The sequence below is a fragment of the Coturnix japonica genome, chromosome Z, assembly GCF_001577835.2.
Source record: "Coturnix japonica isolate 7356 chromosome Z, Coturnix japonica 2.1, whole genome shotgun sequence".
NCBI lineage: Eukaryota > Metazoa > Chordata > Aves > Galliformes > Phasianidae > Coturnix > Coturnix japonica.
In genome coordinates this window covers 14,147,279-14,279,120 of record NC_029547.1, presented here as the reverse complement: position 1 = coordinate 14,279,120, position 131,842 = coordinate 14,147,279, and the positions used below count along the sequence as shown (strand labels likewise).

At 38.1% G+C, this 131,842-nt stretch overlaps 1 protein-coding gene and 2 long non-coding RNA genes across 9 annotated transcripts; 1 reads left to right on the top strand and 2 right to left on the bottom strand.

Moving 5' to 3' along the window:
- Positions 1 to 8,135: 8,135 nt before the first annotated feature.
- Positions 8,136 to 12,550, bottom strand: LOC107305899. Its single transcript, XR_001551919.2, has 3 exons — positions 11,025 to 12,550; positions 9,423 to 9,490; positions 8,136 to 8,588 (listed from the first exon to the last, which is right to left on the bottom strand). It is a non-coding gene; the product is annotated as an uncharacterized LOC107305899 (long non-coding RNA).
- A 12,942-nt stretch (positions 12,551 to 25,492) lies between these two features.
- Positions 25,493 to 30,296, bottom strand: LOC107305898. Of its 2 annotated transcripts, none has more exons than XR_001551917.1 (2): positions 30,215 to 30,296; positions 25,493 to 29,406 (listed from the first exon to the last, which is right to left on the bottom strand). It is a non-coding gene; the product is annotated as an uncharacterized LOC107305898 (long non-coding RNA). The 2 variants fall into 2 exon arrangements; XR_001551918.2 differs by lacking the exon at positions 30,215 to 30,296 and adding an exon at positions 29,877 to 30,001.
- Positions 30,297 to 30,702: 406 nt separating this feature from the next.
- Positions 30,703 to 130,422, top strand: ERBIN (erbb2 interacting protein). Of its 6 annotated transcripts, none has more exons than XM_015848557.2 (28): positions 30,703 to 30,793; positions 53,073 to 53,186; positions 70,977 to 71,033; positions 77,099 to 77,296; positions 80,628 to 80,745; positions 91,193 to 91,271; positions 91,707 to 91,796; positions 95,917 to 95,973; positions 100,025 to 100,088; positions 100,523 to 100,597; positions 101,806 to 101,950; positions 102,291 to 102,363; positions 103,256 to 103,385; positions 103,716 to 103,831; positions 104,689 to 104,758; positions 105,755 to 105,854; positions 106,032 to 106,153; positions 106,662 to 106,826; positions 107,750 to 107,932; positions 109,782 to 109,896; positions 112,942 to 113,125; positions 114,258 to 115,782; positions 121,184 to 121,327; positions 122,125 to 122,256; positions 123,510 to 123,719; positions 124,675 to 124,767; positions 125,333 to 125,407; positions 127,445 to 130,388. In XM_015848557.2, the coding sequence occupies exons 4-28, from the start codon at positions 77,108 to 77,110 to the stop codon at positions 127,550 to 127,552; spliced, it is 4,362 nt and encodes a 1,453-aa protein (XP_015704043.1). In that variant the 5' UTR covers positions 30,703 to 30,793; positions 53,073 to 53,186; positions 70,977 to 71,033; positions 77,099 to 77,107; the 3' UTR covers positions 127,553 to 130,388. The 6 variants fall into 6 exon arrangements, with proteins under 6 accessions (XP_015704043.1, XP_015704040.1, XP_015704044.1 ...); XM_015848554.2 differs by having other exon boundaries at positions 106,662 to 106,832; XM_015848556.2 differs by lacking the exon at positions 30,703 to 30,793 and adding an exon at positions 31,329 to 31,444 and having other exon boundaries at positions 106,662 to 106,832.
- The last annotated feature ends 1,420 nt before the right edge of the window (positions 130,423 to 131,842 follow it).

The following is a 131,842-nucleotide window of genomic DNA, read 5'->3' as shown; positions in this document are numbered from 1 at the left end:
GAATAGTTTTCTGCAATTTTGTTTTGTAGAAACCATCTCCAAAAGCCTCCACCAGGTTGTAATTAAGATCATCTTATGGCTAAAGTTGCTCTAAAGAAAGAAATGTGTAATGTTCTAAAATGGCCTTTAATCATCTTAAAGTGATAATGTATTAAAGTAAGCTGCCATTTGTTATGTTGCCCTTTGGAAGCCTTCTGAATCAAGCTGAAGCTGTAAAGAATTGATCTTGGAATGGAAAAAATAACCTGGATAAAGACCATTTTGCTGGTTTTGCACATCTCCATTGTAGGCATGAAACCTTTTCTGGATGTGAAACTGTTCGTTCTAACACTGTTCCAAGCATGTGACATAAAATCCCCGAAGAAAGCAGGTAGTATGATCACAATCTTCTGTTTTAGATACACAAGTTAAATAGGCCACACAATGGCTAAGTGGTGGCCTCAGCCATCCCTGCTGCCAGACGTCTGATACAAGTCCAGCATGCAGGCTGTCTGAGTTGTTTGCAGGCCATATGAAAAGGATCTGTAGGAAAGGTTTAAATGTTGCTTTGTGAGCTGTGCTGGGTGTTGCTTGTTTTGCTGACTTAGAAGAGCATGAAAATACAGAGTCCATGTTTCTAGAGACGTGCTGGAGCCTGTACTTCTCTAGTTTGCCCATCCAAAGAGCTCTGGGCTGTCTGTTATTAGTGTAAAAGCATCCTCTTTATAGTCAGTAACAACTACCTTTGGTGGTAGTGGCGGAAACAGATGGAAACTCTTAAAGAAGTTTTCTAGAATCGAAGAGCTGTTTGTGTAAGGAGTGATACAGACAGAGCTAGCAGCTAGAGTTTCAATAGTTGGAATTGCGTGTCAGGGGGTATTGAGGACTGAATCAAGTACTGAGAGAGCTGAGAAAGACCAGACATCAAGAAATGATGTGATAGCACATCAAAGGAAAATAGTAGGGTGAAGAATTAAGTTTAAACAGGTTGTTTGGGCAATAGTTGTAGAATAGTTGGGGTGAATGTTGGGAAGATATCATGAAAAAGGTAGTAGCTTAATGCGTAATGACTTATAAAAGGCTAATGATTTGTAAAAAATGATTTAGAAAGAAGACGTGTTAATATTTGTCTCTGAATAAATCTATTATGTTTTTATTTGCATGCCAGATAACATAAGGTTTTGCCTAGCATTTTTTTAATGACTTAGAAACAAAACATACTAACATTAGTCTCTCAATAAATTTCTTGTATTTTTATTTGCATGCCGAAGAACATGTGGTTTTGCATCAGCTTGTTCCTTAAAAGCTCGTCCTTCTTCCTGATATTTGGAGCTGGATTTTTTTGTTTCACCAATATTTTGTTCATGAATATAATATAAATGATAGTTTCCCCTGCAGAAAGGAAAAATTGTGACACTGTACAGAGGAAGTTCAGGTTGTGGGGGCCTAAGCTGGAATTCTTATATCATGATATAAAAATACGTTATATATCCTCATATGTATAACTAACTAGGATAGATAAAGATGAATTAATTAATTAAATAAACTGCAAGTTAGTGGTTGCCTAGAAACCAATAATCATGACCTAATTTTGTTCAGTATTGATTAACAAAGGATAGACACAACCAATACTTGCTTGAGTTATACTCCTGATGGATTAAAAGGGCTAAATATATCACTGTGAAGTGGGCTAGAGAAAAAAATCAACTGGAATTAAAATTGTGAATGAGAAGTAGTACATCTTTAGAATGTAATTGGCCACAAATATTCACAGCTTAAAAAGAGAGCAGCTCTGACTAAGAAACAATCTGCTCACCAGCAAAACCAGCAATGAAAAATTAAAAGAAAACAGAAATGGGAAACAGGAGCAGGAAACAGCTGTAGAATGAGAAATTTTAAAGTGTTAAAATGTTAAAGAAAACAGACTGTCTAGAAAAAATAACTGTAAAGCCAATAAGATGTAGCATATGTTATGGACTAATAAATCCTGTTTGTATTATTGACCTTTAGTAGATGGAAATGCTAATTTTGCTTGTGGCACAAGAATATGATTTTTAATTACTGTTTGTCTTCTGCATTTAGAATGAATTAACATGATGTAATCATATCAAACAAGAACAGTCAGGTATTTTCCACTCCGTTATTAAGTAAGGAATATATTAAGCAACAATTACTATGAACAAAAATCTTTGAATGTGTAGGATTGAGCAACTTGCTCTCTACAGACTACAAGAATTGATGGGGATGGATTTTTCCTAGTGCTGTTAGTTTTGGAATACCACGCATACGGTATCATACCTGAACAGTGCTAATGAATTACAGCGTTCAAAAAGAGCAAATAGGTGACTGTTGGTCACACAGCCTGAAATCTCTCTTCAGCAAAACAATCAGAATCGGTGCAGTTTTGATGCTGAAGAATTAAACCATGAGTGTAATTAATAGAGTGTAAGTGGTGTTATAAAAAACAAGTCACGCTCTTTACAAGGCTGATTAAAGAGATTGTGGGGAAGATTTAGGTAAAGGTTACTTGACTTAGTGCTGTGTATTTTCATTTGGAATGAGGCAGCTTGGTGTCAAAGAGCACAATGGATTAAGAACTACCTGTCTGTTTTCAGACTGTGGTTGTTGGAACAGAATTACCATTGGCCAATGTCAGAAATGTTCTACAGCCGTCTCAGTTAATCACGGATCAGCCTAGGTCAACATTCAATGCTTAAAGATTTGAAAGCAGTATAAGAACACTGATGATAAAATTGGCAAGTAATCCAAAAAGTGGTAATTCTACTAACTGACAGCTTTGTATGTTCATCCTAAAAATGTATGTAGCATGGGCAAAATAGTAACTAGAAATAAGGTTTAAAGCTTTGCTGAACTGTATTCTAGGAAGTACTGACTTCTGCAAGTATGTAGAAACTGTTTGTAGTTGTCAGACAGTTCAATCTTTATTGATAAGAGACTGTATAAGTAACAGGCAGTCTCATGATGGATGAATTCAAGTATGTTGCTTCACAGCAGGTTAATGATTCTATTAATGTATATGTCAGGAGTAAAATGGATGTATTTTGGAATTCAGTTTTCCTGATGACATTTTCAAGTGAAGATAGTAGGACATTTTATTCCAAATGAGCACAGATTATTTTGTATATAGAATAGATTTAAGCTCTGAAACTTTTTACCCAGGATGTTTTAGAGGCTGTGGGTTTTGTGTGTTTTCAAAATAAAATACAAGAAGTTTCAGTCTTTCAGGAGATACCCATGGACTGTATTTAAATACATAGATCTTTTAAGAAGACCCACTGTGAAGATCAGAGTAGTTTAGAAGAAAGTGTCTATTAATACTCCTCTGGGGCATCTACTTTTAGCTATCTGCTACAGTACCGGATGAACCTGTTTGAGGAAAAAGAGACACAGAACATATCATCTGTTGAGAGGTAGAAAAAACTTTCAAAGTGATGCTTTTAAAAGCTTTAGTTTTCAGCTTAACAACAAGAAGATTCTGTGAAGACTTAATCATAGCCTAGGTATTGACATCATATACTAAAAGGTTCTGCAGTTCTGTAGGAGAATGTTAGCTAGAAGCAGAGGCTGTTTTTGAAAGAGAAAATAGTGGCATTTTTAGTGGTGAAGGAGCCTGAGTAATGGGGAAAAAACAGACCTGCTCAGAAGATGGGTAGTTGTCAATTCTTAATGTCTTTGCGTCTGGACAAATAATGTTCTTCTACAAGCTACACTTTCCCCAAACACAAGGTATTAGGCTTCATTCAGAGTAACAGTGAAGTGGAATGGCAGGTGAAAAAAAAAAATCAGATTGATTTTGTTGTCCTTTTCCCCTTCAGAATAATCTGATTCCATATAGTCTACCTTACCAAGAAAAGTTTGTTGCATGTTTTTGATCAGGCATGGTAAAGCCTGGGTAGCTATCAGGTAACTGTAGAGGGATGCTTACGTTGCCCTTCTCTGAATGCTCTGAGCAACTCCATATCCTAGCAGTAAGAGGTCAGTAATACCTGACCACGTACTCAAGGTATGATCTTACCGGACTGAGTACGGAGGTGTGATCACTTCCCTAGGTCTGCTGGATGCACAGTTTCTGATGCAGACCTAAATGGAGCTGTGCTTGGCCCACTGGGCACTGGTTTGTGCTTGTGTGCTGGACTGTGTTTTTGTTTTCCTCCAGGTCATTTTCTGTGTGCACATTTAACCTACTGGAAACATCAGACAGTACTCCTGAACTTGAAGGAGGAAGTTCTGATCTATGATGGCACTGAAAAGCTATATCACTTTTGTGTTTTTTTCTGTCCCTATTGCAGAGTGCTCATTAATACATCAGTGAAATCTAAAGTGTCTGGCTTTCATCTCAGTCATCCCGTAGGGATGACACAATCCTGCAAATTCTGATTGAAATTGCTTAAATCACAGATTGATTTAATTTTATCGCTCTTGTTGTACCATTTCCTATGCAGTGTGTTAAGCTGTGAGCAGAGCTATGCCTGGGAACATGTCTGCTACGAAGACAAAGAGGGAAAGAGGCTTCCTAAGTGGGTTTGTCAGAGAGAATGTGATGTCAGGTTGGAATGCAGTGGGTTAATTCTAATCTGAGAATACCTGAGGGTCATAATGCTTCTGCTTAGGTAAAACATAAATGTGGTATACAAAGTATGCTTTCTGTGATGAAGGAATGTCATGTTACTCAGGTGGTTGTTCCCATTGAAGTGTGAAAACTATGTACAAAATCCAAAAACTATTCATCAGCTGAGAAAATACCAAGAATTGGGTGATGAATTCCAGGAGATGATCCAGCATCACAGGAAATGACACATTCATTACTCAGAAAGGTTTGTCTACATACCATAAAAGAATTCAGTCAGTTTAGTCACGTAACTCTGCGTCTCGTGGGCTTTTTCCTTGATAGGTGCACATTTGTTGTAACTCATCCATTGGCTTCAAGGCAAAAAAAATCAGTATTAGGTGGAGAGTCTGACCTGAGTCCTGTGAAAGTAAGTCGAAGGCCAAGTCAAAATAAGTCAAAGGGCCTGAGTATTGTAAATTCTTGAAAAATCGGATTTATTTAAATATTTATAAATTTAAATATTTATAAATCAAAATATTAAAACCTGATGTTGAAACATGGAAGCATCAACAGCAAAAAAAAAAAAAAAAAAAAAAAAAAAAGTTTAGTTTGTTGATAAAGACCAAAATACTGATTTTATTTGTGAAATACTGCTGCAAGTCAGAGACAGAAATAAAAATCGATATGCTGTCAAATAAAATAACATTTGATTTTCTTACACAGATTTAATGGAACTGCATCATTTTAATTTAAAGGAAGTGTAGCAGTAAGAACTCTGCGATGGTTCCTCCCCTGTCTGAAAACTTTCAGTATGTGACTTGCAAACTGATACCTCAGTAAGCAACAACACATCTTTGAATAATGTATGATTCTTTTGAGACATTGTTAATACATCTATAATAGCCTTCAGAACAGAGAATAGATTCAAGTAACATTTCTTTATTCGCTTTCAATCAGATTGTCACCTGAATCTTCTTAAAATGCAAATACAGAGTTTTCCTATTGCCTTCTCCTCAGTACTGGGAATGCCTTGTACTTTGTTAGCAGGCCTCTCTGGGGCCTCTTCGCCTTCATTGGAGCTACTTCCACCTTGAAATGCATTTTTAGTTGGTAAGCACTTTGTTCATTCTGCTGGCAGAAAAATAGGGCATAAATAAAGAAACTTCACAACTTTTCCTTGAGCATGGTGCGTAACTCATCTGTGTGTAACTAGCATTTATTAACAGCATTTTGAAACATGTGGAAAGGCAGAGCCCAAAGTTGGTTATTTAAGTAAAACTGATTCTGGGGGAGTGCAAAATGACTGAGTTCAATAGCAGATGTTGTTTAGAGAGCTGGGAAATCATGGTCTTTGGGGTTGTTTTGTTTTGTTTTGTTTTGCTGAGCAGAACAGAAGGAAATGCCGAAGTTTCACAGTGTTTAGGTGCTGATGCAGTTATCTCTGATAGAATGTCACTTCTGAGGGAAGAATAAGTCCCTGGCTTGGAGAGAAATAATACCTGGTCCAAAAGTTGCTCAGTCTGTGCCCTCAGTTTGTTCCCTTGGTGTCAGACTCGGGGAGCTCCCTCCCTCCCAGTGCCTTGTCTCTTGCTGGGGGCTGGTCACTGAGGGCAGGAGGGACCGTTCTGCTGCAGTCCTGCTGCTCCATCTTGCTGCAGCCTGAGTCAGTTTCCAGCTGCTATAAGGGACTGCCCAGCTCATGCCCTGTGGTTGTGGCCTGGGGGAGCCCTGCCTGGGACTGAGTGCTTCATTTGCAGTTGAGGCCGCTGTAGGGGTTGTGGGAGATTTAGCATTTCAAGGGGTTTAAGGAATGTTCAAGTATACTGTTACTAAATTGTCCTGAATTGTCAGAAATGTCACTGAATTGCATGTTCTTGTAGGTATATAATCTGGATCAGTAGGTGTATTTTCTTGGGAATAACAAAAAGGATATTTCAAAACAAAAAATATCTGCCAAATATCAAATCTGTGCCCTACAGCATGGACACCAAATGTTTTCAATTACTGAAATACAAAACCAGGTCAAGTTATTACATATATTTTAAACAGACAGAAGAATTTAGGTGAAGTTTTCTTCCCCCAAAGCAGCCTGTGGTATATGTTCAACATGGAGATTTTCAGGCCAAACTGTTGTAATCTGGCAAATTTAAAAGCAGTTAAAAACTGGTTATTATAAAAGGAAGCGTTGGGCTGCCTAAATTGCAGGCAGGTCTATAAGCCCAACCTATAATTTACTGCATGTAGAGAGTAATTTCTAAATGTAAGATTATGATTTATAAAAATAGATGGAGAAAGAGTTTCCTGTTATGATAATTAAGAGCTGGTACTGATGGAAATGTTTTAGCATTTGTAATGTTGGCATGTTTTTAATTGAAGTTCCAGATTTGAACAGAAAGAGCTTTTTGTTTTATGTTTTGTTTTACAGCATCTCCTTCATTTGATGTCTTTTTTGTCATTTACGTGTTGATCATTCGTGCAACCTGTTGAAAAATTCCCTAGGAATTCATAGCAGAAAATGGAGAGAGCTGCTCCTTTTTTTAATAATTGAAGTGCTTATGTAAGCATTCCTTCCTTTAAAAAGCAGAGCTCTTATAAAACAGAAGGATTTGGGGTTAAATTTTCGTGTATTACACATAAGATGTTTTCAGATAACTATCATATGGAGTGAATCATGGGCTGATGTTTGCTGATACAGCTCAGCTGGCGGAGCTGTGTTACGTGAGCTGCCCAGTCAACTTGCATTCACAATATGGACTGTGAGGGCCATCAAATATTTAAAAGCCTTCTAAGGTAACGTAGTGGTCAACTTTAAAAGGAGAAAACACCGTGTTTGGGATAAGCACCAAATGGATGTTGTCCTTTTTATTATTTAATTGACATGTATTCATACTGCCTCAGGTTTCTGAATTACACCTGACATCTCTTACTGCGGAAAGTGCTGTAAAACATGAGCCCGAAAGACATAATGGTGCCCTTCCTCAGCTGTGGAAACTATTGAGGCAATTACTCCATGCAGTTGTATGCTCTCAGACTGAATGAAGTTACAGCTGTCTCCCAGAAGCAAACCCACAACATAACACGACAAAGCCAGAGCCAGCAATTATTGGTGAGAGCAACTATTGACAAGGCTGCTGCACAGAAAAAGCAGTAGGTATCAGTGTGGTTTCTCCTCTGCCTGCAACGTTTGTAGATACGGATACAAGGATGTCAGGCTCACGGATGCAGATATAGACGTCAGACTAAGAAAGGAGCGTTGTATCTAGTGCCAAGGGCAGGAAAGCAGCTTACCAAATGACAACAATGTGTACTTCATTGCAAGACGTGTTGAAACCAAAAGTAGAATGACACTGAGTGCATGGTAATTAGAGGAGTAAACAGGAAGGTGACTGTGCTCCGCAACTGCAGAGTTAGTCCTTTGCTGGCAGTAAAATCTGATATGATGTTAAACTTTTAAAAGTGGAAACATGAAATGGTATCTCCACCCGTACGAAGAATATGAGGTATTTGTATAAGAAGTTAAGGTGATGTGTGTTAAAAAGCAGGACTTATATAAGAGATGGAGGTTAAAAATAATGTACTGCTAATGGAAGGTGGAGAAAGGGACTTTATTGAAAGGCTTGTTTTGTTTCCAGATATATAAGATCTTTAATCTTATTTATCCTGGCGTAATGCGATACATCAGATAAACTTCTCCAGTTGTTCCAGGGGCACTGAGCCATAACAGATCTGGGCCATCCAGTGTGATTAAGGGAAGGCAGAAGCTGTTCCACGCCTGCTGCCAGCACTCTTGCTGAGGTTATATTGGTGGAACTCATGGTGCTGGGCAGGAATGCTGTGCTGAATGGCACGCTGCATGGAAGCCGCACTCACTGACTTGTTTTATAGATTGGTTTCCTGAGTTGGTCACAGCAAGTTACTTCTGAAACCTGTGGTCTGTTCTTTGTTGGACGCTCTCAGTAAGTCTCTAGCCCTGCTGCATGCAGCGTATTTGTCTGATGGACATACATGCTTTGAATTTCATTTCTTCAGAATTCAGACTCTAAGTAAACCAAAACAAGATCTCTGTATTTTTCACCCTGGTAATATAATCTGAATTTTCAAGTATACCTGTACAAGGGGCCAAACTCCACAATTAGGACTCTATTTTTACATGATACATCGGTGCATATTTTAATGATATCCTTTAAAAATCAAACTTAGGTCAGCTTGCTTTTTGGGATTTCATTTTGGTACCCCCACCATTGCTGTGTGAATTATTTATACTCATTTCAGACAGATGGCCTATGGCTATTAATAGCTAAATTTCTGTATTGCTATTACAGTTGTTATTTCAGAAGTATCACTGAAACTATGATTCTACCATGCCTCAAAAGTGGGGAGATGTTAACAAGCAGCAATTATGAAAGATTGCTATGAGCTGCTTGCAGTGTAAATATTTCTTCATGGTGCTGACATGTGATGAGTGTAAGAGTGCTCCATTCTGCTCTTGAGTGTACACGTGGAAATTTACCAGCAGAAACTTAACTTTTTCAGTGTTAAGGTATCTATTATTTACTGTCTCTCAGTAGGAGCCTTTTGTTCTGTCACGCTTCATGCATGTATTTGTGTTGAGAACTTTTAAGTGACTGGGATGGAAGTTATGTGTCCTGGGCAGAGTGCAGCAAGGGCGCTGCAGTGTCCCAGCAGAGCGTTAATGGCAGCTTGGGCAGCACTGCAGCACTGTGCCATGGAGACGGCCCGGACACAGGCAGGGATCCCATAGGGAAAAGAAGAAAGGAGGTGGTCATGTAATTGAAGACTATACCATAAAGCACATGCAGCAGTGGGTGTAATTATGGTTGAACGTAATTATGCGCCTCCTAACCTTACGTACCTTAATTATAGCACCTCCTAATTCTTTGAGTGCTTGCCTTGGAACTCAGTCTGATGTGCTCCACTGGCCTACAAAACACAACACAGCTGTGCCTCTCTTATTGCTTAAGATGGTTACTTGGTTAATGCAAACATTGGTGAGTTTTTTTAATATATATTTAACTTATTGAAACTAGATAGTGAAGGAATTTGGCAGATGACTTCGAAGTGGAGCTGTTGCTGGGAAACTTGGCCACTCTATTTCCCTGGGCAGGGAGAGCTGTGCAGGGTGTTCAGGAATCTGGGGGTTTTCTGGGAGTCATTTTGAAAGTTACCCAAACCTTGTGCAAGAGCAGAACCACCCCCAGCAGCCACAGGGTCCTGCTGGCAAGGCCATTCACTTCAGCACTTGGTTGGAATGGTCTTCCTGTGCTCGCTGTTGCCCAGTCCTGTGGGAAAACCCCTCGGGCCTTCCCTGCAGTGAGCCACAACAAAATGTGAATGTCTCCAGTGTGCACATGTCCCAGGGGCTCTATCAGAAGGCAGAGAATAATTCCACCCACTGCCATCTTTTCTTTGTTGCAGAACTTGGCCTAAACCTCATGTTGATTTGAAAGCACATAACAGCAGTAGACATGGAGATGGATGATGACAGATGCATCTGGATGATATAATCTTTCATCCCAACAATATTTCTCCAACAGATAACAGCAGCAATGAATACAATAAGCCCTTTGGGTTCTGGAGTCTCAAAGAGAAGGTCCTGTGCAGAACAAGAGGACCAGTGTTCTACTTCACCCCAGAGCATTGCTTGTCACTGTAAGAGGTCCTGAAAATTTCAGTGCATTAGAAAAAGCAGAACAATGGTGATGCATGGCTTGAAGTAATGACTGGTATTTAGGTGATAGTGGAAGACCACCCCACGCTGTGAATCCATTTGTTTCTTTTGAAGGTGCACCTTTCTGCTCCCTATCCGTGGCAGAACCTTCCAGCCTGTATCTGTCCGAACGTTAGTGCTGCTGAAAGCAGTAATAATGATGCAACCAGCACTTCACTGGACACTGAAGGTGAGCTTGGTACAGCCAAAAGACAAGCAGGCTGTTGTGCTTCTGATAGGTGATAGTAATCATACAGCAGGAATTAAGATCCCCTTCTCTGGAGGTGAGGAGACCTGTGGTGGCTTTGGGGTGTCTGTAGGAACTGCTGCAGATTGCTGTGTGCTCCCACACTCTTCCTGCAAGCAGGTGGTCTTGGTGGGCACAGAGGGAGTTCTTTGTCTTGTGCATTTAGTACACAGAAGGAAAGCAGTTGTGCACCCAGAGTGGCTGCTGTGCAGCAGCAGTGAACGTGTCGAGATTTCTTCCTCTCTGGTATCTTGAGACCTGTTGTTCTAATGACTTCTCTTCCCTCAACTCTCTCCCCCACCCACCACCTCCCCTTGGTTCCCTCTGCAAACTTTCATGGAGCCACCCCCAGGCTCCATGTTTGTGCCCTTTCTTCTTAGTAACTCGGGAGTGAAACTGGAGCAGCAACTCATGGCAGAGAGGCAGAGCTTCTTGTTAGTGACCAGGGAAGAAGGCCGCAGGAATCCACTGCTCCACCTCTCCAAGAGCGCTTCCCTTACCGTGTGCCATCCCTGCGCTGATGTCTGAACCAGTGCCCCTTCGGATGCTGCTGTACTGATGAGTCTGAACTGGACAGTTTCACCATGTGGGGGCTCTGAGGAGAGCTAATCTCCTGAGAGGTGAACGTACTAATTATATTGGTAATTACTGTAAAGCCTTTATCCCGCTTTTGCCAGTACCCATTGCCATGGTGACGGCAGCAGGTACAGCGGAACGCCGCAGAGCCCTGGGTGGAGGGTGGGGAGCTGGTGTTCCAAGTGCTTCCAGATTTTACAACACTCAAGATGTTTCTTTGTTGCAAATGAAACTTAAAATATCAAAAAGCTCTCAGAGAAACACAAATCTCTTTGTGAGCTGCACATTCTTTCCTAAAACATCACTTCTGTGGGTAGGTGCGCTGGCAGGTCCTGCAGGCTGGTCTGCAGCCAGAGCCCTCAGGGGTGCCCTGTCTGACTCAGCAACTGCTTTTCTGCAGCCTCTTGGGCTGAGAACAACAGCCCTGCCACTTCCTGGCTCTCAGACCCTGCCTGCTGGGTGAACTTGGAAAAAGAAATTCCCACCAGTGCCTCAAGTGTGTCTGAAATGGTAAACAGACCATGCTTGGGCTGCTTTGTAGTGACCTGCAGCCTGTGCTCAACTTATTCTGGCTGCAGCAAGTTCCGAGGTAGTTAATGTTCTTGTGTTAAGCAGTGCTTTTTCCCACATGCTGTAAATACCAATTATTTACGTTTTCGTTATGAAGATGAAATGGCTCAAATGTGGACACTTGTTACCCAGGTGCCAGGCAAAATCAGTGCTCCTCCTGCCACTGCTGCACACTGCACTGCAAGTAGTGGAGCTGTGAACAACAGAAAGCAGTCAGCACCTCCTTTCTGCCTGAGTGAGTTTCAGAGCTCACAACAAGCTCCAACAGGAGCACACCAACAGCGAGAGCACAACGTTCTATGTGCACAACTGCAAAGACAGCAAGGCTCCTCTGAGCAGGGCGGCTGTACAGCCTGATCTCCATCTCCCAAAAACTCAGAAAGATCTCCACAGGAAAACAAGGGTAAATGAGGGCACATGATGTTGTTTCACATCCTCACAGAGATGGCTGCCATCCAACTTTCCCTCACAGAGAAATGTAGCAGAGCTTTGGATTCAGTACCCAAGGTAACCCAGGGATAGCACGCATAAAAGTGCCTACATAAAGAGATAGTGGAGTCAAGGATGGTTACACACACAGGAACACACATACACACAGACACAAAACTGACCTGAAACCGAGAAACTGAAAGATCTTGTCTGTACAACAATGTACTTATCTTCAATTGCCCCCTGCAAAGCAGGGACACAACTGCTGTCTGAAGGTGCAGCATCTGACGAAACAAGCTTGCAGTCAGCTGTGTGGGAGAAGGGGATGGCTGATCTAGTCTGTCTGACACCTGAAATGTGTGTGTAGTGTCCATTGACTGGGCTGACCCAGCTCTGGGTCTCTGTCTGAAAGCAGAACTCTTGCTTATCAGCAGTGGGGGAAGCTGAAGAAAAGCAGTTGCAGGGGGGAGTGGAGAGCAAACAGTGTGAAAAGTGAACAAGGACCCACTTACTGACAGGGAGAAGCTGGTGTGCTGGGGGATGGGAGAAGATGGGACCTCTCTGCAGCACATGATGCAAACTTCAGCACTTCACAGAACCATTTCCTTATTCTGGCACTGGTGTGAAAGTTTCCTCTGCAGAAACAAGCCAGTGAGTGCTGTCAGTACTGACCACAAACCAACAAGATCCCACTCTGCCCACGCTGCAGCTCATGACCCAGTGGAACATAGTTCCCTTGTTCGTATTTGCCTTCATTTGTAGCCTCAGCAGCGAGGCCCTGGAGCTGCATTGTATGATGACAGAGCCATGCTCCTGAGAGCTGCTCTTGCCCTTGAGTGTGTCCCCGCAGGATTTTGTTTATTCCCTTTTCGCCGCCCGGAGTGCATGGCTTTTTGTACCTTTTAGAGGAAGCTGTGCAACCACCTGTTCTAATTGGCAGGCTGAACTGGCTGAATATTTCTTTCTCACAGGCCTGAGGCTGGTGTACAGGGAAGAAAACAGCCAAACACAGCCATGCTGTGCTCTCAGCCACCTCTGAGCAATGAAGTGCATCATTAAAGGCTTTGGGTGGCGGATGGCTGCCAGTGCCCACGCATGGGCTCTGCCAGGCAGGTTCTGAATGGCCGAGGAGAGAGCAGATGAGCCTTTATGCAGCTCTGCCAGTTAGATATTGCCATGATGTTTAGATGTCACGAGTCTGCAAGTGGGGAAACTTATCCGGTTTATCAAGCTGAGCTGCCTTTTTGTCTGGTTATCTCGTCTCGTTTTCTGGCTAGGTGTATGCAGTTTGTGGTTTGCCTCTGGTCTTCGGAAGGGAGGAGGGGAGCAGTGTGGCTGCTTTGATGTCTGCAGCTCTGGAAGACTCAGACTCCTCCTGTTTCTGTGCCCTGAGGACAGCCCTACACTACTGCAGCACCATGGGACAGCACAGCCACCCTGGCGACCTGAGTGTTGGCCTTGGCTTGCTGCCACCACCGAGCCCTGCGCTGGGTGACTGTGCTGCTTCTGTCCGTCACGTTTCCTGCAGTGTCTCATCAGGCGCTGGCATCAGACCAAGAAGAGTTCAACAACTCTGACAGCTTCCTCTTACACTCTGGTATCTGTTATTTGTACCACAGTGGTGCAGGGAGTGCTGCTGCACTACCAGTACAGAATGAGGGAGGCTCCTGTCCCGGATTGCCTACAGCCCAGAGCAAGAGGGAATTACCTGTTTCCTGTCACAAATGGTCTGTGGCAGACTGGAATACGGAGTTCAGAGCAGCTAAATCCTCAATCATGAATTAACAAGATTATCCTTTCACTCCGAAAACAAGATTGAGAGAGATTTTGGTAATAGCAGCCCTGCTCCTCAGCTAAATTACACTGAGTTTCTTGGGACTGTAGAACATTTAGGATTTACACTGCATGTACATTCATTAAAAAATAAATAAATTAAAAAAACAAAACAAAAAACCCCAATGATAAAGTGTAATGCCACTTTGGTTATACAGATAAAAGCACAAGTCAAACGTGAAGCTGTTTGAAAGCTATGCGCCCGACATGTCTTATTTTTAATAGCTTCCGTGACATCATGGATGCTTTCATAATTGGAGTAACTTGTTCCACAGTGGAGCAGATGTCCTGGTACTCACACACTCCTGCCACACTGAGCAGTTCAGCAAAGCTGTGTGCCCTGACACCAACCCTGCTGGTGTTCTGGGTGCCGTGGAGCACAGTGGGTGGATCACCTGCAGGGAAGGCTTCCAGTGGGTGAGTTTCTGGGCACACAGAGTGCTGCAGAGTGGTTCCTGGCATGGGCACCTCAGGATTACCATACAGACTCTTCCTGATCGTAAGAAGTTTGCTTGAAACTCATGTGCTGAGAACATGAGCTGTGGAAAGACCATCTTGAATGCGTTTATCCAGCTGGGTCTGCACTCTCATCAGTATTTGTCGCATTGAAAAAGAACAAACTTTCAGTCTGGTGAAATTAAGTAGGGAGACTAATCCACCCTCCCTCCGCTCTGTAGTGCTGCAGTCTGGGTCACTGAGCTTATTAGAATGACTTTAATTTATTTAGAGCAGATAGTGAGGATGAGGGAAAGCAGTGCTGTACTGCTAATGGATGGCCATCTCCCAGTGTTACCATCTTTCCAGAGTAAGGAACTCTCACTTTCCCACAGCAATACATTTTCAGGTGTTTGAACTCGCTATTGCGCTGTAATTTTCCATTGTTCTTTTCCCAGTGTTCATCACTTGCCTTTATGATATAGAATCATAGAATTACTCAGATTAAAAAAAAACCTTAACGATCAAGTCCAACCACAACCTAACCGTAGTACCCTAACTCTAACAACCCTCTGCTAAATCATGTCCCTGAGCACCACATCCAAACGGTTTTTAAATACATTCCAGGATGGTGACTCAACCACCTCCCTGGGCAGCCTATTCCAGTGCTTAACAACCTTTTCAGTAGAGAAGTTTTTCCTGATATCCAACCTAAACTTACCCTGGTGCAACCTGAGGCCATTTCCCCTCATCCTGTCACCAGAGGGAAGAGACCAACACTGCTCTTGCTGTAAGCAACTTTCAGATATTGGAAGAGAGCATTAAGGTCTCCCCTCAAGCCTCCTTCTCCCCACACTAAACAGCCCCAGTTCCTTCAGTCTCTCATCATAGGTCATATTCTCCAAGCCCTTCATGAGCCTTGTTGCCCTTCTTGGACCTGCTCCGGCACCTCAGTGTCTTCTGTATGAAGGTGCCTGAAACTGAACACAGTGTTTGAGGTGAGGCCTTACCAGTGCCGAATACAGGGGCAGCATTACTTCCCTAGTCCTGCTCACCACACCATTCCTGATACAAGCCAGGATGCCATTGGCCTTCTTGGCCACCTGTGCACACTGCTGGCTCATATTCAGCCCACTGTCCATCAGCACTTCAAGGTCCCTTTCCATTCAGGCAGCTTTCCAGCCATACCTCCCCAAGCCCGTAGGGTTGCCTGGGGTTGTTGTGAACAAAATGCAGGACCCGACACTTGGCCCTATTGAAACTCATACAGTTTACCTTGGTCCATTGATCCAGTATATCCAGGTCCCTCTGTAGTGCTTTTCTCCCTTCTTCAGATCAACACTCCCTCCCAACTTGGTGTAATCTGCAAACTTACTGAGGGTGCACTCAATCCCCTCATCAAGATCATTAATAAAGATGTTATATTGATGATGATGATATTCATTGAAGGTTGAAATTAGGAGCAGACTTTGCCCTTGTGTTGTGCTGCAGCCCTGGCCTTGATCAGGGACGGGTGAGCCCAGCAGCCTGGCATAGGCCCAATGCCCGCTCTGTCCCATCAGTGCACTGTGCATAAACCCTGTCTGCACTGGGGGCTGGAAAAGCTCCCTTCATTTTCACAGGGAGCTTTAGCTTTGAAAGCTGGGAGACTACAGGGAAGAGCCTATGCAGATTATTCTTGTCACAGCCAAGTCTTTTTGCCAGCGTTTTGATATAGCATATATACCTTTAAAGTCTTGTCTCATTATGCTCATTCCAAAACTATTTGCGTGGAGAGGCTTTGATTCTGCATGACTGCATAAACTGTTGGCACAAGATTCCTTTTCTTCTTTTCCAAATCATTGTTGTACATGGTATTAATGCTGAATCTTAAATTACCCTGCATATTTGTCTGACAATTCTGTATTGTGTTTTGGTCTAAACATGCCTTAATGTCAGACTTTTTTATTTGCAGTCCACTTGTTAAATTCTCTCTGTTTGGAAAATTACACATGAACTCTGATGACAAGATCCATACTTATTTTAAAGATATAAGTGATTTAAGACTTCTGAAGCTGAACACATATGCCAGAGCCAAAGCTCCCCAGAAATTTCACAAGCTGTTATTATTAGCTATTAGATTAAAATAAGTAAAAATACGTTTCTGAAATTCTCTGGTACATGGATACGCAGAAAATATTTATTTCAATAAACTCCTACAGCAAGAGCATCTTGCAACTGAGGTTAGTGAGCGGCCACAGGAGTATTACAAATACATAAATTATTATAAATACTTAAAAATACATATTCACCTGTTTGGCTGCAGAAAATCCACTTCCTCCTTGGGAGGATTTTAGAGAAGTAAAACCCCTACATGCCCGGGAGCACAAGAAAAACTTTCAGGCACTTCAGTTTAGCCCACATTAATTATGTGCAGGCTGCTCTGGTTGACTGATGGCTGTTTCACGACTTAGTGCTCACACCTCCCTCAGAGTCCTTTTCTCCTCAAAACCAGCAGAATGCACCAATACTTCAGAGATCAGAGAAAATCAGGGTTGGAATGCAGGGAAACTGTAATCATGGTAATAAAATATCTGAGACTTTTATTGGTTTGCATGGTGACTAATTGCACAGCTAAGCCGTGTTCATGTGCAGTATGTGATTGTGGGCATTTGTCTTTAGTATGGTTTCTAAAACCTCTGCAAAATCTGCTATTTCCTTCTGGAGGCCAAGTGCAGCATCACTGCTGTAGATAATGGTGGAAAGCACAGAGAGAAAAACAGCTTGGGAAAAAAACAACCCACAATTCTTGATGCACAAAGGCCAATAAAAGCAATGGTGACCCTTCTACCTTAGTGCTCCAGTCCCTTCTGAACTGAATGTTCATTGAAGCGGTAAAGAATGATTAGGTTTTTTTTTAAGCCAATAAATGTTAACTTTTATTTGCATGTGAACTTTTAGTAATTTGGTGGATCTTTATCATTGAGAAAAATATTCCAGTGTATCTTTTAAATGTGTGGTAATGCCCCAGCATTACTGTTCTATTCCTTACCTCAATTGTAAGAGCACTGTATGGACTTTAGATTTGGAAGAGAACAGTGCCTGTTTATTGTAATTTTGAAACCTTCTTTCCTGAGTCCTAGATGTTTATTTCTGAATAACCCATGAAATCTAATTACTTGTAATTACACAAAAATGTAAGTATATGTTCTGCTTTCTTTCTTCTGATGATCAAAAGAGGAATTCCTGTTCTTACAATATTACCTGTGTTGCACTAACATACTTACCATAAGCCCACATTTTTTAGCCAGTGTGAAAAACTTACCACTTTGGGTTTTTTGCATAAAATGCTGTACAAATGGAATACATATCCAGAAAAATATTTTGCTGGAGAAAATAATACAGGGGCTTGGGTAGCAATGCAAACAAAGGGAATGGAATTAATGGGTTGCCTCTACCTCTTTTCAGCATATCATTCAGTACCTTCACTTCTGAATGACTACACAGTGTTTTGCAGTCAAAATGCACCATACGAAAGAACTCAAAGCAAATGTAATTATACATTCACTGTATTATCTTTAGCTTTATTGCACTAAGAAAGCACATTCCTTCTCCATTCTAGCCTAAAGAAAACCGATGCTTTACAATCCAAACACCCATTTTCAGTAACAGATCTAAATGAGTCAGTCTTTTCCCAGCTAGTAATTGGGTTTAGAAATTCACAGTATTTATTGCATACCCTTGTTACTGTAATTGTTAATTTAATTTTAGGTCAGCAGGAAATTCCCAGCACTAATTGGTGCTCTCAGAATCTTGGGAGCATGGTTGAAATGAGAAAATCCAGCATACCCTTTTTGGAAAAAATGATACAACATGCTGGAAATGAAAGGTAAAGCTTTTAAAATCATGCATTTGACATGAAAATCTAAGGTAATAATAGTTTAAGTGATATTGGTTTTGTGTTTTCTAGATGCAATATATACTAGATGTAATATGCACAGTAGTGAACTTCTTCATAACTGATAAAACTTTTCAATGCAGTTTTGGGTATCAGTGAGTCTTCGATGAGCTTATGTTGTTCAGAGAGCAGTCTGTTCTGTCACCTTGTCTGTGTTAAGCTCTCTGGTTTGGAGGGATGGATGGCTGTTTCTTAATGAGATCCTGCTAGCACTTTTACAACTTCTTTTGAGGTCACTTTTTTAGGGATAGAAATTTGGGTGTATAATGAAAGTTAATTTCTGACCTTTGTGTGCACTCACCAGAACTGGCAGCTTTCAAACTTCTGCATTTCTTTCTCTTTCCCAACAGCACTGCTGCAGTTATGGTAAGGCAGCAAACATTTTCTGTGCCCACTTGTCACATGCAAAACCTTCTCTTACTGTAAAATAACAATATTAACTGTATGTAGATGAACATCAGATTGATTTCATACACTCATATCCTTAGAAACAGTACTTTCATTCAGGATAGTTTTGTACACTCTAAAAATATGCAAATATGATTATCTGCTTGTGCTTCTTTACCAAGGGGCATCTCATGTGAGAAATAACAGTGGTGTATTGCTGGAAAAGTGAAGGGGACAGACTGTGTTTATGTATGATTACATCGAGCTCATTTTTTCACTGCTGTTTTCATTTTGTGCTTTTGTAACTGAAAGTTGACATCTATGCAAAAATGTCAGTGTGGGAGAAGGAAACAGGAGAGTATTTCTCTGTGTTGTTATTCTCCCAGAAGCACAAGGAGTTCATTTTAACTTATGTTTGTATTATGTAAATTGTCGCCAATGGAAATGGGAAGCTTACAGGACAAATACAGACCATTCCAGGTTGTTCTGTAACTGCTTAACAACTTGCCCACTCTAAGTACTTTTATCAGCAAAGTTCAGCAAGCAGCAGTAGTGTGTCAAAGCAGAGTATGCCTGGTGAATGTGTTACAATTCTGTGCCAACTGCATGGAATTAGTAGCCTCCTGCAAGGAGATACTCTTTTTTGAAAGAAGGCGGCAGCAAATCTCACATTAATTGAAAGTAGTTATTATATTATCCATGAGACAAGCAACAATAAATGCAAGAAGTACGCAAAACATAAAAAAAATATAGATATTGTTACATGTGTATACAGTTTAGTACTTCAGTAAGCTAAAAAGTGGCAAGTTACACACTAAAGTAAGAGTTGGTGCCATGTGATTCATATAATTGCCTCAGCTTTACAGTTTCAGGAAAAGAAGTAATACTGAACACCTGGCTAATTAATTTCAAGCATGAGAGAACAACTGAAATATATTCCAGTTAAATTCTTCAAGCTGGACACTTGATTGGGAATTTGTGTTCTGAATATAGCTCGCTAACTTCAAGTAAAATGTCATTAACTTAGACAGGTTTTGATTGCTGCACTCTGCCACTGGCACAATTGGTTTTTCCTAAAGCTGTGATGACAATTATTAACTGGCATAAATTAGCAGACTTCTAAAACTTTTATTGTAAATGGCTTTTCTGTGAGCAAGAAATACAGCTCTAAACAGAAGTATTTAGGAATTTTACTTTCCATAAAACAAGTGGAATGAAATGCAAAAATACTTTTATTGGACCTGGGTTCTAGCCTTTTATTCGGAAATCTCTAATACATATTCAGCCTTTAATCCTCAAGTGGCTGTAAACAACCACAAGGTTCCAACAAAGCTCCAACAGAGCAGTGTCAGGCCAAAAATGGGAAAGTACTGAAATACCATTTAAATCTTTTGCCAGAAGTCTCAAAGACTTTTTGTTTGTTTGTATGCATTGATTTCATTAAGTGGACTGGGATATTTGCATAGGTTGAGGGTTTTGTTTTTGGAGTGATGTGCTAGTTATTATCTCCATTGCTTCTGTTCTCTCCTTACTTTCCCCTTCTTTTGTCCCTTCATTTGTTTACCTCCCTCTCCTTTACTGCCTTAATATCTTCTCCCTCTCCTTTATTTATCTTGATCCCCTTTGCCGTCACACAAACACTTCTGCTCTTCAATAAATCTGTAGGGGGAAAACCTTAATCTATCTTAAAGACACAGACTAATTGATGAGGAGATTGTATGATTACGGTCGTTCCAGTGGAAGTGAGCATAGCAGCATCTGCCTCACGTAGTGTTCACCTTAATTGCGTTTCCCAGCTTTTGCTTCTGAATGATTTTGTAGAATGCCTGTTTGTTTGCAGTCTCTATGCTACAACATGAGTTTGCCTCCTTTAATTTCTTTTTTCAGCTGCTCCCTTGTTTTCCCAAGGCTTTGAGAAGACCACTGGATATATTTTTGCTCTGTATGATAATATCTACTGTTGTCTCTCCTCCACCTCTTCCCCACTGTAAATTATTGCATTCTAGCTGTTCACATCCATTTCCTCAGCAGCCACCAATAGATGACTTATTAAAAATTACTTCTCAAGTTTCTCAGTGGCAGCAGCTCCTCCCTACCTTGTAGCCTTCTTAATTTATATTTCTATTTGCATTTCTTGCCTAAGAAATCACTCCCACAATGCTCATAGTTCGGTCCTTCAGTTATAAGAGAGCTAACATATGTTTTTTCCTCATTTCTGGAAGCCTGTATATACAGTCAGCATGACTGGAATGTGCTAGTCTATGCTGTGCATAGGAAAGCAATGCAAATGCTGAGGCAGTTACATGATGTTTGGATGTGTGGAACTTCTATACATCTTGCTCCACCGTGGCCTGCCTGGACTTACTTTCCTTTTCCTAAGGCAGCATTCTTTACCTGGGACCAATTTATACATCCTTCATAGGCCAGTCCTTCTCTGAAGTGTCTGGAGCTGAACTATTACATTCAGTTCCAGTGGGAGATGAAGGTCTTCATTATTCAGTGGTTGAAAACTCCCCTTTTTATTGCAGTTCAATGAGTAAGAGTTAACTCAGCACTGCACTCCAGTTGATTTCATTCTTCATGGAAACTATTATGGGATGACAGAATTCATAGGAAAGGAATGAAATGGTCTACATATTCGTGTGTGAAGGGGAGTATTGTGGCAGAAAGAAGAAAAATAAGAAGATCGTTTGCCTTCTGAAAATAATATGTCCAACATTCTTCTGTATTTAAAATACCTTACTCATTTTTTATTGCATCATGTTGATGATTGTGATCTACCCAAACTAAAACGCTTTCCATATTGAACAGGGAGTGATAAAGAGAATGTTTTCTATATGGGATGGAACAGAAGACATCTAATGTCTTCTGAAGAGCAGTAGCTGGGAAGGCATAGCTTTCCATGTTGGAGAGAAGAAGGACAGCTGTAAAGTTGTAGTTCTGGCATCTTGAATTCCATTTTTACTGCCTAAAGAAAAACTTCAACTTTCCAGAGAATCTCTGTTATTCAAAATATCAACAGCTAACAATGGTTTGTGCCTCTTATTTGTGCATAGCAATATTCCCATAATTTGACTTATCAGGATAACCATCTAATACCACCTCAGAAAGTTAACTGAAAAACTGCAACAAATAATACACTCTGAAAAGGGTAATGCTAAGGATATTGACCAGACTAGGGGAGACTCTAATTTAGATTGTAAACCCTGTTTTTCACCCTATTCACCGAACACATTCATATTATTTATTTTCAAAGCTGGTTTACCCTGAGGAGCGTGGTCAGGGAGCACTAAAGCCATCCTCTGAAGCCTGTGAGGTGGAGGAAAAGGCTTTCTGTGGAACTTAATTCTAACAGTGTAGGATGATCTTCAGATGAGTGATGACAAGACAGCTATGACTCGTTTGCTGAAATACTGAGATTTCCAAGAGTTTTCCCTGAGGAACTCAACAAGCTGACGGGAAGTGAGGAATGATAAAATCCATGTGTGGGAGGAGGAGAAGCAAGGGAAATAAGGAGTGTTTCCCAGTGAGCATCTGAGAGAGAGTGAACTATTCTATTTGCTGGGATATCGTTTCTTAAACTGGATCTTAAAATTTCTGGCATGGTCACTGACTGAAAAGTACAAATGGAGGCAACTGAGAAGAGTAATCAGGAATTCAGAGATCTGAAGGGGTGCAGCTGGATTCTAGGCACAGAGAGCTGTAAAAGCCCACAGCAGCACTGCAAGCCGAACTCCTTCACCTGAGAACGAAAAGAATGCTGTCTCCTGTGTAGCTTTTCACATTAACAGCGTATTAATCAGGCAGAAAAATATTTACTAGCTGATATTCTTTTCTCAGGATTTCTGGCACAAGTAGTCTGTAGGTTTGGACAACTGAATGATTATATGCACTCAGCCTCAAGAGTCCTCACTGTCTATAGTGAAATGACTTCAGTAAGTCCTTCCATGACAAAATTTAATCAGGCATCTGACGTGGAAGTGCATATGAAGCAATGGTATAGGATTGAATTCCTCCATGTGGCAGAAATGGCACGTGCTGATATTGATCTACACTTACTGAACACCGGTGGAGACCACACAGTGGATGCGAACACAATGAGGGGTGAGTGCTGCATTTCAGCAGTGGCAGCAGTGGGTCACCTCAGCTGGCACATATAATTATCAGCACAGTGTGCAGGCTCATGCCCATTGCTGATGAAAGTGAATGTCTAATGGTAGTTACTGTGTTGAAAAATAGTGTTTTGTAGCTGAGAATTTATGCAACAGTGTCATTGTGCTCTTTGTGTTTGTTGTAGTTACCATGGAAATAAATAGGAGGCATCACTTTTTGCATTACGTATCTCATCCAGCATATTTCATATTTAGGCTGTAGCCTATTGATGTATATATAAAAACATATGTATGCAGAAATCTACTTATTTATTAGTAACATATATTGAAACTTAAATCTACAGCTGAATTGCAAGCAATATAGTTCATACAGTAAATATGGCATGGAAAAGAACACAACCATATCCTGGTGATTTCAGAGTTAGGAGATGTCTGTGCAGATCTAAAATGCTGAACAGCCTGACAAGGGCAGTGTAATTCAACATGTGAACATCTTAAAAAGTAGTTTATGAATACCCTCATCCCAGAGGATTTATTTCCAAATTGTCTCCTGGTTTTACAGTAGACTAATTCAAGGTTTCTGCTAATGCTAAAGAAAGAACTGAAAAAGTATACTATCATTCCTTTAATAAAACCATGATACACCTAAATCAATGATTTTTAGGTGGAGGTGGTTGTTACGTGTACTCACACTGACCTATACAAATCACTAGGAAAGGGCAAACAAAATCTGAAAGTCTTTTAAAATGCCTCCTCCATAACAGTATGCCAGTTTGTTCATCAGCTACTGGTGGGAAGGTGTTTGAGACAACTGTGCCAACAAACCAGCTCTGTATCTAACATACACACATCTTTATCACTTGAGCTTCCCCACTGATTTCACTGCAAGTTCAGTATTTACTATGTTTCCTGTACTAGAATGTCATCTTTCTAGATAAACATGGCTGACAAAGAAGAAAAGAAATACAGTACAAATTACCCTGTATAGGAAACCACAGATCAACACACTCTTCACAAAATCAGCCACCATGCAAAACACTCTAGGAAAAAGTCTTTAAAAGTGCCCCGCAAGAAACATGCTGTGCTTTTGAATTAGACAACAGAATACCATCCATGATTCTAATGATGCAAAAACTCTCACAGTGTTGTATATTCCATGTTTTGATGCTGATTATATATGTATATATATATACACACACACACATATATATGTTAAATGATTACAGCATCTACTAAAAAACATCTATGTAGAATTCTACTGGGTACTCTTTCCTGCCTCTCTTTTCAAACAGTGCTTCCAGTATTGAATTCATAACCCGTAACAAATTGCCCTTGTACTAACAAATGCTCATCAAAACAAAATCTTGCCAGCACAGCAAATGCAAAATTCATGGATACCATCATATTTAACATAATTGATGTCAGTGCCCCAAAGGATTATTAATTTCCATGCATCTTGCTTTTCTGCTTTAAAAAATGTGATATATTACACCAAGCATATCAACTGCCCTCATGAGAGTTAGGTGTGTGAAGCTAATTGACCATTATCCATTACAATGAACTACAGGGATATCTGACTGAGGACAAAACACATCAAATCATAAAAGAATAGGTTTAAAGAATTAATTCCATCGCTTGCACAGGACTGATCCTCATGGGAGATGTACAAATAATTTTCAATAAATGATCCTGTGGACTAAATTCCCAGCAATGGATAAGCAAATTGTAGGCTCAGTTATGACACTGTTTTTAAAGCTTACCAGTTTCTTGCTGATTCATCCCATGTTAGCAACTGTTCTCTCTCCCATAGTTCAACTGATTAAAATGTTTTATTATACTAAGAACAATCACATCTAACTCGTATTTAGTTTGGATTTTGCTACTTGTCAGATCTGATTAATGAATGTCAGTCAAGTCCTAAAGCTTGTTTGTTTTCTTCAGTTCTGTCAGTCCTTCTAATTAAAGATTATTACCTCTTCCACAACACTTGTCTCACTACTACCGTGGCATAATATCCAGACTATCACAACTACAGTCTCAAAATGCACAGAAGTTAGAGAAACTTTTAATTGGTACACTTATTCTCCCACTTTTGCAGAAAATGGAAGGGGGTTGGGAGGAAGAGGGAAATACAACACATTTAGACTTTATGCAGGCAACTATAAGGTTGAAAAGCAATGCCCTAAGGGCCTCATTACAACTGTAGTTCATACTGAATGTTTTTCATTGAATCTAAAGGCTTTTGTTCCACCTGTGTATAGACTTAAGTGGATTTGTCTCATCAACAGTAAAGAACAAGGCTATTTTTATTGCTAGGCTAATTTTTTTTTTTGTTCAGTGCAAATTCAAAGGGACAACTTCCTCCCAAAACAGCGTGTCTGCTTAATCCCAGTGTATACTAACAACAACACTGTGAGGTACGGTCATGAAAATATGAGTTGCTGCTGCCATGATGCTCAGTTGTAGTCTCTGCTCTCTTGTTAATAGCACGGTTAGTAAGTTAGATTCCATCTATGCATTTTCTCAACCTAAGCTCAACTAAGTACAATATTTTAAGTATATTAGTAATAGTAATCACATTACAGAATAATTACAGCTATAAACTAATGTGTTTTTTTCAAAGCAATTGATAAATTGACTTTCTGAGAGCATCTTCTTGTTTGTAGGTAAGGAAACAAGGCTTAAAACATTTAAATTATTACTTTAGTTTTATTGTTTTCCTGAGAACCAAGGACAGATAAAACCAAAAAAACCCATAACACTACATGTTCATCAACTTGGTTCTCCAGAATTCATTTCTATGGGTTTTCATTAGTTTAAAAACACCAGCATTGCTAATTTTAAACAAACTTTCCTCCCAGTAAAGAGAGAGGAATGATAATCTTCCTGCAGGATACAGCACAACAGACTTCAGAAGAGCAATTTAACTACCACAGAGATACTATGGAGCTATTACAGGGCTAGCACAGTTGACTTCTGATAGAACAGCTATTTCTGGTCTCTGGACACAAAAGCCCTCAGCAGCATTAATTGTTACACTTTTTGGATATAAAAATCTTTCTAAGGGCAGCTGGTAGGCGTTAATGGCAAAAAATATAAATAGCTCGTTTTATGCACACCTTTGACAACTTCATGTTTAACTCTGCCTTTAGCAGGGCCAGAAGAAGCTCTGCAGGATCTCCTGAGTGAGGGATTGATGGCAACAATCCACAGAGGTCCCTGTCCTCACACGACATGGCTGCAGTTTTTATTACTTTCTGTTTGTTTTGACCAGAGCAGGATTTATGTGAGGGCATCAGCTGTCAAAACAGGCTCTTAGGCTAAGAGGCTGCAGCATAGCTTAAAGTCAGTGCTAAGGAAACTGTCCAGGAGCAAAGCAGTCCAAATCAGGGAAGTGTGAAGGTGCCTTAACTTCACCTTTTTGTCTTTTCTTCTCCTTACGAAACACCATGCCAACTGCTCCTCAGCCAGAATTCAGGAGCTCATCCATGGTAACCAAGGAAGAGAAATACAAACAAAAAGTCACAATTAAATGTTTAAAAATAACTCTAAAATATTCCTAACCATTTCTGGAATACAGTATATACAAAACAGGTTGTGGTGTTACAAAGGTTTCCTACTGCTACTTGCGTAATACTGTAAAACTTTTGTTACATAATACATTTATGTTCACTGCTATATTCGATATTTTACTATTTGAAAATAATAGAGTCCAGCATAGATAGAACTTCTTTCTATGGCACAACACAATATTTAGTTAGTGCCAGTTTTTCACTGTTTCAACATTAAACTGAACAGAGATGATTTAATTAACTTCTCTTAAAATACAGGAGATAGGCATAATACATTAAGGAAGTTGTAACTTTGAAGGGATCATGGACAAATATAAATTGCAGAGTATCCCTAAAATAAATGGCAAAACTGCAATATGCACTAATTACAGAAAAGTCTACCCAATGTCACTTTGTGTCTTTTGGGTGATTGTGACTTCCAGTAGTTTTTATTTACTGTTTGCATCGCAGTGATGTCCAAAAGTTCCAATTCCAACCAAGTTAAGATCCACTGTTCCTGTACCTCAGCATTTAATGAGAGGTGTTTACTCTGGAGGCCTTTCAGTCTAATCAGAAAAGTTGAAAGACACAAATGTAACAAACAGTAAGAATGGGGAAAACCAGCAGTAAACACTCTGAGCAACTTCATATGTGTTGCTTAGCTCATATGAACTCTCAAAAGATACAGATTCAAAGAGGGCTTCAGTTTATTTTACTCAGTGTTTACTCACATTACTATTCCAAGGCAAGAACTGAAATTTCAGTGAGAGAATTTTGGACTTTGTGTCTGATGTGAAGTCGTGTATAAAGAATTTGTTTAAACTTTCACTGGGATCACTTGCAGAGTATCACTTGAAAGACTCATTATGTAACTCTATATTTTGTACTTTGTGCACTTAATCTGTAATTACAGGGTAACTGGGATAACATCCCTGGGAATTAATGTTGCTGGGGACTCTGTTGAAGCTGTAATCTAAATACTGTCTTGATATTTATAGCACTTCTAAATCCCAGGGATAACTACTGGTATTTTCTTAGTTTGCATAGACAGTTGTATCTTGTCTGTGCAACATGTCTTCAGGAGCCGCGTCCAGCTATCTATAGTTTCAGTGATCTTTGGCTAGGCTTTTATTTTTGATGGCTAAAACTGTAAGTGAAATAGTGCCTTACACTGAAACTAATCTTACAGCTATGGCAGATCCATCATTGGAACAATAGTTGCTATAAATTTCCCACACCCATCTGTTACCCAGCTGCATTGGTAAATGCATTGGGCAATTTGCAGCAAACTTTGCCAAAGAACAATTTCACACCAATAAAAGCTACAACAATGCCATGTATAACACAGGTGCCTTGGAGAGTTCATGAGGGAGGACATGAGTTACAGAGAGGCATCTGTATATATTATGATAAGGATGGGTTATTTGTTATTCGATCAGAATGATCAATGGTTCATGAGATTAAATATTGGTAACTTTATTAAAACACCAGTATAGCTCATTATGGTGGGAAATTCTAGATCTACTGTCACTGTTTTTAACAGTAGCAGCTGAAGCTCTCAACCTTGGCCTTAGTCTGTAGCAGAGTTACTTACATAAAGCACCTTATCTAAACAACAACAACAAAGTGGTGGGGTTTTTTTTGTTTGTTTTCTTTTGTTTCGTTTAACAAAAGCTGACTTAATGTTTTGTGAAATATGTGTGCAATTTTATTTTTTACAAACTCTGGTGGTTATATTTAATTCAGTTTAATTATTTAAATCCAGGCACAGCTGTAGTTCCTGAAGAGGACTGCATGCTCTATAAAGATGGAGAGAGAATTCATAGAAGAGGAAAGAAACAATCAGCGTATATTATTACCCTGGCAGAAACTCACACTTGTTTTCTATATCTGGATATGAATTAAGTTCTTGAATGTGCAACTCCCACACACAGCTGAGAAGTTTTAAATAAGTAACAGTACTGTTAAACATAGTGGGCTTATATAAATATGTCCAGCTGTATGTTTCACAGATGAATTTGAACATTTTTGCCCAACGCTCCATCAGAAACTGAATGAAGCAATTAATGATTTCGAATGGAAGACCACTAAAATTACCTTCAGAGAGCAGAAGGATTTAAAGCCTCTTCACTTCTTGTGCAACCTCACAGTCAGACACAGGTTGGTGTCTAAACTGACATTGTTGGTGGCTCACGTAAATTGGCTTTTTACAGCATTTTGTCCATTTCGCAGTGAGCAGGCATTACCAAAATACACCTGAGCTGGTGGCAGTCCAGCAGAGAAGCCTGGGATTAAATGGGCACAGAAGCAGAAGACAATTAAGAGCATAAGGTGAGCAGCAGGAAGATCCATCCCTGCTGCCAGTGGAGCGCTCTGCCTAGTGGCTGAGTAGAACTGGGGCTCCAGGACTGCCACAGTGGCATATTGCGTACACCATGGGTTGTCAAACACCTCTTTCAGACGGCAGGGAAATTAAACAGAAAAACATTCCCATCAGCACACTGGCGAGACCTAGCAAACAGGAGCAAACACTGTATGACACACCATGAAGCTGCTCGCTGCTTTTCCAACCTATTTGTACACCACTAGCTGCTGTGGTTGACAGCATTTCAGCACTGCTGCGCTGTTGTACCAGGGGCTGATGTACCTAGAAATACACTTGTACTGCAGGCCTCTGAGCATGGCTGCCTGTGCACGGCACAGTGGGGCAGGCCATGGCTCTCCCACCAAGTTTCTCTCCATGCACTGGTCACTGGAGTCCTCAGCCAGCACCTCCATACACGCCAGACAGTATTTTCATCACTTTGAGGTAATATCTGTCATTATTAAATTAGGAAGTTGAGCTGTTTATGCCCAAGAAAACATTTGCCATTCAGGACTGAATTTGTCAGCAACTGATGCATTCCTTCAGGAGAACGAGGCCCGTCTCCATCCTCTGCAGTGCCTTCACCACTCACCCTTCTCTCTTGGCAGTTACTGGGTGAGGAAGGAAGGTTGTGGGAGATGGGAAGGACTTGGCCTAGTCGAATGTCAACCATCTGATAACGAGAATCTGTAAGGGAGACAGAATAAACAGGGATGAATAAACAGGGATGTTTTGTACCTTATCATAAGATAACCTATCTGCTTGTTATGGAACTTGCTTGCTTTCTAGCCAATGGATTGTTGGTGGAAATGTACTGAACGTGCATGTTAGAATATAAAAGGCTTGTTTAGAAGAATAAGCGGGGATACACGATATGTTAGGGATACACGAGATGACTGTGATACACAAGGTGATGTAGATACACGCAGTGACCATGACCATCACAGCACTGAAGGGCTCTTCCCGCCATGAGCACGCTGTGTGGCGATGCTGACTGACGGCACAACGCGGCCCAGCCCGCCAACCCCCGCCCCCCCCACGGCCCGGCCCGATCGCAGACATCGCCCCCGCCCCCACCTCGCCCTATTCCTCCACGGTGCTCTCCCGCCCCCCCCCCCCCCCGCGGGTTGTCATTGGCCCGTCGGCCCGTCGCTCACGCGGCCCCTGGCCCGGGATTGGCTGCTCCGCCGCCTCCCGCTCTCAGCCCCACGCCGCGCGGGGGAGGGGCGGCCGGTAGGGCTCGGCGGTGCGGCCGGTCTGCGCGCCCCTCCCCCGCGGCAGCGCCGTGTGTGCGCTCCGCCCCGCCCCGCCCCGCTCTGCTCCGTCCCGCCCCGCTCTGCTCCGTCCCGCTCCGCCGCCTCCCCCGGCCCCGGCCCCGCTCTGGCCCCGCCCCCGCCGTGACACCCCCCGGGCTGGGCGGCGGTGCGCGGCGCCGGCAGCCGCAGGGGCGCGGCGAGGCGGCCTCGGTCTCGTGCGCTTCTCCGTCGCGTCCTACCGCCACCCCCGGGCCATCCCCAAGGCTTCGCCGCCGCCGCCGCCGCCGGGGAGGGGCGGGAGGCCGGAACGGAGGAGAAGGGGGAAGCGCCAGAGAGGAGGCGGGGAGAGAGGGCGGCGGCGGGCGGGCAGGTGAGGCGGGCGGCACTGCGCCCTACGGGGGGGAGGAGGGCGGCGGGGCGGCCCGGGCTGAGGCGGTGGGCGGGGGCCGCGGGAACGGAGCGGAGCGGGGGCTCCGTGCTGCAGGGCGGGGCTGTGTGCACCGGGGCTGCCCTCGGGCACAGCGCGGCGCCGGGAGGAGCCCTGCACCCGCACACACACACACATACACACAGACACAGACACACATATACACATACAGACACACACACAGACACACACGCGCGCGCACACGGCGCTGCAGCCGCCGCCCCCGTCTCGTCGAAAGCTGTTGGTTTTTTTTCTCTCCCTCCCTCCCTCCCTCCTTCCCTCTCTTCTCTCCCCGTTCAGCGGTCGGAACGCCCGATTGGATTTAATACGTTTCTTCGGGCTCGGGAGAAACTCGCGGCCGCCGGACCCGGTACGGACGCCCGGCTTAAAGGTGAGCGGTACCGGGAGGCCCGGGGGGCGGCGGCGGAGCCGTCCGTGCGCCGAGGAGGGGCTGGCAGGAAGGCGGTCTCGCCCCGTGCCCATATCCTGTTTTCGGCCTGCGCGGTCCCTCGCCCCGCGGCTCTTTGTGCGGCCCCGTCTCGCGGCCAGGCCGGGGGAGGCGGGGGGAGCCCGGGGAGACGGAAAGTTCCGAGCTCCGCGGGCACAGAAGTTTCTTTGTTCGCGGGAGGTGTCGGGCTGAGGGCGCTCGGCTCCGCGCGGCGCGTCCTGCCCTCGCGAACGATCGCCGCGCCATTAAGTTCTCGGTGAATTAGAGCGTCCCGGCGGAGGCAGCCGCTTTGATTTAATCGGAAGACCCGACGCTTCGGGTCCGAGTCCGTTCCGGGGTGCTGGCAGGAGCCGGGCGGCCCCAGGAAGGAGCCCCCGCCCCGCCTCGGGACGGCCGCGCTTTGCTGCCCTTCGCTCCGTGCTTCTCGAGGCTGCTTCTGAAAGAAGAAAGCCGTGCTGCTGTCTGTCCGGCTGGTGCCGAGCCGCCGGGCCTCGGCTTAACGCTGCCCCGCGCTGTATTGCCCTCTGCGTTGTTATTTTTACGAAGCGTCCCGTTCGAAGCTGTTGGAGGGGAAGCTGAACGTGAAGTTCTGATGTAAGGCTTTTGCTATTGCTGCGCTGCTCCCGTCGCGGGAGCTTACTCGGTTGCATGTAGTGAAAGCGGCGTCGTTCACCACAGACTCGTTCACATGCCTCAAAGAGGAGTTATTGGTCAGGCCATTCACGATTGGGAATGCTTTCCTGAGCTGGAAGCCATAGCTCTGCTGGCTTATCTGGATTGTGCGCCTGCCTGACAACCCGTGGCCAGCATGTTTGCCAGCTGGAGTGTTTATGGTTTGTTTTATCCGAGATGTGTTGGTGTTTGTAGGAGCTGGACAGTCACTTCTGTGCACTGCTCTGAAACTGTTACATGCGCAGCTCTCGAGCAGCACCTTGTATAGCAGGGAATGAGTGAAGTTATTAATCCAGCTCTGCTGGTCTGATTGAGCACGGGGACAAACGTTAGCATTTAACTCACTTAAAAAAGCTTCTGGTGCTGATAACAAGTAGATGATTTGCCTTGTAGTTTATGGACTTACCTTTCTAAGCAGCTGGAAGGTTATTCTTAGGTGGCTGAAAGGGCTGGACAAAATAAATGACAGTGAACTTTGGTTTCCTTATATGGCTGGTGCTTGGCAGAAAAGCAATGAAGTCTAAATAGAGTAATCCTTTTACAAAGAACGGTCACTTTCCAAGGCAGTGTTTTAGCCCCAGTAATGACTTGAGATTCCATGTGGGAAGAGATATTGTAGCAATGCATGACAAATTTAGTTGTAAACCACTGTGTTGTAATGGAGGCAGTTTTGTTTCTTTTCAGACCTTTTGTGTTTCTCATGATGCACTTGATATTTTTCAATGCCACGGGGAAGAATAGATCCTTGTAGTGGAGCAGCAACTTTTTACACTGGTGTTTAGTCACCATGGTAGCTGTGCATAAGGCTCTTTTTAATGATGAAAGTGGAATTCAGTACTGCGTACAGCTAATGGTTATATCATAGAACACAATTAATGTCATAAACATAGTTTAGAAGTCATGAAGGAGTGTATTCTTCCTTGAGATCAACCATCTCAACTAAATTAGGCTGACATTGGTATTTGTGTTATGAAAAAAGTGATGCAAACATACACGTGGTAGCTTGCGTTGTTTGGAACAGCACGTTCATAGGTAAGTGTTGATGGCTTGGGGAAACATTCTTTTTACCTGGCTGTTTCTTGCTTATGAGTTAAATTAAGCTCATGTAAACATTAGTAATTTTATGTAGGTAGGTTTACGGTGAACAAGGTTGAAGTTACAGCTTACAGCATGCTGTGGAATATGATTGTCATGACCACTGTAAAAGTATGCGTATAGTCTTATAAGCTAGTCAGTATATAATGTTTGATATAAACATGGTGCTCTGAAAGTTGGTTGGTGTAGTAGGCAGCTGGTGTAAGAAAACCAAGTTTTGCTTTGTCCTTGGTGGAGCTGGTTCAGAGATCACAGACCTGAGTAAGGAGGGCCGTGCTCGGAGGATCCTCACTAGGGAAGGCACGCACATGTGTAACATGCATTAAACTTAGCATGTTAGCAGGAGGTTCTAGAAATAGAAGGGGATGAGAGCAGGTTTCTTCAACTCAACTTTCCTGTTGGGGTGTAACCTGTCTGCTTTGGGCTTTTTGTTCTGTTTTTATTCTTCCTGCTTACAAACGAAAAGGAAAATCTTCTAGGGAAAATGTTATGTAAAGATCAAGTGCTTGGTATGTCATCTTTCAGAAGGTTCTCCCTAAGGAATAACCTTAAACAAGCGTCTGACGTTTACAGATCTGATCTCTTCCGAGTGAGTAACTGGGCAGGAGGGCAGAACTACTCTTATGGATACAAAAATTGTTTCTTTTTGTGAGCATGTAAGTGCTGATGTTACAGTCAGTACAGGTTTAAGTCTGAATTATCTGGAAAGTGTAGGTTCAGATACCTCATTATTTTGCATTTGTTAGCTTTTAAGTAAAACTGTGTCAGACAACACTTTTCACATCGGAACAAAAACTTTAAATAACATGTTTATCAATTATTTATTAACTATTTACTAATTTAATTATTTTCTCAAGCTAGAGAGTGCATTAATTGTGGTAACCTATTAGTTTGGTAGCCTAGAGTCTTTGTAATGCCTACAAAGTCCAAAGGACAATCTATAAGTTAAAGCTACTTTTCTACAACTTAGAGAAGTTGAACTGACCTGTTTCATGTTTTGAATACATAGGGAATATCTTTTCTACTCTTGTGGTAACGTGAGCACTTCTATGTTGGCAGTTCTGAACAAGAGCAGTGTTGGGGGGGGTAGGAGGCTGTTCAGAGCTTCACATGAGTTTCCCACAGGCTTAACTGTTCTCATCATCCTAGGGAGCAGCTGCTTTGTGTCTCTGCAGCTTCAAACTGTGAAGGTGGCATGCAGAAGCCACTGTCAGCACAGCTGGCAAATGGTCTCTTGCTGCGTAAATATCAGTAAAAAATCAGTGTCTGTTGTACTTGAGTAACTATTAATCGTTCAGCAATGTTATTGAGTTGGAGGAGGCAGGTGATAGAGGATGTAACTGGGCTTCATGTACTTGATTTCTTCTTGATTTCTTTTTTTTTTTTTTTTTGTTGTTTGTTTTGGAGAGTTTTTTAGTAAAAAGATGACTACAAAAATACAACTTTAACTTCTGATTAAAAATTCATTGAATTCATTGTGTGTTCTGAGTATAAGATCATAAAACTGATCTTTGAAAGGGAGGATGCTGATTTTGAAGAGATCTATAAATCCTCTTCTGTCTGTAGAAGAAAAATGGGTGAGGTAAATATTGCTGTAATGAATTTGCTCGTATTTTTATTATATCGTAATCTTGGAATTATTCTGCTTTTTTGGTGATCTTTTTCAACTGTTACCTGTTCTTCTTAAAGTTGTTTTTTTGTTTTGTTTTGTTTTGTTTTTTTCCTCTGATACTTACATTTCAATACAGGTATTTGGCTTATTACTCTGCTTAGTTTTGCATGTACTTTCTGTAAAGATGATGTAGAAACATGTTGTTTCAGCACTAAATTGTACTTTCTGCCCTTAAGAATGCATATCGATTTTCATAATTGAGAAATAAAGCTAAACAAACCTCTTTGCTTGGTTTCATTAAGGCCAAAATGAAGGTATATTTATGTGGGAAAACCACTGTGATTAGTTTCCATGGTGTAGTTTAAGTTGATAAATAGACGAGCTCTTTTTGTATCTGGAACTAATTTGTGGATATCTGATGCTAACTAATTGTTACCTGAGGATAATAAGAGCCATCTCTGCTGCTGTGGCTGTCCTGGATGTTCTCATACTGTCAGAAGGTAGAAATGCTTCCAGAGCTTCTTATATTAGAACATGTATGTACTCTCTTCCCCTATGTATCCACTTCAACAGATACATAATGGACTACCTTACTCTTCTATTTTTTGATATGGCTTTGAAAACATTGTGTAGCAACTCAACAGTTCCCATGCACAACTTGGTTGATTGAGTAGGAGCACTATTGAACACTATTGATGTGTTTCTCAGTTCTTTATCCAGTGACTAGGCACAGTCTAGACCACGAATGTCCAACTTTTTGCTTGTCAGGGCCGCGCTGAGTGGAGAGGAATTGTATTGGGCCACATATATATAATGTAGTTAATGTACGTAAGTAACAAAACTTCAACAAATAAATTTTTATTAAAACAAAAGGGAGCAACATAAGCAAAATACTAATGGAATGTTTGACCCTGTTTTTGTGAAACTAATGTATCAGGCTGGTTCGATGGCAGTGGTTGCAGTTCCTAGTGAGCTCTGTAGGTGCTCATCAGAGATTTTTGATGGAAGTGTACTCCTTCAGTACTTCATCACTGAAAACTATTGTTCATAAATGTATGTACTGCCAAAACAGGATGACATCAATAAGGCAAACTTGCAGATGTTTATGTTGACTAAAAAGGGAGTTGCAAATATACAGGAGGAAAAAAAAAAAAAAAAAAAAAGCTAAATTTTTCATCAGTCTTTAAACCTACTCTCAGATTCCATTATCAAAATGAAAAGCACAGCTGTATGTTTTTTGCTGCTCACAGAAGTGTGCTTAGCCAGTGTATCACTATGCAATTATTTACTGTAATTGAGTAGTACTGCCCCTTACTCTCCCTCTGCCCTGATTTTCAGCCCACACTGTGCTGTTTGGCTACTGTGAGCAATGAGTGTGAACCTTGGGCTGGACCAGGCCACACAATGGGGCAGAGCAGCTGCCATGATGGTGTGAAGCAGGTGGAAGCTGCAGGATGGAGTGTCCTGTGCTGTACTTGGGACATGCCTGGTCTAGACCAAAAGGGTTACTTAAAATAACAATTTCTGTCCTTGCAAGAGCAAAGGTACTTGAATGATAAATGATTCAAAACTGTATAGCTTCTGCTTAGTTTCTCAGATTTTAAATATATTATACATCTTTGCATCTTTTAAAAATAAAACTATGGGTTCTCAAACTCTCTGTAACTCTTTAAATTCTGCAAGCATAAAAGCTGTATTATAAAGGCAAATTGAAGCAGCTGCTATAAGCAAACTTTCTGTTTCTAATTCTCCTATGTAAATGCACATTGCAGGAATAACAACTGGAAGAAATTGTAGGTTGGTGACCTCAGAGTGCTCAGTCCAGAATTCACTAGGTACATGAGCAAACTGAACATTGTTATAAGCTTATAATGATCTCATAATGTTGAATTCTCTCTTTGTATAGTTCAGTATGTCCATTTCTGTGCTTCTTGTCTTGTAGTCTCTGTCATGAAACTTAGGAGGGTGGAATAAATAGAGAGAAATAATTCAGTACTTGAACCATGGCTGTTTGACTGTTCTGGATTATCACACTTATCACAGTGGGAGGGACTGCAGCTGTGTGAGCAGAATTCTGGGAACAGGTAGGAAGGGACTGTTTGCTTGAAGTGTTTGAGTTTTATGTTCTCTTGAAGGTAAAATTCTGTTTTGGAAGTAGTAGATGCCTTCCTGTGGGCTGGCTGTGCACAGTGTCTACCTCTTGTCTCAGTTGAGTTGGTTACTATCTTACTAGTAGAGGAGGCTCTGAAGTAGTCTATAGAAGTTTTGAGTACTTACATGAAAAGTTTCTAGTGCAGTTCTCATTTGAAAAGGATTGTATCTTATTTGAAGAGGCCTCTCTTTTTTCAGATACATTTGGTTATCAGTGCTGAATTTAAAATATCCGGAGTTCTAACTATATCTCTGGAAAGCTGGGTGTAAAAATGATGTACATCTAATTAATGTCTGTAATGCAGCACCAGATTCTTTTGAACATAAGTTGCAGGTTCAGCAAAAATCAATGTTTTTGCCATGGATGTAATTTCTAGTGTTTGGATGATGGAAAGCACTTCCAGACTCATCAGGAATGTTTCTGTTAGGCTGTTAGGAAATGCAACATCTTGAGAGCTGCTGCTTTTTCTCTGCATGTTACTGTAGCAATCTTGGAATTAATCTTTTTGATGGAAGAAATGATAATTCTGAAAATAATCCCATTTGTCTGGTTATTATTACTGGTGGTAACCAATATGGATTCATCAAAGGCAAGTCATGCCTGGAAAACTTGGTGGCCTTTTGTGATGGAGTTAGAATGTTAGTGGATAAGATGAGAGAAGGCTCTGAGGACACCCTATAGCAGTCTTCCAGTACCTGAAGGGGGCCTGCAGGAAAGCTGGAGAGAGATTCTTTAGGAGAGCATGTAGCGAGAGAATGAAGGAAAGTGGTTTTAAACTGTAAGAGGACAGATTTAGACTAGATATTAGGAAGAAATTATTTACTGTGAGGGTGGTGAGACACTGGAACAGGTTGCCCGGAGAATTTTTGGATGCCCCCTCCCTGGAAGAGTTCAAGGCCATGCTAGATGGGACTTTGAGCCACCTGGCCTGGGGGAGGTGTCCTTGCCTCTAGCAGGGGGTTTGAATTAGATGATCTTAAAGGTCCCTTCCAAACCAAACCATTCTGTGATTTCTGCAGTTGTTCTGTCTTCATTTACAGGAAGCCCTGAAGATAGGATAGGGATAGGTATATGGAGCAGGATATCAGAGAACTCTTAAATAATTATACTAATGTAAGCTATTATTTCTTTCTCTGTTATGCTTAATCTGCATTGCTTATGTGTACTTGTGATCAAAGTAAAAGAAATGCTTGGCTAGGTAAATATTTACAGGTTCAAGGCATGTATTTTCAATGAAAGTAAAGTGAAAATCACAACAGCAAAAAAGTTTAAGACCTTCCTGACCTGAATGTTCTACAGCCACTTATATTCTTTGCTATGGAGTATAACTTTCAGGTGTTGAATTCACTTACTTTCCCTTTCTCCTAATGGATGGGTACACCAAGGGAAGGAGGTGAATGTGCTTACAGCTGTTATGTTACATTTTCAACATTCTGTTTGTCCATCTCTTTGCGGTGGCAAATGACCTGTTGGTAATTTAGAAGGTCAGCTTGGTAGTGAGCTTTTTCTAGGAGAGAATAATTGTTTTGCTTCTGTTCTCATGATCATTTCTGATATTAACTCTGAAACCATGGATCTTTTAAATTCTGAGCTGTGCTTTTTTTTTTTGTATTTTCCAGAGTTTATCAGTGAGAGAAAATTCCTTAAGTTCACTTCTCTGTGATTCATAGTTATTCACGTAGTTATCCAGTGTTTGTACTGTTTAATTCAGCTCTACTAAACTTATGTAGTATGGTTTATTCTAAGTCAAGGAGAATATTCATGAATTTTTTGGTAGGTTACCTTCTGGGGAAGGATTTACAGACCCAGGGAATAGAGTGAAGAATGCTGGAAAAACGGTGGAATTTGACTTTAGATAATTTTTGTTGTTTCACCTATGGGTGTTGTTTTAAGTTTTCCAGAAGGAAAAAATTAACTCAGTTGTAAGTGGAAAGAGGAGAAAGATGCATAAACCTGTGCGTTCCCATCCTGTCTGGGAATGTGGCAGGAAGGGGAAATCAATTGGGCCTCTGAATCTGGCAAGCTGTCTGACTAATTCTGTTAGATAAGATCAGAAACACTGACATGGGAGAGAGAAACTACTGGAGCTGTACTGTTTTTACTCTGCTATTGTTTAACCACAGTGCATCGTTGGCATCTTAGTTTAAGAGTTTTTTTTGTTTTTTTTTTTTCTTCCTGAAACAATGTTCTGTGTAGGAGGGAGCTCTCTGTGGATGTTAGAAAATCCTGTTTTTCCAGTGCATTATTCTTAATCTAGACTTCCATACTTTGGGTCTCTCATGAGAAATTTCATCTAAAAAAGATTAAAACATAAGCAATACAAATACTAGAAAAGCAAGATAAAATTAAAATGACCTTTAATAGACTTAAATGAGACAAATTTACTTTTCCATTTGTATTTATCTGAGTGAGCTCCTCAAGCAGCACCTTTGTCTTGCTTCTCTGAAGCATAGCAAAGGTGCCAAGAATTGTGTCATTCCTGTGTGCTTCTTGCAGTGCTGCTGTTTCTAGAGGAAGGTGGAGCAGGCAGATATTTATGTGGAGTTTTCTGGTTCAGTACTGGTAAAAAGGAAGGAGAGGCCTTGTCAGGATTTCCAGTGTCCTGTACCCTTTCATGACACTGCTGTTACTGAATTGGTTGTACAGTAGTCTGTGACAGCTAATGGGAAAGATCACAGCCCTGTCAAGAAAACAAATTCAAACAGGGTTACAGGATGGAAGAGAAGTGAATCTCTACTCACAGTTACTTTTAGATCTCATTCTTACTTCTCTCTTAACTCTACTTTAAAAAACCTGGTCACGAAGCAGCAATCTTGTAGAAACAGTACACTTGCTTCCACCTGTCCCAGGTGTAGTAAGTCCCTGCCTGTTGCTACTGAATTCGATTAGGTATTTACTCATTTTAGATTCATAGATAACAAGACATTCAATTTGTGTAACTGCTAAAAGTGTTAATATTTCAGCTTCTAATTTTGAAATATCTATTGAGGAATGACCTTAGCATGGGGATGCTATTGATTTCCAGAAACTTGTATAAACATGTTTTCAGACTGAAGGGAGAAGTACCCATTGGATAGTTCAAATTATTTGAAATCAGGGTTAAGAATTTTCCTGGAATTTCTGCATTGTCTTCTTCAGTTCTTTTCTCCTAGTCTAAGGAAAAAAGGCCTATTATGTCAGCAGCCAATCAGTACAGCACTGCTCTACTTCTTGAAGTATTTCTTTGATGCCACTGAAGTAACTGTTTTTCTCCTGCTAAAAAGCACAGGACTTCAGGAAGTTAAGTACAAGTTTTGAGGCTGTCCTTTGCACTATGGTGGGAAGGAAGAATGAGTTGTTTAAACTTTGTAGCTGGTGAAAAACTTCTTCTTGAGTTAAGATGTACTGTCAACTTTGATAATTTGTTACAGAGAATTTGTCCTACAGCGTAGCTGTTGAAATGCCAAGTAATTCTTTTATTTATTTATTTATTTATTTATTTAAAGTTGTAAACTATTATTCTCTGCTATCTAAAGAGACCAAAAAAAATCCATTGGAAACCATTTAAGAATATGTGTGTATTTTAAATTTTGTTGTAACATTTTCTTATCTAATCTTCAAAGTGCCTGTTGCATTAAAATAAAACTCATACTATGTTTTTTTATTTTATTTTTTAAATTTATTCATTGTTAGCCTAGAAGGACACATCACTACATAAAGAGAAAAATGACTTCACTTACATGCTTAATTACTGTGTTAGGAGTGAAAAGGGACTACAAACTGGCAAAACTAAAATGCATATTCTGAGAGTAAAGCTAAATATGGGACAAGAAAAATAGTGCTGCCCTGCATGGGAGAATTCTCAGGGAGTCTTGTATTTAGAACCATGGCTCAGACAAAGAAGAGTGTTTCTTGTATATCAAAATTGTGACCAATAATTGATACGGGAAAAAAAAAAAAAGTGCTTTTTAAAGTTTCACTGTAAATATAAACTTGCTGTTTGGAGTACAGTACTTCATAAAAACAAATGGAATCGTGTGGAAATACAAGGACTGTACAGAGCAGCACCTGTAGAGCAAGATAAACAGCATGAGAACCAAGGACGCCTCTAGAAGAAAACAGCTTGTGGCTCTGATTGGAAAAGGGCCCACATGAATGGTTGAAGAATGTTTGTGGAATGCTCTGTTGACATGTAAAGGTGGATAGGAAAGTTGTAGGGGTGAGTGGGAAAGCTAGAAAAAGAAAACTTGTGAAGGTATATAAGTGATGTGAGAACTTGTAATAAATGATTTGGATTGTTCACATCTGAGTCTGTGCATCAGATGCTGCAGAAGGGCAAAAGATAAACTGGCTTGCTGAGATGGGTAGCAAAATAAGGACAGAAATGTTCTTTAAGGCAGAGCATTCTGAAGAAAGATGGAATGCCTTTTGCATATTCTGTTTCTTTAAGCATTCTGTTTCATTACAGTTCTGCATAGCATTTTCTCTTCCATAGCATCTATACTTGTGTTTGTAGTAGTATCTATTTTTTTAGCAATAGAGCAGTCCCTAATGGGAATTGAATATGTGCATCTGCAAGCACTCCTGTCATTTAATCTGTGTTCTGTGAATGTGTTTCTGCTTGTATGACTCTCATCACCAGCTGAATTGTGTAACCTGTTTAGATGTGGTGCAGGAGTTTTCTGGGCAGCCGATCTGTTTTGTTATTTGCTTCAAGGTATTCAGTGTAGCTCTTCTTCCTCTCATGTTCCCAATCTCTGATTTCTGGTTTTCAGTCTCTTATTTATTTATTTTTATTGAGCCCACCGTGTTCTTCTGACCTCTGTTTGGTTGTTCTAATTGAGCTAAGAGTTTCAGTAATTGTTTTCAAAGTGGGGTCCATATGAAGTAAGACATAGGGTTTTTGTTTTTAATATGTGTCAGTGTCAGAAAGAGTGCTATCTGGCAGTCTTCTGATGAGAAGTAGATTAAAAACAATTTTTCCCCCCCCTTTACCACATTACTTTGTGTTGAACTGCTATGTGTTGCATGAATTTATCAGCAGGCAGTCAGATGGAAAGCCTAGTTAACAGCTGAGAACTTTTATACTAAAATACTGTGTATTTACAACAGTGCAGCTTGCTTGTTTAAAAACCTTTGCTGTCTGCTGCAGATGGCTGAATAGTATAAGGAGTGGTTTCCTGGCTACATTGTACATGAAGTGCCAAATATGATGAGAGCAGTTTTGTGCTGGAATACCAAACTATATTAAATCCATTCAGGAAGCAACATATGTCAAATGAATAAAAATATCACACTCGTGCAAAACAAAATATGGTAGCTATGCTTTTCAAATCTGTCCACCTTCCCTCAAAAATTAAGGGGTTAAAAGGACTTACTGTTTTATGTATGTATTTGCTTGATATTGCAGGTAGAGAAATGGCATTGTTAACATCTTCTGCTGCTCATTTTTATTTTCACTTCTGCCCAAACTCCGCAATTTCAGCAAGTTCTCAAGACAGGAAGCGAAAACATTCACTAATAGCTCTGTATATTGCAGGATTTTATGATAAAGAAGCAAACTTGTGGTGGAGGGCGTTTTGTTGTATATTACTTCCTTGTTTGCAAAGAGGGTGGTAGTCACTTTGTTTCAGTTTCTAACTGTAATTTTGTATGTAGATTTTGCTTCTGCTCTCAAGTAATTTGAGAACTTTAACTTTGTAGCCCTGTTAAACCAACCAGGGCGAACAAAGTGTGTATGCTTAAAGCAGTTTTGCTTTTACTATCTGAATGTTTTTTCTTCCGTCACTGGCCATACGGTTGGATAATTCACAGAGGTTAATTTTTTACATGAGGTCGTCAGTGTTGTTCTGTCTTTTGATAGCACCCTGAAGGAGGAGGGAGTAGAGAGGAAGTATTTTTGTAGCTGTGGCAGGCATGCATTTATTTAAATCTAGCATTTAATAATGAGGTAGTTTCACCTAAAGCTTGGCCATAGCTGAAGCCATTGTTATTTCTGCATTCTTTTTGTGTATATGTGTGTGTAGGTATACAAGATTAACAGATCTGACTTGAAGTGGAGTGCAATCTTGTTAATCTCGTTTTCTGGATTGAAAGAGGAAATGTTGGTGTTTCTATTTTGAGTTCCCTGTTGTTTCTTGAAGTCTTCAGTCTTCCATGGTAATGACGCTACCAAGACAGTGTTCATGTGCTGAGACAATATGTACAACCAAAAAGAATTCCTGTAGTCACTTCTCTGTGTTTAGGTCCACCTCACTTTGGCTCTTGGGTGCTTTCGGGTTTGTTCTGCCACTCTACCAGTTTTTCCTGACTGTGATATATTAGCTTGCCTGATCTCACCAGCCCTCTTCAGAATAGCTATGAGGAAATTCTGTTGAGAACATAAATAGGAATGAAGAAACTGTATTCTTTCTCTGCCTTCATTGTCTGCACCGTGGCACCTGTCTTCATTCTAACCGATACATTTTGTGTTTCATAAACAAATGTTGGTCTTGTTAGGCAAAGGAAGTCCTTTCTTATTCAGGCACAATAAATTCCATTGTCCATATTTATCAGTGGCTGCAACTCTGTCTTGTAGTTACTGAATTATAGAAAGTAACAGAAATAATAGCATGAAGAAATTTCCCATCAGGTCCATGTTTACTTCTGTCCTTTTTTGTTTGAACAACTTCAGTTCTCATCACTTACAGTTTTAATAGATAAGTAAAACTGTGGCATCTGCTGATTTATTTATTTATTTTTCCTCTTTGGAGTTCACTCCAGATTTTCTACTAGCATGTATATGTTATTGGTAGCACTGTAGAATCAACTTTTCATACTTAGTGCATCTCTCTCTTTCTCTATAAACATCTTAATTGAACAATTATCTTAATGTGTATTTTACCCTTTGTAAGATAGTTTGCAACTTAAAAATCTGCTCTGTGGTCTGGTATATAAAAGCATCTTGATTGTTACGCTTTTCCTTCTGAAAGTATCCCTTCTCCTTAGGCTGTCAAAGACATCAATTCTATAGATTTAGTAGCAGGGTAGAGGAGAGTTCTGTGGAAGTTTTATCAATTTCTTATTAAGTGTTTATGTTAAGTGTGCATTTCTTCTAACTTGAATTAGAATTTCATGGGTTTCCTGATGGACAGAAGGTTGGCCATGAGCCAGCAGTGTGCCCTCATGGCCTAAAAGGCCAATGGCATTCTGGGATTCATTAAAAAGAGCGTGTCCAGCAGGTCGAGGGAGGTGATCCTCCCCCTCTACTCTGCCCTGGTGAGGCCTCATCTGGAATATTGTGTCCAGTTCTGGGCTCCCAGTACAAAAAAGCAGGGATCTCTTGGAGAAGAGTCCAGCGGAGGGCCACTAAGATGGTGAAGGGCCTGGAGCATCTACCTATGAGGAGAGACTTAGGGAACTGGGTCTGTTTAGCCTTGAGGAAAGAAGACTGAGAGGAGACCTGGTCCAGGTCTATAAATATCTGAGGTGTGGGGGCCAAAGTGACAAGGCCAGACTCTTTTCAGCAGTGTGTGGAGATGGGACAAGGGGAAATGGCCAGTAACTGGAGCATAGGAAGTTCTGCCCAAATGTGTGCAAGAACTTCTTTACGGTGAGGGTGACGGAGCACTGGAACAGGCTGCCCAGGGGTTGTGGAGTCTCCTTCTCTGAAGATATTCTCAAGACCTGACTGGACTCCTACCTGTGTGACGTGGTGTAGGGAACCTGCGTTGGCAGGGGGGTTGGACTCGATGATGTCTGGAGGTCTCTTCCAACCCCTACAATTCTGTGATTCTGTGCTCTACAGAGACACTGATTTCATCCATGCAAACTATTAGACCTGCTTTACATCTGAACAGGTAAATGTTCCCCAGTAGCTGTTTTGTTACAAGGACTTTACATGGTATAAACTGTTCCACTTTTTACAATTGGAAGTGGGTTGCGTCCTTCTCTAAGTAGAAGGTACTATCTGCTATGGAGTAGCAGCTTCTGATGCAGTAGGAAAGATGAGAGTTGCAGGAGCCCAACTGTGTATTTCACGTCTTTGTTTCTTTTTATGAATCTATATGGTATTTAAAAAAAAAAAAAAAAAAAAAAAAGGTTTTGAATTACAACTTGGTATTAATTACAGAATTGTCTGCAGGATCGTTTTAACTCTAGTATTATAATTTGTCCACACCAACTGAAGAGCTGTAATTCTTAACCAGGAACATTTACTGATAAAGTACTTCCTGGTATTGGTCACTTTTGAATTAAAAAAAACTGTTCTTTGTTTATTTAAATGAGCTTAAGTTTAAAACAAAAACCAAGCCAAGACAAAAAAGCCAACAGTCATAGTTTAACATGTTAGAGGTGATGGTTTCTTCTGTGTGGTGTAACTTTTTCTTCAAGCCTTTTATAAGTGTAGAGCATTACTCTGTATGTTAATAACATTTATAAAAATTAACATTTTCTTACGAAAAGTTTTGCAGCATTTGCTGAGAAAGGTAGTCTTTCACTTAAGACCACATCCTGTAGGTATTTCTTTCAGTTCTGAGCTTCAAATGTACAACTGCTGATATAGCGTTATCTAGACCATAACTTTGCTGCTTCTCATGGCCTGGAGTATCTGTATCTGCAGAACTGAGATTTGGAATGGTAAACTATTCTTATTTCCACCTTTCCCTCCCCCCCTCCAAATTGCTTCCTCCAGTGTTTTGTCATCATTAGTTGATTCCAACCCTGTGAATCTGAGGCAGACTAAATTTGACCAACAATAATTAATTTTGTGACCTAAGTGTGCTGTTGTGAGCCATTAACAACTCTTGTAAATGTTTTTGGTTCTGTTTCTTTTTTTTTTTTTGATGCATCTTTTTAATGCTCAGAGTAAAAACAAAAGTAATAGTTATCACCTTTACTTTGAAGAAGTGTAAGTATAGTAAGTCTGTGCAGAATGTGTAGTTCTGTGATCTGTTCAGTCTTCTCCAACAGGAGACAACATGCTTCCTCTTTTCTTCCTGTTAGAGGTTCTTTGCTTTATATGCTGTAGGTGAACAAGTCAGTCTAATTAGAAAGAAGTTCCCTCCAGAATCTTGCAGAATTCTTTTCTGCATCAGTTACTGATTGGACTCATGATGTGTTTTATAGAATCACTAAGTAGTTGAGGTAAGCAGGGACCTCTGGGTCTGTTGGGTCCAGCCACTGCTCAAGCAGAGACATCCAGAACAGGGTGCCCAGGCTTGTGTTCAGGCAGCTTTTGAAGATCTCTTAAGAGCAGTCTCCACAACCTCTCTATGCAGCCTGTGCCAGTGCTCTGTCACCCACACAGCACAGAAGTGCTTCCTGGTACTCAGAGGGAACCTTCTGTGTGTGTTCCTGTTTGTGCACACAGCTTCTTGTCCCAGTACAGGGCACCACTGCAAAGAGCTTGTCTCCATCTTATTTGCACTCTCCTTTCAGGTAGGTGAGACAATGGTGAGATCCCTTCACTCAGCCTTTTAACAAGAGAGGTGCTCGATTCCTCCATCATCTTGATGTGACCCTCTTCTGGATTATTTCCAGTATGCCCATGTCTCTCTTGTACTAGGTGGCCCAGAACTGGACACAGCACTCTAGATGCATCCTTTCCAGTGCTGAGGGGAGGAGATGGATCACCTCTTGATCAGCTGGCAGTAGTTTGTCTAATGCATCCGAGAATATGGGATCTTTCCTTTAGCATCAAAGGCACATTACTGACTCTTGATCTTGATGTCTACCAGGACCCTCAGGCACTTTTCTGCAGGACTGCTTTCCAGTCCAATTTGAGGTTATTCCTCCCCAGATGCAAGACTGCACTTCTCTTTGCTGAACTGCTTGAGTTCCCGTCATCCTGCTTCTCTAGCCTATTGAGTTCCCTCTGGATGTGGCTGCATGGCCATCCTAGTGAGTCAGCCACTGCCCCTACTTTTGTGTTGTCCATGAATTTAAAGAGGATGTATTCTGCCCCATCATCTAGACTGTTAATGAAGGTGTTAAACAGGACTGTACTCAGTCAGACCTCTGGGGCATTCTGCTCATTATTGGCCTCCAGCAAACTAGACTGCACCACTGATTGCTATTCTCTGGGTCCTTCTTCTGACTAGAAGTGATTTTCCTGTCACATAACCAAGGGTTGAGGTGAGGCTTGTAGTTCTTTGTGTCCTCCTTGTTGTACTGGTTGTGTGAACTCAAGATTAAATGGAACGCATGTGTGAGCAGGGAAAATTAGGTCTTAGTCTTTCTGTATACCAGTCTGTAGTTGGGTCTAAACTCAGTGTGACTTGACTTGGTTTTTGAGTTCCTATTGCTGATTTAGGATATTCTTTCACTCAGTCTCAGACTCCAATAATGTGCTTCTCTCTGCATCTCTATGGAGACTAGAGTGGCAGTGATGTAGAAAAATGAGGTTTTCTTTCTGTTATAAGGAGGAAAAGTATTTAGTCGCAAGTAAAATTCTTTCCATTAGATCTAATGTTGAGTTTACATTTCCTTTCCTTACATTTGTTTCTAGACAGATGAGAAACTTTTGACTTAGTTGTGTGAATTAATTTTCATTTATACTAGTTCAGCAAAAATTACTTCTGCAGGAGAAGCATTGCTGTTTGTTGCTTACTCACTGTGGTAGTAATGTATCAAATGGATAGTTTTGAAAATATCCTAAAGCAGCTAAAAAACGATTTTTCATACCAGTAGTTTGTTTGTACATCACAGTCTTTAATCTGTGAAATTACAGGTGATAGAAAGCCCTGCCAGGGGACATATTTTGCTGAACCTGTTGCTCACCAAGGCAGAAGAACTTACTGGAGATGTCAAGATTGGAGGAAGTCTGGGCTGCACTGATCGTGCGCTGGTTGAATTCTCAATCTTGAGATGATGTACAGGGTGGGTTTAAAGTAGAATCAAATTCCCAATCCTCTGAAAGGCAAGGTTTTGGTGCTTTAGGGAACTGGTGCATGTAATCCCTTGGGAAACTTGGAAACCAGCATTCCCAAATCAAATCCTTATCCTCAGGGCTCTCAATCCATTCTCTACCCAGCCTATGTCTGAGCTGAGATTGCCCTGACCCAGATGTAGGACCTTGTACTTGGCCTTGTTGAACTTCATGAGTTTGGCATGGGCTGTCCTCTCAAGCCTGTCCAGGTCCTTCTCTCTAGCATGTCAGCTGCACCACTCAGCTTGGTGTTGTCTGTAAGTATGCTGAGGGTGCATCATCATTTTGTAATTTTTGACAGTGCACTTGATCCCACTGTCCATGTCACCTTCAAAGATATTTAATAACTCTGTTCCCATCACCAGTTCCTGAAGAATGCCACTTGTCATTGGTCTCCACTTGGACACTGAGCTGCTGACTGTAACTCTCTGCAACCATCTGGCCAATTCATTACCCAGTGAGTAGGTCATGCACGAAATACATTTTTCTCTAATTTGGTGACAGGATGTTATGCAGAAATCCATGGAACCTGATGAGATGCATCTGGTGGTCTCAGGGACAGGGCAGATGATGTTGCTTAGCCACTATCTCATTTGAGAAGTTATGGCAGTCAAGTGAGATTCCCAGTGTCTGAAAAAGGGCACATAACACCTATTTTTAACAAGGGGGAAAAAGGAAGATTCAGAGAACAACAAGTCAGTCTCATCTCTGCTCAGCAAGGTCAGGGAGCAGATTCTCCTGGGAAGCATGCTAGGGTATGTGGAGAACAAATTGGTGACTGGGGGTATCCAACATAGCTTCACTAAAGGCAAATTGTATCTGACGTATTTGGTGACCTCCTGCACTGGGGTTACAGCTCTGGTGGACAAGGGAAGAGCAGCTGACCTACTTGATCTTGTGCAAGTAACATTTGATGCTGTTCTGTATGACATTCTTGCTTCTAAACTGGAGAGATGTTGATTTGATAAACAGACCACTTGGTAGATAAGGAATTGGCTGGACAGTCACATTCAGAGAGTTGTGGTCAGTGGCTCAGTGTCCAAGTGGAGACCAGCAATGAATGTTGCTCCTCAAAGGCTGGTATTGGAACTAAAGCTGTTTAGCTTGTCGGTGACATGGATAGTGAGGTTGAATGCCCTTCAGTATGTTTGCACCAAACTGTGTGGTATTGTTAACAGACTGGAGGGAAAGGATGAAGTCCAGAGCGTGGAACCCCTGACAGGCTTGAGAAATGGACTCATGTGAATCTCATGAAACTGAACAATACAAAATGCAAAGTCCTGCACCTGGACTGCAGCAATCCCTGATATCAGTACAGACTGGGTAATGAATGGGTTGGGAGTAATTATGAGGATAAGGACTTGAAGATGTTGGGTGATTTATACATACTCTTGTTTTTTTAAATAAGCACGGGAACAATTGTGATTGTCATATTATGTTCAGATGTATACTTCATTTGTAGTAGTATATCTGTAGTAACAATTTAGAACATGGTCAATTGGAAATGATTTTCAACCTGAGGTATGTGTGTCTTCTGTTGTCATGCCTTGATGTTCATATTCTCCACTCTTGCCCCCAAATGAATATTAGTTGCAGATATTATTAACTATGTTTTGTTTTTCTAATTTGGAAGTTGTCTGTTTTATGTTTTTTTCACTTTAAAACATGAAATCAAAATTCTTTTTCTCTCTGCTTTCTTCTGACTGCCTGTCTCTTTTGGGAAGAATCAGAGGCTTGTGAAATACTGAACTTCAGTTTCTGTATATCTAATATTGGGCAGAAAAGGTTCACAGGAGTGAATTAAACATGTATTTTCACATTTATCTTGCAATATATATATATATATATATATGACATAGAGGGGTGTGTGTGTCTGTTTTAAAGGATGGAAGAGAGATTTTCAAGATCCCTAACTTTAATATCCAGAATGGAAATCACTCTTTATGCTAAGGTCATAAATTTTCTCATATTAGTCCTGGTACTTGGATAGGAGTTGAGTTGTGCTCGCTGAAATTACAGCCAGTGGTGATGCTGAGTGCAGTAATGTATACTGTTTAGGGAGGCTTCCTTCCTTTCCTGTCAAGGAGTCATTCATCTAGAGAAGAAAGTAAGATTCAGTGTCAAATTTCTCTATTTTTAGGTTGTGTAAAAACTGATTTGTTGAGCTACTTGTTGGCAAGTACCTACACTTGCACAGAATCTGCAAGTTGATTCATTCTCCTGTCAATCACTTACTTTCCAGGAAAGTGAGTTGCTATGTAACAAAACTATATATTAACATTTTGAAGGATAGCAGTCAAAGATGTTTAAACTGTACTGATTTTTTGAATGAGTGAAGAATGAACATCTCAAAATAACTTCTTGTAGTATGAAGTAACTAATTCAGGTGCGTGTTTTCTTAAATTATATCCATCCTCTATTATCTCCATTTAATAAAAATAACTTGATGCAGAAAGTATTTAGTTGCTTTCAGAAAGTACTTGTGGATAAGATTCATTGTTCTTTTCATACCCAAATGTATTAATACTACTGCTAAGTTGGCAACTTTTATGTGCTTACATACTATTTGTGTTCATGAATTCATAAATTCATATTTTTCTCTTTATTTCTCCTTAGCTTGAACTATACATTCAGCAGAAGCAAACTTAAGGAAATCTCTCAATGTGTCTTCTGTTCTTCTGTAATGGTAGATGAAGAAAGAGAGAATTGTGTAGTAGAAAAAGAATTTTTCTTTTTTTCCTTGTGAAATCAAAATGCTAGCTTGTATACATCTCCTGATGCAGTAGGACTAAGTAACAAACATTTTTAATAGTCTTTCTGAGTCTATAAAGCATATTTGATGGAGTATTTCTGAGGAATTTTGCTACTTGAAATGGTCATTCTGATCGATTACTGCTGTCAGTAAGTGTGTCTATTGCTAGGAGCAGTGTGATGTTTTCTGTCTTTGTGTGAATTATGTAGTGAAGTGATGCTGGTTATATAATCTTTCTCCAGTAAGTCTGTTCAAAAGTAGTAGATGGGTTTGGGTTATGAACTTAGGTTATTACTGATTCAAGCATGGGTTCCAAGATATATTCTTGGAAAATTTGAAGTGCTGGATAACAATGTTATCCCTACCTTTCTCTTTTCCTGCAGTACTTGTACAGAACTTCCCGAGGCTAGTCAGATTCTGATCATGCCATAGAGCTACTGAGAAAATGAACAGATAACCAGATGACCAGAAATGGACCATAAAAGCATTTTCTTCTTCTTAATTCACAACTTTTTTTTTTTTTTAATGGAGCATGACTTTCTGAAGTGTGGTAGGAATTGTTCTTATACTTGCCTTTGCAGCCACAAAAATACTTGTTCTTTATCAGATGTTGTCTGAGGGGTGATTTTGTGCACTGTGTGGCAGAATCTTTCTAGCTGTGAAGAGCTCTGATTTGTAAGCCTTCTGAAATGAGTTTAACTCAAATGTGACATATATGCTTTCTTACTAAGTGACCTGCTCATCAGGGCTTTGAGTTGGAATCACTTCTTGGAGTTAATTAGGCAGCTTGTGTTTTAATTAAACATGGAAGTACGTGATAATGAAAAAGCTAGAAGTAGACGCGGATTTCTAAATTATCATGTTGTGGATAAAGAATTAGCAGAAGTGCCAGAACAAGATATTTTTTTCTAAAGATTTTAAAAATGCTTGTTCTGCTACTTCTTCTAAACCTTCAGTTTTGGAAGGAAGCTCAGCAGTGTGTGCTTGTAGTACTTCTGCCAGAGTAGTCATTTTCTTTCTTAAAGAAAAACTTAAATCTTAGTCTTAGTAACAAGGAAGTGGTTAAAGATGACAGGAAACACACTGCATTTGATAGTGGGGTTAAACTGATGTCTGTCTTTTGAGCTAGTGTAACAAAGCTCTATTTGTCAGTATGGAGAGAGAAAAGTAGATGGAGGAGAGTTCCAGTCCTTAGATAACACCCAGATAATAATCCTTCATGTAATGATCAGTGCAGTCAGTCATTGCTTAAATGGCCCTGCAATTACTGTGTCATTGCTGCTTTGGATATAATAAACATCACAGATTGAAATGCTGTTGCGGCATAGCGCAGAATTCAGTACCTGGTGGAGGCAGTCACAGTTCTGGACATGTCACCTGGAGGAGTCAGCATGTCTGTCAGCCCCCTTTAAGGATGCCACTTAAATTGGAGCTGAACTGAAGTTCTAGCCTTCTGTGGAAGAGGGTGAGACAAAGGAGAGGGAAGTTATTCTGCTCCTGTTAGTTGCAAACCAAGAAAGCTGTTTCAAATCACATCATAAAACAAGTTTCTAAGTGGGATGTGTGTGGAGGGTGTTGCTGGCCAGATGTGAACTTTATTTAATACAATACTTAGGTTAGTGTTTTTGTCATGTAAAAATTTTGGCTGTAGGTGGGAAGGCTATAGGAAAATTTCAGAGGAAAGTTCCACCACCATCATACCAGCAGTGTCTTGACAAAGCTGAAACACAAATCATCTGTTAAAGTTACAATAGAATGGAGGTTTTAGAGATCACTAAATCACAGTAGGTATTCTGAAAGTGACAGAAGAAGTTGTTTTAATGACTACTGTTGCTACACATAACCTTAGAATTTTTTTGAATTATTAAACTAAGTATTGTGACTATAAAAATAGTATATTATGTTAGTCAGAATCTGATACCCCCCCACTCCCCAGAATCTTTTTTTCTTTAGAGAAAGATTTCACTTACCTACCTAAATATATTACATATTTCTTTTGGTGTGGAATATGTTTGCTGTTTTGAAAGCAGATGACAAAACCGTCCTCCTATAATTTATGGTCCTCCTTCTGTATTTTGTCACCTTATTTGAACTGGCCCCAAGAAATGTCATCAAGATGAGGCAATGGGTGTGTTCCATATACATCTTGGACTTACTTCATTATTCCAGCTTACTAGCCAGGTCTACATAGTAAAACTGTGTCCTCAGCATACAGAGTATATGGTAATATTCTACAAATGCTCTCCAGGCAGAAAAAACTTCTCAGAAGAGGTCCAACTGCTCGTAAGCAGCTGTCTTGCCAATAGCTGTGGCTGCAGACTTTTCAATAAAATCTCAAGTTAAAAGAAAGGCGTCTGGTAGGTTAATTAAAATAATTGCTGCATTTTAAAGTACTCATCTGTTGCTAGGAGCTGTATTTCCCCATGAGGTCTGTGGGAGTTTTTGTGACAGTGTGGATGGTATAGATTCAGAAAACGTACTTCAGCTGTGCCAGAACAGCAAAGCAAAAAGCAGCCTTTAAGGAGGGAGTCATCTAGTGTAGCTCCTGCACAAATTGTTGTCTTGGGTTGTATTTTGTTAACTTGATAATTACATTAAAATCCATCCTCACAAATAACAAACAGTTGTTATGGATACAAGTTTGCTTGCAATGTTTATGTTTTGGTTTTGTCTGATAACAAATGAAGATGTGACAATCAGTTTTAGCTTTCTTTTTCTTTTTATATTATATATATATATATAAAATATACTTTGTATACAAAGTATATATATATATAATATATAGTATATATACCATATATATATACTATGTATATATAGTATATAGTATATATATAAAGTGTATATATATACTTTGAGATTTGACAGAGGATATACATGAGTAACTGCAGAATGGTTCTTGTATTGATAAGTTACACATTACCCCTTCAGTGTCTTCTGTGTTTGATTCTGATGTTAAAGCAAAAGCAATATGTGGTTTTGAAATGATTATTTTTTTTTACAACGCCATTTGTACATGTCATCTTGAAAACATTGTTCAATTATTTTTCACAGTTCGCAGTGGATGGTTTGATAAACTCTGTGCTGCATCCTGGTGACTCTGTGATCCAAGTTCAGAAGCTGACTCAGACTCCTGTGCTGTGAATTGGCAGTGGTGGAGTGATTCGGGTAGGTGACTGTCTAGAAATACTGAAGAAGATAAAAGGAATTAAGTGTTTTGATTACACTTGTTTTAGTTGCTCTGCAGTGTATCTTCTCTTGCCTTCAAGTGTGAGATGACTAACCATTGTTTTAATTGCTGAATTTTTTTACAGTAGCTGGTAGGGAAGGTGTATGAGCGCTGGTAACTTGGTCGCTTTCTGTCAAGAAACATTAAGGGTATTTTCTGTGGTGTAACTGTTTTGTCATGCTTGAATCACAAAACATGTTTTGTGTGTTTGGTATTATTGTATTCTTATGACTCTGTATGATCATTTCAGTGTAGGCAAGCTGAACTCCACTGCTGCTTGCTATTATTTTCTGTATTACTTTTTTTATATAGAATATTATGTATTTAAAGTAGTTACGTGTTTTATCACAGTGTGTTCAGGTGAAATGAAACTCAGCAAAATCGACTTCTGCTCTCCGTAATCTAACTCAAGTGCTCTCATAATAGCTGTGGATTAATATAAATATGTTTTTTGTTTTTCTTTCTTTCCCTTGCAGTTAGAAGCCTGTACTTTGATTTTCTGTACCTGTTTGAATTGTTAGTGGCATTTTTCTAGGAAGTCAAAACTTAATTTATTATTTAAACACCTAATTATGTAATTCAATAGCAGATGCAGTTATCTTCTTCAAAGAATTATAGACAATAGTCAAAGTGATAAGGAGTTGTTTTTAGTAAGTGTGTGATTGAAGTGTTTCAGAATTTTGATCTTAATGTGTTGCAAAATGAATTATTGTCTTAGTCCTTTCTAGTACCTTACTTATATTGTGGAGCAAGGCACTTTTTTTTTTTTTCATCTTGCTCTCTTAATCTTTTGCCCTGACTCAAGTACACAGGTACAGTAACTCAAAGATATTTTTAACTACCCACAGAAAAAGCTTGATGTCTGGGGGTGTGGAAATATTTTTATAGAAAAAAGAGTCTTCAATGATGATGGTGGCTCTGAAAGTGATGCCTCCTATATTATTATGTTGGCCCATGATGTCAGTGGAGGATGTTGGTGGTATGGCAGTAGAGGTTCAACCTTCCCAGGTTGAGTTCATTCCCAGGCTCTTGTTCATTGCTGGTGAAAATGTATAGCTAACGGCGGTGACTGTTGAAAGAGTGTTTTGTAGCTGAGAAGTTTTTCATAGTATTGTGTTCTTTTATATCTGTTGTGATTTCCGTGGAAATAAGTAAGAGGCAGTACTTCAAGAGAGACCTATATGGAAAAGATGATTCCATGGCATTATGAAACGAGAATGTATTTGTTGGAATTCTTTTTTAATGTGTTTTTGAGACTAATACTAACAAGACTCAATATGACTTATTAAAATAAAAATTACAAAAAAAGAAAAAGCAAGAATACTTATTTTAAATATTCTATCTTTTTAAGCAGAAAAGCTTAATTATTTTTTTAAAATACCTGATATTTTATGTGAGCATTTCAGAGTTACTGTTTCTATACATCTTTGGTTGCACAGAACTGTGAAGTGCCATATTTCCCTTTATTTTGTGGTTCTCTGGCTAATGATAATGATAATAATGATAATAATAATACTGTGAAATAACCATCAGAGATGAGATGTGATTTTATCACGTGGATAGGCTGAGACTTCTTCAGTAAGCTTTTGCTCTCCTGTTTACTGTTAAAGCATCAATAACAAAGCAGAGACTTCAGGCAACGTTGCACAACTTCTATTTAGAGGCAGTTATTTCCTTTGTCAAGGCATTCATATTTTTCACAGTAGCTTGTTCTAACATGCATACACAGCTAGAATGATTGCAGATGTTTTAGTGTTAAGAACAATTTTATGTCGAGTTGTAATCTCGTTTTCATAATCCTAATTTCACTGTGAATCTTTTTGGCATTGAAGCACTTCTGAAGTCTTACAGTAAATCAGGTTGGGTGATTAATCTGTAGTTTATTTTTTTGGTGCTTTGCTTTTGTTTGCTCTTGTGCATCACCTCTTTGTGCTTAACTGTTGGTTCTTTGGCATACTTGACTAATGAGCCGTCACCATTTCCAGGGGGCAGGAAATCTCTGTTAACTCCCAACAAGGGTTGGAAGTTAAATGCTGGCTTTGCAATAGACTTGTAGCTACAAGCAGGTTTAGAAAAGCTGAACTGTAAAACATGCAATGGTGAAGTCTGTACTTCACAAGAAATATAGTGTCTGTTTGGGATAGAAGCTTCTTGCTACTGAGAGTGTTCAGCTGTTTTTTCAGAGTTTTATTTCTTGAAAAGATGCCTTAATTTGCTGTGCTGCTTAATCCAGTGAGTACACCACTAAAAGCATAAGTCTATCATGAAGGTAATGATTAATGTGTAATTAACCTTAGATGGGTTCTTAGTTCTGTAAAACTGAAATCGGTGAAATAAAGTTTAAGAACAAACAGCAAGTGCTAAAGTTTGTCTTTTTTTTTTTCTTTTTTTTTCTCCTCGATGTATTCTACCTAATGTATACACTTGTCAAGTCACTGAAATCTTCCCTTGTATAGAGTACTGCAGTTCCCTTTATAGTGGTGTAGTATTTTCTATTTGGTTTTCTGACTATGCTGCAGTTAAATATGCAGTTCTTGAAACTGTGTATTTAGTCAGCTAAGGAAAATCACAACTCATAGTCTCAATATTAGGACCTTTTGCATAAAGGAAACAACACTGGCTAAAGAGAGGCCCTGGTATCCCATCCCTTCAGTATTCTTGTTTTTCAACATGTCCAATAGTTTTTGGACGTGTTCCAACCTCCTTATATAAGCCATGGTTTGCATGGGTATGTGAACCCTGTTGACTTGCTGATTCATTTTTTCTTATAGCAATAAGCTTTGGCTCAGATTTCCCCCTTCTTGGTTTTTCTGACATGTTTTAGCATGAAGCACATCTTCAAACATATCTCAGGTGGTTCAGCTGCAAAGGCTAATCCAGTCAGCACCAGGCATGTTTTGTCTTGGCAATGTGTGTTGGAATCCTGTCTCTCTGTCAGCCTGCTGTTCCCTGTAATGCAAAAGAGGTATAGACAAGCCATTCTGATAGGTGACATGAATTTTGAGCTCATGGACGTTCAGAACTACAATATTTTAGGGTGTCTTGATAAATGCTATTTTAGTTTGAGGATTCATAAAGAAGAGTAGTTTGTTACATACAGTGTGCACACTGCTGGCAGTCAGTCTAAAACCTGATTGGGTTATCAGAGGGTTGGCTTATGTGATAAATTCTTTGGTTGTCACATGGGCAGAATTAGATATTTGAAGGAAAACCACATTAATCCTTAATGTGACAAATTTGTTTTTAGTTCTGTGCGAAGACTAGGTATTGGGAAACACCTCCCTTGCATTGCATAAGCACTTCTTGGATCTATTTGTCTGCAACTAGCAAATATTAAAAACTCATTATGCTGCTCTAAGTATGTGTGGTCGTATCAGAGGAAAAGTATGCAGAGAATGCTTCTGTCTAACTTGTTTAAATAGCCTGGCGTGTTCTGGCTTCCTTTTCCTCTTTCATCTCCTTTTCCAGCTACACTGTCTGGTATAGATAGAATGAAGTGCTAACTAATTTATGCAAGCAAATTTCCTTTTGACAGTTGTCCTCGAAGCTCTTGGCCTATTCAGCTTGTTGGTTGAGGAATGTCTGTGCCTATTTCTTCAGCTAAGACACAGCTTCTCCATCACACACAAAGCCCATTGATTGTTTCCTCCTTTATTTGGTTCCCCCTGGCTCCCCCATGGATTTCTTTTTTTTCTTTTCAATGCAGTCGTATCAGGAAATGGAAGCACATTTTCCTAGTAGTGTGAAGATGTGATGATGAGGCAGATGAGTTTAGCAAAATTCTTTACTTCCAATGATATTATAAACAACTGTGTAGTGTTGTAGTGGACGTGGCAGCATTTCTCTGCCAAAGTATTTTCTTCTATGTAAATAGAAATAATGAAAGTTTACAAATTTGATTTTACAAGTTTATATAAAGTATGAGTTTCTTCAAGTACTTTCATGTCTGGAGGGTCATGCAGCGCTGATGTGGACAGCTGCATGGGCTGATGTGTTTTAGAAAAAAAATAATCCACATTAATATGGGAAACAGAACAGGAGTGGAAGATGGAGCAGGTTAGTTTGCTAGCTAGTCTATATCTAATTCAGGCTGATTGAAGTTTTAGAAACTGAAAGCAGAAAGAAGGATTTGCCTTTGATTTCTAGAGAATTAGTATGGAAGAATACTGTGTTTAGAAATGCCCACTCAGCAGCAGGTTGTCAGCCTGCATACTTCATTGTCATTAGGTGGGAAGTGTCTTGAAGTCTAAACTGTCAGGCCAGTCCAAACTGCCTGCCTGTCAAACACATCCAGAAAGATCCTAGCTGTCCAAAGACAGGCTGACTGTCCTTTGGGGGATTGTGCACCAATGCAGTTCGAAGGTTGTGACGTAAAAATGGACAAAATGGGTATACTGTTTTTCCAGAGGTCCATCTAGGTAGGAGACCCAAAAGTAGAGGGTTTTCTAATAAATATACTAGCTTTGTTTTAGGCCAGAAAGAGATGATGGACTTTTTTCAAAGAGAGTAGATTTTGAACAAATACTCCTCACAGAGAAAAGGCAAAGAGAGTAGTCTGTAAAGCATGTGCTCTACATGAAAGCCTAAGTACAAAAACAAGAAACTGTTAACAGATCATCAAGAACTGATAAGTAAACCTATGTGCCTTTGAAGAAAGAAGAGTACTATACTCAGTTTAAGAAAAAAAAAAAAAAGAAAAAAAAAAAGAAAAAAGAAGAAAAGTGTGTTCTATCTAATATCATTGGTCCTGGGCATATGAAGAATGTTAGGTTATCCTCAACTTTTTGGAAGCTATTTGAATGAAGTGAGAATTGGGTAGTATTATTCTGATTAAAGTAACTTTACCTGTTTTTGGCTTTTGAGGGGTGGAGGAAAAAAAGTTAATACGTGCTCTCCTCTCGGCAGTCTCTGAGACCACAAGCTTTTAAACATGGTCTCCACAAGACCTCTCTCCCTTCTGGGATGGTGAAGGATCCAGAGTGGTCTAGGAAAACACAGTGTTTTGACTAAGTGGCTGAAAGGTTGGTGCTGCTGCAGGGAACTTTAGGTTCTTTGATCATGGGGCAGTTTACTCTTTGCCTGGCCTGATGGCAGCAGACAGGTCTTGCCTGTCTCCAAGGGGAAAGCAGACTGTAGCCCAGGAGCTGGCAGGATTTGTTGAGAGAGCTTTAAACTTAAGTATGAAGGGAGATGGGGATAAAACGACACTCTCTGGGGTGGAGCAAGTAGCTCAGAAATCTCCACTAGATCAAATGAGGGAAGCTTGTTGGAGGTCAGTGGGACAGAGTAGGGCTTCGGCATGTTGCTGTTGTAGGAGATGGTGGGGATAAGCCTCTGAACTGTTTTGTAGGATCTTCTGTGAACTCCTCAGAAGAGTTAATGTTGCTGACCCCTGACCCCCCCACCTGAAATCTTCTCTAGGAAATGGTGGGGGAAAACTTCGGAGTTCTTTTAGAGTTTTGGGGGAGGGCCTGTCTGTCAGAAAGCCCAGTTGAGTGCCTTTACACTAATGTGTGCGGTATGGAGAATAAGTAAGGGGGAGCTGGAAACCATGATGTGATTGGAAAATTATGATCTGGTTGCTGTCACGGAAATATGCGGAAACATGGTGGGATGAATCCTATGATTGGAATATTCTGAAAGCTACAGACTCTTCAGAAGGGGTAGACAAGGTAGGAAGGAAGGAGGAGTTGCCCTCTATGCTTTGTGGCTGCTAGCCATCCTTCATCCCTTCCTCATCCCTTCCCTACCTTTTGTTCTGAAATACAGGCTTCAAGTAAGAAGCATTCCAGTCTCATTCTAAATCTCTTTTCTCAGTTACATACACATTCAAATGTTCGCATTTATTCTAGAGCTGAAATGCATCATTTTTAATCCAGAGACAAAACGCTTTAAACGTACAAAGGTAATTTCTGTATCTGTAGTTTAGCTAATCAGAGGACAAAGAAAAATCTTGCTTTTGGATATCAAGGAAATTGCTGTCTGCACATAACGAAGTACAATTGTGGACTGATTACCACAGCTGATTCATTTTCCTGATACAAGAGGACAACAGTGAGGACACGGTGTATTTCATCTCTGGAATCCCATGTTCTTATCAAACTCTTTTACATTCCTTTTGTTTGTGTTTTTGTTTGTTTACTACTATTTCAGATCATAGAGGGCAAAAAAAAAAACGCATAAATGCCTCTGCATTAAATTTTCAAGTTAGAAAGCCTAAATAATGATACCAGTCTAACTGTAATGGCTTTATTATGCAAATTTGCACAAATGTAATGTGTGTAATGCATTTTTGTGTGTTTCACTGCAAGGTAGTTAAAAATTCTTTTCCAAACAGTATAATTGTCCTTTATGATGATATAACCCGAAGGAGTTTCAGTAAACAAACTGAAATCACTTATCGTGATTAAATATGAGCATGGGGTAGAATGCATCCTCCAGCTTATGGTGACCTAGAGGGTTAGAAACACGTGTAGATAGAGTGGAAGGAAGATATTGGTTAGATTGATGAGCAGTGTTGCTCATCAACATTCTGAAAATTGTGATGTGATAAGAACAGTTGTTGGTGATGGTGATTGAGATCAAGTCCTGGTTGTATACACAGTGAGTTAACGTAAGCAGTCCCCAGAGGTTCTCATCATCTGAAGCATTGCTGTGAAATAGGAGGCATTGGGAATGTGATGGCAACTTGGGATGGGAAAGAAGAAACTGGAAAAAAAGGAACAACAGAAAAATAAGGAGGAACAAATAAACGAGTAGTGCATAAAATAACAGTGGGACGGATGAGAAAGCAAAAGAGATGATGCTTTTGTGGTCCTCACCGTTATTAAGGATTTTATCATTGATTAGAGGGATAAAGTATAAGTTGATAAGAGTCATATTAAGGATCACTTATTTTTTGCCTCATTTTTAATATATCTTTTTTCTAATTCCAATACCTCTCAAACAGAATCTATCCTGTAATAGTTTCATGTACTTGGCCTTAATGCACAAACATAAATGTGTCAAATTATTTTATCCATGACATTATCAGTCTGTTCCCATTCTGATCCTTTAATGGTATTAAAATGAAAGCTGGTATCTAGAATGGAATTAGTCCATTAATCTCACTACTGAGCTTTAATACTGAGATTTTTTCCCCTACTAAAAAGAAGTGTTTTGCTTTTTCAGCTGCTGACATAGATGATTGATATATTAAAATGAACCTTTTGGAGCAGTTAAGTTGCAATGTCTTACTGCTGGACAGAATTGTGCCTAGGAAAGTCATCTAATGTAGATCAGTAAATGCCTGTTGTTCCCTTAAAAAACAACAACAGCAACAAAACAGTAGGTAATCAGGTGGTTTATTTCATTTAAATGACATCTTGAGGTACAGACTTTATTTCTTTTAGCTAGATCTTATACGGACTCATTGGAGTGGGATCCCTTAAGAGGGATTGGGAAGGTGCACGAGTATCTTCTTCAAATGCATTTCAGGATTTGCGGTTTGGTAGGACTTCTAACAACATGTGAAGGTCACATTCCTCCAAGAGGACTCTGCAAATGCCAAGAGATTAGGACTGAGAAACCTAGTGGTGACTTGCAGCCTGCACAGAAGCAGCAGTTTCTGGATGGTAACCTTACAGCCTTGTGTTGGTCTAGATGAAGTTTAAGAAGCCATTAGGAACTGGAGAAAACAACTCTCATGGTATCCTCATTATCAAAGGGGGCAGAGCAAGCTTTGCATTCTGTTCTTTTTCAGAAAATGTTGTCATCTGCCTATGGCTACAAATAACAATTGTTCTTGCTTTTGAGATTCGGATGTTCTCTATTGGTTATTTCAGTTTCAATTTGAATAGTATTTAAACAGAAAAGGTTGGAGTGTTTTTCAATCACTTTAATTTAGCATATTATTTTCTCTGAATTTCTGAAGAGCTGGGAATGAATTACACTGCAGTTACACCAGTTAAAATGATAGAATTTTTTCCTACCTTTATGAACTGTTTAGCTTTTAGTTCAGATGACCTGTGGCCCTAGGTTTTAATCCTGTCATACAGAAAAAAATATAAGGGAATTGTATAACTTTGTGGAATAAAATAATAATATAGGTCCATAAAATAAATCACTTCTTTTGGAACATTTTTTGCCTGAATGTGAATTGTCTTTGAAGGTGCCCAAATCCCCATTACAAAATTATATGGTAACCAGTGATGGTCTGCACTATTCATCTTTGACTCTTAGGCAGGTAGTGGGGAGATCTGACAACAAGCCAAGGCCTCCTGTCCATAAATTGGTTCAAACCAGGAGATTAAACAGCAGCATTAAGCTTTTCAAGAGTAATGTGATAATGTCACAGAAAAAACAGATCATAAGTCAGTGGCAGATGGCACATGCCTCGGTGAAGGGTAACAGACTAAAAATATTTTTTGATACGATGTTTTGTATGGTTAGTCATGAGCAGAAGCTGTTAAGGTTAGTTATGAATTTAATATAACTTCTAACAGGAAACTTCAGCTTCCAGGAAAACATCTGTTCAGTTACTCAGAACTTACTAAAAGGTTTTAATTATGTACATAAGTGATTTTTGTTGCTGTTGTTCATCTTTCTGTGACTGCTCTTTGCTCCTGCTCTGCCACCGAGGTTCTGTTTTGAATATAGAAATGTATTGTTCTGATTTCTCCCTTTGAGAACACTGACATCCAGGAATTGATTTTCACAGTGTGCACATGAGATGAGTTAATAATATATTGTTATGACACTGAATTGATGTGCCCAGTAGTTGACAGTTCGAGCTTTAAAAGGTATCTGACAGTTCTTTTTTTCTTTACATCCACCCAAACAAAGAAAAACACTCTAATATTTTTGTATATACTCTATGTTGAGGTGCAGTGAGGTTAATTCCACTTCTAGCTATGAATGTTCAGCAATTTTGCAAGCAAGTTCTTAGATTGCTAATTTTATCTTTAATCAAGCTGGTCAATGATTTCTTGTAAATGAGTTTAGTAAAGTAGTGAGGAACAGAAGAAGCGCAGGAGGAAGTGAAAGATTTGTAAAAATAATTGTTAGTTGGAAAGTTAATGCTTTTACATGCATGTTGAGGGAAGTGACATCTCAAAATAGATTTCAGTGTTGCTCAAATAGCACCCCTCACCTCTGCCCTGGAAAGAAACGGAACTCAGGAATACCCTAACAATGACTTGGCTGGTGGAGTTAGAGCTATTATTAAGCGTACAATTATAGCAACTGCTTGCTGATACTTTCTATTATTTAAACAATTTTAAAATCTATGTTACAAAACTGTGTTTCCTAAGTATGGGAAATGCAACATATGGGAGTAAGCAATTAATCAGATCAATAACAGCTGTTTGCTAACCTATTTTCAGAAAACTGCTAGGTCATTTTGATTCCAACAGCTTAGTCCAGTGAACTTTCTGCACAACTCGATAAATGTAAGAACAAAGTGTTAAGAGTGTTAGGTAATACTAGCTCAAACTAGTTTAAATATGAAGCCTCAGTGTTCAGTTAACAGCTGTAGTCTCTTGGCCAGCAATAAAAAGCCACGGGCATAACACAAATTCATGCATTTAATGTGCTGCTGGCATTACTAGTGACTGTAAAATGTGCAGTCTGAATTTTTTGTGTAAGTTTCTACTACTGCATCTCTCCACAGTGTTCTGTATTTTACTAAGCTGATACCCCACTTGGATTCGATTTTCTGCATAAGTGGTGGTATAAATGGCAGTGTATGCCTGACTGGTATGTTCAGAGTGTGTCTGATGTAGTAGGTTTAAAATCAAGGGCTATGTACTTTATGATTCTAATTAATGGGGTATAAGTAATAAGTTATTAATCTGAATTGCTAGAAACCTGCACTTAAATGGTGTCCAAGAGGACCGAAATGTCCTGAGATCTATATTTCAGGACAACAGTGCTCACTCTGTGGCAGTCTTCTGGTTGTTTGGGGTGATTCGTTCTGGTGCTTGATTATTTCATGAGTTGCTACTGGAAAATTCAGTATGCAGCTCGATATAGTGCTCAGTATCTTCTTCCAGAGGTGCTTATTCACTTATACCTCATATTTTCTTGTTTCTAGTCATCTTCACTGTATTGACTAGATTACTTCTGTCTTTCTCACTTGCAGTAGTTAATAAGTTAACTACGTTAGTGAGTCAGCATCTGCTTGATGCAATTTCCAGCCAATTGCTCCTTGCTCACAGAGTTGTGGGTGTTGGGTGCCACTAGCGTTTTATACACACCCATTCTCTCAATAAGATATATTGCCATATTTAAGTACTGTGCAAATAAACTTAGATATGTCCCTCCCAAAAGTACTTCAGTATGTATTAGAAATTATAAACAGTACGTGGGTGTGATGGAGTAGGGAAAAGGGTTTGTGTGATAAAGGGCAGTGGGGAAAAAGCACTGAGGGTCATGTTAATGGCATCGTGTGAGTCAATTGCCTGTTTAATTTAGATGAAATGGTTTAGATAGTGCTAATGCGTTCTGGTGTATTTTATTGTGGGTGATGACTGATTCAAATTTTCAGTTACAAGTCTTACTACTGGTTAAATAAGTGTATTCAGTCTCATTGAGTATTCCTATTCTCTTAGTCATTTGTTTACCAAATATTTTGCTTTCCCCGTCTTTCCCATCACGTCTCTCTTATGCTGCTGTGAAAGGAGGCAGAGGTATGAACATGTTTGCTGTGTCTAACAAGTAGGCCTCAAAAACCCTGACCATCTGTAGCTGTCCCTGTCTGTCTAGGATACTTGTGCTGATGGAGAAACTTTTAAAAATGGAAGGAGGGAAGAAAATAAAAAGGAGGCTCCCGTACACAGTGGGTGAGGGCACCAGATCTAAGTAGCTTTCTCATAGATTTGCAACCACTCTTGTTATACTAATGCTCTTGCCAAATTGTTTGTGGCGCTAATTGGCCTCCTGATGTGAAGCAGGTATGTCCAGTCCTCTAAAGTAGTTGGCAGATCTATAGCAGCAGTGGCAATACTTAAAACAGCTGAAGCTTGGATGTAAGAATTATCATAACCTGAAAGGAATTCTGTTTCTGTGTTTGAGGTTTTTTTAGGTTTTTTTTTCTGCTTTTTCTTCTTAATTCCTATGCTGAGTCAGGCTGGATTTTTTTTATTACCACTAGCAGTAAAGATATCTCAGGCTTACTAACACCTTGATATAACATGCAGTTACTCATCTGAAGCCAGTGAGCTAGAACAAATGTCACTTCAGATCCATGGCTTTGTAGGGAGTTCTGATGGTTGAAGGAGATCAGCTGTAGCTGTTGAGAGACCTGCTGTTTTGGTGGTATGTAATCATGATCTGTGATGAAGGTGAGTGGTGTTTTGGTCATCCTGATTGATGGCCTTAGGGTGGTTTTCTTTCTCTTATGCATGGTGTGTTTCTTGGTGTGTTTTGGTGTTTCTGTGTTCAGAAACTACCATATTGCATACTGCAGAGACAGGAAACAAATGGATGTAGAAAATAGGTCAGTGAACATGTTAGTTTTGTGTTTAGATGCTTTGGTTTAAAGCCTTGCCTAGAAGTTCCTAAGAATTAAGTTTTGAATCTAAAACTCACAGCATAATGTCTTTATTTTTGAGTATTTCTGTCATTGACTCTTGCTATTCAAGCTAATACAACAGCACTGCAGCAACAAAGTCAGTAAACATTAGTAAAGCATTATATTAAAAAAAAATTAATTCTCCTCTGATTTGCTGCAAAGAAATTTTGGCCTACAGAAAGTAATAATTCACAAGTCTGTGAATGCTGGCTCTTCTTTGGTGAATTTATTGGTCATTTACTATAAACTAGTAACAGTTTCAAATTAAACAGTGATTTGTCTAATTTCCTTTCTGTCCATTGATATAGCTTGGTTCTACAAGTAAATATTCCTTTTATTTTTATTTAATTGAAGGAAAGGACGCTGGAATTGCTGAGAGATTAAATGGTGTCTATCATGAATGCAGGAAAGATTAAAGGCACAATTATTTACCTGCTTTACTAAGAACAGAAAAAGATGTCCTGGATAGGAACTGTGTCAGCTAAATAATTCTGCTGTATATTTCCACTGTTTGTAAAAACAGTTTGTAAAAGCTAAAAATAAACAACAAAAAAAAATCCACAAGGTCTAATTTTTATTTTTCCATTGGAAATGTTTCCAGGTAAGCCAGCTGACCTTCTGCTGTACACAGTAGCATGGACCTTAGCTCGGAAGACTTTGGTGCTACATCTAATGTTGAAATTGGCCCTGATGTGTTTACTGTTAGTGGGCTGAACTGCATGACCTGGAGAGAGCCCTTCCAGCTTCCATTATTTGTCAATTAAAACTACTTGGGGGAGTAGGGAATACCTGTCTGCAACAGCTTGCACTTATGTTGTTGTATATACAATTATTTATGCCTAATCAAGATACTGCCTTTCTTCCTCTAGGAACTTTTCAAAGCATATTTGTGAGACTTAAGCTTTGAGAAACAGGCATCTGAATGCATGAAGATTTCTTACAGTTTGAATAGTTGAGAGACTCTTCGTATCTGTGCATGTGCATTGTAGAAGTTTTTCATGGCTGAGATTAAACTCTACTACGCTGGTTATTTTGGCACTAATTACGCACTGAAGGGTGATTTTGAACCCCTGGCAATTTCTGTAAGTCATAAGTGTGTTTATTTTGCAGCAAAATCCACACATCATCAGATAACTTGCACAGTGAAGGTTTTTGCATCTGTGTCCACAGACATGAGATGGATTATATTAAAGTACTGGAGTTTTTTTATTGTGATTTTTTTAAGCTGAGTTCAAATTTCTAGTTTTCACTTATGTCTTGGATCAGTTTGGGGAGCTCTTCTTTGTTGATGAGCTTCCTAAGAGAAAACAACAAATAAGAAGACAAATCAGTTAGTTTCATGCTTGCAGGGTGAGTGGTTTTCCATAGCTGTCTTTTCCAAAAGCACTGTTCTGCTATTGTAGGTAATAAAGAAGTTTTCATTATGCTGAGTATTAGGCATTTCATGCATTTTTAAGATAGTTAAAAATATGCCTTATAAAAATGTAGATGTTGTGGCAAAACAAACTAGTATTAAAATGCAACCCATACAGTGGTTTGGCCAGTCATGGACTTATGACAGTTCCTTCCCATTGCTGCTGATAAATACACCCATGCCCCTTGGCACCATACTTTCACGGGTATGTGCCCTGCAGAACACCAATGGTATTGCCAAACAGAGGTTATTCTGGGGCAGTCTGGAAGCAAATGCAAGTCTTTGTGTACTTGCTGAGAATGCACCACCAGCTGTCACTTTCCTATGTTGAAGGATTCTGGCTGTCAACAGCTGTGATGCCATTAGTACTAGGAGGTTACAAGTCCCCAGATAGGTCAGTCTCTTACTAAGAGACTTAAGACGATGTATCATAATTTACATAATAGAATCCTCCGCCAAAAGAAGAAAGATAGCACAGCTCTTGGTGTTGGTCAGGTTTTTGTCAGTCAGACAACCCACACAGCAAAATAGTCTCTTTTCTTTGCTGTAAGTTCTTAGCTTCAGCTCAGATACCAGTGAGGAGAAGCAGTGAGAGACTGACAACAATACTTGCTTTCTGGAAAAATAATTAAGAGTTTAAGTTCAGAGAATAGTCTCTGAACACTCTGTATTTCCCTGCTCTGCCTTTCCCTGTTCCTCGAGTACAGAAATCTGAAATTATCAAACATCTGTGTACTCTAAGTGTGAAATATCTATTGAATTTCAAAGGGTACACTTTGTAGCCAAATATTTTTCTAGTCACATTTGTCTTATTTAACCATATGATATTATTTTTTCAAATCTAGCTCACTATTAGGATACAAATTTTGAACCAATCTATAAGGCTGTGATTGAGTTAGAATCTTGGCATTAACAACTTACAATACAATCCCGTTATTACTGTCGTATGTGAAATAATTGTATGTGTTCCATACATACCCTCCCAATACTTGCTGAAAATTTTTTGCTGGTTTAAAACCGATCCAGCACAATCCATAAATTACCAGAGCTTACCCTTCTGTGGTACTTCAAACCACGATGCGATCCAGTCTTTGAAATGATCCGGGAATGTTGTTTTTTTTTTTTTTCCTCTGAGCTTGTTGTGATGGGTATATGAAAGCTTAGTGTGGAATTGACCAGGTTGCTTTTTTTCCCTCCCCCCATTACATAGTAATTGTTATCTTTGTGCAGGCAAAACCTATTCATTGGGAACAGTGATGCTATCTGTGCATGGAGTTGCACTTCTTTTAGTCTCCTTTGGAATTTCTCATTCCCTTGTTCAAAGGAAAACAGTATAACTAATCTTATTGCCCTAAAATTCTTCCTGTTTTACAAGAAGGATTTTAGTGTGGCAGCATAGGATTCATTTCTGCTCAGCTTGTCTGTGTGATGGATAATCTTGCTAAATCTAAAGTCTTTTTAGCTGAACATACTGTCTTTGTCATTGAGCACGAATGGATGTTTAAAGGATGAGCTCAGATAATCCTGCCTCTTCAATGCTCTTCCTGGAATTACTGAAATAAATAATTCTGTTTTTACTGTTTTTGTTGTTTTAAATGGAAGATGATTATTACCATAGGATGAAGGCTGCCTGAAATGTCTCTGAAAAAAAGCAGTTTCAAAATACTTCTTTTCAGCCCTACCTTAGATGAAGGGCACAAATGCTGTGGCTCTCTCTCCTCTCCCATTTCCTTTCCCCTCAACAAGCTGGAGAAAGGAAAAACAGCTCGGGAGAATTTATAACCATTCATCTAATTTTAAAATATAACCCTGTTTCCTCATCTTTTATATGCAAACTTTCCACTAGTGATCTGGGTCCATCAGTAGCTTTTCAAAGTCTTCCAGTAAGCAATTCAGAGGATTTGAGGTGAAATGTATTTGTGTAAAAACTGCAGGAAGAAAGAAGTGTTCTCAGTCAACTGCAGACCTCACTGGTCTAAAACCAGTGACAGGCTGGAAGTGAGGTGTGGATGTGAACAGGATGCAGTGTGGTGGTGAGAAACACTGCACTGCAGCACACCAGCAGTCCATCTAGCAAGCATCTTTTAACAGAGGCAGGGTGGTAGGGTAGGAAAACACAAGGAAGGGTAGGAAAACAGTGAATACGTAGCAGTTCTCCCAGCTTCTCTCCCATTGCTCAGGGGAAGTGGAATGCTAGGACTCTTACGTAGCACCTTTGGTGGAGCCTGGCAGAAACCAGGCGCACAATATGCTGTGCTCTAGGATCTTTAAATAAAACTTTGCTAAATGTTTTTATTAGGTAGTTTAATTTGTCACTAGACATTTAAAGCACCTGTTACTTCAGGTAAATAGGAAAGTGACTTTCTAAGCTAGTTGTGATCATGATGCACTTTTACCCTGGGTTCATCAGAATACTCTGGCCTCTTTTCCTTGGGAGTTTGTTGTGCCTTTCAATGAACTGGGCATGTCAGTGTGACTGCATGGAAGCCTGGAGTATTCCTGCTTTTGAGAATCAGCAGCACTTAAAGCTGTAGTCTCACTGTGGTCTTGGCTGAGTAGTTGAAATATTCTCTTCTGGTGTGGACTTAAATTTATCTGATTTAGTGCCAGTTTCAAGTGCTATTGAAGTAATGTCAGTTGTGGTGATCTCATTGTTTCTTGTCTAATTCTGTAAGTTATGTGTTGTTCTGTATATAGTTCCTTAATCTTTATGGCATGCACATGCATACCAGTTCTGTATGATCTTCTCTGGGGAATTGGAATCTGATCAGTTCCTTCTGTTTGGTTTTGAAGCCTACAAGCATTTCATAGTTTGCTAATGGCTCCCTACCCCTTCTAGGCATTACAACAGTGGCAACCTAACAGGTGTCAGGAAGTGATGCAAAAGTAATCCCTTTTGTTTGTTGTTTTTGTGATTATTATGGAGCTGTTTTTTCAGTTTTTCTAATCTGAATGCTCTGCCTGCCGTGCCTTGACCTTCTGCCGTTTTGTTTTCAGCAGCAGAGTCACCTGACACTCTTATTGTCAAATCCAGCCTTGCGCTACAGTTTTCTTTGGATTAATTCTGTTTATCTTAGCAGAGCTATTGCAAACCTGCGTTTCTACCATTTGAAAGCTTTGTGTACAGTGCCTTGAAATAGGTTTTATACGAATTAAATTGCTTTTCAGTAGGAGCACAGAGCCACGAGAAGGGAGAAAAGCACACAAATGTGGCAGTTTGACATAAACATCGCAGATTTCTGAATATGTTTTGATCCTTACTGTCTTTCTTTATCTTTTTAATTGTTTTGAATGCTGCTGTTATGTATTTCTGTTGCTGGAAAAAACTGGTGGATCCTTTTTTTTTTTTCCCCCCCTCCCATCAAGAAACTCAATAGACTGAGGCTTTAATATTTTATCTGTATTGCTTTTATCCCTTGTTTGCATACCCTCATTGTCATTCTGCTGAATAAATGAATATATTTATCCAGTACAGTACATTGGAATGCCTTTGGTATGAAAGTGCTAAATGGCACCGGTGACTGCTGAGGGGAGAGCAGGGCCAATAGCATGTGAAAGCTGATCACATCACAATCCTGTTGTGTTGATCCTGGATATCTAACAAATTAATTGTCCTCTAATGGTGCTGCTGCTTGCAGTACTCCAAAAAAAAACCAAAAACAACAACAACAAAAAAAAAGCTTCCATTCCTCATATAGCAATTTCAATTTTGTGATTTAATTTATAGTAAATCCTATGAATGAAGATACTGCCTCTGCTCCCCGTAATTTTACTTTTTTTCTAGGTACTATGAGTTTGGCAGCCATGACTCAGCTCCTTATAGCTGTTGTAAATGATTTTGTATTCAGTTAGAATCTGCTCATGCTGATACTTAATCCCTGTGAAGATGCATTCTACTTCTGTGCTTTTGTAGGCCAAGATTACAGGTTGCATAGGTCCAGTCAACAATTATGAATGCACTGAGCGTTGTTCTGTCTTTCTAATTGTTCTGTGGTGGTGAAGGTAGAGTTAGTTGTCTGCTATGACTTACTTGGCAACTTTGTAAAAAATAGAAATAAATGAAATAAAAAATCATAAAATTAGTATCATGGGAGAAGCATGGACTTGTCGTTTTCTGTTGATTTCTGATGTATTTTTTTTATACCTTGCAAATTGTGTGCAAGAAATGTCTAATATTAGGGACTTATGAAATACAGCAATTAAATGTGAGGTAGAAATGAAATGGCTTTAGAGACACAATGCTATGAAGTCAGAGTTAAATTAGGCCAAAAGACAGTGATATTCTCTGTTACAAAACAAAATAGTATCCACCTAAAATTTTCTATTTATTTTTACCATTTTTGGTAAATCTTTCAAAGGCTGGTTTTATTTGTCTCTCTCTCTCTCTCTGTCTCTCTCTATCTCTATGTATGTGTGTGTGTATATATATATATATATATGTGTATATGTATGTATATATGTGTGTGTGTATATGTGTGTATATATGTGTTTATATGTATATACACTTCTACTTACATTTATACTTTTATATAAACACAATCATGACATTTGTAAATCATTGACATTGGTAGTACTACAGTAGATTCTGAACTACTGCATAATGCTATAGTGTCCAAATGAAAATTCACACATGTATAATTTTTTTTTTTTTTTAAGCAAACAATGCTGAAAGCAAAATAAATATGCAGTGCAACAAGGTATGAGTTTGTTCTTATCCAGTATTGATAGGTGTGACTAAAATTTTCTTACCTTTGTTTTGCACAGAATGTTGACTTTGAAAGCTCAGGGAAGAAGCAGCAGGGAGAAGGAAGTAACACAGTGGTAAGTACTGTATTTCTGTTTCCTTTGCATTATAGAATGTTTACACATTGATTCTGTTCTTTTCCATGTGCCCATCAATCACCTCCAAAGCATTTGAATTTTATTTCATGAGTGCTCCTGATCTTCTGAAGCATTTTTTTGTTGCAGCTATCAGCTGAAGAGTATATTTACATGTAGTTGTGTGTAAGTGTAAAAGGGAAAACATATGTAACTAAGTTGCAAGATAATAATTTTCTGTTTTGGAGACATAGTGCTATTCAGATTGTGGAAGTGCTAATAAATGTTGACACATAAGTGATGGCAATTATGAGACTTATAAAAGATAAGTTTAAAAACATACAGAACCTTCTGAGTATTTTATCTGGTATTGCTACAGCTTAAGGAAATAGAAGCATATTTGTAAGCTTGTTTTTCTTGCTTTTTGTGTTGTCTACGGTGCAGTGGGCCTTGTGTACATCAGTGTTTTCTATAGAGCTAAGATATCACTGTTGTTGTTCTGCCTCTGTGCTTACCATTCTTTAAGGACTGTTGCTTTCTATAGGCAAATGACTCACAGTGCCTCTTCTCTTTTTCTTCCCATATCCTGGTTCATCATCTCTTTTGATTGCTGTATCTGGAGAATTTAAGACAGCATCTCTTCCTCTGTGCTTGCATGGCTATTGACAGTATGTGATATGCAGCATTTGCTTGTACTGTAGATCCAGACATAATCCCTCAAAGGACTAAACCAGAAGCATAAGCGGTTTAATAAGGTCTTATACCTCTTCCAGTAGGCTTACCATGTCTTAGTCTGGTTGCACAGTGTATTTAATTTTCTTTGTTTTCTTTGCATGGAAAGTTAGAAAATTGTCCTCTTTGTTTCTATGGGCCTTTTCTACATTGACAGTGGAAGAAAAATGAGTCCTTTAATGCAGTGTTTTATTTCTCCTAATGTTCTCTTAGTAACACTACAAATTGTTACCCAGAGAATATACAGTGAAGTCAAATGTCAGAAATGAAGCTTGGATCTATTGCTAATCTCAGCAATATTGTTAGTGATTTATGATTAGAGACCATTCATCAGATGATGAATTTATGTGGATAGTTTGGCTGATAAAATGGAAATTAGTTTCTAGGACTGGCTTAGGAACAGAGTGAAATGAAATACGTGAGAAGTTCCAACTACATGGAATACAGTTGTGTAGTGACAACTGGAGAGACTCAGAATCTGATGGGTTTTTCAAATGTGAACTTGACAACACAACTGCAGAAAGCATTCAATTTTCTTGTCTTGTGTAGTGTTAATATAGAGTCAAAATTACAATTGTTAGGATACCTGACCACATTTTGTAGTTCTACTATAATACTATAAACTTACCACATATATGTATGTGTGTGTGTGTGTGTGTGTGTGTATATATATATATATACACACACACACATACATACATACATATGTATATATAACATTCTGTTATATTCCTAGGCTGTGGAAATGCCATATATATATATATATATATATATATATGGCATATATATATATATGGCATTTCCACAGCCTAGGAATATAACAGAATACTGAACATTACTCAGTTAAAGGCTGTGCTTATACTAAAGTCTGGTTATGCAAGTATATGCCAAAAGTTTTATTTCTCAATTTAAAACAATTTTGCTTTATTTTTACAAAGTTTTTCTTTTCTTGTCATTGCTAAGCTTTTAGCATAAAAAGACCAAGTGCTGACTGCTTGGTTATGTTACTAATTTCTTTCTTTTATTAGCAGATAAATAAATTAATAGAAATAAATATTCCAAGCATTTCCTTTGCTATGCTTTCATGGGTTTACCTGTAGTAATTCCGCAGGTTTGTTTTAGTATAGTCAGTAATCATAAAAATGGTTTTTGCCCCTCCTGCCTCCCAGGAAAAAAGTACCCTTTATATGTTTGCATTTCATGAATGTTTGTTATTGTACCGCATTTAATAACATCTTCTTCTCTCTGTTGTTACCATTCACCATTGTTGCTTCATGAGTAACGCCTTTTATTTCATCTGCTCTGAATGCTGTATGTGAGTACAGTGTGGGTTTTTTTGTGTCCCTTGCCTTTGTGGGGACATGCAGCCATGAATGCAGCTGAACACTGTTTGCATATCAGGAGCTTCTCATTAAAATGGTGAAATTGTTCCAAAAACCCTTTTTATAAGTCATTTATTTCCTATTGTTTATTCTGACTCTGCAGCTTTGGTTCCTTGGTTTGTATTGATCCAAGTGTTTACCGGTTTCATTTAAATAAAAGTGTGATGTAACCAATCTATTTTTAATTTTTTCCCTCTGTTTAGAAGTGAAATAAAGAAATAGCTTGGATGGGAGGCAGGAGGAAGTGAAAATACCTTAGCTTGGCATTGTTGCTAAAGAAGGTTTTGAAATGACAGCCACAAAATGATGGTGGCGTTCAGCAAAAGGCAGTCTCCTCACAGTACACTCTTCCTTCTGATGTTTCAGTTTCTCATTAGAGTCCATCAGGTCGGAGAGCCATGCTTTCCTCTTATGAAGAGGAGGATTGCTGTGCATTCCTCATGCAGGTTAGGGTTTCCAGGGTACCAGATGCTCTCAGTTGCACTGGAACCTTGCTGCTCTCACCCAACAGGAGGGGTGGAGTTAGGCAAAGCCTGACTCAAACCATTGCCTACCCTACTCCAGCTGCATTAATGTGTTCTGATATTGAACAAGAGATACCAACTCATTTCTGAGCTTAAGAGCGGAGGACATTCTGAGTTTAAGCTGCTAAGTTGTGTATAATACCTCTAAATTTTTGAGGATCAGAGCTGCCTTTTGGTGGAAGATTCATTTAAATTGTGCTGTGAATAATCACAATGGTCTCTTATACATCAAACCAATCAGCCTACATCTGTGCATGTGTTGTTGAACATGTTTCTGCCTTAAGAGGAGAAAAACCTGTATCGTTTCTGAAGATAGATCACTGTGTGTTGCTGATACAGGAAGCCTCATTCTTAATAATTTATTAATGTAGGAGGGATAGTGTTTTTTGTTTGTTTGATGGATTAAATGGGATTCTCGGGGGAACAAGAAGAGTGCCTTTTTTTTTTTTTTTTTTTTAATAATTGTGTTTCTGTATTAATTTGTTGGAGCTTCTGCCCATTGGCCACGTACAGGTTTCTATATGTTAACCTGCAGTGCATGCTGCCCCTCCCTGCTCTCTTCCTGTACTTACACATCCCCAGCTCCATAATTCCACACTCATTTGTAGGCACTGGGATGGACGAGAGGGATTCTGAACAGAAATGTTTCTGTGAAGCTGCGCTTGCCTTTCTGTGTGAGCATCTGATATCTGGTTTCATTTTCAGCTTTGCTGTTGATGTACTGGTAAACATCCTTCTGAAACGCTTGGGGGAAAAAGGGGAGTGCTTTCACATGCGGTGCTTACAGCATGAGCGTTCACATCCTGTTAGCATCAGGCAGGAATCTAAATGACCTATGACACAGTGCTATTACTTTTAAAACAAATTAGAGATGAGGAACAAAAGGACTATGAGCTTAGATTCTGCATGAAACAACGTGAGTTCAGAATTCTCAGAACAGTGTGATACTTGTGTGTGGTTTTTTCCTTTTTTAATGCTCATCAAATCACAGTGAGACATGTGGTTAAACAAAAATGTTGTGTGGGTCTCTGGCAGATGTCTGGGTGCTGCTAGATGACAGCAGTGTGCAGGAATGAGTGATGTCTCTCTGGGTGGCATGCACTCATCTGAATTATCAGTCTGTAGTAGTATCCAACCCTGCTGCTGGTCTTGCTTTCCTTTGCTGTTTGTGGCCTTTTGAACTGATGCTTTGCTTTTATACTTGGAGTGATTTTACTCTGCTCAAAGATGTTTCACGCTTACAAATTCAGTCTACTGTTGTTACAGTGTAGGTTTGCTATAACTATTGTTTGCTTTTCCCTAGGTTCTCCAGTAACTTTATCTAAATGCTGCATTAATTATACTGTATTTTCCAGTTCTTACTTTACTGTATGTTATTAGCATCTGTCAGCACTGAAATTCCATCTCTAGTTAGCAAGATTAGTGAGATATAAAGAGTACTTCAAGCAGTCTTCAAAGCCTTCTGTGCAGTAGAAGCTTTTCAGTGGTAGATGCTATTAAAATGTGATTTGATGTTATTTATTTTGGTTGCTCTAATGTTTTGATCATGAGGTTAGATGTCACTATGATAGCGCATATTTTCATTTTATTGATACAAAAATAATGGGAAAGCAAAATAAGGTAAATGATCTTTTTTGTTGAAACTGCAAACCTGCTGAAGCTTGTTTCTGGCTTTGTTAGATTTTGCTGCTTTGATTCTGTTTTTTGTAATAGCATGCTTCAAGGGTAATGAGCTGACCCGTCTTCTGGAAGTACATTACTATAGGGAAACTGCAGATTCTCATAACTCAGCATGGCATGGTAAACTACAAGAAAACAATAAGTTGACAAGAGCAAGTGTATGGTCTTACACCTGGCGACGAATAACCACAAGCGTCATTATGAATTAGGGGCTGACCTGTTAGAGAGGAACTTGGTGGAAAAGGACCTGGGGGTCCTGGTGGACATCAGGTTCGCCTTGAGTCAGCAGTGTGCCCTTGTGGCCAGGAAGGCCAGTGGTATTCTGGGGTGTACTATCTGTACTATTTTTCCTATCTGTTCTGCTTATACGGTGTTGGTTTTTTTTCCTCCTATTCCCTCACAATGTAAAATTAACTGTACCGGTATCCTGATGCTTTTTCCTCTGTTGACTACTGGCTGAGGTAAACTTAGGTCAAGGCTTTGACTGTTTGGGGGACAAAAGCTTTTTGTTTGTGGGGTTTTGTTTTGTTCTTTCTTCCTTCTCTGGTTTCTGTTGTAGATAGAATTCTTACCGTTTTGAACTTGTACGGTGATGGAGAAAAATAAACTGTAATAGTGTTGCAGATTTGCAAAGCTATTTCATTGTTTTATTTGGTGCTTTCGCGTTGCTTGTTGATGTTGCAATACAGTACAAGAACTAGATTCTTATTCTCACTACACTTCAGTGTTTAGTGGAGAGGGAAATATTTGAGGTGCTTTGTGTTCCTGTCCACTTTCTGAACTGTACTTACCTCAACAGTCCCTGGAGAAGTTCTTAATTTGAGAATATAAAAGAAACATGTCACCTGTGCAACGCTACATTTTTCTGTCTTTGGTTAATAGAAGTGTGTACTCTCTTCTGTGATACATCCTTTCTTTCCTCCATTACAGTCTTTTTACTTGGGCAACTGATCACAAGATAAACAGAAAGGCAGGTAGGTGGGTGGGTGTGTTTTTGTACATTGAGAGCGGTGGAAAAGTGCGGAAGTGGTGACGTGAAAAGTCTGTCCTAGCAGTGATAATTTTCAGTGATTTAATTGAGACAGGGAAGAAGTTCCTAAAGCAAAGTGAAGTTTTCTTAATTTCAGTGAGCCCAACAAAATGTGTTGAAGTTTTACTTACTGACTGAAATTGCAGAAGGTGAGGGAAATTATTTATGTGGGCACTTAGAAACCTTTTATTTTAAGTAGGTACAACCTTTGGAGAAAACAACACTAGCTTGTGCAAAAATGCTGTATGTGAGGGATTTGAAATTAACATACATTAATTTAACTTTATCACTGAAAATAAAGGTTTTATTTCTCTGTATAGTTCTGATTTTATTGTTTTAAGCAAAAACGGATTGTTAAATCATGAATGATGCTTCAGAACTGCTGCTTCAAATTTTGTCTGCTCTTGTGCAGTGTGGATATTCTCTGCTTAGGGCTGTTGACGGGTGACAAGTTACAGGCTAAATTTTATGTTCACCCCTTGGTGTCTGTAGGTATCTCAATGACATTTTGTGCCATTAAAGATCTGTTGTGTTTAAACAAAAATAAAATCTCTCTGCCCACCTCCTTCTCATATATGTGTACTTATACACAAAGCATGCATGTATACATGTATTTCCTTTTTTAAGTAATTAGCAGCCAGAAGGTTGAGACGTTGCCCATCTAAGTATTTCTGCAGTTGTCTGGTTGGTTTTATAAGTCTCCTGATTTCTGTGTTACAGTGCCTGAAAATGACAACGAAGCGGAATTTGCTGGTGCGGCTGATGCCATGCCGCTGCCTGCGTGGAGAGGAAGAAACGGTCACTACACTTGATTATTCTCACTGCAGCCTGGAACAGGTGCCTAAGGAGATTTTCACTTTTGAAAAAACCCTGGAAGAACTCTACTTAGATGCTAATCAGATTGAAGAGCTTCCAAAGGTATGTTGCATGATTTTCCTTTGTGTAACTAATATTTCTCCTACTGTATCTTCAGTGGTAGAAGCTGATAGGGTCAGGCTTCCCGCTACAGCTTTAAGGCTGCATTTTTCCAAATATTTTCAAGTAAAAGTTGGTCCCAGAGCAAGCTGTCTTGATAGACTGTCTTGTGTATTTCAGCTGGACCAGTTCCCTGTGCTGCCTTGGGGTGAAACTGCTTAAACAACTGATCCAGCCCAACAGGAGAAGCTGGTGCAAGGCAGAAGAGGCAGGCTAATTTATTTCTGTGGAGGGGTCTGCTTCAATTGACTAATACCTTTCAAATATTAAATTGCTGCACTGCTTTGAATCTCTGATAATATATGCAGATTAGAAGCAGCAAGATTTATGTCTTATTCAGATCCCTGTGCTCATGAAGGACAGCTGAAGTCCAAAATAGTCACTTTGTTTTTGACTGGAAAGTCTTTCTGATGTATCTCATATTATTTTAAGCTCAAAATCTGGAGAGCTGATATTCCACTCTGATTACATCTTAATTAAAGAAATCATTATTTGGTGCTAGTTCTGAAATCTTAAGACAAACCAGGTGCTGAATGAACAGTATACTGGAGGAAAGGGTGAGATTTTGTTTCATTGATACTCCTCAAAAGCACAGTGTGGTCAAAATAGATTTTCCATTATTAGAACCTATCTTGGTGAAGATATACAACTTCACCACATACTTGATATTAAAAATAGTTTTTTCCCAGATCTTCCCTGTCTCATGGGGTGAGTTTGAAATGCACTGCTAAGCTTGTTGATCATTTGTCATAACCACGTGAGATTTTGTTGACTTGAGTTTCTTTGAAACATAAATGAAATTAATAAAGAAATATAATTTCAGCATAGCAGCATGTCAGTTCATTGGAAGTCTTGTATTCTGATAGAGCTGACTTTGCTTAATCTAATGAATATATTCCTTTTTTTCCCTGGAATTAGAAACCTTATGTAAATTCAGTATAAATGTAAATTCAAATACTGTAAAAGAAACAAATGGAGAGATTAGGGAGAATTAGAGACATTCTAAAAACTTAATTTACCAACTTAATAGAGACCATGATCTTAAAACTATCCAGAGAAGATCTCTAGGGAAACACCTTGAAGTCTGAAATAATCCTGTCCATTTTGGAGCCAGAGTTTCAATCTGTATAAGCCTTTTCCCTAACCTAAACTTATTTAATGTTTGAACTCTGAAGCAGGCTCCTAATTAATCCATCATCTCAGAAAAAGAGTGTGGTATTTATAAGGCTGTCTCCTACACCTCCTCTTTTCTGATTGCTGCTGATGCTGTTTTTGTCCCAGTGTTGCAGCTTTTTGCCCTTTGTATATCATAGCACAGCCATTTTGTTGCCGTGTTGTCAACCTGCAATAGTCTGAATAGTCTGTTTTTTGTTTGGTTGGTTTTTGTTTGTTTGTTTGTTTGTTTTTTAGGTTCGGGGGCTTTTTGTTGTTGTTGTTTTTTTGGTTTTTTTTAATTACCCCCAGTCTTTCCAGTAATGTTCACCTCAGCATACTTTGAAAATCAGATATTAGTGTTGTTTGTTAATTAAGTGGATGTAATTAGACTGAAGGTACGGTGTGAGCAAACTGAAGTCAGGAGAAATGCTGTGCAGAAAGATTTTACTTCTCCTGAAATGCTGGTTATATAATAGTGGGTTTCCAAAGTGACTATGTTTGAAATGCTTTCATCTTCTGCTCTTAAGTCATGTCTAAGAATGTGCTCTGTTTCAAAGTGCCACAATGTGCATTTCAGTTGAAAATCTCAAATTTTAGCAGTCTTAGTTTTCCTCCTCATTTTGCTGTTCAGAAGAAATTGGAATTTAGTAGTAAAACAAACCTTCATGCTGTGATTTCAGGTGTTAAAAATGAGTGATGATAATGCACCTAACTATGGAATTTGTGAACATTAAAACGGAGCAACTACAGCATCACTGCCCTGCAAGGCTCTCCACCCATCTCCCTTTTTTCCTTTAGGGTTCTTGCAGTCAGGACATTTTTATTTATTGCATGATTCCTGATCATTGTTTTCTAGGATTAGATTTAAATACATATTCTTGCTTAAGAGCATTAAAATGAAGGAAAGGCACTGAAACACATATGATCATCTAAATTTTGTTTCCCAGATAATATCCCAAGGTAACTTTAGCTCTTCAAAGTCTTAATGATACCAGGTAGTTCTAACAGGTGCACGTTTCAATTGGAAACATCACTGGGCAAGTTAATCTAATTCCTTGAGCTGTCCGTCTTTCGAATTTGTCTGCTTTTGATTGGGGCGCATATGCAAACTTTAAACGGATGGGAGTTGTTCAGTTATTTGTGGCTGGAATAATGGCCTGTTGATTGAGAAGGGCCCGAGATACTTGAGTTGAAATTTACTCATCACTGTGACATTGACTGAGAATTCTTCTTTAAGTCCCAGAACACTTGCTGGGTTTGTCTGATCTGTCCTCAGAATACTAAAGAACAGAACCCAACTATTTATGAATAAAATATCAGGAAAGTAGTATATGATTGTAATTTTTTTTCCCCCCCTAAATATGCGGTATGTACTACCTGTAAGAGTATCTCAGAAATATTTTCTTTTCCTTTCACTCCACTAATACTCCCTGCTGTAAATTGTCAAATAATAATGCTTCTGGGTAAGAAACTGAAGGTTTCCATACCATACGTATAGGAAGATATCTCTGAGCTGGTATTTCATGCTAATTACGTTGATAAAAAAGCTATAATATATTTTTCTGCAACCTTAGATCAAACTTCCATCAGTTCTCATAATTTTATTGCTTTTTGGAGTACTTAAGCTAGGATCATATTGGGAAATAAAACATTCTGTAAAATAAATGTATTAACATTTATTTTAGAGAAGATAAATACCTACTCAAATGCTTTGTTCCGGAATAATTTTTTAAATTGGATTTATTTATTTATTTACTTTAGTTTCTTCAAAAAAAGGGGGAGAAAAATAAGATTTACTTCTGGGGGTACCATATGGCATACTTATTGGGGCAAATACTTTTGTTTTCAGGACTGTATGTAACTACTAGTCACAGTTTATGATAACACTGGAAGGGCTTTTCAGGTGTTGTAAAATGTAGCTGTCAGTTTTTATGTGGCTGTTTGAAGTTCTTTAGCTTTTCTAAACATCATAAACATAGGTTTAAAAAAACACTTGTCTGTAGTCAGATTTACATAGTCTGACCTTCCAGCTGTGAGGTCAGAAGTTTGAAGGGATTAAAAACAAAAGCTACACAGAGAAAACTAAGAGAAAGTTGCTCTTTTTTCTTTGTTTCAATAGCAACTTTTTAACTGTCAGTCGCTGCACAAGCTGAGTTTGCCAGACAATGATCTAACCACATTGCCAGCATCCATTGCAAATCTCATTAATCTCAGGGAACTGGATGTCAGCAAGAATGGTAAGTCACTTCTCTTATTATGTTGGAGTTGCTTAAAGGCAAATCATCACTGACTGTTTAAAGATACCAGTAAAAGTGTAATTTCTATAAGCTATGCATCTAATAAATTTTAAACTGCAAACCAAAATCTCATGCTTAGCAAAAAATAATCTATCTTACAGTCTGTGATGTTTGTTTTTAATTATATCTGTCAAATGAATTGCTTTATGTTTTGAGATTCATTACTGAAGAATGATACCTCACAATGTTTGTGTCTTCTTGAAAATGAAAATGCCTGAAGTTATTATTTTTATTGATTCTTGTCATTTTTCAATGTAGTGAAGAATTATTGCACGCGATTTTAAAATTTTGCTGGATTCTCTTTTTATTATGAAAATTGTTTTCAGTTAACTTTGAGACAGATGATTGAAGTAGTAGTAGAAATCATCTGCTTTGCCATCAGTCTCTAGAGATGGTAATCTCTGTCACACGGGGAGAAAAGTGTCAGTGGACTGTGACTGGTGCTGTTGACTGACTTGCATTCTGTGAGTCAGCTGCTTATAAATTATGGAATGCTGTCAGCCAAGTACTATATATATGCTTTTATTTATTTTTAATGGTACTCTTTTGGCAAGTTGGAATATCTGTGCAAATGTGAGGAAATTCTATTAGCTTATATTGTCATCAGTCTTGCTTGTGTGGTTAAAGAAAAAAAAAGTTCATCATGTTAGTTGATAAGGATCTAATAGCCTTTCCTTGCTGATTTATAGTGAAGTAAGAGAAAGACCTTTCCTTGAAACCATATTTGAAAACAAGGATTACATAAATATGCCAAAGGTTCTATAATATCCAGTTCATGTTTTTTTGTGGACAACTAGATAATCATTACTCCAAAAAATTAAGTTCTGCCTTATTGTGAAAGCACTCCCGTCATGGAGATGTTGGCATTCTCCTCTATTGTCCATTGTATCACATTCAGCACTTAAACTGTTACTTTATTATCTCCGTCTAATGAATGCAACACTTAGGGTCATAAATTGACCTGGTTGTTACTGCACTGTTCCTGGTACAAGTGGATTAATAGTCTTTCTTAAAGAACAGGACTTTCATAAGGACAGACGGCTAGGAAAGAATCATATTTTTGTCCTAGACTGAACTATTAAAAGGATTAAATGGTTCCAATGCAGGTTTTCAGTAATTAAAATTTGAAAGCAATAAAAGGAATTTTGAGTTCTAGTGTTGGTAAATTCCTCAGCTTATGAATGTAAATAGGCAGCTGGTCACCTACCAGTCATGAGAGTTACTCACCCAAAACAATACAACCCTTTGCTAAGCCTTCTAAGAGCTGCTGAAGAAACACTTGTTACTGATAAGCATATAAAGGATTTGAAGAGACAGTAGCTGAAAGATATGACCTTGCAGTAAACTGTGAAGCTCAGTTTTTTAGTAGTGATGGGTTCTTCTTCTTTAGATACAGGACTCAGCACTTCTTGTTGAATTCCACCTCTACAGCATGTCTTGTGTGTCAGCTAGGACTTCTCCAGGGCTTTCCTTTATTTTGATGTCAAGACTGTGATGTGGAAATAGTGAACTTTGTGGGAAGTGCAGGAGATGTTTTCCCTGATTTAGGAAGAAAAATTACTAGGAATCAGTCATGAGAGGCATAAAAACTCTAGAATAGAACTCAGTGGCTTTTTTTTTGTCAGAATAGTGTAGTTGTAGCAAAGAAAGATGTTAGTCTCCTATATTTTTCTTATATGTTTTCTAGCATGACAGTACCAAAAGTGTTGTTTTCCTTATGTGGATGGAATTAAAGCACAGAGTGCAGATGCGTTTAAATCAGGTGTTTGTTTATAATTGTCATCTATAATTTTCGACTTCATTTTCAAATACCAATGAACACTAAATATGCCGTGGTTTTCATTTAGGATATTTGAGCTGCTTATGGCATGACCATAATAGAAGGCATTGGCCAAACAACTATTTCATTATGTAAAGAGCTGCTAGGAAAATTAAGAATGAAACTCCTGCTTTGAAATGTGGTCTGGTTACCTCACAGACGAATCTGACTTACAGCTGGCTCATGTAGGACAGGAGACTGGTGCGCAAGAGAGCATGCAGTTTTTTAAGCACAACTGCATACCTGTATATTTATATGTGAATAAAATATACATGTAGTATTTTTGGCATTTAGATGAAAAAATAAAATAGTAGAAACTGAGATGGTTGCTTTAAATAAAAGGTATTAGTGAAAGAGTGCAATCTTGGTGTTCCAATATGCATAAAATGAAAACTGCCTTCATTTCGTATTTAAGTGCTTATAATTTCATATATTCCATATGTGACACTGAAGCGTGGCCGATTATTTTAATATAGTAAAGTACAGAAAGCCATGAGACGTATGTTTCCTTTGTATGCTCTCAGTGTCCAGCACCTTCTGTTACTGACCTTTCTTGAGGCTTTAATTTTTTTTTTTTATCACTGCCAGCGTATCTGGTCCTCATTGGAAGTGGTGCATGCTTTTGTGCTGGTAGCAGTTGTGTGTTCTTGAGCACACTTTTTTTTTCCAACTGTTAGGAATGTATTTACAGCTTCTCAAGTGTCCATAGTGTAGATGTCACCTAAAATATCAGACCGCTGCAATGTGCAGTATGCATAAAGTACTGTTAATTTAAACTCTCCATTTCATCTTGGAAAAAGTTGATGAATTATGGATGCTTATTTTTTAAGTAGTGAGGATTTAAGTTGACTTTTTATGGCATTTTAATCTGAATCTCAAGGCCATTTTAAGCCCTAAATATCAAAGATTCCATTACTTCTTTCCAGCTACATTTTAAAGCTTTTACCTTAAAGCCTGATGCAAAATTGCTGTGTGCAGAACCTAAGGCACATGTAGAAAGCAGTTTTCAGTTTATAAAACTAAAAGAAATATTCAATTATTTTTAAACTCCTCTTTGTTGTTACATCAACACGTGGATGGGGGATGTATAATGCTATATACAAATAGACAGAAGAGTTAGTTTTATAAGTTACTAGAACCAAGTGGTTTGGAAGGCTGAGGTATGTGATGAGGTGACGGCCAGGGAACATAGTCTTACCTGGAAGCCTGAAAATGGGCTTAGAACCCCCTTGGGCCTGTGGAGATAGCTGATTGGGAAACCATGAGACAGTTTCTTTTTTGCCTACTTGCAAATGGTGAAAAGAAAACACTGAATTTTTAGACTATATGCTTATAGGCCCTTCAGAGGCCTAAAGAAGGTCAGAAAATAACTAGTAAGGCCAAAATGAGCATAGTGTCTTAGAAATTCAGGTTTTCAGTAGTCACTTATGTAGCTTTTTTTTTCCCCTGTAACATTTCAGCAGTTTAAACATTGTCACCTTTTCAATCTGTTGCAAGGCATTTTTACAGAAAAATACACAAATGAAAAAAACAAACACTGAAAAGCTCCACAAAAACACATCTGCCGATAATATTATTTTTAGTAAATTTGAAGGTTTTTGTTAACAGACAAATCTAGATCAAATACGTTTCCTTCAGTGTTTTAAAAACATCTGCTGATTTGGCAAGTTTTAGCAAAGTGTGTGCCAGAAGTTGGGGAGCTGGAAAACAAAAATTCAGGAGAATGTCTAGTTCTTATGTTGCCCATCTGTGATGGATTTAGAAGTATGGTTTGTCAACAAATTGAGAATTATTCATAGTTAATAAAAGAGAATGATCCAAGCTTTATTTTCCCCAGGAAGAAGGAAGAGAGGAAGATCCTGGATACAAAAATAATTTGCTATAAATTTGCTGTTTCAGTCTATATATGAAGAAAGGAAGGGGCTGTACTTAATTTTGTATCTTAGAATCATAGAATTGTGGGGTTGCCTGTTGAAAAGGATCATCATGATCATCACCCCCCACCATATGCAAGGTTGTCAGCCACCACACCAGGCTGCCCAGAGTCACAACCAGTCTGGCCTTGAATGCCTCCAGGGATGGGGCATCCACAACCTTTCTGGGCAACCTGTTCCAGTGCGTCACCACCCTCTGGTGAAGAACTTCTTCCTGATCTCTAACCTCAGCCTCCCCTGTCTTAGTCTAAAACCAATTCCGTTGTCTGCTATTGTAAACAGCCATTCCCCCTCCTGTTTAAATGCTCCCTTCAAGTACTGGAAGACCACAATGAGGTCTCCCCAGAGCCTTCTCTTCTCTAAGCTAAACAAGCCCAGTTCCCTCAACCTTTCCTCATGGGACAGGTGCTCCAGCCCTCTGATCACCATCTGAACCTCTATAATGCTCTCCTCCACATTTGTAGGGACCAGGTCCAGTAGGGACTTTCCATGATAGTTAAATAGAAAGATAACTAATCAATTGAGGACTTCGAAGTCTGTAGCTTTATCATAATATGTCATTATATAGAGGTGATAGATATATGTTAAAAGTAGTTAGCTCTTCTGCTTAAATTCTTTAGTGAAGTGTAGATAATGCTTTTTCTTAAATATATCGTATTCCATATAAAAAATACTGTCTAGAAGCTGTCTCTGCAGAATAAAATCATATTCATCTCAAAGAGAGGATGTCAACAAAATGGAATTGCAGTGCAGTTAAGGCACAAATTTGGTCTTGAATGTGGAACTTGAGTGTATACGTTTGAAATTCTTAAAGTAGTCTAATAGAGATCTGTTCCTGGATGCAAAGCAATTTTTATAACACAGAAATTGTAGAAGTAATTAGATTTTTTTTTTAATTTTTAATTTTTTAACTGTGAATTTCACTTTTTGCACTTTTTGTTTTTGAAGAGTAGTGTGCTTTGAGTGATATTCATGATGTATCAACCAAAAGTGACTGGACTAGGAATAGTGATGGGGGGATGGGAGAAAAGCAAGTTAGGATTCAGTACTGCCTGAACTGCTGAGAATTTGGTTTTAAGCCTTCAGATGAAACAAAACTTCTTATTTTTAGTTTTGCAAGTGCTCTTAGAAATGAATTTTGGAAATATTAATCCTGACTCAGCTATCTAATGGGGAAAAAAAAAACAACAGTATGCAGATGGGAAGGAGTGAAAGCCAACATAAAGTATGGCACACACGTGAGCATAAAATGTTAATTTTTTAAGAAGATCGAAGTGCTGTAAAAAAAAAGCAGGTTACATTTTCAATAAACATTTTATTGTCACGTAATTATATGTACTTCTGTCCTCGTGTTGCTAAGAAAATGAGCACCAAATACATTACTGATGCTGTATTTTATTGTAAATCTAATTATACTGTAATAGTTATCACAACCAATAGCAGTATATTTTTCTTCACCATGGAAAATCTATTGAAGTATTTTATCTCCCTTTTAAAAAATGAAAACACTGTTTAAACTGTACTTTTCATATTTATAAGTCAACAGAAATTCTTGCACTAATCATTACACAAACAGTATAAATATTAAGTTTCCCTTCCAAAAAAAAACCAAGAAGCCCTCAAAATAAAGATTGCGTTTCTATTTGTCATTTTATAAACCTGCAAATAACCATAAAAGAAGGGAGGACAAATGTGAAAGGAAACTTAGATTTTCAGAGTGTAGAACTGGAGAAAAGGACTATCCACCTGCCACTGATATTGCCCACTTAATACCACATCTACACATTTCTTGTACAGCTCCTGGAATGGTGAGTCAGTCATCACCCTGGACAGCCTGATCCATCACCTGTCTATTCTTTCAAATAGGATTTCCCCTGTATCCAGCCTGAACCTTCCCTGGTGCAACTTGAGGCCATACTCTCTTGTCCTATTACTAGTTGGGTGGGAGAAGAAGCCAACCCCCACCAGGCCACAGCTGCCAGTCAGGTCATTATAAAGGGCAATTGTGTCTCCCTGAGCCTCCTCTTCACCGAACTGAATAATCCTAGCTCCCTCAGTTGTTCCCCATAAGTCTTGTGCTCCAGACCCATCACCACCTTTGTTGTCCTTCTCTGAACATTCTCCATGGCCTTGATGTTCTTCTAGTGGGGAAGGGCCCAAAACTGAATGCAGTACTTAAGATGCTGCCTCACCAGTTATGAGTACAGAGCGATGATCACTTCCCTGCTCCTGCTAACTACACTATTTCTGATACAAGCCTTCTGCTGTAGCAGAAGGCTGAATGAGAAAACAAACAGAAACTGTGCTTTTTATGATGGAGCTGTTTTCAGGCTCGTAGCTGCTTGTCCAGAATTTAAGACCAGGATGAATAGATTAGCTTGAGGAGGAACATGTGTAATTAAGGTTGCTTTCATATTCTTACAAACTTGGCCTGTGTGTTTACCCATGTCCCCTGCACTTGGAAGGATGCATGGGGAGCTGTGGTTTCACATGTTTTGCAGCAAGAGGTCTGTTTGTTGTTGAGCTATCTGCTGTTCAGTGAGAAAAAAATGTTTTTATTTTCACATGCTTCCTACAAATCAAAAGATCCATCTGTGAACTTTTTCCTTTGGGGGAAAGAGTCACCCATGTCACTTGCACAGGTCTCACGTTATTTGGAGGTAATGCCAGTTCCATCTCAACCAGTAATAGTTTAAGTAACTGAAGTCTGCTAGTCCACACATTTTTGAAGAAAAATGAGGCTACATAACCTGAGCACAAACAGCAGAGCAGATTCCCTTCAACTGCAGTGGGGCAGAAACAGCAGTGTACCGGGCTGCTCTGCTGCAAAGGCTTTACCAGCAGTGGATATGACTAGCACATTTCTGTTAACCTAGAAATGCCGATATTTCTGAGTTAAAAAGGTTTTCTGATGGATAGTAAAGGTGGATCCAGTTTTCTCTGCTGTTCTGCAGTCAATGCTGTCCTTGGTGATAAGAAAGGATTAGTGTAACTCCAGATGGTGAGTGAGACCCCAATTATGCTTACAATTGCCTTAATCCAGTCTGAACAAAGAGAGGGACATTAGCACACATTTGCTCAGTGGAGCTGTGCCAAAACAATCATTCCCCTCTGGGGAGTTAAAGATCAGACGAAATTCCTTATTTCAGCCCTGCTATGTGACCCTCGACGGAGGTCGATTACATACAGGTTTCTGGCCGTTGACCTGAAATCCCTGTGTGACTTCTTTGGTCATGTGCTTCAGGCATGTGCTGCAGCTGGTCTGGGGGTCCTGATTAACCACCACTCTGTAGGTTATGCTGGCAAGCTGTAGCCAGATAGAGTTCTGAATGATGAATGCTTTCTGTTTTTGGCGCAGTCCAGACAATAATTTAGATTCCATTCCTTACCTAGCTGCCAAATTCTCTTTGACAATCTCCCAGACCCTCATCCCCACTTTTTCTTTTTCTTCTTTTTTTTTTTTTTTTCCCCTATGTTTGGTTTTTGGTTGTTTTTTTTAACTTGGCATTTGTAGTAGACACTGGCCAATGCATTTGAAAATGCCTGAAATCTGGGAAACCAGGTTGGAAGGGACAGACAAGTAAATGTAAGTGCTGTTATATAAATGTTATTTCTGTGGTAAACAGCACTGCAGAAAGAACTTTGCTCTCAATTCAGTTCATATAACCAGCAGTTAGCATTAAAAATGACCAGCAGATCATATTTTCTCCTGTTGTGCTCTGCAAACGGTCATAGTCCACAAAAGTGATGGTTTGTGATTTTTGTAAAAACAGTAAGCGTTATCTGTAAATCAACTACAGCACAGAAATGGGACGGACATGATTGTTATCATGTAAAATAGGAAACAGCAGGCTAAGAAACCTAGCTACATGGTTCTCAAAGAGGATGGAATAAAGCTGTAATAGTCTAGATAACCCCCAAATCAGTAATCTGTTTTATCTTCCTCTTCTCTAATACTTAAGTGTGTACTTAAGGAAGTATATGTTTAAGGAAGCCATAAAAGATCCTGAAGGAAAATGAGATTTAGAACAGAACATTGGTCTCACTTCATGGTGTCCATTGCATCGGATCCTTGTGGAGGGCGAGGGTGGGGTAATAAATTAATTAGTATAATGTTACAAATTAAGTGTGAAAATACATATTCATGTAGAACCTTGAGATTTGCTGAGCTGTCTTAACAGAAAACAATTCAGGTCACTAAGAATAGGTAGCAAGCAGAGAAAGAACAGATCCTCTTTAAAAATACTTCTTACAGCACTTGGATCTTGTCATCCCCGAGTGTCCTTCTCCTGCATCTTAGTGACGCTCTTGGTGGAAGAATGTTAATCCAACATTAACTGCATGTTTTGAGTGTGCAGGAAGGATAAATGAAGAGAAGAGGCTGTCTGAAGGTTGTTGTTAGCAAGTGCTAGCTGCTGATTTCCTGTCACCTGACAGAGAGGAACAGCCTCTGAGATTTGTCATCTTCTGAACCTGTACTGAAAACATGAGTATTTAATACTACTTTCCCACTTTACTGCTCGTGTAACAATAGCTGCCACCATTTATCTGACGGAAGTGTTGAGTGAGTTTGTAAAAACAGGGTATCCCGTATCAGTCCTGGCTCTGAGAACAAGAAAATTTGAACTCGCTTGCTGCATCATTGTTAGTTTTCTTGTATCTGTTGGATTTCGTTGTTATTTTGTTGTTAAGACTGTTGCTGATTTTTGCCCAAGGCATAATTGAACAAGAGACTATGGTAGAGTACTCTAATTTTTGATTTAGCGTGTCTGGATTTGGATAACTAATATTATGTTTGGCTGTCCTTTTGTGTGCACTCTCCCCTCTAGAAGCTGTGCTGTGTTTTGTTTTCTAGGTAGTTATTGCAAATCTGAGTATCCTGTACTTCAAACAGTTCTTGATACAGACAATGGCAACACTGGTAATAAATGAATTTTAACATCTTGGAGGAGAGCAGTCTTTGATCTGAGGAGCAAGACAGGGCCAGTAGCGTGCCTGTCTTTCAGTATAACTCAGCTTAGAGAATCTCTGCAGTTCTAACAATAGATCCAATGGCATAGAGTTAGACAGAAACGTTACACTGACTCCAAGGAGGAACTTAGCAGTGGTTTGCCGTGATTATTGTAGACATGATTCATTTTAAGTGGATAAAAAAGGAAAGAAAAAAAAATAATCCTCTGACTTCATCTACACAGGTTTCACATGTGCTAGATTTTTGTGTATCTGGTGTGGTAGAGGATTGTATGTGTCAGGTTAGATGCTTTCTGTTTGTGTTTGGATATACTTGCTTGGTAAAAGAGGCTTCTTGCTACAACAGAAATTAATATCATATGTCTTAAATTCCTTGGGAATGTTTCCCTTAATATAAAGATGATGTGGCAACCATAGGTTAACATTTCTTATCTTTCCGTGTTACTTTTCTCATCTTTCTTTAAAGCTACCTTTGGTCCTGAAAGTATTGCTGTTATTTGAGAAATTAAACTTATTTACATTATAAGTATGGAGTTTTTATTTGGGGCTATAGGGGATAAAGTGAAACAATACTCCCGGTCTTCTCCTCTGTTGACCCTTTTTACAGGTCCACTCAAATTCTTACTACATCTGGTATGAGTCAAAAGTAGTTTTTTAGTCATCTGGTCTGACTAATGGCTTCCTGTCAAGAAAGACCTAAAAATCTGCTTTGACAACGTTAGAGTTTCTACTTAATTTTAATTAGTTATAGTGACTTCCCTCCCCACCCCCTCAAACATCATCAGTGGATTTACTGTGAAAATATAATATTTTTGACCGCTTGTCTTGTGGGATGATGATGTTATCTCTTAAGTTATAATATGCTATGTTTATCTTGTTAACTGCATAAACACAGACTCAAACTCTGAACACCTGTCCTGACATATAAGAACAATGCAGTGGCACACTGCAAAAGTAAATGTTGTTGTGATACCTGGTTTTACTTTTTCTATGGTGTAATGACAATTGAGGTAAAAGTCTGGGGAACAGAATGGCTCAGAGTTGACATCTTACTGACATGGAGTATGCCCATCTTCTGCTTTCAAGGCCTGTATTGTCAGCTTCTGACAAATACAAATGCGGATGCAAATTCATTTGCTAGCATTTCCATAGGCTGTCTTAGAAAAAAGAGGAGATTCCTTATTGTCTTAGTCTTTATGCAAGTGTTATCTGCAGCATTTTTTTTTCCTTGCATGGAAATAATTTGAAGCTAACAGCAGTGTATGTGGTAGATTTTGGATCTCTTCAGAACCGTGAACGCTGTAAATGTACTTTCAGATTTCAGAAAGTACACTTGGAAGGGAGGGTTCTCAGCTATGTTACAGAGTGCAAGTTCTGTAAGGTTTGGTAATACCAGTAGGAATTGTTACACTGTCTCTGAAATGATGTTTTGTGAGCTCACTGCTATGTAATGAAGTACTTGAGAAACAGAATAGCAATGAATTTGATTTTATGTAAGAGTTTCTTTCATGAAAACTTACTTAAAGTGAAACATTAAATTTGTCCACCGGCTACTAAGTGGGTTAGTTTTTATTACTAGCAGTTTTATGTGCACCATTTTTTATGCCTGTTTTGGACCATAGCAGTTGAACACTTTTCCCCTTCTTTTCCATGTATTTTGCAGGCATACAGGAGTTTCCAGAAAATATAAAAAACTGCAAAGTCTTGACAGTTGTTGAGGCCAGCGTGAATCCAATTTCCAAGTAAGTTTGTGATTTTTGTGGTACTTGTTGTTTTGCATAAACACTGATGAATCTCACACGTGCTCCAGTCATCTTTTTGGGAGCCAACTCTTCAAACTGGAGGCAAGGAACTGAGGTACCCAAGACTTATTTTTATTAACCTCATTGTGCTTAGATGCAAGTTAGCTATGCCTCTAAAAATACCTATTCTGTACTAGGTGTCAGGAGATGGTAAGTGCATAGCAAAGAATGTATTTGTTGTTTGTAGTTTTCATTGCCTGTAGATACTGCCCTCAGTACTTAAAAATAATTTTCAAACTAGTTTCAGGTAATCACCATACCTTATGATCTTATATGTATGTAAGACTTCAGTACTATACTGTTCTTTAAAACAGTGTTGAGTCAAATGCCTTGAATATAATTGAAGGCACTGTGCTACTTTTTTTATATTCACAGACTTCCAGATGGATTTTCCCAGCTGCTAAACCTAACACAGCTGTACCTGAATGATGCATTTCTTGAGTTTTTGCCAGCCAACTTTGGCAGGTGAGTTGCATTTGAAACATACTCTCTGTGTTTAATTTCACATTTATGCTGCTTCTTGAGCAGAGTGCAGAACGGAGGAGGAGAGGAAGTGTATATAACCAAATTTATCTTATGTTACTTTAAAAAAACATCATTCATTATCATTTTTCTTCATTGCTGTCCTCTTCTGTGAAGCATACAGTATACTGTAACTTCTTTAATGGTTAGGCTAACTGCGAAGTCATTAATTACTACTAACTGGTTTAGAATGAATCATTTACTGTAGGCAGCTTGAAAGCCATTTCTCCGATACTGTGCTTACAGCTTCTTAATAGCTATTAAGAATAGATCCCTGCTTCAAAATAGAAGTAGTGACTTAAAACATCCTGGCTTGTAGCCAAGAGAATGAAACTGAAATGAATGCTTCTCTCATCTGTTTTTAAGTAGATTCAGCACATTTTTAAGTTTAAATAAGTTTGCATCCTTACTAATGGTATTGCACAGAAAATACACAGTTCTTTAAGAAAGCAGTTTAAAGGAGAAATAAATTGGAAGATAATGTGATAAGATGTTTGTGGTGATATTTGAAAGAGCTAGAACTCAAGAATAAATGGGAGCTAATAATAAACAAATCTCAGATTTTCCTTAAAATAGCTCTTCTAACTGTTCATTCATTGTGTAGTGGATATGAATTTTTTTTGAGTACTTCAAATACAAGTAAGCTATTGCTGAAAATCTTAACACTGGGACAAATTAAGTATGTATTTGACTGCTGCTTAGAACTACCTGAGCTAGGAGGAAGGGCATTTCTATACTGCTGATTTAATACAACAGAAGTATTCTTTCAGTCAGGATTTCTGTTTTGTGTTGTGATGGCTTTTCTTTCCTTTTAAAAGCTTTGTGTTCGTGGGTTGGTTTTTCTGTTGTTACTGCATCAGTTACATTCTTCTCTTCCTCTACCATATCTTCTTTCTTAAGGTACTCTGAAGCTGAGCTGTGTTGTATAAAAATTGGAGTCAAACTAAGACAAGTCATTCTGATTTGTCCTCCATCCTATGTCCTGTAGACAAATCATATGCTTTATCATTTGTGGACAAATGGTCGAAATTCTTTTTCTTTCTGGTATGACAGGCTTTTCTTTGTGCCTTATTATGTTAGTAGATCTTGGAACAAGTTTCAGTTTTAATTTTTTTATTTGTTTGTGTAATGATGGAGGATTACAACATATGTAACTATATTTAGAATTCAAATTGAGATCTCTTAATGGCTTGTACAATGTCATGATTATCTTCTTGTTTCTCTTGGAAATGTCAGTGATTACACTCTAGTGTTCCTCTAGTGCCTTCTGCAGCTGCTTGAGTGTTGCTTCCCAACACATGATCAACTTATCCACTGGACAGCTCAGTTAAAAATGAGTGATTACTCTACAAGGAAATAATAACTATAACATTTGGTGTCATGGCATCTAGTCCACCTTTTTTTTTTTTTTTTTTTTTTCCCTTAATGTTGTTCAGTTTTTTCCCTAATGTACTTTTGTTGTACTGTGACAGTCTTTTTAGACTAATCATTTTTGCCTGTCCTTTTCTATTGGAAAGTATTGAACAGCGTATGTCTTTGAATACAAATTAGTAATCTTTATCCTGACGCTTAGGAAAGAAAACAATGTAATGCAATTTACTTCTGGAATATTTATGCAGCTTTTGTAGTATTTACCTCAGTTTTATTCTCCTTCAAGGCTAGTGTTCAGGCTTTGCATAGTTCTGAGGTCAAGGATATCCATTTTCTTTCCCTCTTCCTTATGAGTGAACTTGCTGTTCTTTAGTGATACTTATCAAACCTCTTAGGCTTCTTAAAAATTAGCAGATTAGATGGGGCATTTCATTTGTAATTCTGAGACGGTAGTGGTTTTTTCCACTTCCAGATTCTGTTTTGAATGTATTAATAGCAGCTTGGGTCCCAGAGTTGGCCTTCATGCCAATGCTCAGAACTCTGAAAACTGCATATGTGTACCAAAGAAAACTATATATTACATATCTAAATGTACCATACATACTTCGATTCAGATATGCAAAACTATACGCAGAGTATTTTAAACCTGAAGCTCACTGCACATGAATATTTAAACAGCTTTAAAAGGGAAACTTCATTGTTGGACATTTAAAACAAGCAAGGAGGTACACCTTCAGCATCGTCTTAGAAAAACACTAGGAAAGTTGTCTGTATTGAGTTTTGCTTCCAGAGAACTTATTTTATGATTTTGTTATGATTTTACTTTTGATCTTGTTTCTCAACAATTTGCAGCACCAGGTATTTTAAGTAGTGTTTAATTTGGGGTATCTTTTTAGATTAAATAGACAAGGGAGATTGAACTGAGAACTTAATTTAGTTACTCCTAAATAAGTTTGGAAACTTATGCCAAACATAACCCACTATAGGATGCATGCATTTCAGTCCTGTTTCATTACTAGTTATGATTTTAAAAGAGTATGTCAGCATTAGTAAAGCTTCTAGAGAGGTGAAAATCAGGATCCTCTCTCTGTGAAATATTAGTAGCTGTCCAAGGAATAACTGCTGTTGTGTAGTGAATTATTAAATGTGCTGCTGTATACTTGCCCATTAAAAAAATTTTGAAGTTACATAAATCAAATTATGAAGGATATATTAACCTGAGCAAGGTATTATGCAGAAGTTTTCTTTTAAATAAAAGTTATCCCCCTTTTATAATGTAGCTTAATATGGTTACATAAAAAATGTGCAGTAATAGTAAGTCCATTACACAAGGTACACTTGAATAATACTCCCCTATGGCTTTGTGTTTAGGTATTATATAAGAAATTGTGAGTATGTATTTTTACAGCTTATAATAATTTCTTCTAAGTATGATGAATTTCTGAGAACGGATGGAACAGAACTTATGTATTCTGTCACTATGACTTATTTTCCAAACTAAAGATCAGTTTTTTCAGTCTCAAAGCAGGAATTAGCGTAGGTCTGTACACCAGCAAATTAAAGGGCAGCGAGGCTAAGTATTTGATGTATATTATTACATTAAAACTTGCATTAACCACCTGTAGTAATGGAAGAAATGGCACCTACTTTAGGGCAGTATTTCTGGTTAAGTGCTGCAAGAAAAGTGCTATTTTAGACACAGCCTGCATTTCCCAACCTGGAGAGACTGAAAATATTTAGCCAGTAGCCTTTGCTGTATAACAGTGTATTTGTATCTCTAGACTCCTAAGGTTAGCTCAAGAGAGAGTGGGACATGAAATACGGTCACAAAGTTGTGAACCTTTCTGTCACTAAAGTCAGTCTTATAAGTTCACACAATGAGGTTATTAAAAGTGTTGTACAGCGAGTTCTGGCAAGAGTCAGTGACATGTGAGTGTACCTATTTATAGCTTAGCATATGCATGCTTCTGCTTTCAACTAAGAGATGTGACTACATACGTGTGTTGTGAGGAAAAACTGACATCTAGCTATTTTTCCTGTCATCAAAGGAAAGCACCAATGGGGGCCTAATGTAGTGTTTGATTATGGAAGCCTTCCCAAAATTTTCTCAGGTGACAGTTGGTAGGGCATGAGGGAATAGACCTAAGCCGTGCTAGAGAAGTTCAGATTTGATGTTGGGAAAAATTTATTCATGGAGAGGGCCGTCAAATATTGGAAAAGGCTGCCCAGGGAAGCGGTAGAGTCCCCATACCTGGAGGTATTTATGAGACGTGGCAGCAAGGGACAGAGTTTAGTGATGGGAATCAGTTCTTTTGCAGCATGATGTTGCCTTTCTCCTTTTATTTCGTGACTACTTTATGTGAGAACAGCATGTACTAAAGAATCCAATGAAATGCTTAAATAAACATAGGCTGAAGGAAAAGGACGGAGGCGCAGGAAAGTGGGCAAGGTCCAGTTTGTTTGCCACTGTACAAAAGCCAAACCTTAGTGAGTAAATGAATTTAAAATAAGATGCAGATTATTGTGTAGAACATTTTAATTCTTACAGGAAAATATTTAAAACTTGTTGATCTTTTTAAAGTGTAAGCTTAACAATATAAACAAGTTCTGAGATTGTTTTAATGGTAATATGAAGTAGTGTGTGGTAATTTGTTACTGTTTTTTTTTTTTTTTTTTTCTTTCTTTGTTACAGATTAACTAAACTCCAGATATTGGAACTTAGAGAAAACCAGTTAAAAATATTGCCAAAGTAAGTATGTGTGGAATTTATATGAAATGCTTTGCAGGGTTTCTACTGTAGATATGCTAATAAATTAATACGTATAAAAAAGTAGATTGCAACTTAAAATTTGTAGCTAAGTAACTAGAGTAACTTCTTACAAGAAACTTTCCCTTTATAACTGCTGAAGCCACTTATCCCAGCAGACTGTTTGGTGTTCATATACAGAAGTTCTCCTGATTTTCTTCCCCTTTTTCCCCCCCTTCTATCCTGTTTTTAAAAGTTTCTGTCCACGTCTAGCTCTGTAGATTTCTGATCCCACTCTAGGCCTGTTAAGTTAGAATGTGGTCTTTTCAGGATGAGTCTGAGGTATCTCTTGATGTTTGGTTTTTGGTTCTTCTTTTTTTGCACACAGCATTTTAACAGCATCCTCTCTTCCCAAAGAGGGCTTTTAGTTCTGCAGGGGAGGCTCACAGTGAATGTTAGGGGAAATTTCTTCTTGGGAGGAGTGGTGTTGTATTGGAACAGGCTGGCCCAGGGAAGTGTTGGAAACCAAGGTTTTCAAAGAAAGGGGGAGATGTCACGTTGAGTGACATGATTTAGTGATGCAGCGGTGATTGGACTAGATGATCTTAGTGGTCTTTCCAACCTCAATGATTCAATTATTCTGTGTCTATCTGAATACATCTCTTACAGCTGAGTTCCTGAAACTTAGGGTTGGTAATTAAGATCATTGTCTCTAAATCAGATGTGGAGTTTGAGATGCTCACTCAGAACGACTGAAGAAGTATAATTCACATAATAGGAACAATTTTTTGCATTTAATATACTTCATTGGAGAGGCACAGAATACTTAATGCAGAGTATTCAGTGCACTGAGTTGCTTTAATGTAACAGAAGCATATTCATTAGCCATATTTCCTGCAGCTGAAAAATAATTCTGGAAACTGCCGTAGCATTTATTTTAACATTAAACCAAATCAAACATGCCTCTTAAAATCTAGCATCTTGCTCCTTGCAAATCTCATTTCAGCCCTGCTCAGCTTAGCAGTATTCCTGCATCTAGGTTAGCAGAGGTGTAGAAGGTGAATTGAGAAGCAGATACAGAATGAGGGCAGTGAATAAGCAGCTGTAGAGTCCTGAGCAACACGTGAGCAGTGAATGGTCCTCATTTGGCAACAGAAAAACTGGTGAAGAAAGGTACCAGTTTCATACAGTGCAACTATTTCAGATGCTTTAGCAGAGAAGATGCTAACTGTTGTATAGTCTCTATTCAGCGTGCATGTTGCAGACTCTTACATGAGTAGGGTGAGATGTGACTTCCCAGCCCTTCAAGTACAACAGCCAGTTTTCCTAATGACTAACCTATGTTCCATTCAAATTCCCTTTTTGTCTATTTAGATACCATACTATGTCTGCTGATTTAAAAATGCTGAAATATAAATTTGGGATGTATCAGAACATATGAATGTAATTTTTTCAGGCATTCTACCCATTTATGTGACAGAAGTGCTTCCCTTCCCTCTTTCTGATGACACTAATTTTTGATAGAAAGAAATAATAACATGTAATTTGGGATAGTAACTTCGTAGATGAAATTACTCTTAATGGAGAAAGTATAATTAAAACATATAGCTAATACAAGTTTTGTTTATAAAATTACTGACTTTAATTGCCACAATTAACACTAGTAACATGAATTATGTGCCGTATTTTTTAAAATAATAGTTTACAGAAATCACTCTGATTTACGCAACTTCTCTTAAACCTCCTGGGAGTTCTTTATCTTGACTTCATTGTGTTTAGGGTTCCATTCTTGCTGGAAAACTGAACAGTAACTCTCATGAGGATGTCCTCTGCAGCACCTCCTTAATGAGCAACAATACCTGCTGAGCTGCTGCCTTTATTATTCTCTTCTTCTACTTTTTTGGTTCAATTAAGAAAGATTAAAGCTTTGGAGACTACTGTACACATAAAATTATGTATTTTGCTACAGTAAGGCACAAGAATAATATGTTATTTGTGTGATTTACACTGAGACTCAGTTGTTTTAATCAGCGAAGTCATCTGTGGCCTGCTTGAGCTATTATGTCAAATAGGAACTGACAGAAAAATATAACGTAGCTAAGTTTGAAAAACTGCGTGTTCTGAAAGGAACATGCTTTAAATGGTATATAAAAACTTTTTTATAACTAATAAGATGTAGCAATATATACCAATATTTTTGCTATGGAGAACAAATATTTTTTTCTTGTTTTCCTGTCCTCTCTCCTTTTCAGTGTGTTTGTACTCACAGTTTCTTTTGGATTTATAAGGAGGGATATATTTAGATAAATATCTGCCAAATCAGCTAGCCCTCTCGCAGAGTTACAAATGCACATAATTGACATTAAATCATAAAGCACTTAGAAGTCTGTTAATCAGAATAGGTAATTAATGCCAATGCACTAAATTAACCTTGCTTTGTGTAAAATACATCTTTTTTTCTTGGAGTTTATCCACACCCAGAAGCTGCAAAACTGGCAGAGTCTCAATGTGAACCAACTCAGTAAAAACATTTCTACTTAAAGGAAAGCAATAATGCATGGAAAATATTTCAGAGGCATTTGTCTGATACCCACTTTTCCAGCTTTCAGCTTAATGCAAATGTAAAAAGATAAATATGAAACTTTTTCGTTAGAAAAATTTTAAGCATTTATTTGTTGTTTAACTGTTGATAGAAATGAGTAACTTTTCTAGAAGCTAGTTTTTCAGTAGGATGAGGAGTATGATTCAGTCTCACATCTTGAATTGTGTATTGCTTGAAGTATGTAGGTTAGTGACATTAACAGTTCACAGCATTAGAATCAGACTGTCTATTCCATTAGCACTGGACCAGTTTGATAGCAAGGCCACTAATATTGAAGTATGAAACAGATTTTTTAGTTTGCAGTATCATTATGCAGACCCTTTCATAGAGAATTTGATGATTAAGTATTTTTTGTTCTCCATTCCCGTATTCCTCTTTTTCATTATAAGTACATCTCCACAATATTTTAACATTTTCAGAGTATCAGAAGCTTTGTGTGCATTTTATCTGGAAGTGTAGTTGTTCTGTAGACATTAGGGGAAAGCAAGGAGATGCTATTTTAAGGGAAGACTGCTGTAGCATAGCTGAATGTACTATAAATCAGGCAAGTAACAAGGAAGGCATCTTACAAACATGTTTATGTGTTTTACAGTTGTGTGGATATGTTTGTTGGATCTGAGATTTTTGGCAGAAATGCAAAGAAACAAGCAAAGGTGTAGAGTCAGGAAAGTTTTTTAATATAGTGCCAACTTTATACAAGGTATCTGTGACTGCTCTGGCTCTGTAGTAAACAATCTAATGTATTAAAGTGGAATGGAAGAAGTGCAACTGATTTCTATTAAGGAAATAGAATATAGTAATTTTGAGCAGATAGTCTCTAAAGTAAACAAAAATGGAAGGAAAATTTTGCCAAAACACAGCTAAAAGAAGGAATCTTGCTGTCTCAGTCATTGATTTAGTCTTTGCTATCAATTGGTTTAAGAGGTACTGATGTGTCATGTAGTCCAGTTTAGTAATCTAGTTTCTAGTTTTAGGACTAGAGGAATAATTAGGATTCCATTCTGTATTCCAGGCTGATAGCAGAGTTGATTCAGTGTAAAATGAGAAAGTGTTCATTGTTACTGTGATTCAACAGTGGCCTCATCTGCTTTTGGTAATCATTAGGAAGTGATCTTTCTTTGGCAGGATAGCTGTTAAGATTTTAACAACAGGTGAAAAGCAGAGGTAGTTGAAGACTGACCTGATTGAGTTAATCTTTATCATAAAGATAATTCTAGTGGCCTTTAAGTTTTGTAAACTAATCCATAGATTAATTTCTCTTTGTATGGGAGTCGCACCATGATCACTAATGTATGGTTAGTTGAACAGTATACAGATTCTATCTTATTTAGTTACTAATCTATTTACAGAACAGCATCGCTACTTAATACTGATACAAATAACATATTTGGATGAATACAGGAAGATTGTATTCTATTAATTTTGATTCTTGTTAATCCCCTTCCTGTGCAGAACCATGTCCAGACTTACCCAGCTGGAAAGACTGGACCTAGGAAGTAATGAATTCACAGAAGTGGTGAGTTTTATCTAAATAGAGCTTTGATTTTTCAGTAAACATCATTATTTAATAATCAATTCGTAATCGTTAGGAAAATGTGAAAATTGTCTCAAGGATTCTGCTACTGAGCAAATGTTGTTGATACTTTATGCTTCTTCATGGAGTCTGTTTTTAAAATTGTGCATTTTCTTTTGCATATGAGTATTTGTTTGAAAATAAAACACAGTGGCATAGTGGGTACAATGATCAAGTTCTCATCATGTTTTGTATATCTGGTATGTATTAATATTTCAGTAAGTAAATCACCTTTTTTAATCAACAAATGAAACAAATGTATGCAACAGCTGTAATAAGACATTACTAACATTACTTGCAATATGTGAACCACTGAAGTTTTTTTTGCCTTTCAAAATTTTTTTAATGATGATTTTAAATAATGGTTTCCTTTACAGCCTGAAGTGCTTGAGCAACTGAGTGGGTTAAAGGAATTTTGGATGGATGGTAATAGACTATCACTTATCCCAGGAGTAAGTTCCCTTACTGTTTTAAACAGTTTTATTTGCTTTAACAGCATATAGATTAAAGTTGTTGTATAACTTTAATGTTACTTAAAGCCAATAGGATAAATGTTGCTCAAGGCTTTTCTAGCCTACTTAGAATTCATCACTGATCATGATAGATTTTGTACATGGCTTCTTTTTCATTCAATGTTCTGTCATCTAAAGATCATGTTCCAAATCAAGAGAGAGGTTAAAGTCCTAGATCAAATCTTGATGCAAATTTAGGGCTGCCTAGTCCTTCTAAAGAGGAACTGTTTGCCTTAAAGAGCAAATGAGGACATACAGGGTTAATGTCATGTGGCTTTTTGACTTTTTAATGGCAGTGGCTAAAAAGCAAGCAACAGTGGCTGAGGATTCTATGCTGTGTGTACAAATACCTGAGAAAACATTCTGACATCTCTCATATGTGTAGGGTCCTGTGTGACACATTATTGAAGTACTTGTGAATCTGTGTTTGTGTTCTAGTAAACTAGTGTTGGAAATTTGGGAAGCAGCTGGTCTGTTTTCAGGCTTAAAATCATTAGCAGCCTTTGGACAAGGCTTTCTTGCCTGATCAGTAGTCCTCTGTACTGTCTTTCTACGCTTCAAGTAATTATTCCGTTAGAAGAGTAGAGTATATGTTAAAGTTTTTTACTTCATAATAAAGTAAAACTTATATGTGAAAGCAGCTGCACTCTCTCCCACTTTACACGAGTAAAGACTCGTGTGTGTGAATTTTCATATGTAAATGTAATAAAAAATTTACTTTAGCTTTTATTATCAGTACAGTTTACTGGTTCACTGTTGTTGCTTTTGAGGTTATGTGGAATGCAACTTCACACAAAATGCAGATCTAAGCATTAGGGGACGTTACATGAGTGTTATTGTCTCCTTTTATTACACCGTGTATGTCTGTGTTAAGTTTGTTCTCAAGCCTCTGTCTGTATCCATGATAACTGATCAGACAGTTGCATTTAAAGTGAACTGACTCAGAGAAACCTGCAGAATAACTGTGGTGTGTTTGTGTGTGTAGTAACCTGTTAAGCATGTGTATTAGCAGAAGATATTTCATTATAATTTAGGATATTCTGCTTAAAATTGGTGTTGCACTTCAGAGATGGTTAGCTGTCAAAACCTCTGGCTTTTCTGCTTAGAACTTGCACTACCTAGTAAGCATTATTTTCTATTACTTTTAGTTCCTAGGCACTTTGAAACAACTGACCTACCTGGATGTTTCTAAAAACAGCATTGAAATTGTTGAAGAAGGTATTTCAGGTTGTGAAAGCCTACAAGACCTGCTGTTATCCAGTAATTCACTTCAGCAACTGCCAGAGACTATTGGTTTGTATTTTCAATTAATTTATGAGCTAATACATTTATGGTTTAGACACAGAACACTTAATAATATATAAATAGTATTTTAGGCCTACATTTCAAGCATTTTGAAGTTCCAGTTTTGGATAAAAGCTGAATGAAACATAATTGATAAGTAATTGTCAACAGTAACGAAGCTTAAAAAAAATAAGTATTTCCTATGGCTGGTTTGTTATAAGCTGGCAGATTAATTCTCTAAGCTCACTTTATTTTTTTTTTAGTGAATACATGGCACTGCAGGAATTATTAACTCCATTGTTGTTTTTAATTTTTTATTTATTTAGTTGTTCGGTTTTTTTTTCTACAGGCTCCCTGAAGAAGGTAACAACTCTTAAAATTGATGAAAACCAGTTAATTTATTTGCCAGACTCCATAGGAGGGTATGTATTTCACCTGAATAAAATACCACACTGCTTTTCTGTGATCTCTTCTGTAACAATAATTCCTCTCTTGAATGGTTTACATTTCTCTAATTGATTTATTTCCTTCTGCGTGTTATTATACTAATGAAACTGTTAGCAGATGTTTCATATCTGTCTTCTGGTTCTCAGCATGTATATTCTTTACATATTTAAATAGTATCCATTGGGACCTATGTTTCTCACTCATTAACGTAGCCACCAATCTATAAAAAAATAGAATCTGATAGGAAACAACATGTTTACAGAGGCATGCAGCTCCCTGAAAGAGGTTTTGTCTTCACCATAGCAGTGAGTATGCTAAACATTGCTGATGATAGAACCGGTGTAAAAAAATTCCGGGAAATTGTAAATCTAAGCACGCGCAATTATCTTTCACCTGTTTATCAGCAGGATTTTTTATGTGTACCATGATATTCAGCAGTTAAATTTAAAAGTCCCAAATGAAGACAAATATAAGTGTTTCAGAAGTAAGTGCCAAACAGAAGATGGATAGTTGTTCCAATGTATGTTCTCCTATTGTAATTGTTGTAAGTTTTGCTAGAATTCACAAAATACTTCTCTGACAGCATGTCTTAACATCCACTGTTTCTTAACTCCCAGTAAGCTATGATTGTTTTCATCTCCTTGACCCCCTCTGAAAGCTCTTGTCTGATAACAGACAACAAGGTTAAAAATTAAGAATTTAGGCAATTAGTAAATGAGTTTTCTTGGGTTGAAATTGTAGTTGGTTTTCAGAGTTTCATTTTGAATGTCATTTGCAGTTGACACTGGTATAAATGTTATTTAAACTTAAAACATTCAGTTAATGTTGGGTGAATCAACCTGTAGAACCGAGAATTATTTTTTTCAGGTTAATATCAGTAGAAGAACTGGACTGCAGTTTCAATGAGATTGAAACATTGCCTTCATCTGTTGGGCAGCTATCTAACATAAGGACATTTGCTGCAGACCATAACTTCTTAACACAGCTGCCACCAGAGGTATGTATTTAGTTATGAAACTGAAAAACTAAGTATTTTTACAGTTGTTAAACTGCATATTTTATTTGGACAACAAATTAATCATTCTTGTGTATGTTTAATTACTATGTTTACAAATATACAAATACATTAAATCTGAAAATTTTTAAAACTTGTAGTAGAAATCAGTACCAGTTATATTAGCACTAAAGGGATAATATGCAAGAATAAACCTATTTATACATAACAAGGAAGATCACTGTAGATTGGTTGTTTTTAAGTAATGAAAGATTGTATATTTAGAACTGTGAGGGTGAATTAATTCTCTGGATTTATTTTTTTTTTTTGCAGATTGGAAATTGGAAGCACGTAACGGTATTGTTTTTGCATTCAAATAAGCTTGAGTTTCTCCCAGAAGAAATGGGTGACATGCAGAAATTGAAGGTCATCAACCTGAGTGACAATAGGTAATTCAAGTAAAAATCATGTAAAATGCAATAGCATTGAGTGTACTTCAGTGTAACTGATATCTGTCACCCAGATGTAAGTAGCGGCATTTTTCTGAACGTGCTGTGCTACCTTTCGTTATATCCCACAGCTTATAATCTGACTGAAATGCATGTATTTCATTTACTGTTTATCGATTTTATGAAACTGTTCCTTTGAATTAGGCATATGTTTGATGATTTAAGTAAATAGCTTCCTGTATTGCATGTAGGGGACAGAGAACAGAAGTGTCACAGTATGTGATAAAACACATGTGCTGGGCAAGAAAGAGGAAGGACATGTTTTTAATTAAAGCTGGTCAATAAAAACTGGCAAAATAGGCCTTTTTGAATTCATCAATTTGCAGAATTCAAATGTATTGGGAGAGATAAATTTAAATTCTCCCCCCTCCCTTTTTTTTTTTTTTTTAAACAAATCCAGTTCCTTTGTACTCTACCCTAAGCCTGATTTTATTCACATTTTATTCAAAAACAAAAAAACCCCACAATTTTAGTTGTGACCCTTTTTTCTTAATTTTTCTTAATTTTAGTGCACGTGTATATTGAATATACACGTATAGCAATAAAATTGCTGAGGATTCTTCTAATAAAATAAACAGTCTTGATCTTAAGTTCAGTAGCTGATTTATATACAGTGCTAATGGCTGTCTTAAAAATTGTGTTCAGGTTGTTGACATGAGATAAATTCAGTTTCCACTGTCTTTTAAGCTGCTTGCTGGAATAGGCAGGAATGCGTATCTAAAAAACAGAATGCCATTCTACTGTCAAGTTGTAGTATTGAAAAGTGTGTTTTCATGAACTTTTATTGTAATTTGCAGGCTGAAGAATTTGCCGTTTACCTTTACAAAACTGCAGCAGCTCACTGCTATGTGGCTATCGGACAATCAGGTGAAATTTTCTGGGAGAAAAATTATAAAAAATGGTTGACTTTATTCCTAATTGAATCAATATGTGATCTTTTGAATTTTGAGTGCTTTGTATGTGCATAAGTACTTCCTTGACATTTTGTCCATTCTCTCAAAATAAACAATATTGGGTTTAATATCCTTTAGAGCTTCTCTGGCAAAGCTTTTATATGAAATACAATTTAGCAGATGTTGGAATTTCTAATTTGTTATTTCTTAAAACCAGAAAGGTGGTATTTGATAATTTGTTAGTGCTTACACGCATATGGTATCGTTCTGCCATTATAGAAAATTTGGATAACCTTTTTTGTGGTAGGTTGCTTGCCTTACCTTTGAACTTCATGGCTGTCCATGTTTCAAGTTATTGAGAAGTAACTTGTGCGCTCGTGCCTTCTTTAATTCCTTTGTACTCTACCAATTTCCTGAATGGCACTAAGGCTTACAGGGATTCCAGAAATTCATGGATCTCAAGTGTGGTATAGTGGAAGATTTATAAGGAGTGGGAGTTATCAGTCTGATATCAATATTTTATATATATTTAATATATATATAATATATATATGTATATATATATATACACACACACACACATTATATATGTGTGTGTGTGTGTGTATATATATACACACACTTACATTAAATATTTTATTTATTTATTTATTTATTTGGCTGTCCATAGGTGTAAATGACAAAGTATATCTGTGCATCCCAGAACAGCTTGGTTTGAGACAGTAATAAGTCCTAGCAAAAATAGTTGCTTTTTTTTTAAATATTCAGTTTATTCTCTTGAAGTTGTTCTTTCCATTCCCAAGACAGTCGTTTACTGACATATATTAATAACTTCATTCTCTGAAAATTATTCAGAGGGTAAATGATTGAAGACTGCTCTGCCTTGCATTCTATAAGTTATGTGTAGATAATCTTTACTTTGTACATACAGATATTTTCTTAATGTGTCCTTCTTTGATTTCCTTCTTAGTCTAAACCACTTATCCCCCTTCAAAAAGAAGCTGACCCTGACACACAGAAAACTGTGCTTACAAATTACATGTTCCCCCAGCAACCAAGGACTGAGGATGGTAAGGATTTCTTTTTCAGCTTACAGCATTGTTAATTTGTTTCCTTTTCAAGCATAAATTTAAAAAACAAAAAACAAAACAAAACAAAAAAATCCACCTAAGAAAAAGAAGTAAAAGAGGAGCTTTGTTTTGTGTAATGCATGCTGTTCTTAAATGTGCCTGTTTTTTTTTCTCTAGTTATGTTTATATCTGACAATGAAAGCTTCAATCCATCTTTGTGGGAAGAACAGAGGAAACAACGTGCTCAGGTGGCATTTGAGTGTGATGAAGACAAAGATGAGAGAGAGGCACCACCTCGGGTTAGTATTTATTTTTTACCATGGTTTTTCTCTCTCTCTTTTTCCCAATTGCACACCTGACTCCCATCCTTTTTATTCCTTTGACTGTGGGTTTAGCTCTGATGAAGAAATCAAAACTTCATTTATTAGCTTACGAGCATAAAACTGGACTATTTTTTTTTCCTCATCATTAAAATGGAGCATATAATTATGAAATTGCTGGACTGGTGCTGCTTCAGGAGAGGGATAGTTGAGAAATAATGGTTAATTCTGATTTTTATTTAGATATATTATAGTTGTCATTACTCTTCCTGCTTGTTATCAACAGACAAATATGAAGCAAAAATAATTGATTTGTAATTTTGCTGGGTTTTCTAAAATTGTGTTAATCTAGGTAGACTCAAACTGCAAAATGGAGATTCTAGGTGTTGGTCTGAATGTTTTGTTTGAATCCATTGTCTATTTTAAAGCTTGGTACTTTAATTAAAGCGTTTAATTAAAATTAGATTATTACTTTTTTATAACACAGGAAGGCAATCTGAAGAGATATCCAACTCCATATCCTGATGAGCTGAAGAATATGGTCAAAACAGTCCAGACAATTGTACACAGGCTAAAGGATGAAGAGTCTACTGAAGATGTTGCCAAGGAATCAAAACGAGAAAGCCAGACAGTTTCTGTAAAAGATGTGGGGGTAAAGGTTAGGTGTAATACTATCTTCTGACTTCACTGAAACTTCCAAATGTCTAGATTGCCATTGATTCTTTTTAGTCTTCTCTCTCCTCATTAATGCTCCACATTAAAGAGCAGGGCTTACCTCTTTGTCGCCTTAAGAATCACAGAATGTCAGGGATTGGAAGAGACCTTGAAAGATCTTGTAGACCTAATCCCCCTGCTGGAGCAGGAACACCTAGACCAGGTCACACAGGAACGCCTCCAGGCGGGTTTTGAATGTCAGTGAAGAAGGAAACCCTGCAGCCCCTGTGGGCAGTCCATTCCAGTGTTCTGTACCCTCACTGTGAAGAAGTCTGCAATAGTTACCTGCTTTGTAGTAGAGATTTCCCTCTTAACACTGACAACAAAGAAAATGGCTTGATTCTCAGGGAAATAAGAAGTACAAATGTGTAATGGAGCTTATTTCCTAAATTTCTGGAGGAGTTCTTATTTGACCACCAAACTTGAAAAAGGAAAGTGGGGATCATTTCTAAGAATCATAACTGTTGCCCTCACAACTGATGGTTTTGCACGTTAAGTTGGGAAGGCAATAGTAGCAATTTGGTGTACAGGTCACTGACAGCTTGATGTACTGTAATATGTGGCAGGACTGTTTGGCATGTCTTCGATGCTGACTTGTCTCATTGTAGATACACTTGGCTTTTTTAAATTAAACTGGAAGTTTAATGGTATGAAGTGACCCCTGTAAGGGTGAGAGTGAAACCAATTGGAAAAGAGTGAGGGCTACAACTGAATGGTCTGGAGAGATTTCTCTCTACCTTGTGTATTTCATACTTGATCATTTCAAACATCTTCTGTTCCATAGTTTCCCATACTATTATTTCTGAATGTTTCTGAAAAAGTTTTCAAATGTTTTTTCTACGAATGTTCTTAATCCTGTAGACTTCAGAAATTGTTCCAATGAAGAATAAGGCTGATGAGAGAAAGCAGTATTCAGCAGGAAGCTCTGTGCAGAAGCCTACTGAACCAGAAGCTGAGCACTGCACTGCAAATTCGCAGATGGCTGCACTTGTTAAAACCTTGCAGAACACAAAAACAGTTGTTAACCATGAAGACACGCTTGAGGTGAGGCATTGTGATGAACACTATAGCAGTCAAAGAGTTGTGCTGGTGTTGCATCAGACTTGTTTATAAGAGAAATGAAAATTCATGTTGACAAAAGCAGAAAATTTCTATCCACAAGTACTGTTAGTACAGAGGGATTTGTAACTGTAAATGTCTTCCTAATGCAGTATTGTTCTCACCTTAGCTGTATTATAAGTGCAAGTTGAAAAATGTAAGAAGTTGTTCATAATGAAACTGTAGGCATTTAGAGAAAAATAAGTCAAGCGCAGAAATTGATCTGAGTACTAAGCTCTGGAAAAGATTCTTTCTTAAATGGAATTTTCCAGTTTCCACTTGATTTTCAGCACCTCAGGAAATGATTGATTGTGATTGTCTCTGAAATGCCAAAGTATCTTGTCAGTAGGAGCAAGCAAAATCTTGAATATACAAGTGAATTGCCTGTTCATTTAAAATAACAAGTGGGCTTAAAAATATGTTTTTGTATGTATTTAGTAGTAAGATATCTTAAATATGACTTGTGTTACAGAAATCAGATACTCGTACTTTCTGAACTCTTTGTACATCTGTGACAAACATGCATATATTTTTTAATTTAGAGCATGTTTCAGCATTAGTATCATTTTGGAACTTGTCAGTTAATCACTTGCCAATCACAGCATGTGAAATGTTTTTTGGAGTTTTTGCAGTAGTTTCACAAACTGATAATTTTGTGTGTGCGTTGTGCAAGCAGTGGAGCATGCATTTATCATGCGATAATGAGACTTAATGGCCAGCCGTTGTGGCTGTTGCTGGGTCTTTTCCCCCTGGCGTGTTCCTGCTATTACATGCTTTCATAAAATACTGGTTCTAACAGTTTTCTGCAGTTTAAAAACATTACTTAAAAAAAGAAAACTACCAGTTGTCTGGCAGTGGCAGTCATTCTTTTAAACCTGGCTGTAAGCCAGTAAGGAAATCAGGCAGTTGTTTGTAGTCAGCCGTGGATAGCAAATTCCTTACTTCCTCATAGTAACTTGCTAGTAACTTTGTCTCCATCCACATAACTTTATATGCATAAAAGCTTTTCCTTTCAATGTTAATTACTCTTGTTATATATCACACCTAAGGGGAAGGGCAATATGGCAGAGGTAGCAAAGAGATTATCTGTTCTTATTACAGAGGAACAGGGTTGTTATAAAGTTGGTCACAAAGTGTTTGCTACTTCTCAGTTTTACTGTCCTTTACTGTAGTCCAAAGAACAAGGTAGTTAGTGTCATTGAATTGGTGGTACTGTATTTTGTAACAGAATTTTCACTTAAAGGAAGAAAAGAAAGATTTTTTTTTTCATTACAGAGAATATTAATGAAAGAAAATTGTATTCTTGAAGATGGTAGGAGTATGTGGGCCAGGCAATAGAATTCTGAATCTCTTGTGTGGCTGCTCTTGCAGGCAGCTTTGTCAGTTTGTCTCTTTCAGAAGTGCACTGAGATCTGATGGTTAGGATCTGAAGAATTCTAGCCTAGATCTATTCAGCGTCATTTATTCTTGAAGTTAAATATCTTCTCTTCCATTTGAAAGTTTACCCTAGTGTGTGAATTTCAAAATGAAAACCTAAGCTGAAGATACCAATTTTTGCTATCATTCCCTCTGAGATCATCACACACAAAACAAATGTGTGTGTTATGCATCTTAAATATAATTGAATCGAAAAAGTTAAATTCATTTGATTTGCTACATAGTTGCTATGTTAGGTCTGTGTTATTTGTTTATCTTTACTGTTTATTAGATAGGATGATGATTTAGATCAGTTTTACCTAACCTTTAGCCACGTATTTAAAATGCTCTCTATATAAAACTGTTTTTCCTTTTGCAGGAGTCAGAAGAACTCTCCTCTGATGAAGAGATGAAAATGGCAGAAATGCGACCACCACTGATAGAAACTTCCATCAACCAACCAAAAGTGGTAGCTCTTAGCAACAATAAAAAAGGTTAGATATTATAAAAAGGAGTACTGTGTGATTCTAATAATTCCATGACTCAAAATGTCTAATTTTCCCATTTAAATGCTGTGAAAGGTGATTACATGTGTCTGTTAAAGGAAAGATGGCCAGTTCTCTAGTTGAGCAATTAATTTGTTGAAATCAGAGAGAGTCTTGAGAAAGAAGTTTTGATTGGAAGCCATCTTGCCCATAGTGACCATGAAGTAGTTGAGTGAAAGGTGGAGAACTACCACCAAAACTTCAACCCTGGATGTGGGGAGAGCAGACTGCTCAGAGAACTAGTCGGTGAAGTCCTTTGGAGGATTGCTTTTGACAACAGTGTGGTCTGTCAGTGCAGGTCAGTTTTTAAGCGCTACATCCTAAGATCACAGGAACAGGCAATTCCAAATGCTGGAAAACAGACAAACAGGGCAGAAGGCTGGCTTAGCTTAGCAGGGATTCTGTTTTTGAACCTAGGCAGAAAGTGTATTGCCACTAGAAGTAAGGTGTGAGGCAGTGTGGGAGGACTACTTAGATACTGTTTGACACTGTAGGGAGAAAATTCTTGTGGCCAGAGCTCACAGTTGAAGCTGGTAAGTATTGCAGGGGATAAAAACAATGGTTACTTTCAAATATATTAACATATGGACTGGGGAACAAGAAGATGGAGAGCTGCCCCATGGAAATGTTGAATCTGGGCCAGGAGAATGCCCAAACAGCCCAAAGGGCCAACTGTACCCTATGGTGCACCAGAACCAGCATTTCCACTGCGGGACGGGAAGGGATTGTCCTGCTTTGCTCTGTGCTGTGCAGCCTTTCCTCACGCACTGTGTGCAGTTTTGTACCCACAGTACTAGAAGGGTACAAAACTATTATCGCATCCAAAAGAGGGCTTCAAAGATGGGGAAGGGTCTAGAAGTTAAGATTTATGAGGTTCAGCCCAAAGAGGGGAGAGGCCTCATGGTGGCTTGCAGCTTCTTCATGAGAAGAGCAGAGGAGCAGGTGCCCATCTCTTCTTTGCAGTTATAGCAACAGGACCTGATGGAAAGACCTGGAGCTGTGGCAGGGGAGGGTCAGGCTGGGGATTAGGAAGAAATTCATCCATGGAACGGCTGGGCATTGAAACAGGATCCCAATTCAGCTGCCAGAGTTTAAGAAGGATTTGGACAGTGCTCTCAGACATAGGATTTGAATTTTGGGTGTTCCTTTGTAGAGCCAGGAGTTGGACTCTGTGATCTTTGTGGGTCTCTTCCAGCTTGGTATACCCTTTTGAGTTTATGAATATAGGAAAGACTCCTGTTATATCTCGAGTATGACTGAGAAAGCTGTGCTGACATTCCCATTTTGTTAATTTTTGTCAAAGGGGAAAAAGAATGTTTTGTGGTTTTGAGGATTGTTAGCTTGAGTACTCTCTCAGTAGAGAATTGCAGAAAATGGTGTTTTCCTTGGAAATGTTCCATACTTCTTCCCACATTTTTTTTATTATTGCTGCTGTTTTTGGCAGCAGTATCACTTGTTTTAATTTCTCAGAGAAGCTGTGCTCTCTTCCTAAGTTTTAAGAATAAACTTATTGCAGCTCTTTTTCCATAATTACCTTACTCTTTTATTATTCTTTCCTCTCACAAGAAACATCTGATCACTGTTTTTGTTAACTAAGATACTAAGGTTTATATTTTTTCTTTGGAAGATAATTTCAGTCTGGATAACCATTTCCTTTGGGGGATGGGGAGGGGAGGAACTAAATTTTTAAGCCTGAGAGGTATGAGAGGTAATTGTATTTTCTCCATATGATGTCCCCAGTCCAGAACTTTCCAGGATAAAAAAAAAAAAACAAAACAAAACTCTTCTGGCTGTTGTATGTAAGAGAATAAGATTTTTTTTTTTTTTTTTTTTTTTGAGGATGGATGAAGGAAAAGCAGCTGAGGTAGCCAGAAGAGTTTGCTGAGCATTCAGCATGGATAAATAAATCCTTTTATCAGAGGATGATGGAATAGTTTGCCCAGAGAAGTTGTGCAGTCACTGGAGGCATTCTAGGATGGGGCTTTTGGCAGCCTGAGCTATTGGATGGAAACCTTTTCTCTGGTGGGGGGTGGGAAAGAGGTCAAGGTTTTTCCAACTCCAACCACTTCATGATTCTGTGAAAAAAAAAAATTGTGTTTATTAATGTTGTCTTTGGGCTTTATACCTGGCTGAAAAGTCAAAACTTCTCTCATCTCTGAAGCTAAAAATTAGTTTCCCAAAAAACATGCTTTTAGCACCCATAACTGTGTCTTGAAGCTAAAAAGAACATTTTTATTTGTACGCTAATGTTTGCTCATATCAGAATCACAGCTGGCTTGGAGTTTTGCACATCAATTATTTTTGTACGAACACAGTATTTAAGTGTGTATACATTAATCAATATAGACAAGTGTAAGTAAATCTGAAAGTGTCCTCCATGATCTGTGAAGTATGGGAATGCATTCTAATCATGCAGAACATTCTTCTTTTCCTTTTTCTTTTTCTTTTTTTTTTTTTTTTTTTTTTTTTTTTTTTTTACTTTTATAAAACTATATACATCTTCAGTGATCTAGTTCCTTCCAAACTGTCTGTTGTGCTAAGTAGCTATTTAATGATGATGTTAAAAAGCAAGAAATGTGTAAGCTTTAAGGATCCTGTATTTGAAGCAGCGTACTTTGTTTTCACTGAGCCTAATAGACAAATGCAACTGAAAACATTGGAGTTATTCTAAAAGCAATAGAAACTGTAAAAATATCCATTTGGATTTGTTTGGGAAATACTAAATAAAGCAGAACTAGTTTATGCCAAGGAAACTTGGCAAATTTAAATTAAACAGGTGAGTGCTTTTTATGTTGAGCCAAGCATTTCAGAAGTAGTAAGAACTATTGCTGGCAGTCTTTGTGAATTTATAAAAAGTTTGCAAAGGTATTATTGCAAGTTAATATATAAGCTAGTAAGTATCATTGAGGAACAATGTTTGATTTCTAAGCACTGTGATTTAAACATGTTAAGAGGCTGTGTCAATAACTAAATTGGCATTGTTTTCTGTTACAGATGATTCAAAAGATGCTGATTCCTTATCAGATGAACCTACCCACAACAGTAATCAAAATAACAGCAACTGTTCCTCTCCTTCTCGAATGTCAGATTCTGTTTCCTTAAATACTGATAGTAGCCAAGATATTTCTCTCTGTTCTCCAGACAAAGAAACGCACGCTGCTGTTTTATCCAAGATCAGGTTTGTAAAATACTGTATAAAACTAAGCAAGTATAGTAGCAAAACATTATTCAATTTTCATATTACGTGTGCATTCCTTTAATTATTCATTAAATAGTCTTTATATTATTTTGAAATATTAAAACTTAGGTAATGAAGTAGGGTTTTTTTTTTTGTTTTTTTTTTTTTCCAAGATAAAAAGGAGTGGGGAAAAAAAAAAGGATAAATTCAGACACCAATTTCAGTATGAAATATATGATTCCATCTCTTGTTACAATAGGGTATAATAATTTCATCCTTAATTTCTGCTGTCCCTGCAAAATACTTCCAGTATACCATTTTGAAAGCTCTGCTTTTATTTGCATAGTCTTGAAAATATTGAAGATCCATTTGATTGCTAATATAATTATAAAAAAGCTTTTATGATCTTTTAAAAAATGGACTTAAAGATTTCTGAATTTTTTGGGGGTGTGTGTGTCAATGAAAGCAAGAATTTTGCCTACAGTTGTCATGGAGCTCGGAAGTATTTTATAAGAAATTTAGGTTACTGTTCCTTTATACTTTTAAGCATTTTTAGACTACCCTTAATTATTCCGGTGGAAGTTAAGTAACCTTATTTAAGGATAGGCGATAGCAGATACATCTGCTTTAAACCAGTTTTGGATCACTCAAGAAAGACAGAGGTCACAGTCCAACAATAGTGAATTGATTACTCCTTTCCAATGATCTGAGCTTGCTGAACACTCCAAAGGAGGTAACATCCAAGTACAGATCCTTCACTTGTGGCTATCAGCTCTTTAGTCTGTTAGGGAGGGATGGAGTCAGGGTCCACCCCTACTGGTTGTGCAGGTGAATTGCTCCCAGGGCTGGCTCTGTCCCTTCAACAGGTTCTTAGTTGTTGGTTCAGGCCCTGACAGTTCCTGTACACTGTTTGAAATCAGAACATGATGCTAGCCAGCAAGGCAAACCTCTCAAACGTATTTTTATAATTGTAAGATAGATTTATGCAAATCATAAATTTATATGTGAATTGATTTTTGTCCTGTATTGTGTGCACAGCATGGCTGTGTTGCACACCAGTTTTTCTGAAGTTTCTTGAAGGAATATCTTGAGTCCCTTTGGAATATTGCTTACAGGTTATCTTTTCTTGCAGGCGAGAAAATGAAAATTTGAATAATCTTTTGCAAAACGGAGGTGAATTGAACATTACTGCAGAAGAAAACACAAATGTGCAGGAGAAAGTTACAAATCTGTCTCAATATGAACTGAGCATTGAAGAAAGAATAGGTCTGATAGAAAAAGGTGTGGATCTGAGTACTCCTACAGAGGAGACTCACAAGTTAGACCAAATAAACATGAATATCAATAAACTGGTTAGTGAAGAGGCAGTGCCAGTTCCCACAGAAAGAGTGAAACCACAGGAAGTAGTGTCAGTAAAGGGCTTTATGAATAATATTATGAAAGAAGAAGGTGAGCACTTGGAAAATGGGAATAAGTATCCTATAAATAAAGTAAATGGACATCCTGAGGAATCAGTACAGTCTCCCAGTAAAGATGAACTAATGAGAAGCACTACAGTTGATGGTGACTCTTCCACTGAGCTGTCTGTTTCACGGAGCACTGAAGATCTGTCGCCACAGAGAAGTGGAACTGTGATGAAGTCTCACAGCATCACCAGTATGGACCCTGGTGGCCTGAAAGTCTATGACATTGTCAGTGATGGTGTATCTCCACAGCCAAACTCAGTGGTAAAATCTTCATCTGGTAGTGCAGATGGAAAGAACATAGTCAGGAGTAAATCTGCTACTCTTCTGTATGATCAGCCTCTGCAGGTTTTTCCTGGGTCATCATCATCATCTGATTTAATATCATCTACAAAAACTCCATTCAAGTTGGACTCAAATCACAATCCTGAAGGTGCTAATGTAGTGAGAGGATCAGTGACAGGTGGTCCACAGATGTTTTCTACTCCCCAGTATAATATTCAGTACAGCAGCAGTACAACAGCAAAAGACACCTTGTGGCCCCAGAAACAAAGCACTCAAGTAGAACAGAGCAGCTTACCTCCTTCACGTCTGCTGAGGTCTGAAAGCACAGAAGCACCCAGCTATGTAAAACATTCTGCCAATATGAATTTCTCCAATCACAACAATGTCCGTGCCACTGCTGCATATAGCACTCATCAGCGAATGTCTGGTAGACATATAGACATGTGGGCTGTTCCACCAAACGATAGACTGCTCCCTGGAGCAACAAGGCACACTCTTCAAAGACAGAGCAGTGTATCCTCTACTGCTTCTGTAAATGTTGGTGATGCTGGACCTTCAAGGCGGGCCCAGGTTCCTGAAGGGGATTATTTGACATACAGAGATTTGCATTCAATGGGAAGAGCTCCACCAGTAATGTCAGGGCAGCAGAGACCTCTTTCTGCCAGGACATACAGCATTGATGGTCCCAATGTACCTCGACCACAGAGTGCTCGTCCGTCAGTGAATGAAATACCAGAAAGAACTATGTCAGTTAGTGACTTTAATTACTCTCGGACTAGCCCTTCAAAGAGATCAAATCCAAGAGTTAACTCTGAGCACTCTTTGTTAGACCCTACAGGAAAAAGTAAAGTCCCTCATGACTGGAGGGAACAGGTGCTGCGACATATTGAGGCTAAAAAGCTAGAAAAGGTAAAAATAATTTTATTCTTTCTACTTTTCTGTAATCTAGGCATGGTGTAAGTTAATTACCTATTTTTTGAGCAGTTTTCAATTACCAGTTAAACTATATTTCTGTACTACTACTTCTTCTAAAACGTAAACATGTTTATGCTGAGTATCTGAAAAACTGTCTGTAAGTGAAATTTTTCCCTTTTACATCGTACTTGCCAGCTTGGTCCAATTACCTTTGAATACATTAAATGTCCTGTTGACCTTCTGGACTGCAAGTCCAGCTCTGTTAGGTCAGGTAATTGTTGTTAACATGGCATTGTCTTCATGTTACACTATCCGGTTACCTTTCTTGAGCTTTCTCTTCTGCATTTTTTCAGTATTTCTTCAGGAACAAGAAAAAAAAAATCAATAAAATGCATTTTGTAGCATAGGTCTACAGCTTGTGATGCTGAGGAGCTGAAAAGATGTATAATTAACATTTATTTGCCTCCAAGCCAGTTATCTTTTGAAGCTGGATATTTGACAGACTGTTGAATGAATATTTATAACTGAGATGAGAGCACATAAAAATCTTGTTCATTTCAGGAAATCACAGGAGATTTTGATATAACTAGAGATGATGAACGGGATTCTTTTTGTACCTTAGTGCCTTATCAAAAATTTGAGCTGATATGGAGATGTGAACAGTTTTGCATCTTCAAAGGAATTGAGTAGAGACTGGAAGAATGTAATATGCTGTGCTGCCCAGGAGAGCCACTGTAAAATCGCATCACTAAGTATTGGCCAGGATATCATCAGGTTGATTCTGCTTCCTGGGAAGGGAAGTGAATTTGGTTTTGTTTAATTTGCATAATTCCTAATTATAAAAAAAGATCAGCACCACAGCTGTTCTTGTGATCCATTTTGAGTCGCATAGAACAAGATATTTTATGCAAAGTATTATGCTGAGGTGTGGTGGAGCCTTTGTCCTACAAGGCTGTCACAGACCTCACAGTGTTCCAGTCCTAATCAAAGGTGCATATTCTAGTCTTATTCCCCTGGATGCATCTATCTAATCTTAAACCAAACAATGGAAAAGGAAAAAAAATGTGCAGTGTTTGAGCGTAGAGGGAAACTTTGTTGTGCTGCTAAAGCTATTTGGTTTTACTTCACTCTTGCACTATGTTCCACATGTTAGGAATGGTGTTTAACACGTGGTTGAAAACTATCCAGGTATCACAAGCACTAAATAGTCACCTTTACTGAAAGCAGACTGATTGACTTAATACCCTTTATATCTGCTCATATTTTTTCTTCCATGCTCTTGATGTAAGCCTTCATTACTGTTTCTTACTAGAAGGATATGGACTGGTTGCTCCTGGGTTCTTAGCTGTACACCTATCTAACATATATTAGTAGTGTGCCTTTTGTGTGCATGCTTCTTTTATTCTGGCCTTAATGCATTTTGAAGATTTTACTTAGCACTCTAAGACTTATGAGTTTAAAGGTGAATACTCATATAATTGTCTACTTTATATTTTCTGGGATAGGATTGACTTCTAAAAAAAATAATGAAAATTAAACTATGAGAAACGCAGATACGATCCTGTGTGGCAGCTGGCAAATATGATAATGTAGAAATTGTAGAAATTTACTGGATATTTCTTTGTTCTTTTAAAATAACGGTATCAGGTGTGTTTAAACTTAAAATGCATTTCTAATATGGGAGCTTAATCTACAGAACAGACTTATGAAGTGTTTTGAAGACTAGAAAAAAATATCAGTATTTGAGGAAGAGAGTACTTGATTTAAAGAGCAAACATGTATTGGAAATTGCTGTGACAAAATTCTTTTAAAGCGTAAGACAGCACTGATAAATCAAGTATGCAGATTTAAGCGCTATGATGAATCTTTAATTAATATCCTTGTGCCTGTATCTGTACACAACAATATGGGTTAATAGTCTTAATTTGCTTTGACTCTTTTGGGTCTGCTATTGAATTGATTGCTTTTTAAATTTTTATCCAGTATTTACTAGGAAAAAGTACGTGAATTATGTGTGGGGGTTTTGACTTGTGGAGGGTTTTTGTTGTGGAGATGGTGTTCAGGTTTTTGTGTCTTGCTCTTTTGTTTTGGGCTGTTTTGTTTTTTGGTGAGGTTTTTTTTTATCGGTGGTGGTGATTGGAGGGGAGCAGTGCTGGGTGAGGCTCCTGGGGTACCTGTTTGCTTGGTCTATGAAATTTAGTAGCAGTGGTGAGGTAGAGGAAGGATTATTGGGCAAAATTGAGAAAGTCCAAAAATTGTTACATTTATTCCATCTTTTCACCTCATTCAGTCTAAAAAATACTTTGAAGAATTTAGTTTGCATAAGGAGAAGTAGAGGAACGTTTTAAGTCCTGCCAAAATGATTAATAGCAGGTTCCAGCCAAGTAAATATAATCTATAATTCCTTTGACAAGATTTAAGGGATCTTAAATCTGAAGCTAAAATTATCCACCTGGCTGAAAGAAAGTGAATATAGTTCATCAGACCACTTGTAAACAGTTCTTTTGTATATATTCTGGAGAAATAATTTGCTTATCTAATGCAAAGCTCATTGTATTGTGAGATGGAGATCTCTTTAAATGTCAAGCTGCTCCCTAGTGGTTACGTGCAGTAAGATGTAGGAAAGTGTGCAGTGAGTTTTGCCTCCTCACCCTCATTACTAAAGCTTTTAAATTCAGTGTACAGGTGAGCTTTTAAAATGGTAACATATTTTGTCATACTTCCTTTTTCGAGGGAGACTTGTTGGTTTTACTGGCAAGTAATAGTAACTTCCTAGTTTTGTTGAAAGGTTTCATTTAGGAATTTAAACTCAGATACTTTCTTTTTATAATATTAGAATCACACACATTTTATTGTGTGTTAGAGGAATTTCCCACCTGTAAATTACAATAGTAAATATCTGTAAGAGTTATCTTCAAATACTTGAGTATCTATTTAGTATAGCAAGACTTGTAAAAAATAAGTCATAAAAGTAGATGCTTACTTTCCTGTTCAGAAACTAAAATATAGGTGGCTTTACTATGAAAGTTCTCAGTGCATGGCACCTTCTTAAGAGAAATAAAGAATTCCAAGTGATACAGGCTTGCAGTTTTAATCAGTTTGGATTTTTTTCCCCCCCCACTATTCTATTATGGAAAAATATTTTAATTAGTATTGCCTCACCGTTATTTCCAAGTTGAGCTTGTATAATACAACAGGGAAAATTACTTCAGTAGGTCTGTGCACAAATAAAAGTGCCTAAATTTAAGGCATATTCTGAAACTGACAAATTAACGGACTGCTGCATACTTAGCTGCATCCAGTACCCATTAGTTTTACATTTTGATTTCAGATTTGTTTCTGTGTTTTGAGCAGATGTCTGAACAGTCAATGGCTTGAAACATTGTTGTATGGAGTTCAGTAATCAATGCATCACACTTTGAAAAACAAAACAAAAAACGAAAGTACATTTTAAAAAAAAACAGCAAAGTCTTGACTCTGCCAATATTTTGGCAGAGCTGTTTAAGTTGGGGTATGAATAACGCTCCCTCAGTAATTCTCTAATAGTATTTTATCACCTAGCAAAGATGCATTTTTTGCAGTGCTAGTGATACCTTTTCCTTCCTTTGTGACTGTAAGAGGATAGTTTCGAAATGTTCAGGTTCCTCTTCATTAGGATAAAAGATCTGATATCTCATTAGAATTCCGTAAGATTTCAAACAAAGGGTTTTTGTCTTGCATGCTTTTGTCAAGACTTTATAGCATTACTTTCAAGCATTTCAAGTATTCCCAAATCACTTTGAGAATACTTTTTTCCAATCAAATTTAACAATTAAAAATTAGATAACCAAGGTGAGAAATGAAAAATGAAGAGATCTCTACCTGCAGCTGGATTCTGATTCTAAGAAATGAATCTACAAATAATAACAAAAATGAAATGAAAAAAAGAAGGCGGATGTTTAGACGTACAGGTTACCAACTAAGGCTACTCTAAGATAAGCATACGTCTTGTTCACTGTAGGTACTTTAATTTTGTTATTTCCTAATCTATATCAAAATTTCATGGATTATGATGAGTAAAAGCACTTCTAGCTGCCTGAATCTGAGCTGATTCCATTAGTCTGTTTATTGACTATGCATTCTGATTTATAAACAGAATGCTTAAAAATACATATATAGCCATTTTTTTTTTCTTGATATAATGTAGCTTCCAATTTGTGTTCCTCAGCCACTCTTGAGTAACAAGTTCCTAGTAAACTTTAAGAGAAAAAGGGACATATAATATATGTTGGTTAGTGTCTATTTAGTTTAGTGTACCTGAAATGCTATTTCTTAAATTAGAGGGCTTTTTGGTGACATCTGCATCCTTACCTTTAAGGAAATGTCTTCTCTGGAGAGTTTCTAAAGAAATGTGCAACCTGCATCATGCTCATGATGAAAAGCAAAGTTATAGGGATACCGCTCTCTCTCCAAATACCCCAGATTTTCTCATCCTGGCTAGGAAATAGAATGCTTCCTAAGCTAATTGCTGGGAATCTCTTTTTGTGTTGAGCTACAACTTTTTTTACAGCTTTTGTTTTTGATGTTTTGTATCATATCTCTTACTATTACCTTTTTTTTTTTTTTTTTCCCAACAAGGCAGAGATTTTTCATGAGGTTTATAATTATGTCATTTGTCAGGTAGGATATGAGGGGGTTTCCATCTGCACAGATTTTTAATTCTGTTTTGTTCTTTGCAACTACAAAAGTCTGTGGTGGCAAAATAGTATGGTCCGCTGCTTTCTTTCTGTCACCCTGGACAGTATTAGCTGTGGTCAGGTCTGCGAAGTAATATAGCTCAGAACCAAACCACTTTTCTGTTCTTGAGCTTTGTTACATAGTTGTTTACCTGCAGCGGCATGGAAATGGTTTCTTTTGTTTGTTTGTTTTTTAATGAGGTTCCAACACTTTAAAATCTCTGTATCCATGTGAGTCATTGTTTGTACTGTACCAGTAATAAGGGGGAAAATAAGACGAAATAGTAGCAACTGGTAATGAAATGATTTTTCACAGGTGTTTGTCTGGACTGCCAGCTGTTCCTCCCACAATGTACTTGACATGTTGCAAATTTATTGAAAATGTGGGAATTTTGACAAGCTGTGAACCTACATTGTTTCCCAAACACATGAACATTTGAATGACTTTATTTACATGTAAATCTGCATGTAAACTGCTGATTGCATGCTGATTTACAGTAAATAATGGTAAAAATAGGAGACACTGAGTTGTGTTTTGTATATCACAGTAGCACTGTTCTTGCATGGTTTTTATCTTGCATGACAATGGAATATGTCTATATTAGTCTATGTATAACATGTCTTGTGGTTTATGCATGCTGCACTAATCTCTGTGTTAAATCTGTCCCCTCTTTATTCAGAGCATGCTGTCTAGGTCCTTTAATTCCAATTATGCTGCTGTTAGCAGCTTTCACTATGGCAGCTCTAGGGATCTGCATGGCAGCCAGGGTAGTGTTGCCTTGAGTGTTGCAGACGGAAGAGGTTCTGGTGTGCACGTTGTTCGAGTGAGTACCTACAGGAGACTTGCAAAATACAGAGGGGTAAAGAATGAACTGTGAGAACTGTCTTTTAAATTGATAGCTGTCTTTCTATAGATGGACAATGCTTTCAATTAATAGAATAAAACTTGTGCTAGATCATTTTTTAATAGGTGTTTAATACTTTGCCATTACTTCATATGCTTTAACCTTAATGTCAGGTTTTTCAGATTAATGCTGTGGAGTAGAATTTTCTAATTGGCTTTTATATACAATTGAACAAAAATAAAGATGTCTGGTTTTGTTGTATGTATTTTGAACAAGCACTTGTAATTCTGAATTCAGCCAAAATTGAAAACGGTAGAAAAAAATCTTATTACGCTGCTTTTTCTTCCAAACAAATTCTGCTGCTGTAAAATGTATTGCTGGGTACTTTAGAATTTCAAGGAAATAAGTTTATATTTTCTTAAGAAACTTAAGTGAGAGGAAAGAACTCCTTAGTCTGAATATCGTAGGTGGATATTCCAGAAAACTGTTTATCATGTGAATCCTTGCATGAGTAACCTTCAGCGTTAGTTAACTTCTCTTAACAATGTGTTAGAGATCAAAGACACCTGTGCAGATGCTAATTTTTGTAAATATCCAGCAATGTATTCTAAGTGTGGTGTCTTTACCAGTAGGATTTATATATTCTGTATAAAAAAAAACAAAGTTAAAGAATTATAAAACCCTTAAAAAAAAAACACTTTAAAATCTTATGAGTGATTTTTACTTGCTTGAATAATAAAAGGATATTCTTCTTTACCCCCACATTCTGTTTAAAGCATCCCCAGGCTTCAGCTTCAGGAGACCAATGTCAAGATGAAGTATTCATTTCAGGAAAGCAGAATTACTCATCTGCTACGCTTAGTCTCAAAGATGTCCCTCCAGACAGCATGAAGAAAATAGCTGTGCAGGTAATTACCTTCATGATATTATGGATGGGATATACTTACTGTCTGTGGAAGCATATGCTGAGATAGTAGATGGAACTGGGGCTTTAAAACGTTAAAAAAAAAAACAAAAACAAAAAACAAAAAAACAAAAAAAACACCAAAATTTGCTGAAAAAGTAGCTACATGTTGAAATTGGGATACTGCATATGATTTCAGGAAGGCAGATTGAAACTCATTATGCAGTTAAAGAACTTAACTTGAAATCTGTTGTAATTACATTGCAGTGGTTAGCTAGAATTCATACTACACGTTCTGCATTTATATGTAAAGACCATCTATGCACGTAAGACTTACTACAGCGAAAATAAATGTGTGTATGTAACTTACCAAACAGTGACAGATTTCTAACTTCATTGATTTCCACTGGGTTTCTACAGACACTGAGTAATGAGAATTTCCATAGTTCTTGATGTATGTTGCCTAAAACTCTACCTCTGACAAAACACAAGAAGAGTTTTCCTATGATGTTTCAGATTTTCTTAAGAAGCAGTAGAAAATCTTGTAAATTGAATATTGTCTCTTCTCTAGATTAACTGAGATATGCACACCCATTTCTCAGAATTACTTTGAAATCTCAGTAACTTTGGGGCTTCATTAAGAAACATTGTTAAGCATCATCCTTAGTGAAATAGTTTGAATGTATTGAAGCTTTTTACAGTTGAATGCTTTACTGCCATCATTATCTCTATCTCAAGAAAATAAATATCATTAATATTGTTTTGATATTTAAATCTTGAGCCTGTAAGTGAACTTCAGGTTTTTGGTTACAGTGTTCATATTACTTTTGTCTGCTAGCTGTGTAGGGTTTTTACTTTGTATATAATTTACTGAGAATTGCTGTGAATATTTTGTGCAAGAAAGATGCAAACTACAGTAAAATCAACTAAGTTTCACTATGGTCACTTACACTACCAAAAAAACAAAAAACAAAAAACACACAAAAAAAAAAACACACAAAAAAAAGGTTGATATTCCTCAGTGAAAAAGTGTCTGCCCTGTTCTAGTAGACATAAAAAGACAGAGTTGTTCTCATTGGGTCAGAACTGATTGGTCTTGTGAAAAGTCAGTGTGATTGTACACGATCCAGGAGAGTAATTTTAGTAATGTTCCTAAAATTAAAAACAACCAAACATTGAGAAATACTGAAATAAGAAAGAATGGAGGATTAGTCTGAATAAAGTCTATGGCATTAACAATATTCATATTTTATTCAGATACCTTTGACAAACGGACAGATGTGCCAGCCTCAAAGACCTCAGGCAAACTATAGCCAAGTCCATCATCTCCCTCCTCAGTCATCAGTAGGAAGACATCCATCTAGAGAACAGTTAATTGATTACTTGATGTTGAAAGTTGCCCACCAACCTACCTATACCCAGTCCCAGTGTTCTCCTCGACAAAGCCATGAACTGGTAAAGCAAGAGGTAAGGGTATAGTGTCATATAGACTGACATCCGCCTGTTATAAAGAGAAATATGGTAGATTTTTTTAACAGATAGTTCCAAAAAGTTATATTTGCATTTTTTTACTGAGGTAGAAATTTATTTTTTTACTATATTTATTCATCACTGACTCATTATTTATGAGTAACTGAAAAATTCAAGATCATGGTGCAACTTAGAGTAACTTGCTTCTATTCATTGCTCTCCAAAATGATTTTAAAAGTTGCAGATGTGGGGATGAGCAGCCCTAAATCACAACGGGATAAGAATGCGATAACATCTGACACATACCTGATAATTATTAGTTTTATTTATGGTATAAATCCTTACGAGTAAGGAATTCTTGCATCATTTAACAGCTCCTTCATTGTGAGCAACTTTCTTTCTGTTCTCGGACACTAAATTTTTCCTCTGTATTGTTTTATTATTGGTGGAAAAATTCAGAGAACTTTCATTCTGTGGTAGAATAAACACACAAACCTTTTGTGTAAAACTGTCTTCTAATCAGCTCTTCTGTGGAGAGAAAGGAGATACAGTGATAGCTATGTAGGATTTAGAATGAAAGCAGAAGCTAGGTTTGATTTTAAAATTCAGCTAGAAGTAGCAAGGAATAGGAAGCACAGATTTTTGCAGGTGGGCATGTGTTTGCTGGGAACATGACATTAATTTACATAGTGTCTAAATATCTTTGAATTTAGAGGCTACGTGGACTACTATGATTATAATAGCAGTGATGTTAGAGTAAAACTTAAGTACAAAGATATCTTGGCTTGAATTAATGAGATACTGCATTCACTTAGATTATGATAAATGCTTTTTGAACTTTTTTCCTTTCAAAAGCTTTTGTTTATCCAAATTCCTTAGTAATAAATTAATTGCAGTAGCTTTGAATGCACAATTTGAGCCAGTTTTTCTAACTTTGGTTGTAACTGCTTAGATTCGAGTGAGAATTGACAAGGATCCAGAACTTGGATTTAGTATATCAGGAGGAGTTGGTGGTAGAGGAAATCCATTCAGACCTGAAGATGATGTGAGTATTTTAAAGGAATGTACCTTAAAATCGTTCTGATTAGAAAATGTTTTCTTATATATGAAAAATACGTAAGCACCAAGGGCAAACCACTAAATTCTTAGTTGGAGAAAAGTGAAGAAAAATTATGTAAAATGGAGGCAGTAGCCATATGATAACATGGGGGGTGATCTTCACTGATGGTTTCTAAGGTTGTACCAGATATCAGTTCACAGATTTGTGATAGTGAATTACAGAGTTTACAGTTAGGAAGCCTCTTAAAAGAGAACGTGATTTAGCCTACAGCATTATTTCTGTGGTTGATAATTCATTTTGACATATACATCTGCCAAATTAGACAAAGGCTTGAGTTACACGTCAGGCAAATCAGAATTCGCCCTTCAGTAATCCTGTAAAGGCAATTGCTCTGGATTTAAAAATGGACTGGAAAAATAAGGCAGCCATTAAATAATACTGCATTGCCTTCTATGTAAGATGGAAATTTGAAATGTTTGTAATTACATCTGTGCACCCTTAATTTTATGAAACAAATTGTCAAAAATGTTTTCCACCTCTGTTTTTGAAGGGTATATTTGTAACCAGAGTACAGCCTGAAGGACCAGCATCTAAGTTGTTGCAACCTGGGGATAAAATAATTCAGGTACTGTAGTCATATAATTAATTACCCTGTGTAACGTGTTAGCTCATTTTTAATTTGCTCCTTTTCTAAAAGCAGTATGTTGCATTTCTGTGTAGATCACTAGTATCTCTCTGGAACCATTTCAGCATTCTGGGATGGTGCTTTCCATTTTTTCCTACCTTACATTAGGATAAGTGAAATGAAGCAATTACAATTTGAGTCATTTTTTGGAATTCTGAATATTTTTTGTAAGTTTAATTTTCATAATTTTAAAGGCAAAAAACGAATCCAAAAATTGTCATTCAATGTAGAATGTGAGCAAGTTAATTAAACTTTGTCATTCATTTATACAATACTCTGAATAATGAATCGTATGATGGCCATCAGTTACTCCTCATGCTCATTTTCTGTTGCTGTCCCCACTCTACAGCACTGCATACTGTGTCTTTGAGGCCTTCACTGGTCTTTGCTGCCTCTCCCCCAGCTGCAGCCTTTTTTTTTTTCTTCAGCAAGTCCATACTTTTTGGACCAGTTTTCTATTAGATTTGCTTGAAATTATCTAATGAACTTACAAGTTATTTTTGGAGGGGTCAAGGAAATGATTGAATGGATTTTTGAATGGATTTTATAACCTTATTGTTCAGAAAGAGGCTAACAGGATATTTAAAGCACCCTTTAAGTTGCAGAGCCAATCTCTTGGTAAAACTTATTCTCCACGTTACTGGTACCAGGGTATTTATAGATTCAGCTCTGCTACTTTTCAGCTTTCTCAAAGACAAACAGAAACTTTGTGTCTTGATTAAACTACCATCTTGCATGAACAGTTTACTTAAACTGCTATATATTATAACAGTTTAATTATATATTATAATACATATATCAAGTGAAATATTCTATGTGACCACTGCCTAAATAACTGCATGGAAGTCTTATGATACCATTGCATATTAGGATAGGACACACCATACAGATGATGACATGGAATTATTATTGCTGCTTTTGCTCTCTCAACATTTTAGATTACAAACTGCCTTTGTAACCCTAGGCAGATTTACAACTTACTGCCTTAATAACAAAGGGTCTAGCTGGTAGCAGCAGTAAGTGGGTAATAGGATGAGTGTGCACAGCTCCAAAATGGAACAGCTTTTTAGCACAACTGGCCTTAACTGTCACCTCTGATAACATTTGGATTCGACCTCTGTCACCATAAGAAGGACCAGCCCCTCTGGGAGAAAGGTGGGAGGCAGAGCTGGAAGCAGCGGACAGACCAGGCTGTCACTCTGCAAGACCCAGACTGAGTATGAATTTGTAGCAGTGCATCCTGAAAAGCTGAATGCTCGTTTCTGTAGGCTGCTTAGGGCTGCCCATGTTTGCCAGGCCCATTTTAGGAATGAGAGAGGTGCTTGATCATAGGAAAATTGAAGCTGGGATGACCCTGGGAGGCTTCAATTCCGGCCTTCTGTTGAAAGAGAGCTGGCACAGAGGTCTGATTTATCCAATCAGGTCCTGGAATATGTACACAGGTAAAGACTGTATAACTTCATAGAACAATCTGGCCCACTGCTATACTGTGCTCATGGGACAAAGAAAGTTCATTGCATATAGTCTGAGGGGAGAAAGGGAGTGAGGTCCTAAAAGGGCTCCAGTGCTATCAATGCTTTTTGTTAGAGGTTTAAATACTTCTTAATTTATCAGTCACAAATGCCATTTCTAGTATGTAAACTGAGAAGTATCATTTGAACTGCCTTTGCTTTTCTTTAGCATGGCTGTATTCAGGCTGAAGAATTAAATGTCTTACAAGCTCAGATTTCTTTTTGGTTGTTTGCAAATATTTTCAGTACTCTTGGGACAAAATTCTTTTGCGGCTAACAGGATCCATGAATTCCTTTTAGCAAGTACCTGTATGTTCTGCTGACATTAATCATGTAATGAGTGGATCAGCAGCATGTTATTGCCTACATTCATGTAGGATTTTGTTAGTTTAAACCTAGTTTAAGCTTAAATGACCTAACATGAAATATCAGACTGCCATTTTCAATTCTAAAAATTTCTTTTTAGGCTAATGGATACAGCTTCATAAATATTGATCATGGACAAGCAGTATCTTTGCTAAAGACTTTTCAGAACACAGTGGAACTCATCATTGTGAGAGAAATTTCTTCATAAATTCTGTGGATAATGGGGATAAAGCCAACAGGATTCATTGAAGGACTTTTGGGAAACTGAATATTTTGCCTATTTTTATACATGAAAGGAACTTGAAAAGAATTATGATCAATATTTGTACAGGAAATGAAAAACTGAACTTGTGGTTAAAGGGGAAAAAACCACTGTACAGAACATACAGGAAATCATTTTGGAAATGCATATGGTGAATAAACTTGTTTTTAAGCATTATAGCAATCTAAGGATCACTCCTCCAAGAACAAACCTGTGTTATTGTTTTGTACAGATGGTAGGTTTATTTTTGGATAATTCATACACATTACTAAACTTTGTGCGAGGCTTTAATCAGCCTAGGTTGTAGCCAATGGACAGATGGCAGGGCTATCTGTCCTGTAGCTGTTTATTGCCTTTATTTTTATTCACCAGATATTAATGTGTTATGCTGAAACCACTCCTATAGATGTGGAAAGGGGATATTAAATGTTGGCTTTGATATGTGCACACTGTATAGTTGAATGGGTAGATGGAAGGTGGTGCCGGTCGGACAGTACAAAGGTCAGGTGAATCAACTATCTGCTATCTAAATCTGGAATCAACAGAGAAGAAAAGGCTTTTAGTTCTGGAGTGTACGTCTACCAATAGAAGATGCAATAAAAGATTATGGTGTTTTTTAGGAAGACTGTAATTACAAATCTGTGATACTCTACGGGATTTGTTCCTAATGTAGTCACTGATTACTCATTTGCCACGTGATTCATGTTAAGTTGGGTTTTCTTCAATACATACTTTTTTTCAGCTGCACTGTGGAAATGTGCCCAGAGATTTTTTCTTTGCGATGGAGATCTCCAATTCTGTGGAAATGGTGGTACCTTTGTCTTTATAAAATAAAGTACTCCGTTTTAACCTTTCAGTTTTTTAAAATGAAACCGAAATGGCCAGTTTTTAAGATTGTTGCCTGTAATATATATTTAAACACACTCAAAACAGATGATGCAGGAAGGGTTATGAAAGTCATCTTGATTTTGTTTGGCCTTTGCATTGCCTTGTTAATCAAAAAGGAGACCATACGCATGGAGAGCTAGGTAACCAAAGCAAGTTTGTGAACCTTTGAACAGTGATGGAGAATTGCTGTGATGAGATGGTGTATGGGAAATGGGTAATCATCATTGGTGTCGGGTCAGCTGTGGGAGCACAGGTGAGAGTGATTTACCTGTGCTCCTGGAAGGGGTGGAGCTTGACTCCACCTCCTCTAGACCTCATTTAAGGGCTGACCACCACTAAGGCAGCATCTTTTGGAGATCGCTCCTCGGTGGAGATTGCCTCAGCATTTCCCAGCAGACTGAAGGCTTCCATACGGGTGAGTTTTCCCTGTAAATAACCTTTCGGGTATTTACTACCATCTTTACGTTATTGTCACCGTACAGATGGAGAGCAAAGGGAGGGTATACTTACAACCAGCCAGTTTGTAATGATGTTTCTTAAAGGGCTGTTCCTACAGGTAACATTAAATGTGAACTAGACACTTCAGAGTCATTAAAGGGTTTCTAACTTTATTAATGTAATAGTGATTTACCACAGGCTGCCTTTGTTCCTTATTACTGTGTAAAATATTCAATTATGCTTGTATTAATTTTGTTTACCAGAAACATTAACTTTATTTTTCTCTTTCTCCTTTGTAATTCAATAAAGACTGTGCAATCTGCAGTGTTAATTAATACACGGTTGTTATGGACCAGGGAAAAGTGCCATAGAAGACCAGTAACTGTTTTTAATCAAGGCTAATGATTAGCCTGTCATTGGAGCAATATTCAGTTATTGCAGTTCATTTTTACTTACATACAAGTTGATTGTTTGAAACAAGTAGAAATTGCTTTCTTTTCAACCCATGTGTACAAAAATAAATGCATTTAATAAAGCTAGCAACGACACCAGCCTCCTTTAGTTCTGGGGAAATCAACTGTGAGAGAGGAATTATACATAGCTGGCAGTAATAAACAGGCAGTACTTTTAAAGTAAGTGAACTTCAATATTATTGCACTTCTTTCAGAGATGTTAACTGTTCCTTATTGTACTGTGTATAGTTCTAATAATGTTAATTGAAACCCTTTAACAACTCCTTGTATATTTTAATTCTTTTTAGTTTATTTTCAGTGATATTTACATAGGAAATTTTTTTTTTGTTTTGTTTTTATATATTAGCAGAAATGTGCTGTATTTTGATAAAAATTCACTTATTTTCTGTGTTCACTTATTTTCTGTGTGCTCTTAATCTTCAAAGAAAAGAAAGAAACGTAGTTTATCATCATGGCAGTCTTCATTGTTCCCCTTCTGAGATTCGTTTGGTAGTTTAGTTTCCATTTTTTTAATTGAAAAAGCAAAATGTTCACATCACACGTTCATTAATTTCAGTCATTTTATTTTGATCACACACTGCCTTTTAAAGGGAAAAAAAAAAAACCAACAGACAGACACATTCTGAATTGGTCTTCTATGTAACCTGTATCTTTGGGAAGGGAAAGGTCCAAAAGGCAGAACTGATTCTTTACTGATCTTGGGCCACCTCCATATACATTTTTACAGTACATTTAATTATATCACTGAGGAATTATACTGTGTTGTATTTTACTTTAATGTTAAGAGGAGTTTTAAATTGTATTGTGTTACTTAATTTTCAGATTGACTTATCAAGAGACAAAACTGCTTGGCTATGATAGAATCGTAGAAACAGAGTTTTATGGGAGAGGTTTAGTACCTTTCGTGGGAACATTTGGCCAAAGTTTGTCTACAGTAAATTAGCAAATTAACCATCAAATAAAACGTGGATGTACTGACTTTACTCAGTAAACCTTGGAGTTTTCAGTGGGTTGAAATGTGTTTGTTCCTTCTGGTGTCTGTGTGTAACCTCAAGCTCTTGTCAAGATAGATGACTTTGCGGAAGGTGGGAGAAAGGCTTCTCTGAGCTGCTCTCATTGGGGATCAGCAGGAGGAGAGACAGTGCTGGCATTTCTCTAAAACTACATTTTGAACAGAAAAGGCGTCTGTCAGCAGTGTAGCTTACTCAGAATGGCGGTGAGTTGATGCAAACTCTGTTATTTCTTTCTGTTCTTACTTAGTTCATTAAAGAATCAGTTCAACTGATGTAATGAAAAGATGAAGTCCCCCACATATTTATTGTGTAAATATTTCTAGTTTCTTTTTCGGACTGGAGTTTTTAAGAAGTGTGTATATACTTGGCGGCATTCTATGAACGCAAACATAGCAATAAGCAACACCTTACCTAACAACACAAAATCAAAACCTTTGTGATTTGGGACTTTTTTTTTGCTTAGGAATATTCCCGTGTCAACAGCGCTGAAATGTTTTTATTGATCAGCATTTATTCAACATTCCAAATTTTTGTATATAATTAGACTGTTCCTGAGGTAACACATGGAGAATAGATAATAAACTAATGCTCTTGAAAGCTCTGTGTAATGGACTTATTTAACTTCTAGGAAATTCTCCATGGCACAGTTATATAGTTCTGCAGCTTTTATAGGCATTAATCCCCTGTCAGTATCCGTTAATAAAGACTTATTTGTGTTTTCAGCTCCATTCATCTCAGCTCAACAAGGGTCTGCTTGAATTGGTTTCATTGTAAGACTGAGTTATTAAGTATTAAAAAAGAAAGAAAAAAAACCAAAAAACACAAAGCCAGTGAGAAAGCAAAACATTAACAAACCCTCTCACTTCTGAATTGCCAAGCTTTATAATGAAATCAATTAGCAACTCTTGTTCTAAAGAGATGAGTACTCTATTTATGTCTAGTATGAATGAAGTTATTGAAATAGCAAAGAAGACGGACTAAGTGCAGGCTTAAATAGGGTAACTTGGGCCTGGCCTAGTAAGGTGTACAAAGGCTATTGGGAAGAGAAAGGCACAAGCATTGTAGGAGAGGCAAATGTGGGTTTGCATCCAGTCTTCTTGGAAACCGTGATGGTGTAAAAGCACACATTAAATCATCTTTACTTTCAGTTTACAGCTGGCACAACAATCTGACTTACATCTTGTCCTTTCCTGCGTCCTCTGTGCAGAAAAGAGACCCTCACTGTAAGGGGTAATCATGATTTGTCTAATTTAGATAGCTTATGCTGTCGTTATTTTTTTATAAAGAAGAGCTTATAAGCCCACTGTTTTTAATTTACATTCTTATTCATCCTCAACAAGTAAGTGGTAAAATATATGATTTAATCTTCTGTGACATGGTTCCATCTGAGTCTTACAGTTTTGAAGATTTGTGACTATAGAAAA

Coding starts and splice junctions, on each gene's coding strand:
- ERBIN (XM_032441139.1), top strand. CDS start 77,108: ATGACAACGAAGCGGAATTTGCTGGTGCGGCTGATGCCATGCCGCTGC. Junction 80,746..91,192: donor ACTGGATGTCAGCAAGAATG/GTAAGTCACTTC, acceptor TGTATTTTGCAG/GCATACAGGAGTTTCCAGAA. Junction 106,154..106,661: donor AGAGAGAGGCACCACCTCGG/GTTAGTATTTAT, acceptor TTTATAACACAG/GAAGGCAATCTGAAGAGATA.